Here is a 144,179-nt window from a genome sequence, read left to right on the forward strand (position 1 = left end):
AATTTTTGTGTGGAAGTTAAATGAGGATATTATTTCATAACACTTATTAAATTTTCTGTTGGGAGGTTACACTTGGCGACAACCGGCCAAGATCGTATTTCTTTGTGAATTTCTGAGAAGTAGTCATATATCTGCTCTTATTTACTTAAACGTAGTTTGCATCTGGCGCAACGCATTTACTAATTTGTCACTCATTCTTTCACAGTTCATCGACAATTAATTGCTCTTTGTTGTAATTGTATTTGTTCCATTTTTGCTTTGGCTTTGTTTCATTTTGTGCTTAATTTTGATTAGTGAAAATGCCGCGAAAAACTGTTAACAGTACATCGCGATGTGCAATGAGTGAAATAGCCGACTCTAATAAGTTGACCGATAATTCTTGCGACAGTCAGTGTAATAGTGATAATCCTCTAATTACGGATAATCATTGCCTGTCGATCACTAGTAATGATTTTAATTCTATTGATGAGCAAACAAATGCAATTATGTCCACAGTAAATGTAACAATTGATGACGCGGCACGTTCCGTTACAATGAACACTGTCCAGTTTGACACGCCTAATTTGCAAAATTTACGTAGCGAACAGATAATTGTTTCTAACGAAGGTGAACAATGTACTCAGAGTACGTCAGATTTATTTGATTCCGAGGTAGTGACAAAAAGTGCACATCTAATTGGCGAACCTTATCAAGAATCAGAAAATGACCAAATGATTACAAAAAACGTGACAAATGCACATACACCATTATACAGCATAGAAAATGGAGTCGCTAATTTTGGCTTGGATCAAATTATGGCAGTACTGCTACAACAGAATGAAAAGCAAGATAACAATTTCAAACATCTTAGTGAACAGATTACAGCCGTTGCCGCGGAATGTCATGATACTAAAGAACAATTACGTGACGAAATTAAGGCTTGTGCTAAGAATAGTAGTGAATAAATTAGATCTGTGGCACAAAAATTAAGTAATACACATTCAGCCACAACTAAATGACTTAGAGATGAAATTAGTGCAGTCGCTAAACAATGCTCTGAAAACGCCACACAATTACGCGACGAGTTTAAATTAATGTCACCAGAACTTTCACGCATACTGGATGCGAAAATAGATACGAAATTTGAACAAAAAAACAGTCAAATTGACGTACGTTTTAATCACCATCTACAAAACAGTGAAACGCGTTACAATAAATTTATACAGGAACAGAATAAAGTATAGCAACAAGTCATGGAAACGATTACTGCACGGAGACAGGAAGATAAGCGTAAATTGTTTACGAAAGCAAAAACATACGTAGACAACAATATTGCTAAGTATCGGACGAAATCAAACAGTTGAACACCGAACTGCAAGATGAAATCTCCGATCTTAAAACAATAACAGACACACATACATTAGACTTTCAGACAATGACCAACAGACTCGAAAAAATGGAATTAATACAGGATGCCGATGCCATTAAAGCAGACGTTAAAAAATTGAACAAAACCACAAGTAAAATACAAAAACAAATTAATGCTTGTGATACTAAAAACGATGATCAGGTAAAAGCACAGACTGAAAAATATGATGAATTGGCCAGTCGTATTGACGATATCGAAAATAACAATGACACCAAATCAGACGATACCTCACCAGTTTCGCTTAATGAAACACCCGAATTCCAAAATTTACAGCAGACGATCAGTGAGATAGATTCGTCCAGTAATACATTACGTAGAAAATTGTTATCTTTACAGCACGAAGTGACGGAGATGAAAAATATTTCAGCCTTTAACACATCACAGCATACGCTACTTTCCGAACATTTGTCAGACTCACACAGCCAGTATAATTCAGGTAATTTACAGAGAGTACGTGAGTTAGATTCCGAACAGTCACAGACAAATAGATTATCATACAATCCTGAACCTGTTCAGACATTCAGAGACGAAAATTTTGATTACATGCACTTTCTATCTGTTAGAAAATTTAAAGTATTTAAAAATGACAGAACACAGATTCACCCCTTGGATTGGATACCACAATTTAGCTTTGCTTTTCCACCAACTTGGCCCGTAACACACAAACTTGAATTTATTTGCAGTTTTTTTGAAGGCGAAACGGCAACTCGTATGAGACCGATCGCGAGACAATGCTATTCGGTAGAAGAATTTCAGAATGCTTTTCTGTCAGCGTATTGGTCGAAAACGACACAGCGCGGAATCAAGGATCAATTAATTAGTTTACAGAATTATGAGAACTCCAATTTTTCCACTGTCACGCAATTGTTTGAACACATGGTCCAACAAAACCAGTACTTAAGTGAGCCATACAGTGAATCTGCACTTATCCAGTTATGTATTTCTAAATTACCACGATCGTTAAGAGTATCACTTTTAACAGGTCAGCAGGAAGAAAATATTTCGGTATTCAGAGATCTGTTACAGCTTCTGGAAGTTCAGCAATCAGATTATTCCTTCATAAACAAAAATGTTTCACATCATAACCAAGGCCAATCAACATACAGTAATTACGATCAGCCACGCAATTTCAATAGCAAAGGTAATAGACGTTCCAGGAACGACAACCACCAGTACTTTAATAACAGACAAAATTTTAATCATCAGTATCGTCAAAATTTTCAGCAATCGCAGACACATTTTGGTTACAATAGAGGTTTTTCCCAACAACAGCAACAAAACCAGCCGGTTAGCATACCTACCAACAATGTAATGTGCAAGGTCAACCAAGCTTTAATGTTTCGCCGCGTACACGTATAGCGTCGGCTCCGCCAAATATTAACGCACAGCAACAAGGAAATCATTACGTACAGAAAACACATCATTATAACTCGTATCGCAACGCGCCGTATAGTAATGACTATCATGACAGACGTAAAAGTAATGAGCACAATTTTCAGCGTACGTTTAATAACAGTCGGTCTTACCAGCAGCAAAATCATCCGCAACACAGATTATCATGAATGAACCAGACAGTCGGTATCATCCCGAACCTAATGCGTCAGGACGAAATAAGAGAACAGTACAAATAGTCGAAATGCCACAGCATCCTCCCGCAAATAATAGCACGTCAGATAGAATTTGACTAGATACAGTACAGGTTGCATCTTCCACCAACGCAAGCAATACTTTTGACACACAGAATCTTGTTCACGAAAATGTTATTACTTTGGACGACATCCGAGACACTCTTTTGCAGGAAAAACCAGTTATTCAAAAAACCATTTCACACCCTGTCATTGAGATAAAGATTGGATCATCCAAAGTTTCAGCAGTAATCGATTCTGGATCACCTATGTCAGTTATAAATGAGGAAACTTTCAACGAATGCAACAAAAAGAGTATCTATCCTACGTTACCATTAGGCAAAACTAAAGTAAAAGGAGCAGTATCTGGTAAAGGAGTAGATGTAAAGTTACAGACACACTTATCGTTTTGTATTGCAGGTCATACGTTTCACTCAAATTTTTGGATTGTTCCCTTATTGACAACAGACGTTATTTAAGGTACGAATTTTGTAGTACAACACGACGCGGTTATTGACTTTCAAAATTGCTATTTAATGTTAAAGGATGAAAATGTACAACTGGCATTAGAATTTCAGCACTCTTTATCTGCAGAAGAACAAAAAATTAACCGGACAGAGGTCATTTCTGAATCACGTAACATAGACTGTCATTTGACATTATTCACAGATACGTACGTACACAACTATAATTCTCCAGACGAAGGCGATTATGACGTTATACAGATGATTACTGATAAAATTAAACACAGCAGTGCAAATACAGACGACGAACGTTCAGAGCTACGCAAAAATCTTTTACGGCAAACTCCAGTTTTTGACAACGTCCCTGGTACTATGTCCGGATTTATGTATGAATTTCAAGTTAAACAGCACGACACGTTTAAAGCCAAACATTATCCCATTCCGTATATTCACACAGAACAAGATGAGAAAGAATTGCAAGCTATGCTTGACCAAGGAATTATTGAACCGGCAGTTAGTCCGTACATAAACCCGCTCCATATTGTTAAGAAAAAGGATGGTTCACTTCGACTCGTACTTGATTCGCGTCACATCAATGACATTATTATTAATGTAACAGATCGCCCTCAAACACTAGAAGAACTTATACAGAAATATCATGGTACTGCTATTTATTCCACATTAAATTTGAAATCGGGATTTGGGCAAATTCAGCTCCAGCCGAACTGCAGAAAGTACACGGTTTTTCTCTGTTTTGGTGACTGTTAACAGTTTTGCAACTTACCGTTAGGTGAACTATTTCTTCAGCAGCATTTATTCGCGGTTTGAATACTATACTTCCGACAGAATTAAAAGACAGAATCACAACGTATGTAGACGACATTCTTATTGCAGAGGCTAACTGGTCTGAACACAATTTGATTCTTGAACAACTGTTACAAACTTTTCGTGCACAAGGACTCACAGTTAATCTTAGCAAAATCACACTTTGGAAAAACTTCTATAAAATTTCTTGGACTTGCAATTTCAGCAGAAGGCATTGTGCCTGACAAGGAAAAACTTCAAGCTTTACGTGACATTACTGTGCCTACGACGAAGAAACAACTACGCAGCTTTTTGGGTTTAATTAACTTTTTTCGTAAGTTTATTCATTACTCTGCTTTAGACACCCCTAGATTATATCAATTGACGGGTAAAAACACTATTTGGTCCTGGGATAGCCAAGTGAAGTCGGAATTTGTCAATCTGAAACAAGCTTTGTTGAATGCACCACTTTTATCACATCCAGATCTTACTAGAAATTTTTCCATTGCCACCGACAGTTCTAACACCGCTTTAGGCGTACACATTTTTCAGGAAATTGAAGAAGATGGTTCTACAGCAATTAAAAACATCGCCTTTGCGAGTCACATTCTGTCACCTGCTGAACGCAATTATTCTGTCACAGAACTTGAAACATTATGTGTTGTATGGGCATTTGCGAGATTTAGGCATTTTCTTTATGGAAGACACACTACCGTTTACACAGATCATAGAGCTATGCAGTTTTTACTTTCAGCAAAATTTACACATGACAGGTTAAGCAGATGGAAACTCTATTTACAGGAATTTAATTTTATAATTGTTCATATTACCGGTACGCAAAATATTGTAACAGATGCACTATCCCGTTCTCTCAGCAACAATCAGCAAGACACCGCAACCAACTTCTGCCAAGCAAATTTCAGCGTCATGTATATTCAACAAGTTGCATTTGAAAATTTCATTTCGGGGTCATTACGAGACATAGCACAAGAGCAGAGTAAAGACAACGTATGGAAAGAAATTAAACACCTTTGGCAAGATAGGAATAATGTTACCATCAGAAACCATTACACTGTACGAAATAATATTCTGTTTCGCCGCTATCACCCAGACAGCAACAACTGGTTACTATGCATTCCTGACGAACTGGTTAACAAATTAATTTGGTATACTCATTTAAGTTACGCACATTACGGAGCCAGAAAATGTTTTCTTATACTGAGGCAGAACTGTTATTTTGCCAACACAGAGAAACGTATTCGACGGGTTTTAGCGTCATGTAAAATCTGCCAGAAAGCTAAGTCAGACACGACTTCACATATTCCTCCGTTACATCCCATTGTACCTGTTAAATTGAGACACATGGACGCTGTAGACATTTTTGGTCCGATTCCTAGAACTAATAGAGGTTTTTGCTACATCTTTGTCGCTGTTGAACTCACTTCAAAATTTGTAACCTTCACTCCGTTACGCAAAGCTATTGCTAAATCTGTTTCGAAAGCATTTGTAAAACATTTTCTATTTCATGTAGGGCATGTATTGAAAGTAATTTCTGACAACGGACCACAGTTTCGATCTGCTATATGGACACGTATCTTACGAACAAGAAACATTTCTCCGATCTATATTTCCAGGTATCACGCTTCTTCGAACCCTTGTGAACGACTAATGAAAGAAATTGGTAAACTATGTAGAATATACTGCCATAAAAAACATATTGATTGGGAAACACACATACTGTCATTCCAGGATGTAATTAATTCCATACCAAATGAATCCACTATGCTATCTCCGACTGTTATACTGAAAAATGTTGAACCACCTAACAAAATTAAAGAATTAGTATCCTTTCCTTCCTCTCATCGACTACGACACCATGAAATAATTGACATTGCACTCAACAACATCAAACGTGCCGCAGAGCGCCGGAGAAGACAGCAAAAACAGGTTTGTACACACCGTGACATTCACATTGGACAGAAGATATTAGTACCCACACATTATTTATCCAACAGAGGAAAGAGTATATGTAGTAAATTGGAGCTTTTATACGCAGGTCCATATCGAATTCGCAGCATTCCTCACCCTAATGTAGTACAGGTCGAAACTTTGAGAACCAGAAAAAGCAAGGGCAATCACCATATCTCCAATATTTAACCCTTTATTGAATGAACATACTTTATGATTTATCACACTATAATGCCATTTCCTGATTTTTATATGACCACTTATGCAATTTTATTTATATGACCACTTACTGATGATTACCATATTTTTTTCTTGGCAAGTGCCCGGCAGGTAAGGTTAGCAGGTCGCTTTTCTTGTCGTTACACATCAGACCGTGCACATTTTTCCAGATGAACTTACATATTTTATGACCACTTATGCAATTATATTTATATGACTACTTACTGATGATTATCATATTTTTTTCTTGGCAAGTGCCCGGCAAGGTAAAGTTAGCAGGTCGCTTTTCTTGTCGTTACACATCAGACCGTGCATATTTTTCCAGATAAACTTACATAGTTTATGACCACTTATGCAATTATATTTATATGACTACTTACTGATGATTATCATATTTTTTCTTGGCAAGTGCCCGGCAAGGTAAGGTTGGAAGGTCGCTTTTCTTATCGTTACACATCAGACCGTGCACATTTTTCCAGATAAAGTTACATATTTTATGACCAATTTATGCAATTCTATCTACTGACATATTAATTTTATCAAATTCTTTCCCCATTAAAGTCTTCAACTCTTGCCTCTATCAACTACACAACATACAAGCTGAACACAAAGAAAGTCTTTCCTTGTTATATATCAGACTGTGCACATTTTTCGTGTATGTATTATTGTTTTCCTGTTTTGTTTGTATGCACTACGAAATCTTTAAGATATAGCAAACACCAGTTGACTTTGACATTTTGCCTTATGATATCTCAACATCGTGACTATTTTACATTTTTTACTACTACATTATGATACTCTGTGTACATATTTTGCACTTGAAAACTGTCTATGTTTTTTGATAAAATACGTTTTCTGTCATGCTATGCTGTATGCTTAATTATATCACTAGAAACAAGTTTTTATTTAATGGGTATATGATTTAAATGCAAGATATTAATTAATCCCTATTCATCATTTTCAGAAAGCAATAACGTGTAAAAGAAATAAATTAAACAAACCACTGTGGATTACTATGAAATGGGAATTTGACCTTTGGAATGAACGAAATAAAATGGAATACCTAGTGGTGAAGAGTAAATGGATCAGAATTAACAAGCATTAACAAGAATATATTATACACATCGTATGATAGCAGTCTTAACTAATTTTTTTTTCTTTCAGAATACGAGGCGATTGATGCAGGCTGTCAGACAAGAACCGCACATCTTAGTTTTAGTGATGAAATATGCTAGAAATAAGAAACTCTATACTATGAATAGTTATATGAAGTATATGGTAATATGAATGATGAATAATTGTCTTTTTGCAGATGATAATGAATGATGATGAATAGTTATATGAATAATATGCTAATATGAATAATGAAGTTTTTCTTTGCAGGTGACGATAGTGATTAATTTTATATGGCCACTTAACGCACCACTTGTAAGTTTTTCTTTGCAGATGAGAATAATGATGAAGTTTATGTATTAGTTAAGAGATGCTATGTAGTTACTTAAGTATTTGTTGAAGTTCGTTTTGACAGCATGCCTTTTGTCGCATGTTATAATGACTGAATGTTTTGGAAAGGACATCTAGAGTACATACATATTGAGTACACGTTTCATTACATGTTAAATCGAAGTACACTACTTTTCAGCATAATATGCGATTCTTCTTTCAGCTGAATAATCCATTTTGTATTTTTTACAGGAGAAGCTATTCATGATATTAATGTGCTATAAGCAGTTAGTTATTAAACCTGTTGTAGTACTTGCATTTTTTTTACCCATTTGTGTGTGTCATTCATGAATGTGATCACATATACTCTACTTGTTTCATAACCTTGCTACAGCTGACTCATGACAAATGACGTTACTAATCCTTATTTGCAGCAATAAGTCAAAAGCAAATATTTTCATGCCCCAGTAATTAATTATCGATCCCAACGCAATGCATTGCTAGCACAAAAAAAATTGACCTTAAATAGTAGTTAAAGTGTGTTTCATTTTAAATATGCCCTATGTCACTTGAATGATGAGTTCTGAGTAATACTGAATGATGTCTTGTAATAATGCATAAATGCTATGCCAATAATTTCTGTAAATAATGTTTTTGTTATACTCTATAAATGCTATGCCAATAATTAACTGTCATTTTGAATGATGACTTCTGAATAATACTGAATAATGTTTTATAAAACTATATGAATACTTTGTAACTGGCCAATGAATGCCACTGTTTTTTTTTATATTTTTAAATTTGTCTTATATCACTTACATGCTATCATATATGAATACCAGTAGCTTAATGCTACACTCATTAACTCTTGTTTTGAATGATGACTTCTGAATTATGCATAAAATGGTTTGTCACTGGTCAATGAGTGCCAATGATTACTATAATTAGATGAATTATGTAAATACTATGCCATTAATTAACTCCTGTTTTGAATGATGACTTCTGAACAATGCACAAATATGATTTGTAAATGGCCTATGAGTGCCAATATTTAGTGTAATCAGATGACTTACGAATACTGTTCTGTAATACTCCATACATAGTACAGAAATGTTTAGTAACTAGGCAATGAGTGCCAACAATTCTCAAATCGGTTGATAGACTAGAGTAATTCTCTATGATGACTAGTATAAGACTTAATGTCCTTCACCTTCTGACCTAAATGCAATATCCGTTTGTCCTCTCCATCCTCATGATCATGGAGCACTGTATTTGGATTTTGCACTAATTCTATGTTGGTGAAAAAGTATCAATTCTGTAGGAGTGTGGTGTTGACACATCATGCTGTCCACCACCTTGAACAATGAAGATGTTATTATGGTCCCACTGTTTGGTGTACCTAATGTACTACCAAAATGACAACATTGAATATTAATACGACATTTCAGTGTCTTGGCTACACTGATTAATTCTTCAGGGAAGGGAACTTCAGATTGTCTCACTTGGTGTTGTGCTTCTGTAGAAAGATATGGACTTTCAGTGCAGCTACGTGCAACCTACTGTGCTACAACCATGATGCAATCCTTCCCTTTCCTTTCATAGTTCTTGTAAAATGGTAGAGAGAGATATACAGTGCGTGTGCACTTTATGTCATTTGTTAATATGTTTTGTACTCATTGCGTATCCTAGTTCTTGTAAAATGGTAGAGATATATACAGTGTGTGTGCACTTTATATCATTTGTTAATATGTTTTTTACTCATTGCGAATACATTTTATCATTTCTTGATATGTTCTGTACTCAGTGCATGTGCACTCTATTTCATTTCATGTTCTGCACTTATATATATTCTGTGACTATCTATCAACTTAGTTAATTAAGTAGGTTTTAGAAAAATTTGTTGCTCATGGCAAGTCCAATTGACTCACCATCGCTGTCAAATTTTTGCCCCCCCCCCCCCCCCTCCAGTGGAGGGTTATGTAAGAGGTGTATTGCTCCTGCAATATGCAAGGTACAAGAAAATCTCTTACCAGAGAGCAGTGTTGACTGCAGTAGGAACTGTGTAGCTGTAGCAGTAAGTTGTTGCTAGTCTGGAGTCTGCTCTGGTCTGGTATGGTGTATCGTGTTGGCTGGCCCGGTCGCGGTGCAGCGATGTCGGAGCCTGAGTATTAATGTAAGTCCCATGTAAATGTTTTAAAAATCTTGTAATAATTATCTTCCTCATAAAAAGTAACTTTTAACAACCATTCATTTCAATTTAAAGAATTTACTAACTTCTCCCATCCATGATGATCCCGATTATTGCAATAGAAAAATCAGTTGCTTCCTTTCATAAATGACAGATAGGTCGGCCAGCATTGCACAGAGCTGTGCTGGGAAAAATTTATTGTGAGAGCAGATATATCCGGCGACTTCATGGAGGTAAGAATTTTCCTTTTTTATTCAGAATGATCTTTCAGGGCCATGACGCAGCACTGCTGTCGTCCAAAATTTACCAGGTTAAATTCACAGTGAATTACTGAACTGTCATAAGTGAGTGACAATTTAATCGAGAGGTTAGTTACATTGTTTTATTACCAGGTTACTGAATTCATTTTTTATTGTGACGTTACACTGAATGTGAACGACATAATTATAATTTTTACTGTTGAGAGGTTTAGGAATATTTCTGTTTTGAGGTTACGCTAAATGTGAATGAATTTTGAGATTAGATTAAATCAGAAAGAATTTTTGTGGGGAGGTTAAATGAGAATATTATTTCATAATATTTATTAAATTTTCTGTTGGGAGGTTACAACCTCTTTCAATTTCGACAGACTGGCAGAGTACTCCGCAGCATTGATGGTCGCATCCTCCAGAAAGTCCAGCACAAAACTTCTTTGGCGTCCCAGAAAACGGTGAGTAGCACTTTACCTGTAGACGGAGTGCTTTTGAACCTCTTTCGGACAGGTGATGACGGGTGTTTCCACTCCATGGATGCGGCCTTCGATTCGGGCGTGTAATGGTGGACCCACATTTCGTCCCCCGTCACAATGCGAAACAGAACGTCATTGCCAGATTCATGGTAACTCACGAGCTGTCCAAGGCTCAACTCCATGCGTTGTTCCACATCGGTCGGGGTCAGTTGGCAGGGCACCGATCGTGCTGACACCTTCCTGCATCGAGGATTGTCGTGGATGATCTTGTGAGCTCACTCATGTCCGATTCCAAGTTCTGCTGCTACTCTATCGATGGTGATACGCCGGTTCCCTTTAATCATGTCATCCACCTTCCTGACATTTGCATCTGTAGTGGTCGTGCGCGTCCGTCCAGGTCTCGGTATGACCTGCACTTGTTGACGTCGATCACTGAATTGCTGGCACCATCTTCGCACCATTTGCCTCGATAACACACTTGACCCATACACCTCAACAAGCCGATTATGAATTTCTGTGCCTTATACTCCACGTGCCCATTCATAGCGGATAACAGCTCTCACTTCCGCCTTTGACCACGACTCCAAAGCGCACTTCTTTCCCAGCTTCTGGAAAAGACCTAGCGGCTGGCCTCCGCTTTGCGCAGGCACTGCGACAGCGCCATCTGCTTGATCGCGGTCGACCTCTACCCAATGGTGTGTCGGTGTCTTGTACGTGCACGTGTGGAAAAATGTAAGTTAATCCGGATGATTAGGAAGATCAAGCTGTAGTGTTTGGATTCAGTGTTACTAGTGTTCTGCTTGACACCGTTAAGTCGTTAAATATCTGGGCGTAACGTTACAAAGCGATATGAGGTGCAACGAGCATGTAAGAACTGTGGTAGGGAAGGCAAGTGGTCGTCTTCGGTTTATTGGGAGAACTTTAGGAAAGAGTGGTTCATTTGTAAAGGGTACCGCGTATACGACGCTCGTGCGACCTATTCTTGAGTACTGCTCGAGTGTTTGGAATCCGTACCAGGTCGGACTGAAGGAAAACATCGAAGCAATTCAGAGGAGGGCTGCTAGATTTGTTACCGGTAGGTTCGAACAACACATACGTGTTACGAAGATACTTCGGGAACTCAAATGGGTGCGTTCTTTTTGAGAAACACTGTTGAGAAGATTTAGAGAATCGGCATTTGAAGCTGACTGTCAAACGGTTCTACTGCCGCCAATATACATTGCGCACAAGGACCACGAAAATAAGATACGAGAAATTATGGCTTATATTGAGGGATACAGATAGTCGTTTTTCCCTCGATGTATTTGCAAGTGAAACAGGAGTGGAAATGACAAGTAGTGGTAAAGGGTACCCGCAGCCACGTACCGTGCGATGGCTTGCGGACTATCTATGTAGATGTAGATGTAGAACGAAAATATTTCATAGTCGAAGGTAATATAAGCAGCACAGATTAAACGACTAATCAACTAACTTCGTAGGCTATATAATGCAAGTTCGTAACCGTATAGCATTGTTGGTGGAAGTGCCAAACACGCTGTCAGTAATACGTTAACATATAAATATAAACTAAAACGCAGTGTGCAGCATGCATTGCATGAAACAGGACGAACAAGGTGCCACAAATTCGGTAACGTAAAGACATAGACCAGAAAATCATAGACAGCAATTTAATAAGTGGCAGTATTGACCGACGTGATATGGAAATCAAGAATGACTAGACGTAAGTACCAAGGTAGACACATGTCACAGAGCCATAGCATGTAAATACAAAAAAAAAATTGAGGAATTAATGTCAAAATTCCATGAATTATTGGCAGACAAATTGACAATGGCAGCTGTATCCGCTTGTTAAAACTATACATGGTCGTGGAATTACGTAAAATAAATTGTGTTCGTGATTCTAAACGTTGTGAAATGGTCATCTGTCAAGTAAAATGATGCTGTGACTTGTATTCTAATTTTATTTCAACCATAATACTTCAGTTTCCATTGAACTCGTACCTGTGATCTTGTATAATACCCCTTTTTCTAAATTAATTATACAACCTGCTGCTCTACAGAAGGAACAACGCGAATTAGTAAAAATTGTGTGAAAGTAATATGTGATTCTTCAAATCTAAACTAATGTTTGTTGAAACAAATGATTCCGGTTTCTTTAGTAGTTTGTCTCCCTCAGTTTCTTCTGTCTTTTTTTCCGGTGTAGGTCCACGCTTTGATGGCAGGTGCGGTGTGTTAATGTACAGATTCAGTGTCAGTAAGTATATTAATAATAATTGACAATGATTAAACAAATAATTAAAAGTAAATCTACTAAATGAAAAGTAAAATGAACCTAAATATTTCACACGCACATACACGCCACTTCATTAGTCTCTATAATAAAAATTATTTTTTGTCCGAAAATGCACGCAGTATTATCGACTACGTAAAAAAAGATCACTTCACTCCTTAGCTAATTGTACTCCTTTTTACCTTTTTTATTGTTTGAAGTGAAGGTCGATAGACTCGTGGCGTGCTCAAAAACGTTTAATTTGGTTTTCTATAATCTAAGGAAAATTACTATCTTCTCGCCTCGCGAGAAAATTGAGAATAGTTTAATTTAATTTCGTGGTTATCGCGTTGGCAACGTAAGAAAAAATGTAGCAAAGCAAAATCTGTAACATTTATAAACTGGGGATTGATGATCGTTACTATGAAATGAAAGCAGAAATGCCGAATTAAACAATTATTATTTAACGAAAGATGCTTTTTTATTCAGATGTCGGACATCTTGTGCATTAATCTCAAAGTTTTGGGCATAACAAAGAATTTTTGCCTGATTCCGGCGAAATGCATAAAAATTACAATAATCTTAGCCCGACTCTGGAGCGAAAGAAGAAAGTATTCATAGTAAAGTCATATCAGTAATCGCAATTGGCGACAATAACGTCACAATTAAACAAATTCCTAACAGGAATACAATTTCAGTTCTTTTGAACAAAATGGAAGGAAATAAGAGTCTGATAGAGTAAGATGGTGTCGGAAAGGCGCGCGACTAAAGAAGAGAAAGAAAAGACGAGCGCGCTTTCTTATATAGAACAAAATACAGATGATAATACTATGCCGCTCTCATTATCATAGGCGTACATATTCACTGACTTGCAGCGCAGTTCATTGACTCAGTGGTTAAATTATATCTTTAACTCTTGATATTTCGATGGGAAAGGAAATTTGTATGTTACTACGTCGCGTGCAGGGCATAATATTACATACGTCAGTTAAACTCTGAAATGTTATTTAAAGTGAATTACTGCATCTATCTTGTCCTAACCCGTATTTATCTGTTTCACCATCAACTTGAGTCGAGGCGACGTGGACGTCTTGATCACGAGACGCAATTGATCATCCGTCGACGGCCGAGGTGGCCGAGCGGTTCTAGGCGCTTCAGTCTGGAATCGCGCGACCACTACTGTCGCAGTTTCGAATCCTGCCTCGGGCATGGATGTGTGTGATGTCCTTAGGTTAGTTAGGTTTAAGTAGTTCTAAGTTCTAGGGGACTGATGACCTCAGATGTTAAGTCCCATAGTGCCCAGAGCCATTTGAACCATTTTTTTCTAGGGGAGTGATGACCTCACATGTTGAGTCCCATAGTGCTCAGAACCATTTGAACCATTTGACCGTCCGCCGTTGTAGCAGCCTAGCTGCAAATTTTTATGATGAATAATAGAAGTTGTCTTCATTATCTCTTCATGATTTACGAAGTCCGATTACAATATATTGTACCCATGTTTATGCACCCCAGTATTGGCGATTCGAACTTTTATTCAAAAATGTGTGTGAAATCTTATGGGACTTAACTGCTAAGGTCATCAGTCCCTAAGTTTACACACTACTTAACCTAAATTATCCTAAGGACAAACACACACACCCATGCCCGAGGGAGGACTCGAACCTCCGCCGGGATCAGCCACACAGTCCATGACTGCAGCGCCTAAGACCGCTCGGCTAATCCCGCGTGGCGAACTTTTATTACTGATACACTCTCTAGCATCACCCTATTAATGACTGACCATGAAAACCAGCTAGGTCGATTTTGAAATATGATTTTAATGCATTTAATTTTCTTTATGATAACGGCTGGTCTTTCTTTATAATATTTCTGTTCTCATCAACTCCATGTTTATTTTTAAAGAATAATCTGAACCGGAGCGGAGATTTTATACTTGAACGACGTTAACTGGATCCAACAACTTGAAGTATTCGTTTTTTAAGACCGACTGAGATTTAAATAATGTGTACAGTGTAGAGGATTCAATACAGTATCGTGTTTCAGATCACAACTGCTGATGCCGGTCATTAAAGCCCGTTCAATATTGTTGCCATGTAACGTGCAAATGCGATTGCGCAGTTCATAACAAATTTCGTGATATGAATGTACACAAACTGCGACGATCTCCCTTCTTCGACGATTCCGGATGGTGAATAAGAATATTTGAAGTTGGATAATGAAAGTCAGCCACCAGCCTGTCGTCATTCGCAGTTTCAATAGTTCTCATCATATGTAATAAAATAGAACACGTACAGTCGTCCTTACGATGTTATTTATTATATGGCTATCGGTTTCGGTGCTATATTGCACAATCTTCAGGCATTAACTTACGCTGAGGGAGTTAACTCCAATCGTATATACAATTAATCATATCTATGAACTGTTTTCCGCATGTTACCTGTGACAATCATGTTGTGTCTCCAACATCAATAGTTAATGGGTGGAGACGAAACATCTTTACAGGTAGTCTGCGGAAAATAGTTCATACACTACTGGCCAATAACATTGCTACACCAAGAAGAAATGCAGATGATAAACGGGTATTCATTGAACAAATATATTATACTAGAACTGACATGTGATTACATTTTCACGCAATTTGGGTGCACAAATCCTGAGAAATCAGTAACCAGAACAACCACCTCTGGCCGTAATAACGGCCTTTATACACCTGGGCATTGAGTCAAACAGAGCTTTGATGGCGTGTACAGGTACAGCTACCAATGCAGCTTCAACACGATACCACAGTTCGTCAAGAGTACTGACTGGCGTATTGTGACGAGCCAGTTGCACGGCCACCATTGACCAGATGTTTTCAATTGGTGAGAGATCTGGAGAATGTGATGGCCAGGGCAGCAGTCGAACATTGTCTGTATCCAGGAAGGCCCGTAAAGGACCTGCAACATGCGGTCGTGCATTATTCTGCTGAAATGTAGGGTTTCGCAGGGATCGAATTAAGGGTAGAGCCACGGGTTTTAACACATCTGAAATGTAACGTCCACTGTTCAAAGTGCCGTCAGTGTGAACAAGAGGTGACGGAGACGTGTAACCCATGGCACCCAATACGCCAGAATGGCGATGACGAATACACGCTTCCAACGTGCGTGCACAGCGATGTCGCCAAACACGGATGCGACCATCATGCTGCTGTAAATAGATCCTGGATTCATCCGAAAAAAGGACGTTTTGCCATTCGTGCACCCAGGTTCGTCGTTAGTACACCATCGCAGGCGTTCCTGTCTGTGATACAGCGTCAGGGGTAACCGCATCAATTGTCTCCAATCTGATAGTCCATGCTGCTGCAAACGTCTAAGAACTGTTAGTGCAGGTGGTTGTTGTCTTGCAAACGTCCCCATCTGTTGACTCAGTGATCGAGACGTGGCTGCACGATCCGTTACAGCCATGCGGATAAGGTGCCTGTCATCTCGACTGCTAGTGATACGAGGCCGTTGGGATGCAGCACGGCGTTCCGTATTACCCTCCTGAACCCACCGATTCCATATGCTGCTGTAAATAGAACCTGGATTCATCCGAAAAAAGGACGTTTTGCCATTCGTGCACCCAGGTTCGTCGTTAGTACACCATCGTAGGCTTTCCTGTCTGAGATACAGCGTCAGGGGTAACCGCATCCATTGTCTCCAAGCTGATAGTCCATGCTGCTGCAAACGTCGTCGAACTGTTAGTGCAGGTGGTTGTTGTCTTTCAAACGTCCCCATCTGTTGACTCAGTGATCGAGCCGTGGCTGCACGATCAGTTACAGCCATGCGGATAAGGTGCCTGTCATCTCGACTGCTAGTGATACGAGGCCGTTGGGATGCAGCACGGCGTTCCGTATTACCCTCCTGAACCCACCGATTCCATATTCTGCTAACAGTCATTGGATCTCGACCAACGCGAGCAGCAATGTCGCGATACGATAAACCGCAATGGCGATAGGCTACAATCCGACCTTTATCATAGTCGGAAACGTGATGGTACGCATTTCTCCTCCTTATAAGAGACATCACAACAACGTTTCACCAGGCAACGCCGGCCAAATGCTGTTTGTGTATGAGAAATCGGTTGGAAACTTTCCTCATGTCAGCACGTTGTAGGTGTCGCCACGGCCGCCAACCTTGTGTGAATGCTCTGAAAAGCTAATCATTTGCATATCACAGCATCTTCTTCCTGTCGATTATATTTCGCGTCTGTAGCACGTCACCTTCGTGGTGTAGCAATTATAATGGCCAGTAGTGTAGATGTTAGCCACTGATGAATCGTACTGATTGGAGTTAACCCCGTCAGCGTCAGTGAAGTCCTGAAGATGGTGCAATAAAGCACCGAAACTGACAGCCATATAAGAAATTACATCTAAGGATACCTGTAAGTGTTCCATTTTATAACATAAGTGCACGGCCTCAAACCACCAATGAGAAGGATGGACATACAAAATCTGTTACAAGGCTTCTGTTACAAAATATCGGTGTCCATCCTAAATTCGTTAAGCCTAAAAGTGTTAATCTCAATTTTGGCTCATCGGCGCTGCTCCACCACTGCTTTAACGCCAGCGAGTTTCGCAGAGGAGGAGAAGCGGCTGCTTTTACGCAAAGGTCAGACCATTCTTCAGCTCATTTTATTTGCTTGTTCTCGCGGCTTGGCAATTAGGCCTGCGGGTTTTGGCGAATAATCCGCCGCCTTGATAGCTTAATTACACTGCCGCTGCGAGGAGACGGCGAGCAGGCGCCGGCAGCGTCCCTCCTTGAGAACGGCCGGCCAGTCGAACAGGTGACGTCAGCAGTGTTCGCTACCCCGTTACCGGCCACTGGAAACGAGGCCACTTTCAGGACTGTCCAGACGTAAGAATTAATGGCGCAGTCCTCTTCATTCACCAAAAACCAGCAGTGTCAGCATATCTGGCTGACAACTGCAGTGTTCTTAATAGTAGTAGACTGGGTCGATTAAAGTAAGTTCTGAAAGAAAGAACTGAAAAAGCAAACGAATTTCTCGCCATGCGATTTAAAACATTTTCAATGTTGAGTCCATGACACTATATTGTATTCTCTAATTCACTGTACAGCACAAGGGGATGGTAGACATAAATTTACATAGTGTTAAGTAACCGTGTAATGAAAGAGTCACCAAAAATCCTTCTGTTACACTGAATGACGTTAAGTGTAACAGTTAAAAGTTATTAATAGCACGTGTGTGATTCCGAGATGTCAAGAATGAAATTAAATTTACTGTGCGACTCAAAAGCAATAAACCAGTAGGCCACATACCGGCCCCGTTCCTTCACTCAAACGTGCAAAGAGCACGACCGAGGGCACTCAGTAAACATCTTCCTCTGACATTAAATATAGTTGCCAAAAGCATATAGGGCCAATGTTTTTGAATAAGAAGAAGCATGGACCGAGAAATGCACTCAGTCATTCGAAATAATTTGATGAGTGCAACCCTTGCAGCTTACGTAATGCCGAACGCAAACCAGTACCATGCATGTGTACACCAGCAGTGAGATTTGAATGCAGCGTCTGCTTCGGTTCTGGACCAATCGGAACAGAGAACATTTACGACAGGTTCACGTGCAAGTCGCATAACGGCAGTTTGAAAATGCACAGACTTCACATTATGTATTACGTGAGAATTCAGAATCTGTGTGAACTTGGTGAATGAACTAAATGAATGGGAATATGTGTAACAACTATTTTACGAATTAATAGAAAAAATGGTAAGCTACAAATATTAGCCCGTTGTTATTAAGACGCTTTCTTGTCTGCCGTTCGGTATAAATTATGCAACAGCAACAACATGTGATTGTGGGTCCGCCACGATGAAAAACACTTTTGTTATTTATTGCCTAAACTGGTTTCAGTGACAAATGTCGTCATCATCAGTGGGTTCTTCGATTCTAAGACATGCAGGAAGAGAAATATTATAAAACATTGTTACATGTGTCTTGTTTCGTTCCAATTATGGTTTTCCGTTAATAATATCATAATGCCTTTATTAATGTACGTCACAGCGTGTTTTTACGATTCTTGCCACAGTTTCCGACATATTTTCTGCGATTCTTCTTTTGCCGTTTTTATAGGCATACATCATGTCCTCTGCAACTGTCTGAGTGGCTGTTAGTAAACAAACACAAAAACGTGAACTTATGTATGTCAGCGTTATACAGTCGGGATTATGGTAGTAGGTGAGTATAGTTTTGGTGTGTTCTACGTTGTTACGTAGTTTCTCACATACTCACGTTCGTTGAACGACTTGCAGCTTCTTTCAGACGTAGAGAAACATAACATTCGCACCTTGTCCGTAAACCAAAACATAATGCCATCCTGCTGCTCGCGTGTGCCGCGAGAAATGTGTCGGATAATGCGAGAAGATTATCAAACTTGTAGCGGGAGATCTGTTGGCTTCTGCTCCTTGTTTATGTCTGTGTCTGATGGAGGAGTCGTTCTGAATGTGTTTGTTTTTCTGTTCTGTGTCCTGTGTTAGTTCCCACAGAGCGCTAAAGAGTGTGTTGTTGCAAATTGTTGTGTTTTCGTTTATTACTTTTTTTCCCTTCCACTATTGCCTTTCGTCTGTACTAATTTTCTCTTATTGTTAGTTTTCGACATAAAATGTTGCTGTGTTTCACGATATGTAGATCACTTTCGATACAAGTAGGACTGTGGCTTTTGTTCATTAGGTGTTTTGCGAAAGTAAAACCATGCTGTAAGGTGTAGTAAATAAGGTATTATTAAGTTATTCACGGGAAACAATATTAGGAACAAAACGATACGTATACACCAATGTTTTACAGTGATTTGTAAGTATACAATTTTTGCATGTTTTACAATCAAACAATCCACTGATGATGGCGATATTAGTCCCTGAAACTAGTTTCGTGAATAAACAAATAAATAACAAACGTGTTTTGCATTAAGGCAGACCCATAGTTACATGATTTTTTTTCTGTGTGCAAACACAGATCAATGGAAGACACTGAAGATGATATTATTATTATACAATAGATTTCAAACTAACTTCCGGATGGTATAGAGACTTGAAATTTGAAACACAGCTTATAACTGCAAGACAGTGCAATAATACGGCGGTAAAAAGCACCTACCTTCAACAGGGAACGAGCGCGAGGACAGGGTGGCAAAGAAGCATAACGCGCAACATCGCCTGTCCAGTTGGAGTTCCTGGACGAGAGCCGTGCTCAGCAGTTTGCGTCACAGCCCCTACAGGCGCAGTCTGCGAAAAGTACCTGCTGCAGAAAGAGACGGCTACAACTCCTTCGATTTATAAGTTTACCTCTGCAGCGCCTGAAGCAATTTCTTCCTAACTGGGCATACGTATCACTGTTAATCAGGGGAAAAAAATATTGTGACGGTAAGACCCCCCCATCGGCCCTACCACAGAAAGTGGGGATTGAAAAGGGTGACATATAAGGATAACTCAGCGACACCTCGTGCACTTTGAACCAGATGCATGACTCATTTTATTACGTTTTTAATGATTCGCTCTCTTTTCTGTCTGTTTGTTCGGTACAAATTTTGTAGTTGATTTAAAACTAACTTCCTAATGAGCTAGATACTTTCAACTTTAAACATAGATCGGAATAGGATGACACTGCTATATTAACCGCTTTCTTTTTTCATGTGTGCCATATCCTCCAAACTGTCCCAGTCGCGAGTGGTTCGCGGGACGAATGCTTTCTGGTGGCCTCTGTGTGAGCTACAATCTCTAATTTTTACCTTCACGGTCCTTTCGCGAGATATGTGTAGGAGGAAGCAATATGTTGGTAGATTCAGGTGAAGAGAAACTGAAATAAACATGAAATTTACCCCATTTTTCTGTTGTAATCTCACCCAGAAGTCTAAAGTCACACAATACAAAAAAAGCAGAAAATAGTAATTTAAAAAAAATAAATTTTAACATAACACCTTTTTATATCATTGTAAAAGGTATAAAATAATTTTTCCTATGAACATAGGAATTCCTAATTCCGTATAGGATGTTCTCAAAATTTGCGATTACGAATTTTTAGTAGCTGGCACTTGCACTACATACTTGATTGATGTATAGTTCACCCCCTAATAATTTTCTGTTGCAAATGCATCACGTTTTTCGTTATAAATCATACAAGTATTTTCGTGCCTATTAAAAATTCAGAATCACAACTTTTCAGAACTATGTGTCTGGGAATAGGAAACTATATGGCGCTAAAAGAAATTATTTTATACTTAGCAGTTGGTTAAAAAAGTTTTACAAAGAAAATTTTTTTATTTAAATACTTATGGGTCAGAAAGTTTGCAGTAACTTGTGACAGTCCTTTCGATCTAGGTCAATATCACAAGTTAATCATTTTAAGTTAAAGAGAAAACAATACCAACTTCTGCTAGTGAGAAGCTGACGCTATTTGCCAGAACGTTTCCAAAATCTCCATTTCGGCTGAATCTCAGCTCGTAGCAAGTTTCCGAGACACCGTGGCGACGATGATGTGCGATGCTGGTATCTGACTGTTCTGCGCTGAAAACAATGTCTCCAGATCAGCTGAATATCTCTTTCAGCTAACGAGACGACTGTGGCATTGTAACAGCTTTCGTCGGGAGCTTGGTGTAGTGTTACTGAAGTTACAGGGTGCGCTCAATGTGAAATGTCTCCCTGTTGGATTTGTGTCTTCCAACATGCCCACCCCTTCTCTCCCACCCCCTGCTCAGGCGCTACAGCCACAAGCATTAGATGCCACACAGCTAATGCAGATGTTTCAGTTCCAGATCTCCACATTACCCGACACAGTGCAGCAGCTCCTGGCCAACGCTGCACGCTCGATGGAACAAGTACCGCCCACTACAGCTGCTATAGCTCACAACGTACCAGTTGCTGTGAAAGTTCCGTGTCTATTATCCACAGTAGGAAGTGCAGTGTTCCTCTTCATTACCGGACTTTTCCCTAACGCCACTCGGACTGAACTGTCTTATGAAGAACTGGTGGACTCGCTAACTAACTATTATGACCAACAGGTGAATGTGGTAGCAGCTCTGTATCAATTAGTTAATTGCAGAAAACGGTCAGAACGAACTTACCGCGAGTGCGTAACAGATTTGCAGGGTATGACAAGGAAATGCAGATTCAAATATACTTGCAGTGCTTTATATTCAGAGGTTATGTTGTGTGATGCGATCATGTACAATGTACCCTGATGTCAAATTCAGAGAACAGATTTTGAAACAGTCCAGTCCATCATTTCAGCAAGTAGTGGAAATACTAGATCAGTACGATTCCTGTGCCCTGTCGGCTGTTACATTTGAGCAGCCAGCTATTTGTCGGATTGAGTCCCTTGCTTGCGATCGCCCCATTCCCCACCGGCGGCTTGCGCTAGCCAAGCCGAGTAAACAACCCTCCACGCCACGTAAGCAGTTCGCTAAACAGGTGGGTACACGGGCGAACAGAATAAACTCTTGCCCTCGGTGTTACACATGGCACAAAAGCGAAGGCTGCCCCTCCCGACAAGCTCAGTGTTACGCTTGTGGTAAGAGAGAACATGTACACTCCGTATGTTTGCAAAGGAACAAATATAAGAGTTCGGTCCACTCACAAAACTCTAATCACAAGGCCCATGTCATTAATGCAGTATATTCAAAGTCTGCAATAGGAAAGCTAGCAGTTTCTTCAGTGATACGCCATTCGAAGAAACTTTTTGTTCATTTACTTCTTTGTGGGAAACATGTGAAATCTCAGTTGGAGACAGGTGTCTCTGTCACATCGCTCAACCACCACACATATGAGCTGTTAGGCTCCCCACACCTGTGTCAAACTAGCGCGCAACTGACAGCTTATAATGGACAAAACATTCCCGTTCTCGGAACATGTACTGTGCCTGCCATGTATCATTCCCATACGCGAACAGTGACTTTCACAGTGCTCCAATCACGCGAGTGTGAGAACATATTTGGTCTTGAATCTCCTGATTTGTTTGGCTTTAACATTCAGGACAATGTGTTGTCAGTGTCTCCATTCAATGCACAAGACGGTGTAACTAGCTTCCTAAAAGAATTCCCGGTACTCTTTTCTGAAGGTTTAGGGAAAGTTAACAATTTTGTTGTTACTCTGCAAGACAATGCTCAGCCGAAATTTTACTGGGCCAGGACTGTTCCCATTCCATTTCGGAACAAAGTCGCTGCTGATATTAAAGAATCGCGAGACAGCGAAGTTATTGCGCCCATATCAGATAGTCAAGGAGCAAGTCCACTGGTTTGGCTCCCCAAATCTTCAGGTCACATTCACCTCTGAGTTGACTTTAAGTCTACAGTCAACCCACAAACTGTCTTTGATATTTATCCATTGCCACGCCCAGAGGATCTCATGGACAGACTAGGCTCTGGACCTACTTTTCTAAAATTGATTTACGCGACGCATTTCTTCCAATACCGCTTGTTTAAATATTTGCGTTTGCATTTTGGCAGTGCTTCCGCACCCGCCATTTTCCAACGCCTGATTGCAGAAGTGTCAAACTGTTCGAACTATTTCGATGGCATTGTCGCAGAAGGTTGTACACCTGAAGAACATATTGCAAATTCATGTGCTTTGTTTCGTGTGTTATTTGATGCAGGAGTAAAGTGTAGACTGGACAAGTGTGATTTATTTAAACCTGGGTTGCAGTATCTTGGTCATGTCATAAACAGTCGAGGTGTACATACTCTTCAGTCGCATTTGTTAGCCACACGAGACTTGCCAGTTCCTCACAATATCACAGAATTGCAGTCAGTTTTAGGGAAAATTGACTACTATATTGGGTTCATACCGAATGCTACACAAATCACAGCTCCATTTCATTGCTTGCGTCGCAAGAATGTCCCATTTGTTTGGAAAGATGAGTACCAAGTAGCTTTTAAAAACTTAAAGATGCATTGCTCAGTGATCGACGCTTAGTTCATTTTGATCGTGACAAACCAGTGGTATTGCAACTTGGCGCTTCCTCGTCCGGAAACGGTGCAGTGCTTTCGCACAGGATTGGGGATAAAGACAGACCTATTGCTTTCGCGTCAAATGTGTTGTCCAAAGGTGAATGTAAATACTCACAAACAGAGCAAGAGGCACTGGCTATTGTGTATGATGTCACCAAATTCCGCCACTAATTGTACGGCAGAAAATTCTACTTAGTAACGGATCACAAGCCTTTGCAGTCCTTGTTTCATCCGACGAAACCGGTTCCAGTGCAAACTGCCGAAAATTGCAAAGATAGGCTTCGTTGCTGTCTCAGTACCGGTACGAGATTGTGTATCGTCCGACTACTCAACAGCCCGCATCTCGTGGTCGTGCGGTAGCGTTCTCGCTTCCCACGCCCGGGTTCCCGGGTTCGATTCCCGGCGGGGTCAGGGATTTTCTCTGCCTCGTGATGGCTGGGTGTTGTGTGCTGTCCTTAGGTTAGTTAGGTTTAAGTAGTTCTAAGTTCTACGGGACTGATGACCATAGCTGTTAAGTCCCATAGTGCTCAGAGCCATTTGACTACTCAACATGGTAATACGGACGCACTTTCACGCCTTCCGATTGCCCCTGATATAGACTTTGACACTTAAGCTCCATCTTGTTGTTACATCGATGCTCAGGATTCTGAACTGATTCAGTCTTTTCCTCTGAACTATAGGAAAATTGCACAGGCCACGGAAGCCGATTCAGATTTGAACATTTTGCTATCATAAATTCGCACATCTCGGCCTCGTTCCTTGTACAGCATAAAGAACTCTGTCGTGGGTTGATACTGCACCAGTCGGCATAGCCTCGCTATACAGAAAGGTGTGATTCTTGTTCAAAGTGACAGGACAGTCACGTGTGTTGTTCCCTGAAGCTTTGCAAAAAGACGTTTTGCAGTTACTTCACCAAGAACACTGGGGATTGTTCGTACGAAACATTTAGCACATCGAGACTGTATTTGACAGGTTACGTACACCCAAATAGAACAGATGGTGTCACAATGTTACATATGTGCGGAAAATCAGTCCGCTCCGCCACAAAAATTTTCTGATTGGTCTAAGTCGCAATCGCCATGGCAACGTGTGCACATAGACTCTGCAGGATCTTTTTGAAACATTCGCTGGTTGATTGTGGTTGACTCATATAGCAAGTTTCCTTTTTCTGTGCCAATGAATTCGACAACGTCACGTAGCACAATGCAGGTGTTGCCCTCTATCTTTTGCCTAGAAGGCGTACCTGAAGTAATAGTGTCAGACAACTGCCCTCAGTTCACGTCAAATGAATTTGAAACATTCTATGAACGCAATGGCATACACCATCTAAATAGTGCACCGTTCCATCCACAGTCAAACGGCGAAGCGGAACGTTTTGTTAGAACCTCCAAGCAGCAGGTGGCCAAACTTCGTTCCGCGCACACCAGGGATCAAGCACTGCAACTGTTTCTCGCCTCATATCGTTCGGTCCTACGATATGACGACTGTGCCGCTAAAGCGGAGTTATTGAACGCAGTTTTCCGAAATTCCTTCACCAGGGAAGACGAATGAAATATTTCAGATTTTGAAACACGAACAGCTGCTAGCATGAGTTTCTTAGAAGTAGATACCTTAGGGGTTGCCAAGCAACTCAAATCGCTTGATACGGGCAAGTCTTCAGCTCCAGATTGTATACCGATTAGGTTCCTTTCAGATTACACTGATAGAATAGCTCCCTACTTAGCAATCATATACAACCGCTCGCTCACCGATTGATCTGTACCTACAGCTGGAAAATTGCGCAGGTCACACCAGTGTTTAAGAAGGGTAGTAGGAGTAATCCATCGAGCTACAGACCTATATCACTGACGTCGGTTTGCAGTAGGGTTTTGGAGCATATACTGTATTCAAACATTATGAATCACCTCGAAGGGAACGATCTATTGACACGTAATCAGCATGGTTTCAGAAAACATCGTTCCTGTGCAACGCAGCTAGCTCTTTATTCGCACGAAGTAATGGCCGCTACCGACAGGGGATCTCAAGTTGATTCCGTATTTCTGGATTCCCGGAAAGCTTTTGACACCGTTCCTCACAAGCGACTTCTAATCAAGCTGCGGGCCTATGGGTTATCGTCTCAGTCGTGCGACTGGATTCGTGATTTCCTGTCAGGAAGGTCGCAGTTCGTAGTAATAGACGGCAAATCATCGAGGAAAACTGAAGTGATATCAGGTGTTCCCCAGGGAAGCGTCCTGGGACCTCTGCTGTTCCTGATCTGTATAAATGACCTGGGTGACAATCTGAGCAGTTCTCTTAGGTTGTTCGCAGATGATACTGTAATTTACCGTCTAGTAAGGTCATCCGAAGACCTGTATCAGTTGCAAAGCTATTTAGAAAAGATTGCTGTATGGTGTGACAGGTGGCAGTTGACGCTTAATAACGAAAAGTGTGAGGTGATCCACATGAGTTGCAAAAGAAATCCGTTGGAATTCGATTAATCGATAAATAGTACACTTCTCAAGGCTGTCGATTCAACTAAGTACCTGGGTGTTAAAATTACGAACAACTTGAGTTGGAAAGACCACATAGATAATATTGTGGGGAAGGCGAGCCAAAGGTTGCGTTTCATTGGCAGGACACTTAGAAGCTGCAACAAGTCCACTAAAGAGACAGCTTACACTACACTCGTTCGTCCTCTGTTAGAATATTGCTGCGCGGTGTGGAATCCTTACCAGGTGGGATTGACGGAGGACATCGAAAGGGTGCAAAAAAGGGCAGCTCGTTTTGTATTTTCACGTTATAGGGGAGAGAGTGTGGCAGATATGATACGCGAGTTGGGATGGAAGTCATTAAAGCAAAGACGTTTTTCGTCGCGGCGAGATCTATTTACGAAATTTCAGTCACCAACTTTCTCTTCCGAATGCGAAAATATTTTGTTGAGCCCAACCTACATAGGTAGGAATGATCATCAAAATAAAATAAGAGAAATCAGAGCTCGAACAGAAAGGTTTAGGTGTTCGTTTTTCTCGCGCGCTGTTCGGGAGTGGAATGGTAGGGAGACAGTATGATTGTGGTTCGATGAACCTTCTGCCAAGCACTTAAATGTGGATTGCAGAGTTATCATGTAGATGTTGATGTAGATGTATGGACCATCGCCGGCGGAAATGCTTCAAGGCCACCGCCATCGCACACTGCTCCACCTATTCCACCCTCCTCAGCATCCGGCGCCACAGGAAGGCCGCAAGTATCACTTCGCGCCGCATGATATTGTCTCTTACAGGGATTTCAGCGGCAGCAGACAGTGGGTGCGAGGCGAGTTAGTCCGCCGAGTTGGCGTTTCCGTGTATCTTCTTTCAGGTCCCGATGGCTTGCAGCGCCGCCATCAATATGAACTTCGGCTCTGTCACGTACACGACGATCTTTCATTTTCTCTTGCCCCAGATTCACGGATGCAGAGGACAGCGCGGCCACAGCAGCCGCCAGAAGGCGTCGTCAAGACACCGCGGGACGACCCCCTGGAGACGGAGCCTTCGCCTCCTCCACCTCGTCTCGTCCTACCGATGCATCTGGATTCGCCACGCCACTGCAGTCGCCGCCTTCTTCATGTGGTTCATGGAATTGTAACCTCCCCCTCACTTATAGACCTTAATGACAGTGAAAAATTAAACCACGTGCACCTAATGGAAATTTGGGAAAAGCAATCGTCACCGAAGTTAATTTGACGGTAAAGAGGGAGGAAAGGGTACATATAAATGACAGGAAAAATACAAATGAAATTGGTGGCAATTAATTTTGAGAAGAGGGTAAAATTAATAAAGAAAGTAAATGTGCGGTCAGTACGTTAACAATTAATTGGCGTTAATTAGATATTTGAGATTTGGGAAAAATTACGGTCGCCAGTCCTATGGACAACTACTATAACAACTGCAAATGAAAGATTAATGCACATATAATTAGCACTAAAAGCGTGGCAACTGAAGGTTGACACGTGTTATGTGAAAACTGAATGTTTGTCTGAAGTAATAAATTTCGCTACACTCTGACTTAATTTAGCGAAAGAATTAATAAAACCGGTAAATTGAAAGTTAATTTAGTGACTGAAATTAATAGTGACCTTTGTTTCTGAAGCACTACGAAATTCAATAAAATAAGGTTAGTCTTGTGCTACCTCCACAATCATCTCGAAAGCTACTTGAATCTACGCAATTTAGAAATAAGACATTTAGCTTTGAACTTGAATTAAATGATTCTGAACCATTAACAATAGTAAAATTTAGTACGTACCAAGCCGAGCTGCAGTCACAGGTAAGCTAAATTATGGTAACAAAACTCACACTCTTAATTTCTGCTTGTGTAATCTAAATATTGTAGGCAGCTATGAATACTTTAACTGAACTTTGAAATTAAAGCTGTCAAATGGAATGATATTACTTTAATGCCGGCGTATGAATTGCAGTGACACTCGGGTTCATTCCGGAAAAGGAAGGGACCCTGCTTGGTAATGCAATTCGGACAATGAGCAACAAAGGTTCATGCTAAGTTGCTGTATTTTTGTGATGCAACAGTTTGAAAAGCTGAGGTCTGCCATACAGTTCTAAAACTTTACGTGCTTTTAGTCCTCCTTGTTGGTTGATTGAAGGTTTGCAGTCGTCGATCGGGGAGGTCGTCGCTGTTGCAGAAGCTGGATGTTGGCGCGCCTTCTTCTCGACACTGTCACCAGGCGAAACGGGCTCTTGATGTGCGCCAGCTAATGCTTCCCGTCCGCGACGCCATGTCAGAAACTATCATAGCAAAACGAGCGCAATTACATGCTGCCAAACACCGAAAGCGCGGCAACTCGCGGGAGCGTCACACAACACACCTGCTCCACCGCCCTACTCCAGCCAGTCTCCCTCTGCCCGCGCTCCATGCGGCAGAGTTAACACTACCAAAGATCCTAACCCCTTTGCTTCTCCACACGACCTATCGATGTAATCGTTCGATAGCATAGTTTTCCCTAGGCCAGACCCAGCGTAAAAATACAAATAATATTTACAAAACAAACCAATTATACATCGACAGTAAAACAATTACAATATATAAAGACACAGAAATGTCATATCTTCTGGTAGCAAATAAAGGAAAAATTTATAGTACAATAGATGGAAAAAGGAGGATGTGCATTACCGACTTTACAGAATCATTAGGTGGACTCGTAACCTTCTGGTCGTTTTCCGGGGGACGTTTCCGCCAGTGCGCAGGCCGGATGGCGGGGTACGGCCAGACACTTGACGTCCACTGCAGCCACGGCTTCCGGCCCGGCGATGAGCCCACACTGCAGCATCCCCCGCCGTGGACCCATTCCCTACACGGCGACGGTCCGTCACTTTGGGGGAGGTGGGAAAAATGTTCCAGCGAACTGATAAGCGTCGACACGAAGATGAAGAACGCAAGAGCAAAGAAGGTGTGAGATGACGTCATGCAATAGTCCGCTGACAAGTACCGCACCAGGACAGGCGCGCATTCTAGCCGAAAAGAATACAAGTACCGCTCCAGCCAGCCTCGCCCCGATTGTATTAGGGCAGTGCCAGACCGGGACTCGAAGACCAGCACAGTAGCAGACCGGCCCTGCGATAGCAGTGACATGTGATCCATATCCATTGCTTACACAGATATTGTATATAGCAAAGGACTTTGATTGTTTGCATGTCGCGCATCGCTTACGACCTGTTCTTATAAATACAAAAGTATTGTCAACCTGCTTATTTATATACTACTAGCCATTAAAATTGGTACATCACGAAGATGACGTGCCACAGATGCGAAATTTAGCCGACAGGAAGAAGATGCTGCGATATGCAAATGATTAGCTTTTCAGAGCATTCACACAAGGTTGGCGCCGGTGGAGACACCTACAACGTGCTGACATGTGGAAAGTTTCCAACCGATTTTATATACACCAACAGCAGTTGACCGACGTTGCCTGGCGAAACGTTGTTGTGGTGCCTCGTGTAAGGAGGAGAAATAAGTACCATCACGTTTCAGATGGGGACGTTTGCAAGACAACAACCATCTGCACGAACAGTTCGTCGACGTTTGCAGCAGCATGGATTATCAGCTCAGAGACCCTTGACGCTGCATCACATGTCAGGAGCGCCTGCGATGGTGTACTCGACGACGAACCTGGGTGCACGAATGGCAAAACGTCATTTTTTCGGATGAATCCAGGTTCTGTTTTACAGCATTCGTGTTTGACGACATCGCGGTGAACGCACATTGGAAGCGTGTATTTGTCATCGCCATACTGGCGTATCACCCGGCGTGATGGTATGGGGTGCCATTGGTTATACGTCTCGGTCACCTCTTGTTAGCGTTGACTGCACTTTGAAGAGTGGACGTTACATTTCAGATGTGTTACGACCCGTGGCTCTACCCTTCATTCGATCCCTGCGAAACCCTACATTTCAGCAGGATAATGCACGACCGCATGTTGCAGGTCCTGTACGGGCCTTTCTGGATACAGAAAATGTTGGACTGCTGCCTTGGCCAGCACGTTCTCCAGATCTCTCACCGACTGAAAACGTCTGGTCAATGGTGGCCGAGCAACTGGCTCGTCACAATACGTCAGTCACTACTCTTTGTCGTGTGCCGAGAGGGAGTGACAATGACACGAATGATAATCAGGGGTCTTACCTCGTTCGATCTTCTCGAAGAGTAGAAGTAGGCGTGGGCAGCTTCTGCAACTCCGACAGCTAGAAGAAGCAAGCTATTGCTAAGGTGAAGGGTACATAACTCGGTGAGGAGTAGTTACTGCTGCAGGGTAGACTTCATAAGATCCCTATAGGTTGATAATTGAAAATTCCCTACTGGCACTATCTCGCCCTAATTTCTATCAGCAGAAATTCATAGTCTGCAATCTATCTCGCTGGTTGTAGAAGAGCCGAGGCATAGCGCATCTTTCTAAGTCCCCATGTCTGCCGTTTGAACGACACAGAGGCTGTTTCGGTATACTCGGCGGGTCTCGATTCCACTGCGACTGCCCGAATGGTCCTCCTAACCCATTATTTATACCACCTTCGTGCGTCACGGAAAGCTTCTAGATTGTTCTGGAAGGTCCTATACGTCCGACTCAGAGGCTGGCCACACTTACTGCTACGTTTCCATTATCACGAGACGCGTGACAGCTATTTGGTTCCCTGTTATCGTCACATAAGCTTATTTGACTTTTGGTGCCGCTGTGTCGGCGCTTGGGTAAACGCTAGCATCACATACGCCCGCAGCGCTTCCGTCAAGGTACGTGCTGCTTCGTTGTTTTGAGAGCTCTATTACTCTTGCTGCTGGTAATTTATACTTGTTGTTAAGCTAGATTCGCAACATCTTGATGAACTGTTGTATCGTGTTGAAGCTGCATGGGCAGCTGTACCTGTACACGCCATCCAAGCTCTGTTTGACTCAATGCCCAGGCGTATCAAGTCCATTATTACGGCCAGAGGTGGTTGTTCTGGTTACTGATTTCTCAGGATCTATACACCCAAATTGCGTGAAAATGTAATCGTCAATTCTAGTATAATATATTTGTCCAATGAATACCCGTTTATCATCTGCATTTCTTGCTGGTGTAGCAATTTTAATGGCCAGTAGTATAATAAAAACTATTGATGTGATTTGCTTGAATTGTTGATACAATTCCGAGAACTTAGCATCCCTTGGGCACCCTATAACCGCCGTGTGGGCAGGACCCCCACAATCACAATAACTGCCGACAATGGTTATCTGTGGTAGTGAAGAACAGCAATTCATCGCTCAACACAATGTAGTCCATCAATATCTCCCACTTTAACACTCCAAATGCAGCTGTTTGTGTTGTGTTAACAGCAGCTTACGCATGGAACGATGATCCTCTACTCTGTTTGCGCCACTCCACAAACAAAGGTTCAAGATGACAAAAAATGTTGCACGGGCTCTCAATACTGGTTCTCGAAAGGCAGGCGCAGATATAAAGGCTTATTATGTGCTTGATACTGAAAGGGTACAGTACCGCCCAACATTGAAAATAGGTACGAAATTCTTGTCAGAACAACACATTTTTGTGTAAAAGTAACTCAATTTCAATTAATACAGCGAAGCCGGATACCAGTGTGGGAAAGAATGACAATTTATTTATTTAATTGATCACATGTGCACTCCCTCAAAATAAATCCCTACATCCAGTTTGGTGAGATCTGTGAAATGAATGAATGTATGGTCGTCTGCTAACCACAGATAGTGAATGGGAATATATGATCATCTTTGAGTCGATCCTTTGGCTACCTTTGGTGAGATCAAAGAGATGGAAGTTACCAGAGCTTTGGAGCGTCTGAAAGGTGGCTGACCAATAAGGTAGCAAGGTGCTTCTCCCACTTCGACAGAGGTGCGAGAGAACCGGAATACGGCCATGTTTCGGCACTCTGGCGCTGAACCTTCTGCTGTAAAGACCTGTTTTTTTGTTGTGCTCCGTAATGAAAGTGTGGAGGCATGGTATGGATGTGGAATATTTAAGAGTAGTTAGAACTAATCATTTCTCTTTCCCAGGAACTTTTGTGGGGAAAATTACAAAGTGAGGCAGGTAATTTTAAGGGGATTGTAGTAAACCAACGGTCACAATGAGCCCACGTGTAGTTATAAGTTGAGATACTAGCGTGTGTACAATAAGCTGAAATATTTAAGAATTAATAGCGTGTGTACAATAAGCTGAAATATTTAAGAAATAGCGTGTGTATCATAAGTTGAAGTATTTAAGAAATATCATTCCGTGTGACGCTAAATTTAAACTCTGAGAGAGAATCAAGGTGAGTCGGCCGTTTTTCCAGCAACGCCACTTGGCTTGCATTGCACAGGAAGACGTGCGTTTATCTCCAGAGTTCACAGTAGGAAAGTAGAATTACAAAGTGGGGCAGTGTCGTGTGAAACTGGGATAGATATTGATTGAAGTGGGAAAGCGGAAAGTGATGATGTTGTAACAGTTCTTTGTGTTGTATTTCATATTGTTGTGTTGTATATGTCATGTAATTTGGGTATGTGTGTTTTGCATGGGGGTAGCAAGGTAGTTTCGAAAGATTTGTGGGTATGCCTGTTCCTTCTGTATCGCTCGATCTGGAGGAAAGTTTCGTGAGGATGATTGTGAGAGGCGAAGTGTGAGGTATAATAAAAGATCCACCATCCGATCCAGGGAGTGCACTGTTGCGGTAAATAGATTACGAGACCATAGTATAGAGATTCACTAACGTAAAGCCATGCCCACTGGGCGGAATTTCTCATGTGATTTTGTTGTAGGTTGTAGAATTTGTGTGTTTAGGAATAAATCAGATAGTGAATAGAAAGAGATTGGTGGCCTTTTTCATTAAATTGTATGTTGTCATAATGTCCCGAATTTATATAAAAGCCGTTAAATCAAAGACAAAAAGTAAATGTGGTATTGCCAGTGCGTAGTGTGCAGTCAGAGTTCTATAAATCACTGATAGTCAGATGCGTGTTTCCGTTGCGTATTATTCATGCAGGAGGATAATTTGTAACTAAATAGTAAGATACGAGAATTCATGTTGCTCGATAAATTAAGGAAGAATCCACTCGCTTGGCAAACCACTCATCTTGCAGGCCTGACTGCTTGATGCCACAGTATGAGAAAGGCCAGTGGGTGCCTCTCATAATTTCGACCCTGCCAGGATTATTGCTGTTAAGATTTTTTTTATTTTTTGATGGAATATATTGTGATAGCGCTAAGAAGTAAAATTTTTTTTGTTTGCAATTTCTTTCTGGATTGGTGAGGATCTTTTATTTTTTTTAATTGCTATATCGTACAAGGCTGGAAGATCGTGGTATAATTTTTTTTGCGTAATGTCCGTAGTAACTAGGTCGCAGTCTAAAAGTGTAGTCACCATGGAGAATAGCGATTCTGGCGTGAACGTAGCAGTGCAGCAGGAAGTAGCTGTTGACCATGTGTTAACGAGCGAGAAAGACAAACACTCGGAAGGGGTTGAATTGTTCACTGGACCGCTCCTGGGTGATCCTTTATGCGGCGGGCTTTGTCCACGAACGCGGGCCTTCCCCGACGACGCGGGCGAGCCGAGATTAGGACAGGTATGCAGTGAAAGTGCAGCTACTCTTAGCGAGGCTACGGTGTCACAGGCGAACGAGGTGAGCGCGTCGAAAGTTGCAAATGACGATATGATGCTACAGTTGTTACAGAGTTTGGTGAGAGATAATAAGGAGAGAGATAGGAAGAATGAGGAGAGAGATAGGGAGAATAAGGAAAGATTAGATAGAGATAATAAGGAGAGAGATAGGAAGAATGAGGAGAGAGATAGGGAGAATAAGGAAAGATTAGAAGCAATGAATAGAGATATTAACGAAAGATTAGATAGAGATAATAAGGAAAGAGATAGGGAGGCTAAGGAGAGACATAGGGAGTTGATGGAAATGATGGACGCGATGTGTAAAGATAGTGAGGAAAGTATGGAGGCATTGGATAAGGGAAATAAAGAGGCAATGAGGAAGGTACACTCTGTTACCGATGAGCGTCTGCCCGCAGTTAATAATCGGTTAGATGAGGGGGAGAAGAATCTGGGTGCGTTGAAGCAAGTAGGTGACGCAGTGAAAGAAAAAGATAATAATTTGGAGGTACAAGTATTTGCAATAGAGAGTGATACTACTGAGCGTAGGGACGTGGTGCCAGGTGAGCGAATCAAAGAGGTAGTGGTCAGAATGAATACGATTAGTGCAGATGCAGAAAAGATCAGTACGAGAGGCGAGACAGGTTCTGACAGTACGCAGCGAGAGGTTTATGCCGACCAGGAGGAGATACAACCACCATTACAGTTTAAAGAGGGACAATTAGAAATAAGTAGGAAACATAGTGAAGAACTAGCACAGTTGCAATTAGCGTGCAGTAGCGGAGGTGACACACCACCAGGTAGATTGCAGAAGGAGAGTGAGATAAACTCAAAAGGCGAAAATAGGCAGAAAGAGGAAGACGAATTCACAGAGTCAGAAGAACGGTTGTGTCGGATAAAACAGGTGGCAGACTCAACTGGGTATAGTCCAAGGCTGTCTCAATTTCAAGATTCATTACCTTCATCGAGGGGACTGCTCCGCAAAACGAAGTTTGTGTATAACTATTTGAGGGACGAGGCTAGAGCGAAAATGCAGGAAGACCTTAAAGACTGTAGTAGCTATTTAAATGAATTCAGGCCGAAAAGTAAGCAGGACCAGGTTACGCTAAGCATATTGATGATGCAAAATCGTAACGAAGGTGGCTTAAGGGATTCAGTGTCGTGCTATCAGGAGATGTTCAGACGAAACAGGTACTTGGATGTGACATACGAACCAGCGGAGTTCATTAGGATCCATATAACGAAGTTGCCAGTGAAATTGCGCAGAGGTATAGTGATGGCAGGCAGAGGCTTAGACGATTCCGCGTCATTTCAACACTTGGGTAATGAGAGCGATATCGTGAACGGAGACAGGTCAGATAGTGTCGAGGGTAGAAACTATCTGAATGACAGGAGAGCATGGAATCCGGGTATTTCTTTCATGTCGTAATAGATTGAAGAATAGGAGAAACTAATCCAACATATCAGCCCTTAATATCTTGCTCTAAAACACATGCAGCTGGCACTCATAATTGTCTATGTAGCAGACAAACTCAACTAATATGTAGGAATGAAAATACCATACTTCTGATCAGAGAATAAAACGGCAGTAATGGAATCTGTTAGGCTGGTATCGCAGTAAAATTTGCAACTTTTTATTTCGAACAGTAAAGTAAAAGAGCGGTTTCTTCAAAGAATCCAGTTGATAAAATGTTATATAATAATGCCAATGAGTCCAGTTTAATTAGTGTGATTTGACTATTGCAGGTACTTAACACGTAATGTAAAAAGTAAACGTTGTGATCGAAGTTTTTAAATTGGATGCCATCTGATCTATAGTATGTCATTGTCGTGGTGACAGTTATAATGAAGTGCTGTGTATGGTTGTTCGGAATCTGGTGTTAGTGAAAGAGGCCACTAGCACCAAAGTTACTAACACTTGGGCTGCCCAATTCTCCCAGCTTGTATATTCTCTGCACACATTTAATTTTCGTGTAAGCACAGATTCCAAACTAGCAAATTTTTTACTGTGTATTGTGGACCATTCAGAGTGAGGCGGATTGTCCATGAAAATGCTGTACTGATTGAGACGATCAAAGGAAAACAATCTCGTGGGCTTCATCACATTTCTAACATCAAATTATGGAAAAGTTAAGGATAGATCTAAAGTAGTCAATTTATGGTAAATAGTCAGTGTATTTATTTGAGGTGTGTAAAGTTGTGCAGGGTCAAATCGAACGTAAGAATTTTCAGGCGGGATGTCAGGAAGTATGACGGAATAGACTGGTCAAATGAGTCATGAACAGGAATCGACAGAGTGGTGTATGTACGTATTTTTGTCGTATGAATAAGGATCAAGCAGAAACGACGTGATGATTAATGAGTGAATAAAGATAGTAGATAGAGAAGCGACGTGATAAATAGTAGTGGATAAAGGTGGTATATGAGGAGAAGCGACGTGAAGCAAGGGGATTAATAAAGAGAGATTCGACGTGATGAAACAGTGGTAAATAAAGGTGAGTAGAATTGAATAATGTGGAGATGTCTTAGATGTATGTTACAGAGAGGCCTGTGTATGCTGCGATAGAGATTGATGCCAATGGCGAAGGAAGACCAGGAAATGATGGAGTAATGGACGGACGGAAAGCCGAAATACGAATGAAGAGATGAGGACAACTGCACAATGTGAAAGGACGTAAAGGGAGTATGAGACCCAGATGGTGAACGTTGTGGAATACTGACGTAAGATGTAATATAGGTGTAGATCTAATTCTTAGCATAACAATTGCGATTTGAGAAAAATAATATTTTTTGTTGTTGTTGAAGCCTCGTACCAGTATAACTAATCAAAACGGTACCAAGAATGTGTGCAGTTATTTTTGCAGGTTGATTAATTTGTGTATTTTTGTTCTTAGATGAAATGTCGCGATTCTAAGTTGATATTTAGCATAAAGTGAATGCAGAGGTAAGCCGATGGAGAGAGGTGCCAGAGTGAAAGGACGAATTCGGAGACTGGAATGCTATCTCCGAAACAGCTTCATGTGTTATGTGGTTGAGTATAAGGGAGCAAAGGTATGGTATGTTGTCGTGAGTGTGGTGGTGTTAAGGTTAGCTGACTTCTAGACCTATTCTGTTAGTGTATTAATGGATTGAATGAGAGGGAAAATGTGATGTCTGGTGAGTGAGAGTCGTAGAGTAGTGTGATCAATGCGCACACTCCTGTAAAGGGGATGCTGCCGATCTGTAACTAAAACATTATTATGTATTGTTTGATTGGGATGAACCTCGATGGCAGGTCAGGATCTGACATCATGTGGATGGTTCATACATGTCCTAGAAATGTTGTTATATATAATAAAAAAAAGGTAAAATATATAGAAAGATATTAATTTCAGTCAGTCACAAGCACAAAGGTGCATTGTATGTTGTAGATTTAGAGTCATCAGTTTCTAAAATGTTTGTTGTGTTAGGATGTTTAAGTAGTTTACTATTTAATAACATGTGGTAGGTAATTGTGAGCCTTGTGGATTATTCTTATTTTTTGTTAGAGCACTTTCAAGGGGTATTAATTTCAGTCTGTCACAAGCACAAAAGTTCATTGTATATTGTAGTTTTAGAATAAACAGTTTCGAACACTTTCACTGTGATAGGATGATAGAGTAGCCTACTATTTGATATTGTAATTATGAGCAGTATAGATTGTTTATTATTCCTTTTGTTTTTTTTTATTTACACTTTCATGTTTTGTATGAGGGACGACAGGTACAATGAATAGCATGAGTGTGGGCTGTCTATAGAAAAGAGATAAATGTTGATGTTGTATGTGTAGAAAACTAGGGTGTATAATTTTAATGTAAGAATTTCCTTTTGTCTGTAATGTTGCGAGATGCACGGAAGATCTGGCTAATTGGGTGTCGTAACGCCCATACCGCTAACGGGCCGAGCTGACGTCGCCATGGCGACAGGCGACACAGCCGCGTCACTCCCTGCTCCACTGTCGGACGAGGTACACTCCACGCGCCCGCTACAGCAGGTCAACGGCCTGGGGCGACACGCACGTATCACTGGCCATTCATGAGTTCCGCCACCCTTACGACAAGGGAAGGTATCCCGCGGAGGCAACAGCGGGTGGTTTCTTCTGCTCAACGGCGCGCGCAGCGGCGTTACTGCAGAATGGACGAGGCGCGGCAGAGCCCGGCGAGCATTTTTTACCAGCAGCTATTAACTTGTACTGGACTGTGGAGCAGTGAAACAAAATGACTGCGACTTTCCATAATGTGGAAAGTGAAGGACTGGTGTTTCCACGTTGTGAGTGGTGGAAAATATTTTGCCTTTAGCAGACAGGACGATTGTTTTGTTTTGTCTTGACCACTGAACGGTGGGATCCATAAACTTTTGGCAGTGACTTGTTAAGTGTGCTTTGTGAGTTGCATGTGGGACACTTGGTATACTTAGAGGACAGTTGTCGTATGGTGAACAATTATTGTATGAAGGCAAGAAACTAGAGTGGGACATTGACATTTGCGTCTGTAGTAGGAGACATTTCTTGAATTGGCGCGGGAATAAGTGCTGTTTGTTGAAACTTACGACTTTTAATTACACCATGAACTGAAAGGACAGAACCGTGGGTAATAGTAGTTGTAGGGCCATTTTTTGGACGAACAGATTCGTGTGGATGGTACTCTGAGAGTGACTATGACATTTGTGTTTAATGAGAGATACAGTTTACTGTTCAGTGCGTGTTCAAAATGCCGATTTGAGTGACTTAAAGACTTTCGTCCGGGAAACCATGGGAGAGCTTTGACACCGAGACAGTGGTTCTAGGAAAACTATCAGCAACTTTTTGACCCCAAGAAAATCACAGAATGAAATGTTTCCGTGTGACTCGCAAGATAGGGAATAATGTATTTGTAATTGTGTAAATGTTTTTTTTATATGTTTCATTCCTGAAGGGACAGCAAGCGTAATTGTATTTTATTAATATTTGTGTTTAGAATAGTTAGTGTTTGTTTTTTCTCTGTTCTGGGTTATCAAGTTCACGTAACATGTTTATTAGAATATTTGGTACAATGATGCTTTAACTATTAGCCAGTGGCGTAATACTAACGTAGCGGCCCTTGTAGCATTGATCAGTAAGGTTGTCATAGGGGACAAGAGTTTGCATTGCACAACAAATATCGGAATTAACTGATGCATTTTGATGTCGTGGACAGTAATAATCTTGTTGGTGTTTTGACTGAAGCCACTTATTTTCATTATCACAGTGGTGATATTTCACATTAAAGTGTAACGAAGGCTAGTCGAAATGCAAGTTCTTGTCGTCTATATGTGTGACAACAGAGAAATGAACAGTAGAGTAAGATAAGAGAGCTACTGGTAGATTCAAGCACTTATTGCTAACTATTTATTGCGAGTATTGATCAAAGTTGATGGACTGATTAGCTCAGCAGCAGGTATTTGTACTGATGGATATAGGATAAGGTTAAACTCACTGTCGAGTAGCTGTGGCAATTGTTTAGGTGATGATAGTTAATGAGGTATGACATGATGTCTTAGACGAACTATATTACGTAACCAGTATGTAACTTGTGGTATATTTCATTGTTTTTCTTCTCAGTTTTTATTTCTCTGTAGGTTTGAGGTATATTTTAGAGTAATGGTATGGAGCCTGACATTCTACGTGTAACTAGTGTACGAATTTTTTTTTCTTTTGTTGATTTTGTTTTGTATTTAGACTTTGCTGTGTAAGGGTTTTTACAGCGCAATTTATGAATGTCAGATTACTTGCTCTGTGTTTGGACGGTGAGCTATTTAAAATTTCATGAGTACAATTAGTATTTTTTTTTATTTGTTTTAGAATTATTGAAATTTGGATTACTCATAAAAATAACGAAGATCCCAGTAACTAAAGCAAATTTTTATCTCAATATTATTTTTTCATTTCTATGATGTGATGTTTTATTTGTCATGTGGATTGTTCTATATTTGTATGTGTACGTTACTCCGGATTGTGGAGAGTACAATCATGCAACAACTGTCAATAATTTGGTCGTCCATTTGAGGTCACCAGGGGCTAAGGTCTCCTCCTGGTTATTTTGATGAATTGCTACGTTTGTTTTAATACAGTTTTCTTAAAAAAATGTTCTGAACTACCCTCGCATTGCAAGGATAGTACCGTGCCATTTTTTTCTGCATGGGTAGCCGGTGGTGAAAGGGTACAGTACCGCCCAACATTGAAAATAGGTACGAAATTCTTGTCAGAACAACACATTTTTGTGTAAAAGTAACTCAATTTCAATTAATACAGCGAAGCCGGATACCAGTGTGGGAAAGAATGACAATTTATTTATTTAATTGATCACATGAGCACTCCCTCAAAATAAATCCCTACATCCAGTTTGGTGAGATCTGTGAAATGAATGAATGTATGGTCGTCTGCTAACCACAGATAGTGAATGGGAATATATGATCATCTTTGAGTCGATCCTTTGGCTACCTTTGGTGAGATCAAAGAGATGGAAGTTACCAGAGCTTTGGAGCGTCTGAAAGGTGGCTGACCAATAAGGTAGCAAGGTGCTTCTCCCACTTCGACAGAGGTGCGAGAGAACCGGAATACGGCCATGTTTCGGCACTCTGGCGCTGAACCTTCTGCTGTAAAGACCTGTTTTTTTGTTGTGCTCCGTAATGAAAGTGTGGAGGCATGGTATGGATGTGGAATATTTAAGAGTAGTTAGAACTAATCATTTCTCTTTCCCAGGAACTTTTGTGGGGAAAATTACAAAGTGAGGCAGGTAATTTTAAGGGGATTGTAGTAAACCAACGGTCACAATGAGCCCACGTGTAGTTATAAGTTGAGATACTAGCGTGTGTACAATAAGCTGAAATATTTAAGAATTAATAGCGTGTGTACAATAAGCTGAAATATTTAAGAAATAGCGTGTGTATCATAAGTTGAAGTATTTAAGAAATATCATTCCGTGTGACGCTAAATTTAAACTCTGAGAGAGAATCAAGGTGAGTCGGCCGTTTTTCCAGCAACGCCACTTGGCTTGCATTGCACAGGAAGACGTGCGTTTATCTCCAGAGTTCACAGTAGGAAAGTAGAATTACAAAGTGGGGCAGTGTCGTGTGAAACTGGGATAGATATTGATTGAAGTGGGAAAGCGGAAAGTGATGATGTTGTAACAGTTCTTTGTGTTGTATTTCATATTGTTGTGTTGTATATGTCATGTAATTTGGGTATGTGTGTTTTGCATGGGGGTAGCAAGGTAGTTTCGAAAGATTTGTGGGTATGCCTGTTCCTTCTGTATCGCTCGATCTGGAGGAAAGTTTCGTGAGGATGATTGTGAGAGGCGAAGTGTGAGGTATAATAAAAGATCCACCATCCGATCCAGGGAGTGCACTGTTGCGGTAAATAGATTACGAGACCATAGTATAGAGATTCACTAACGTAAAGCCATGCCCACTGGGCGGAATTTCTCATGTGATTTTGTTGTAGGTTGTAGAATTTGTGTGTTTAGGAATAAATCAGATAGTGAATAGAAAGAGATTGGTGGCCTTTTTCATTAAATTGTATGTTGTCATAATGTCCCGAATTTATATAAAAGCCGTTAAATCAAAGACAAAAAGTAAATGTGGTATTGCCAGTGCGTAGTGTGCAGTCAGAGTTCTATAAATCACTGATAGTCAGATGCGTGTTTCCGTTGCGTATTATTCATGCAGGAGGATAATTTGTAACTAAATAGTAAGATACGAGAATTCATGTTGCTCGATAAATTAAGGAAGAATCCACTCGCTTGGCAAACCACTCATCTTGCAGGCCTGACTGCTTGATGCCACAGTATGAGAAAGGCCAGTGGGTGCCTCTCAATACAATTCCGAGAACTTAGCATCCCTTGGGCACCCTATAAGCGCCGTGTGGGCAGGACCCCCACAATCACAATAACTGCCGACAATGGTTATCTGTGGTAGTGAAGAACAGCAATTCATCGCTCAACACAATGTAGTCCATCAATATCTCCCACTTTAACACTCCAAATGCAGCTGTTTGTGTTGTGTTAACAGCAGCTTACGCATGGAACGATGATCCTCTACTCTGTTTGCGCCACTCCACAAACAAAGGTTCAAGATGACAAAAGATGTTGCACGGGCTCTCAATACTGGTTCTCGAAAGGCAGGCGCAGATATAAAGGCTTATTATGTGCTTGGGACACAATACAGCGATCCCTCCTTATACAGGGTCGACCAGAACTCTTGACAGTGAGAATGCCCGCCCTCACGTTCCGAGGTAGTCCAACATGGTGCCCTGTGGCATACGAATGATTAGAAAATCAGGACGTAGCACGATTCGACCAGCCAGCCAATGGAAATTCACAATTAAATACCTTCCGAACCTTGTCAGGTGCTAATAATTCAATCCCACATGGGATGCGTGTCATAACCGTGTCCCTCAAAGTGATACTCAACATCTGAGGCAGTGTACACCCCCTTAAACAGGGTACCCCAGGACAACTGGTAAGTATTCAGGGATAAGAGAGGAACGACGATTCGATGCAAAACTATCAAGCAATGATTGGCTCTAAAATGCATGCCTTAAGAGCTATGAGCACTTCTTCATCCTTGGTATTGTGAAACAAATCTCTCCAAGTGCAAGTTCTTTCTTTTCCACAATTTGGGACGTAACAGTATTAACCCAAACACGAATGTTTTTTCTGGTATACATAGACTAATACGCACACTTTAAGAGCTATGAGCACTTCATCACTATAACAGATTTGTTTCACAATAGGGAATATGAACAAGTGTAGATCACTTGCAAAAACACTGGCAAGAACGTTCACATGGGGTATGAATATTATCTTTCGACCCGGAAAACGAGTCAGAACACTACGCCGTAAACGAGATTTCATATTTCAGAGTACTTAGGATGAATAACAGTGTAAAAGTGAATGTAATACCTATAGTCTCTAGACTTATCTCTAGTTAATAAATCGTCTCGTAATGTGACTCTTTCAATGTGTACGATAATTCTGTTCCCGTGGCTGTTTAACAGCTCAGTTTGAATAACTGAGAGCTCAATTTAACGACAATTTGACTGATCAATACGAAATGAAGAAACAGTCGAAATATGGTTGCAAAGTACTGAAAGAAATTACAAAAGTTGTCTGTGATATTTTCTGCTTCAGTTACCCTTAGCTTACTCGTGAAAGTGTCTTTTCTTTTGTCACCAAAGCCGAAAATACATCTTCCTCCGCTTCCACTCCATGGATGTATATGCGCAACGTCTTCGTTGATGACAATACCTCTTCTTGACCCACAATTGAAATTGAAATTTCTTCTACTCCTACTTGTTGTCATACTTTCCAAATAACCATTAAACTATGTGAACTCAAGTAATGTTACATTTTCTTTTATAGTATGTAGACGATCCTGCGAATATTAAACACTTGAACTTCTTTGAAGTTATTTATACAACTTATTTATGTACTGTATTCCATTATTCATTACTGAGTAAACGAAGGAGTGTCATGAAGAGTCGAACACTGTAACAATTACCGAAAAGACTGAACAAAAATTCAAATTACCAAGAGTTAGTTAGACGCCGGATTCGTTTTGCAGAGTTTGTGTAGGTTTTGGAACTGTAACGGCTCAGAAAGAGGCCTGATGCTATATTTTGGGTGCGGTTATGAGTCAGCTGATACAGCATTTTGCCATACTACACTGCTTCCTCAAAGGCGATCGAGATCTCAAGGCAATGACCAGTTTCAAGACGTTTCAGTGACACTAAAGTATTTGGCAGTACTTCTCATGGGCATTAACACTCTTTGGCCATTCAAAAAAATGGTTCAAATGGCTCTGAGCACTATGGGACTTAACATCGGAGGTCATCAGTCCCCTAGAACGTAGAACTACTTAAACCTAACTAACCTAAGGACATCACACACACCCATGCCCGAGGCAGGATTAGAACCTGCGACCGTAGCAGTCGCGTGGTTCCGGACTGAAGCGCCTAGAACCGCTCGGTCACCACGGCCGGCCTCTTTAGTCATTGATCTATCCCCATGCCAACTGAGCAGATGGTCAGTGTGACTGCGCTACACATGACGCCCACTGTGTTTCGGTCCCTGCCATGGGGTCAGTGACACACTTCTAATGCAGTTATCACCTACACAGCCTGGCTGCAAAGCCACAATCCCTGCACGGCAGCCTCACCGCCAGGTCTCGTTCTCTCTGCCCCCACCTCAACAAGACCACCTGCCACTCATCCCGCCATTGATTCATGCTCCGAGGCAATGAAGTGCTCCCAGCTCTGCACCGCTGGGATCTGATGCTACCGAACGCAGGGTCCCAACCACTGGTCCATGGCTCTTCATCCGTACCATCTCCCACTATGCTAACCACCAGACTGGCGGCCGGAGTGGGCTAGCGGTTCTAGGCGCTACAGTTTGGAACCGCTCGACCGCTACGGTGGCAGGTTCGAATCCTGCCCCGGTCAAGGATGTGTGTGATGTCCTTAGGTTAATTAGGTTTCAGTAATTCTAAGTTCTAGGGGACTGCTAACCTTATCATTTAAGTCCCATAGTGCTCAGAGCCATTTGAACCATTTTTTTAACCACCAGACCACTTCTCTCCAGCCCCCTGAGAAGGGATGCAACCTCCCCATACTGACTCAGCAATAGCTAGCCTCTCGGAAGCACTAGTAACCAAGGCTACTCACTAGTGGGCTGCGTCTTCAAGAAGCAAATACAGTAGCGCATCCACTCCATTGCACCTGAGCGCAGGGTTCAACACCTGTCGCCTGTCATCTACTTACTGTAAGCATATTCCCCTGCTGTGTTTATGTTTAACAACAGACAGCTTTAATAACATTTACCTATCTGTTCCATTCGGAGAAACGTGTGACCCAGTGCTGTAGGGAGACAATTACAAATATAGCTGAATTCTTTCAAGAGAATGGGTCACATTAGATGTTTTCAGTGACAGGTGCGGCAGTAGGTATTCTAGCCTGCTACGAACAAGGTCGTTTAGAGGTGCATATGAAATGGAATTGCAGGGGCAAGTGTTGTTGATTAATGGATGATGCGACATTCCCTCCGATTACCTGACGCCATTACTGGAACCCTTAGCACCACCTATTCTTCGACCTACCTGCTGGACTAATCTATCGAGGTCCTGCTCATAAGAAACCTAACCTAATGACAGTCTAGACCTGACCTGTCCTGAGTCCCTAAATCAGATGGCATACAGACAGATTACATTACGATGGAACATCTGCTAGACCATGTGAGAAAGTATCACACCAAACATCATAACTGTCTCATCACTGTACGAACTACCACATCAGCAGCCTGCATGCTTTTGCTGATAACAGATATTGTCTGCTGCCACTTCAATTGTAGACTTGCCAAGATCCCGCCCTTTCCTACCTTCAACGTGAGGTTCCATAGGGTGGTGTCGGCACGAGTTAAGAAACGAATCACAATCAGATGATTAAAGCAAGCTAGTACAAAACAGGACTTACCAACTCCATGTCTGTGCCTCATAGGAGTGAGACAGTGAACACAGTGTAAATACAGAAATGGAAAAAATGGGCACCCAAAAGTGTATGTTACTCATGAGTGGTTACTCTGGACTTGAACAGGAGACTGAGAAATGTAAACCATTGTAAATATGCGGGAGTCGCATGAGGAATGTTAAATATTCAAAACAATGATAGGAACAATCACTGGAAGGAAAAGAGGCTAGAAAATATGGACTCTAAAATGGACAGCTTAAGAACCATGATCACTTCATCTTTGCTGCTATGAAACGCACCTCTTCCACTACAGTGTCTTTGTTTTCTATATTTTCAAAAAAAAAAATCCGATATACATGGGTCCTACAGTGCAAACCTTAAGAGCTATGAGCACTGGTTCATCTTTGCTGCTGTGAAAACATTTTAGAGCACATGTTTATTGCACAATTTTTTCTTGTTTTCGTCCATACTACCTCCTCCCAAAATATGGAAAGCAAAAATCTTTCAGGAGCAGAGACTAATTTCACGGTACCTAAGGTGAAGAACTGCTCACAGCCCTTGAGGTATTTGCTATAAATTTTTTCTACAAATTGTCCTTCTTGTTCCAACCCTGAAAATTGATTATCCATCCTGGGCCACCCTGTATTAGTGCTCCTATTGTGACGAGTCGTTTGAGCTGTTTAGTGTAGATATCCCAAAGATGCTACAAGTCCAGTCCCCGTCAACCTACAGGGAAGTGGAGCTCCCCAAGAGATCATGCAAATTCAAGAGAAACAATTCTGCGCAACAGAAAAGTCTTATTGATGGGAAACTATTAGGTGTGGCCCAATTAAGCATGAAAGTATGGGCGCAACACCAGTATACACACGAAGGGGTAGACGTAACCAGACAAGAAACTACTTGTCACTATACAAGTTCGATTATTATCATGAAACATCAAACAAACGAATTACCCACTGAATTTAGTATTTAAATATGACTAAGTAGGGGCAAAAGGAATGATTATTGTGAAGTATAGCCTTGGTCCATGTGGATAGGTACCAGAAAATAGCGTGGAACTATGTAACGGATACTGCCAATGACTGCAGAAATGGTTAGTGATTTAAAGACAAAACCCAGAAAAATAAGAACAAATACCAGTAGCATCTCCAAAGTGTGTGATGAAAGCAACTGGCTGTGATCTTTGAATCAGTGCACTTAGGTCCTGATATAAGTTAACTAGACTTGCGTCCCCTCTCCATTCTGTAATTGCATCACCAGCTCATTCTTAACACTCCTGTATAGCGTGAAAGTGCGAGAGAGTGGCAGTAATGGTGGGAGATTCCGAGTCCAGTTCGCCCTCTGGACTCAGTTCTACTATGGAGACGTCGTTCTGTGCGATACCTCAGTAGCAAGCGTGTACTCACCTCCAGGTAGCAAGTGTCCTCTCACTTAATTTCTCGAAACTTGTCTGGATCTGCCTGAGTACAAATCTCACCGGCCAACTCCAGCAAACCTTGGGAGTTCTGACCAACAGTAATTTTATAAGTAAGTTTAGCAATCACCTGCTCTCATTGATTTTGTCATGGTTAACCACTGATGATCTGGCGTATATAGGAAGTCAGAACCTCTCTCTCACTCCGAGACAGGTTTCTAATCCGTCGCAGTCAGAAGGTGTACACGTAGACACGCATGCGACAATGCGACTTCTACAGAAATAATTATTGTCGGTCAGTCAGTCCCTGTTACTAGCATTTTAAAACAAACTTGTTTCGTAAAGTGCCTACACTGATACGGACAATCACTCGCTCGCCCATTCCCGGGGCTATAGAGGGCTTTTAGATTTTATTTTTCATGAAAGAACTTGTCCTAGTATCTTGGACCAAGCAGCTCTAGACAGAAAGGTTGCCCGAGAGTTGCCTCCTGCGCTGAGATAGGATGAAGAGAATTCTCCGTCTCCTACATTCTTGGGATGGCTGCTTTACGATCTGGACGACTGTCTGGGCCTTTTGTGTATGTATAGAGCCAGCTATAGCTGTGTCGGCTAGGTAGATTTATGGCTGTTGCAGTGGGCTGCTTGTGTCAACTTTGCAGTTATAGCTCAAGCAGTAAAGTAATGCCATTGTGTAAACATCTCTATGGCAACGCCTCATTGGTGCTACTGTTCTGTAGATGGCTACTATATTTGCCTGCAACATTAGCGCTTGGCAGTTGAAACCTGCAAGGAGTCAGGGATCATCTTACGCCATCTCGACTATAGGAACAGCTCCCAAGGCTGCAGAAAGTAACAGGTCGTCCTCACCCTAATAATGGAAAAGCGGAAGAATAAGAATTTAGCTGTGCAGTGATTGGCAGTAGTGAATAATGTGTGGAGATTTCATGCAGCCTTAAAATATCGACCATACTGACTGCTGGGATGTGCATTTTCATTAGAAAATACTTTGCATGGCATTTTGGGTACAAACTGCCACGTAAAATTGTTACAGCCAGTTTCTCAAGGAGGAATTTGGTGGGCTGAATTATTCCTAGGAGGGACGAAATGTAACAGTACGGCCCCGGGCAGGAGACCAGTGCTACATTCAGTGCACTGGATCCAGTCATCCGTGTAAATTTGTCTCCCTCATGTTGGTCAGAGTATGAAAATGAACACGTTGGCAATGCTAGGATTAAGAATAGCATTTCGCCATACTGTCAGCTTCTTCAATATAGACCCAGTTCTCTGGTCAACGACAAGCCTTCAGTAAGGTCCGACGCCGCTGAAGTATGTGAGAGTACCTACTTCCTCATTAACAAGCACTTTTGTCCATGTGTATACTCCCGGGCCAGCCTAGCAGCTCGTCAGTACAGCTGGACTATACACGGACACCCACCGCGTGTCCGTCCCTGCCACAGGGCCACCGACACTCTTCTGGTGCAGCTGCCATCGACACAGCCGGACAGCAAACCATCAACCACTGCCTGATGGCCTAAACATTCGGTCAGACTCACTCTGCCGCTATCTCTACAAGACTACCTGCCAGAAATGCTACCACTATTTCACGGTCAAGGCGTGAACTGAGCTGCTGGATCCGATGCTGCCTGACACAGTGTTACAGCCTCTGAGGCACAATGCGTCACCCAGACGTCACTACTGTCTTCCTCTAGGTTGGCCACTGCTTTGCTTCGCCCCAGCAACCAGATCCGGAATCCTGCCACGCCATCCTGACTCAGAAAGAGCCAGCCACCAGCACTGCCTAGTAAACAAGTCTGCCTCTTCGAGAAGCGCTTGCAGCGGCCACCTGCGTGCCTGGGTGCGGAGTTCAACGCTCGTCCCTTGTCGTCTGCTTAACGCAGATACGTTGCTTTGAGTCTGTTTGTCGCTATCAGTAAAGAACATTGCCAGCATCTCGCTGCGTTCATCTACCGCCAGCAGAACCACTTGCCTTACACCGTTACAGTAGTATGTCATGACAACAGCTTCGATTTATTGAGTGTACCAACACACAAAGAATTTCTTAGACTTACGGAAGACTTTTAAAAACACAGCAAACTAGTTGGACTATGAAGGTTACAATTAATCAGATTTGAGTGTCTATGATTATTCTATTGTCTTACAACTTGCACACTGTTGGATCAGGAAAACTCGTAATGTAACCGAAAATACATAGCAACAATTATTGAACTACACTACTGGCCATTAAAATTGCTACATCAAGAAGAAATGTAGATGATAAACGGGTATTCATTGTACAAATATATTATACAAGAAGTGACATGTGATTACATTTTCACGCAATGTGGGTGAATAGATCCTGAGGAATCAGTACCCAAAACAACCACCTCTGGCCGTAAAAACGGCCTTGATACGCCTGGGCATTGAGTCAAACAGAGCCTGGATGACGTGTACAGGTACAGCTGCCCATGCAGCTTCAACGTGATACCACAGTTCATCAAGAGTAGTGTCTGCCGTATTGTGACGAGCCAGTTGCTCGGCCACCATTGACCAGACGTTTTCAATTGGTGAGAGATCTGGAGAATGTGCTAGCCAGGATAGCAGTCGAACATTTTCTGTATCCAGAAAGGCCCATACAGGACCTGTATCATGCGGTCGTGCATTATCCCGCTGAAATGTAGGGTTTCGCAAGGATCGAATGAAGGGTAGAGCTACGGGTCGTAACACATCTGAAATGTAACGTATACTGTTCAAAGTGCCGTCAATGCCAACAAGAGGTGACCAAGACGTGTAACCAATCGCACCCCATACCATCACGCTGGGTGATACGCCAGTATGGCGATGACAAATACACGCTTCCAATGTGTGTTCACCGCGATGTCGCCAAATACGGATGCGGCCATCATGATGCTGTAAACATTACCTGGATTCATCCGAAAAAAATGACGTTTTGCCATTCGTGCACACAGGTTCGTCGTTGAGTACACTATCCCAGGTGCTGCTGTCTGTGATGCAGCGTCAAGAGTATCCGCAGCCATGGTCTCCGAGCTGATAGTCCATGCTGCTGCAAACGTCGTCGAACTGTTCGTGCAGATGGTAGTTGTCTTGCGAACGTCCCCATCTGTTGACTGAGGGGTCGAGATGTGACTGCACGATCCGTTACAGCCATGCGGATAAGATGCCTGTCATTTCGACTGCTAGTGATACGAGGCCGTTGGGATACAGCAAGGCGCTCCGTGTTACCCTCCTGAACCCACCGATTCCATATTCTGCTAACAGTCACTGTATCTCGACCAACGCGAGCAGCAATGCCGCGATACGATAAACCACAATCGCGATAGGCTACAATCCGACCTTTATGAAAGTCGGAAACGTGATGGTACGCATTTCTCCTCCTTACACGAGGCATCAAAACAACTTTTCACCAGTCAACGCCGGTCAACTGTTTTTTGTGTATGTGAAATCGGTTGGAAAGTTTCCTCATGTCAGCACGTTGTAGGTGTCGCCACCGGTGCCAACCTTGTGTGAATGCTCTGAAAAGCTAATCATCTGCATATCACAGCAACTTCTTGCTGTCGGTCAACTTTCGCGTCTGTAGCACGTCATCTTCGTGGTGTAGCAGCTTTAAAGGCCAGTAGTGTATATTAAATAAAATTGTCATAACTTCTGAACTTTTTACGTTAGGGCGATCAAACTGAGTGGTTGGTCGCGGGGCATGATGGAAATTGGTTAGCGACGAAGCTCACTTTCATTATGAATGGATTCGCCAATATGCAAAATTGTCGCATTTGGAGGACTGAGAATCCGTATTTTGCTATCGAGAAGTCTCTTCACCCTCAACGAGTTACTGTGTGGTGTACAATGTCCTGTCACGGAATAATCGGTGCGACGTTCTTCGATAGCACTGTGACTACCGAACGACCCGTGAAGGATTTGGAAGATGATTTCATCCCCATTCGACAAGACGTGAATCATGCAAGATAGAGTTCGACCGCATCGAAGCAGGAGAGTGTTTGATGTCCTGGAGGAGTACTTTTCGGACCGCATTATGGTACTCGGGTACCCAGAGGCCACTGTAATGGGCCTCGATGTGACGTTTAAATGTTGAATAAAGTGTGTGCACGCCATATTTTGTAACTAACTTACGTTTTTTTCATGTAGTTCAATAATTGTCACCCCGTCAATTTGTTTGCCTCGTGTTGGTCAGAGTATGAAAATGAACACGTTGGTGATGCAAGGATTTAGAATACAGGAACGTAGTATGAGTGTCGAAGTTCGAATTAACCAGAGTGGTTCAAATGGCTCTAAGCACGGTGGGGCTTAACATCTGAGGTCATGAGTTCCCTAGACCTAGAACTACTTAAACCTAACTAACCTAAGGACGTCACACACACCCATGCCCGAGGCAGAATTCGAACCTGCGACCGTAGCAGCAGTGCGGTTCCGGACTGAAGCGCCTAGAACCACCCGTAACCAGAGTGGTCTGTATACGATTCTGCCACTGTCTTACCACTTCCAGACTGTTGTAGCAGAAATAATCATGAAAAATGTAAGTAAATCAGTCTGTTTCGTGTAAAAACATAAATAAGTCAATCTGTTTCGTGTTGGTCAGATTATGAAAATGAAACCATTTATAAGGCGAGTAAAGTGGATGCACTTAGGGACTCTGGGAACTTATGAGAGAGCAAGTGATCAATGACTTGGTTGAATGGAGGGAAATGTGCCGCACTGTTTGATTACTTGCTCTGTTGGTTACGTACACTATGTGAAGTGTGTGTCTTCAGCACTTCTGCCTCCATCTGACTATGTCTCGAGCCGTCCGCTCGTCTTCCTGCGAAGCACTTTCGTCTATAATTAGCATCCAGTTCGATGTGGGACTTCGGCACCAACGTCTACCTCTTAACGAGACTGTTCACGATGCGAAAAGCACTCTTTGTTTTGTGGCCAGCCTGCAAATCGAAAGTCAGTGGAGTAAAGGTAATGGCATTCTTTCTCTTAGTTCCACGCGATTAATTAGTCCTCAGTAAAGCATTCATCCAGGAAAAACTGACAAGTAAGTCGTTTTGAATGAAATGAGCACAGAACTATAGGCCTGATTCGATGACGTCGACTTCTTGCGTAATTTAAGAAAATGCGTTTCGTCGACACTGAATGATCCCCCCTGAAAAGTTCAATAGGGATTCCGCAAACGACGAGCGTTCGAAATGCACCTCGCTCTGTTTGCCCACGAAGGTCATGACACAGTTGGTATCGAAGACAGATTGATGCCGTGTTCCTCGACATCTAGAAGGTATGTCGCCCAATGAATAGAAAAAACAGCCCACTAAGTATACTACCAGTTGTGATCCAATTGAAGAGTACCTCGCTGCATGTCATATTTAACGGAAGAAAATCTTGTACGTAAACGGGTTTCAGTCGTAGCCCCAAGTAAGCTTTATAGGGGACCCTTACTGTTCACAACATATATAAATGACCTAAAGGATAAATTAGAAGGCTCCATGCCGCTTTTGTGTGCAAAGAAGTCGCAGTGCTAAACAAGTGCAGTAAATTGTAGGAAGATATTAGAGGATCAACACTTGATGCGGGGTTGGCAGTTGACCCTCAAAATAAAGAACTATGACGTATTACGCATAAATGGACGGAAATTCAAAGTGGATCGACCAGATGAAAGTAATCGCAGGAAACGCAGATGTCAGACTGCTGTTCACTGGAAAACTCCTCAGGAGATGTAGTGCACCTATTACCGTATCACTACTATTGTAATTTAGTATGCTTTTGCCTACATAACAGAAAAACCTGTCTCTTGTCGCGTATAATACAACCTCAACAGAACAAATAGTTCTGTCACGGGAAAAGTCACGTGTAACCCTCTCCCTATAATTTAGTTTCGTTTCCAAATAAAGTACACTATGAGAGGATAGTGCTGTTAATAGGAAAAGCTAATCAACAGTGTTACCCTTTTTACAGGATTTGACCGTGTGCTGTGTTTAATGGATAAGTAAATCAGACTATTCAATTCTTTTCCTACGATTTTACCCAGCGGTTAAATAGAAACTCAATATGAATAATATTATACTGAAGCTAGGATAACTCAGTTCCAAGTTTATTTAGTAGTATCCAGGCAATGAAACAGTAAAGTATTGGAAAAGCAGGAGTATGAGTTTTTGCTTACTTTCTTGTTACTCAACGAAAGCAATGTTGATGCAGACATTGGAGTTTCTTTTTGATTAATACATCCTTATACATTACGTTTCTAAAAAGAGAAAACCTCAGTAGATAACTATAGGGATGCTAAAAAAATATTTGGCTAGGGAGGACATATAGAAAAACATTTTCTATAATAAACAACTTAAATACTAAAATACTTACATACTAAAGCACACACTTTTTATACTGATCATTTCACTTCAAGAAAACTTCTTTCTTACTGAAATTTACTTTCAAAAGCTATTATTCTTTGAATTAACTCTGTATACTCATTTACCAGAGTCAAGTGACTTGGCTACATTCTGATTGAATTTTGCGGAAGCAAACTTTTACTTTAACACTTTGCAATTGTCAAGAAAACACAAAAACAATTTAAATGGTGCATCTTTATATTAAATTGGCACTTCATAAATCTGTAAAATAGGGCACTCGGATTCCTCAAACTCCAGGAAGGAACCCTATATAGGTGTATGATTAGGATGAAATAACAGAGTGAACCACTTTCTTTAAAGTTCAAGAATAATTATTAAAACACAGTGTAAATTAATGGTTCATGCTGTACAAAATTAAATTTACTATAAAAATGCCTTCTCTGGTGGCTGTATGTTTGGGTGCGGTGAATAATTATGGCGGCTACACTACCCACAGTACGTCTGCAAGTCTCTTGCTGTGTGGGCTCAATTTCTCTTCTTGGCGTCGTTCAGTTCTACATACAGTGGCCCGACAATTCATAGCTATGCCGTAAGCCGATCGCAGTCTCCATCCGAGGCATTTTGTGCGAATTTGCCGGCAAAGCTTCTCCTGCTCCACAAAGGTGTTGCTTCAATCATTGCTGCCTACAGACTTTTTAACTTACTTCCTGTGCCTGCTCTACGTAGCGCTCCAGTTCGCCCTTGCCACCTTTTCCACTCCCCAGAGCCACTTCCGTTTTAAACAAGAACTCATTCGCTTTTACATATCACCTATTCCTTACAGAGCTGCTAAGTGTAACCAGTTCTTAAATTGTCAAATTACATCAACATGAGCAATTTATACAAACAGGTATTTTTAAATACGAAAGGTCATCAGAAAATTATTTAACATAATAAACAATTTACATAGTATTTTACATACATTACTCACATACAGAACTCCAACTTCTAGTATAACACACTTTACTTTACATATATAGAAAATTTAATACCAATATGCGAATATTTTAAAGCAAAAAAAAATTGTAAAATTTTAAATGAACAATAAACAAATATTGTTATACACTGAAAGGCTACAGTACCGCCCGACATTGAAAATAGGTACAAAATTCTTCGTTATACTTGTCAGAACAACATATTTTTTGTAATAATTACTCAATTTCACTTAATACACCAAAGCCGGATACCAGTGTAGGAAAGAAGGACAATTTATTTATTTAACTGATCACATGTGCACTCCCACAAAATAAATCCCTACTTCCAATTTGGTGAGATCTGTGAAATGAATGAATGTATGGTCGTCTGCTAACCGCAGATAGTGAATGTGCAATATATGATCATCTTTGAGACGGTCACCTTTGGTGGAACCAAAGAGATGAAATTTACCTGAGCTTTGAACACCTGAAATGTGGCTGACCAATACAGTAGCATGGTGCTCCCCCACCTCAGCGGAGGTGCGAGATGACCTGAAGAATGGCCGTGTTTCAGCACTCTGGCGCTGGATCTTGTGTTGGTAAGACCTGTCTTAGGTGTGCTCCGTAAAGACAAAAGAGTGGAGAGAATGGTATGCATGTGAAATTCTTAAGAGTAGTTTGGAATAATTATTTCTCTATTTCAGGAAATTTTGAGGGGAGATTTAAATGACAGGCGGTCACAATGAAACCACGTGTAGCAATAAGTTGAAATACTTACGAGTGCTAACGTTAAGCTGAATTACTCGCGTGTGTACAATAAGTTGGAGATATTTAAGAAATGGCGTGTGCAGGACTTGACATTAGAGACGAGCACTTCCACGTGGTGAGTACTGTGTGAGTCTCAATCAGTGTATGAGTCAAAGGATAAAGAGAAGTACTCGTCCAAGGTATAAGTTGAGGACCCGCCTGTGGGACGAATATGATCTTAATATTACTTTGCGTGTTATGTTTCCGTGTGACGCTAGATTCAAACTCTAATACTCTGAGAGAGAAGCAAGATGAGTCAGCCATCTATCCAGCAACGCCACTTGGCTTGCATTGCACAGGAAGACGTGCATATATCCTCCAGAGTCGTAGTAGGAAAGAAAAGTTACGACGTGGGGCAGTGTCGTGTGAAACTGGGATGAATACTAATTCAAGTGGGAAAGCTGAAAGCGAAGCGATTCTAACGTTGTGACTATTCTTTGTTATGTATTCTATGTTGCCAGTGTGATGTATTTCATGTAATTTAAGTATGTGTGATTTGCATGGGAGAGTAGCAAGATAGGTTCAGAGGTAGTGGGTTATGCATGTTCCTTTTTGTACCGCTCGGTCTGGAGTATATTTTCGTGATGATGGGTGTGAGAGTCGAAGTGTGAGATATAGCAAAAGATCCACATTCGTATCCAGAAACTGCGCTGTAGCGTTAGATAATTACGAGACCATAAGATATAGAATCACCAATGTAAAGCCATGCCGACTGGGCGGAGTTTCTCATGTGTAATTGTTGTATAAAATGTAATGGAGTGTTTAGGTTATCTTTGAATCATAATAGAATTCATCGTCTTATAAAAAATAGTGAAAAGAAAAAGATTGGTGGCCTTGTTCTTCGAATTGTGTGTAGTCATAATATCCAGAATTTATAATGTGTGCGCCATTCATATTCAGTGCGATGGCCCCGTGTTGATCAAAGCCGTTGGGTAAGAGAGAAAATGTGGTATTGTCAGAGCGTAGTGAACAATCAGAGTTGTGTAAATTATAAATAGTCAGATGTGTGTTATCCGTTTCCGTTGCGTAATATTCAAACAGGAGAATAATTTGTAGCTTAATTGAGGGTACTAGAGCTCATAATCAGTCATTGATGTTACTCGACAAATAAGAATAAATCCACTCGCTTGGCAGACCACTCATCTTGCAGGCCAGACTGCTTGATGCCACAGTATGAGCAAGGCACGTAGGTGCCTCTCAACACCCAAAAAGGAAGTAACTTACCAAAGGCTCATTCAACCGATACTGAGATACTGTTCGTTAATCTGGGACGCTTGCTAGATAAGACTGGCAGAAAAGGAAAAAAGTTCATAAGAAGAGTAGCGCGTTCCGTCACATGCTCGTTTAGTAAACGGAAAAGTATCACGTAGATGCTGCTACAATAGAGTCATTATGCATCACGGTGCCGTCTACTGTTAAAATCCATGGAACATTCTTTTTTACAAGTGTCAATCATTGTCTTGTTTCCACGTGCGGATATCTCGGGAAAGGACGTGAAGGTAATGCTGAATACTTTGTGAAACCTATTTTCGACTTATTATGTATCTGTATCGATATTTATATGTCAATTCGTAGTGTTGCTTATATAGAATGTTGTATCTGTCATGAAAATTCTTTGACTATGTGTACATATTTCAGTTGCGTGAACTTTTGAACGACGTTGTTTTAACTGCGCTTGTGAATTGAAATAACTACTGGAATGATCGTTATATAATGTATTGTAAATGACTTGGCCCATGGTTAGAGGACGTAGGGTTGGATGTAACATGTGAGGGGAGGCCTCGCAGCTACGGAAGAAGCCTGTCGGAGTGGAAAAAGTGTGGTTGGCGCGCAAGTGGCAACTCGTCCTTTGTGACGACTGAGGAGTCTGGACTGAGAAGTGCTACGGTTAACACCTCGCTAGTAGTAGTGGATCATTATGGCTCATATTCTTGGAGTTTTGAGGCCAGAAGAACTTAAGAGCAATATTTGTGGGCATCGGGTGCTGTATTTGGTGATAATACACTCCTGGAAATGGAAAAAAGAACATATTGACACCGGTGTGTCAGACCCACCATACTTGCTCCGGACACTGCGAGAGGGCTGTACAAGCAATGATCACACGCACGGCACAGCGGACACACCAGGAACCGCGGTGTTGGCCGTCGAATGGCGCTAGCTGCGGAGCATTTGTGCACCGCCGCCGTCAGTGTCAGCCAGTTTGCCGTGGCATACGGAGCTCCATCGCAGTCTTTAACACTGGTAGCATGCCGCGACAGCGTGGACGTGAACCGTATGTGCAGTTGACGGACTTTGAGCGAGGGCGTATAGTGGGCATGCGGGAGGCCGGGTGGACGTACCGCCGAATTGCTCAACATGTGGGGCGTGAGGTCTCCACAGTACATCGATGTTGTCGCCAGTGGTCGGCGGAAGGTGCACGTGCCCGTCGACCTGGGACCGGACCGCAGCGACGCACGGATTCACGCCAAGACCGTAGGATCCTACGCAGTGCCGTAGGGGACCGCACCGCCACTTCCCAGCAAATTAGGGACACTGTTGCTCCTGGGGTATCGGCGAGGACCATTCGCAACCGTCTCCATGAAGCTGGGCTACGGTCCCGCACACCGTTAGGCCGTCTTCCGCTCACGCCCCAACATCGTGCAGCCCGCCTCCAGTGGTGTCGCGACAGGCGTGAATGGAGGGACGAATGGAGACGTGTCGTCTTCAGCGATGAGAGTCGCTTCTGCCTTGGTGCCAATGATGGTCGTATGCGTGTTTGGCGCCGTGCAGGTGAGAGCCACAATCAGGACTGCATACGACCGAGGCACACAGGGCCAACACCCGGCATCATGGTGTGGGGAGCGATCTCCTACACTGGCCGTACACAACTGGTGATCGTCGAGGGGACACTGAATAGTGCACGGTACATCCAAACCGTCATCGAACCCATCGTTCTACCATTCCTAGACCGGCAAGGGAACTTGCTGTTCCAACAGGACAATGCACGTCCGCATGTATCCCGTGCCACCCAACGTGCTCTAGAAGGTGTAAGTCAACTACCCTGGCCAGCAAGATCTCCGGATCTGTCCCCCATTGAGCATGTTTGGGACTGGATGAAGCGTCGTCTCACGCGGTCTGCACGTCCAGCACGAACGCTGGTCCAACTGAGGCGCCAGGTGGAAATGGCATGGCAAGCCGTTCCACAGGACTACATCCAGCATCTCTACGATCGTCTCCATGGGAGAATAGCAGCCTGCATTGCTGCGAAAGGTGGATATACACTGTACTAGTGCCGACATTGTGCATGCTCTGTTGCCTGTGTCTATGTGCCTGTGGTTCTGTCAGTGTGATCATGTGATGTATCTGACCCCAGGAATGTGTCAATAAAGTTTCCCCTTCCTGGGACAATGAATTCACGGTGTTCTTATTTCAATTTCCAGGAGTGTATTATCATGGCATGGTTTTTGGTCCCACAAAAACAAAATTCCGACCCCAAGAAGATCAGTAATAAGGCAAGGCTGACATTACTGCCATGACTGCATCGCCGCCATGTTAACAGCCACTACAAATTACACCAGCAGTACCACCAGACTTCCACTAAATTGTTTATATTTAGTACTCTGTAAATGGACCAGCTATTAGCGAAATTTGGTTGATTCCAATAACAATCGGGGTGCTGCTAAAAACTCTATCAAACACCCGCGCCGGCCGGTGTGGCCGAGCGCTTCTAGGCGAGTCAGTCTGGAACCGCGCGACCGCTATGGTCGCAGGTTCGAATCCTGCCTCGGGCATGCATGTGTGTGATGTGCTTAGGTTAGTTAGGTTTAAGTAGTTCTAGGGGACTGATGACCTCAGATGTTAAGTCCCATAGTACTCAGAGCCATTCGAACCAAACAAGCGCGATTATCCCAAATCACAAACCTGGACAGGATCCTATCCTAGTGAATTCCAATCCGACTGTCTTAATTTACTATGGAAAGACTTATTCGGCAGCTGTAAAAATAGTTATGATTGCTTTCTAATGTGTGAAATTACAGTGTTGAAAGTGCAGTTTTATAGTCTGAGAAATACTCCATTTCCAGTGCAGTTTTAAGTCAATCTGCAGTTATTTTCTTATGCAAATTGCCTTACTTGAAAATCCGCCTGGAAATAATTAATTTAATATCAAATGAGAAAGATTATTAATCGTTGCATTTATGCACTTTGATCAGAATTACGAAGTTTTATCAGTTTCCACTTACTGAAATAGTGGTTGAACTTGAATTTAATGTTGAGTAGGAATTTTCACAGCCAATTATATTTTGATTGGGTTAAAAGACTGCTTATCAATGCACATTTGTTATTTAAAGAGTTATGGTTCGGCGTGCTTTACGTTATTAATAATGAAGCAATGTAAAGGCTCCTTCAGAGCCAGTTTAGTTAGATTTTCATTCTGTTTAATTGCTTCAAACCGAGTTTAAGAAAGAAATAATTACTGTTAGCTATTCTAATGCAAGTTCGTTAATGCACAGGCGTAGAGACCCTGTGCCAAGCAAGGAAGTTATAATCATTAGCAGAACCCCTGATTTAAATCAAAATCATTTCATGCTTTTTCCTGTTTAGTATTACTACTAGTTCCATTTGTGTAGGTGACTGTTTCCATAAAGTGCTACATCTAGTTCATTTAAAGTACGTGTTGTTGAGAGGCATTTGTTACTGTTTGTTATCTCATTGGCCATTTATTTGTCTGACTTCCAATTTAGTAGCACATTTATCTGCAGGTTTAGGTTACTGTTTTGCAACGTGAACGGATATAAAGAAAGAGTTTAGTGTGTGTGTATCAAGGAAAGTTGGGGTAGCTTTAGCACTGCCTTCTGACACAAGAATTACTAATTAGGCTTGCGACCGATAGTGATATGTAAGTTACAACTTGCTTTTGTTGTTGGAGAACATCTGTTCCTGACCCTTTTATTTACTGTTAGTTATACTCTGCTAGAGCATTTCGGAAACGAATCGCAGTCTGATTGTTTCGTTTCCATTAGGTTATGTCACGGTCACCACTTTGAAAAATTTCTCGCAGAGGTATAACATTAGCATCTATGGCCGTTTACGGTGGTCGGTGGTACCGTTACAACTTCTTCCGGTCCACCATTCGCTATTGGAACATAAAATGGAACATAGAACTAAGAGTGGTACACAAATTACGTTTCACCAGAGCCCACACGGCTAGCAGCGCTGTCTAACACGCTGTTTCCCGAGTGGGTAGGCGTGCCGGTCCCCGACACGAATGCGCCAGGCGTGTCAGTTTTGAGGTCCGGTGTGCTGGCCAGCCTGTGGATGGTTTTTAAGGCGGTTTTCCATCTGCCTCGACCAATGCTGGCTGGTTCCCATTACTCTGCCTCAGTTACACTATGTCGACGACTTCTGCAGGAACAGTCTCCACATACGCGTACACCATCATTACTCTCCAACACAATCATTAGAGTTACACTCGTCTGGTATGAGACATTCCTGGGGAAGGGGGATCCACTGGGGCTCGAACCGCACAATAAGTCTGGGTTCAGTGAGGTGGGTGGAATACTGTGGCCTGTTGTGGTGTTGGGAACCACTGAGGGCTATGGCGGGACGAAGACTCACCATCGTTTCTAGGTCTCTAGTTCAATACACACACCCTTCACCACATACCATGAAGTGTACTTGATCTGGATGTAGGCTTTGTTGTAGAAACAGCCTTTGTAATGTCTGGCCTCCAAACCAATTAAAATACTATTTAAAAACATGTTCACTATCAGTGTGAAATTCGGTATCCAGATATGACAGTAACTTGTTAATGCACACGTTTCTTACTTTCCTGACCATGACAAAAGGCTGTACACAAATTCACATATTAAAATTGAAGCTTTATCAGAAAATTATTTTTAAAATATCCCAGCATATCTTTATTAGAAATATGGTGCCTTTACCGTCTGTAACATCCCCATTCAGACCTGAGCATAGGATATAACGTTAGTCTCTCTAAAACTCATATATAATCAAGATTTTATGTGACGAATTTATATTGCATCTGAGATGAAAAATCTTTAGAAGTGAAATACATATGCGATTTGGTAATCCGCATGGGGAGAAGCACACAAATGAACTATTTTAAGTATGTAGTGCCAAGATCTCGATTTCATGTCCTCTATTTTCTTGCGTATCGAACTTGCTTGCATTACTGCTGTATACGATAAAAGAATAATGAACAACGGAAACAGTAGGTGAGGAGTTATAATTTCATCCTTCTCTTCATTCCCCTATTCCGAGAATTAATAGAGACTAAATAAAGTTATAGAGATTGAAATTTAATTCGGAAATTGCATCCTTCCTCCAGTAGCAGCCATGCCTATTCTGGGAGTGTGGGCGGTGTGACAGCTCTCCACGGACGTCTGTAACTAATGCAAAAGTCACTCTGAGTGCGGTCGCTGTATTGGACGCAATCTAAATTTCTGAGCGGAATACCTAACTGCCTGAGTATCGTCTAACGTGACGGCCAAATGGCAGGTTAGACCGGTTTTGTGCTAACCAGATGGAGAATGGATCGTTTTATGGGATTAGTGTGCACTTCAAACCGTTCACCTAAACATAACAATATTTGAATCTAAACATACTCTGTCACGCTGTCAATTTGTGCAAATTCATATTGGACAAGAACACCTGTGACGCAGTTTAGTCGCCTTACGTCAGGTTGTTGTTGTTGTTGTGGTCTTCAGTCGTGAGACTAGTTTGATGCAGCTCTCCATGATACTCTATCCTGTGCAAGCTTCTTCATCTCCCAGTACCTACTGCAACCTACATCCTTCTGAATCTGCTTAGTGTATTCATCTCTTGGTCTCCCTCTACGAATTTTACCCTCCACGATGTCCTCCAATACTAAACTGGCGATCCCTTGATGCCTTAGAACATGTTCTACCAACCGATCCCTTCTTCTAGTCAAGTTGTCCCACAAACTTCTCTTCTCCCCAATCCTATTCAATACTTCCTCATTAGTTATGTGATCTACCCATCCCATCTTCAGCATTCTTCTGTAGCACCACATTTCGAAAGCTTCTATTCTCTTATTGTCCAGACTATTTGTCGACCATGTTTCGCTTCCATACATGGCTACACTCCATACAAATACTTTCAGAAACGACTTCCTGACACTTAAACCTATACTCGATGTTAACAAATTTCTCTTCTTCAGAAACGCTTTCCTTGCCATTGCCAGTCTACATTTTATATCCTCGCTACTTCGACCATCATCAGTTATTTTGCTCCCCAAATAGCAAAATTCCTTTACTACTTTAAGTGTCTCCTTTCCTACTCTAATTCCCTCAGCATCACCCGACTTAATTCGAGTACATTCCATTATCCTCGTTTTGCTTTTGTTGATGTTCATCTTATACCCTCCTTTCAAGACACTGTCTATTCCGTTCAACAGCTCTTCCAAGTCCTTCGCTGTCTCTGACAGAATTACAATGTCATCGGCGAACCTCAAAGTTTTTATTTCTTCTCCATGGATTTTAATACCTACTCCGAACTTTTCTTTCGTTTCCTTTATTGCTTGCTCAATATACAGATTGAATAACATCGGGGATAGGCTACAACCCTGTCTCACTCCCTTCCCAACCACTGCTTCCCTTTCATGGCCCTCGACTCTTATAACTGTCATCTGCTTTCTGTACAAATTGTAAATAGCCTTTCGCTCCCTGTATTTTACCCCTGCCACTTTCAGAATTTGAAAGAGAGTATTCCAATCAACATTGTCAAAAGCTTTCTCTAAGTCTACAAATGCTAGAAACGTAGGTTTGCCTTTCCTTAATCTTTCTTCTAAGATGAGTATTAGGGTCAGTATTGCCTCACGTGTTCCAACATTTCTACGGAATCCAAACTGATCATCCACGAGGTAGGCTTCTACGAGTTTTTCCATTCGTCTGTAAAGAATTCGCGTTAGTATTTTGCAGCTGTGACTTATTAAACTGATAGTTCGGTAATTTTCACATCTGTCAACACCTGCTTCCTTTGGGATTGGAATTATTATATTCTTCTTAAAGGGTGAGGGTATTTCGCCTGTCTCATACATCATGGTCACCAGATGGTGGAGTTTTGTCAGGATTGGCTCTCCCAAGGCTGTCAGTAGTTCTAATGGAATGCTGTCTACTCGCGGGGCCTTGTTTCGACTTAGGTCTTTCAGTGCTCTGTCAAAATCTTCACGCATTATTATCTACCTCCTCTACCATTTCCATAATATCGTCCTCAAGAACATCGCTCCTGTATAGACCCTCTATATACTCCTTCCACCTTTCTGCTTTCCCTTCTTTGTTTAGAACTGGGTTTCCATCTGAGCTCTTGATATTCACACAAGTGGTTCTCTTTTCTCCAAAGATCTCTTTTCTTCCTGTAGGTATTATCTATCTTACCGATAATGGTCTCCTTAATTTTCCTGTAGGCAGTATCTATCTTACCCATAGTGAGATAAGCCTCTGCATCCTTACATTTGTCCTCTAGCCATCCCTGCTTAGCCATTTTGCACTTCCTGTCGATCTCATTTTTGAGACGTTTGTATTCCATTTTGCCTGCTTCATTTACTGCATTTTTATATTTTCTCCTTTCATCAATTAAATTTAATATTTCTTCTGTTACCCAAGGATTTCTACTAGCCCTCGTCCTTTTACCTACTTGATCCTCAGCTGCCTTCACTACTTCATCCCTCAAAGCTACCATTCTTCTTCTACTCTATTTCTTTCCCCCATTCTTGTCTATTGTTCCCTTGTGCTCTCCCTGACACTCTGTAATACCTCTGGTTTAGTCAGTTTATCCAGGTACCATCTCCTTAAATTCCCACCTTTTTGCAGTTTCTTCAGTTTTCATCTACATTTCATAACCAATAGATTGTGATCAGAGTCCACATGTGCCCCTGGAAATGTCTTACCATTTAAAACCTGGTTCCTATATCTCTGTCTTACCATTATATAATCTATCTGAAACCTGTCAGTATCTCCAGGCTTCTTCCATGTATACAATCTTCTTTTATGATTCTTGAACCAAGTGTTAGCTATGATTAGGTTGTGCTCTGTGCAAAATTCTACCAGGCGGCTTCCTCTTTCGTTTCTTACCCCCAATCCATATTCACCTACTACGTTTCCTTCACTCCCTTTTCCTACTGACGAATTCCAGTCACCCACGACTATTAAATTTTCATCTCCCTTCACTATCTGAATAATTTCTTTTATTTCATCATACATTTCTTCAATTTCTTCGTCATCTGCAGAGCTAGTTGGCATATAAACTTGTACTACTGTGGTAGGGGTGGGCTTCGTATCTATGTTGGCCACAATAATGCGTTCACTATGCTGTTTGTAGTAGCTTACCCGCATTCCTATTTTCCTATTCATTATTAAACCTACTCCTGCATTACCCCTATTTGATTTTGTGTTTATAACCCTGTAGTCACCTGACCAGAAGTCTTGTTCCTCTTGCCACCGAACTTCACTAATTCCCACTATATCTAACTTGAACCTATCCATTTCCCTTTTTAAATTTTCTAACCTACCTGCCCGGTTAAGGGATCTGACATTCCATGCTCCGATCCGTAGAACACCAGTTTTCTTTCTCCTGATAACGACATCCTCTCGAGTAGTCCCCGCCCGGAGATCCGAATGGGGGACTATTTTACCTCCGGAATATTTTACCCAAGAGGACACCATCATCATTTAACCATACAGTAAAGCTGCATGCCCTCGGGAAAAATTACGGTTGTAGTTTCCCCTTGCTTTCAGCCGTCAGGTATGTTGCGAGAATTGCATTAGCAAATGAAGTGGTGAAAGTAGTAGATACGTTTAGCTGTTTGGTCAGGTAGATAACTGGAGGACGCAGAACAGAAAAAGGACATAAAATAGACTGGCAATTGGATGAAAAGCTTTCCTGACTATGTGAAATGTGATGAAACGGAATACGAACTTAAGATATACAGAATCTTTTCCGAAAGTATTCTGCATCTACAGCTGCATACATACTCAGTAAGCCACTCTGCGGTGTGTTGCGGAGCCGGCCGCTGTGGCCGAGCTGTTCTAGGTGCTTAAGTCTCGATCTGCGTGACCGCTACGGTCGCAGGTTCGAATCCTGCCTCGGGCATGGATGTGTGTGATGTCCTTAGGTTAGTTAGGTTTAACTAGTTCTAATTTATAGGGGACTAATGACCTCAGAAGTTGAGTCCCATTGTGCTCAGAGCGATTTGAACCTTTTGTTAAGTCCCATAGTGCTCAGAGCCATCTGAACCATTTGTGTGGCGGAGGATACACTGTACCACTAATGGTCATTTCCTTAGCTGTCTCAGGCACTAATAGAACGAGGGGAAAACAATTGTCTGTATGCATCAGTATGAGCCCTAATTTCTTGTATCTTACCTTCTTGGTTCGTACGCGAAATGTACGGTGGCGGCAGTAGAATCTTTCTGCAGTCAGCTTCAAACGCCATTTCTCTAAATATTCTCAATAATGTTTCGTTGAAAGAACGTCGCCTTTCCTCCGGGGATTCTAATTTGAATTTCCGAAATGACTCCGTAACACTTCCTTGTTGTTCGAACCTACCATAACAAACCTAGCAGCCAACATCTGAGTGGCTTCGATGTCTTCCTTTAATCAAATATTTCTTCGGAGTAGAGACTTTCATGGAAATAATACACGTAAGAAAACAATAGAAGCTTTTAATAACTGGTGTTAGAGAAAAATGATGATGTATGGTTCACAGACCATGTTACTAATCAATATGTACTAAATACAAATAGGCAGAAGATAACTTTATGGTACTTGACTAAACGATGAGATGTGGTATCTAGCTCCACGGCGCATTAAAACTGTGTGCTGGTCTGCGGCTCGAACTCGTAACCTAGCAAGGCAACGTATTGTGTTCGAGTACTACTGTAACCTGGGGGAAGTTTCAAAACACTACACATTTCGCTGCCGAGAGAAACATCAATTTTGGAAGAGATATGTTGATACGACACATCCTGACCTACCAGTAAAATAGTTAAATTGGTAGAGGAGAGTTGTGTGAGGCCAGGGTAGAAATTTTTGAGAGAGATGAAGGCTTAATTATGGTAAGCCAGTTGAAGGATATAGGGTGCACTGATTATGCAGAAGGGATGAATGTGATGTCTTATCTACAAATTTATGTGCATATGAACGTCATCCCATCCACAGCTTCGTGGTGGTCCTGGAGAGTGTTCTATGCACACTGACGGAAAAAATCGGTGCACCAGAAAGTAATTAATGTTGAGTGTTGAAATTTCGAAAATACATTTATGTAGGTAACATATTTAAGTAAATATATTGCACGATGATTCGTTAATGTAAGCGCAAAGTAAATCCTTGCATATGTGAAGTACTGGTATATTACACTTGTTAACAAATTTAAACTTTTTTTATGCATCTTGTTTGTAAATTGGTGGATTTACCTAATTTTGGGGTGCTTAATACACTGGTAAAATCAGTTATTCTCTATGACGTCACATTTCCTAGATACACAGCAGAATAAAAATTGATGATAGCGAAAGTTGACACAATTAATTCAAACAAAAATACACATTCAGAACGTTTGAAATCAATACTATTTTGTATGTGTACTTGGCATATATACTATATCTTCTATCTTCCAGTTTTTACTACTTTTCTGTCTCATTCCCACTGCCACTGTTTCTCTCGGCATAAAATAGCGAGAATATGTTCGCATCCCAAAATTTTTCGAAAGTTTTTAAAGGTGCTGAGGGCGGCAGAATGCGGCAGCTGATACCCCACTTTTCAGGCAAAGTCCTTTAAAAAGGAGCATATTCGCCTTTTCTGGCTTCGATAGGAGCATTTTCACTGCACCTCTTCTTAACTTGCTGCATCAGGCAATCTAACTCATATGAGAGAAGTTTTATAGGTCAGTAATATGTTGATAAACTACTTACGTGAAACAGTAAAAACGCAAAACTAATTTTACATCCCAGAGCGGATACAATGCCCACAGAAATTTAGCAAGTGCTTCAGGTACCACAGTACATGTTTCCAGAACCCTTTTGAAGAAAAGGGAGACACGCCAGAGCATACTTATTCGTACTATGTCACTTTGTAAACTACGTTTTCTTCTCACACCGGATTCTGTGTGCAGATTTTCCGTATACAAGTGCAGATACTTTGAACCTTTGTATTTCGGAAACACATAAAGATATCAAGAAAATTTTCGAGGATTTTTGAGATCAGGGTCTCACAAATATGTCGTAAAAATTACAAACACTGGCCATGAATAACCGCCGTGTAATCCGTGATACGTATCTCGTATCCAAAAACCAAGTTTGAGGGTGTTTCTTGGTTACGGCTAAAGATTTTTGAAATCGTGGGAGGATGCTTCTAGATAAATGTGTAGAGAATAAGCGTCAAAATTTGAGCAATTTGTTGCGGTGATTTACTGTTTGGATTTCAAATCACCCCAGATAATACGTGCGTATTTCACGTCTGCAAGTGTCTTGGAAACGGATAAAGATACCAAGAAAATTTCCAAGTTTGTCGGAGTTCAGCATATTAGAAACATTTTCAAAAAAATCGAAACCATTTGCCGTCTTGGAACCCGCGGCTTGGTTTTGGTATCCAAAAACCAAGTTTTTAGGGTGTTTCTCGGATAGATGTTTTTGAAAAGGGGAAGATGCCACTTCTAGATAAATGCCGAGAGAATATACTGTCAGTTATTTAGATATTCGCTGCTGACTGTGAAAAAAATGGTGGAAAAGGCCATTTTCGGGTTTTGTGAGGAGCCGACCATTGACTAAATGGTGCCTTCAAAAGTTCCTTAAGGCGCGCCGTAGACCATGCAAAAAGAACCAACCGATTCTGTCCATTTGTCTAAGCTGCAGGAAATGTGTAGTATTCACACATTGACTCTTTACTGTAGGATAATTATAGTAAGATGATCCTTCTGTAGGGTATACAAAGGGTCCCTAGCTCTAGGGCTATCCAAGACACTTGACCAGACCTCCCTATCATCAATAGAACCAGAGGCATGACGCTCGGAAAAATCCGTTTTTATGCGCGGAGTTTTCGTATACAGGGTGTTACAAAAAGGTACGGCGAAAGTTTCAGGAACCATTCCTCACACACAAATAAAGAAAAGATGTTATGTGGACATGTGTCCGAAAACGCTTAATTTCCATGTTAGAGCTCATTTTAGTTTCGTCAGTATGTACTGCACTTCCTCGATTCACCTCCAGTTGGCCCAATTGAAGGAAGGTAATGTTGACTTTGGTGCTTGTGTTAACATCCGACTCATTGCTCTACAGTACTAGCATCAAGCACATCAGTATGTAGCATCAACAGGTTAGTGTTCATCACGAACGTGGTTTTGCAGTCAGTGCAATGTTTACAAATGCAGAGTTGGCAGATGCCCATTTGATGTATGGATTAGCACGGGGCAATAGCCGTGGCGCGGTACGTTTGTATCGAGACAGATTTCCAGAACGAAGGTGTCCCGACGGGTACACTTTCGAAGCAAATTGATCGGCGTCTTAGGGAGCGCGGAACATTCCGTCCTATGACTCGCGACTGGGGAAGACCTAGAACGACGAGGACACCTGCAATGGACGAGGCAATTCTTCGTGCAGTTGACGATAGCCGTAATATCAGCGTCAGAGAAGTTGCTGCTGTACAAGGTAACGTTGACCACTCACTGTATGGAGAGTGCTACGGGAGAACCAGTTGTTTCCGTACCATGTACAGCGTGTGAAGGCACTATCAGCAGCTGATTGGCCTCCACGGGTACACTTCTGCGAATGGTTCATCCAACAATGTGTCAATCCTCATTTCAGTGCAAATGTTCTCTTTACGGATGAGGCTTCATTCCAACGTGATCAAATTGTAAATTTTCACAATCAACATGTGTGGGCTGACGAGAATCCGCACGCAATTGTGCAATCACGTCATCAACACAGATTTTCTGTGAACGGTTGGGCAGGCATTGTTGGCGATGTCTTGATTGGGTCCCACGTTCTTCCACCTACACTCAATGGAGCACGTTATCATGATTTCATACGAGATACTCTACCTGTGCTGCTAGAACATGTGCCTTTACAAGTACGACACAACATGTGGTTCATGCACGATGGAGCTTCTGCACATTCAGTCGAAGAGTTCGTACGCTTCTCAACAACAGATTCGTTGACCGATGGATTGGTAGAGGCGGACCAATTCCATGGCCTCCACGCTCTTCTGACCTCAACCCTCTTGACTTTCATTTACGGGGGCATTTGAAAGCTCTTGTCTACGCAACACCGGTACCAAATGTAGAGACTCTTTGTGCTCCTATTGTGATACAATACGCCATTCTCCAGGGCTGCATCAGCGCATCAGGGATTCCATGCGACGGAGGGTGGATGCATGTATCCTCGCTAACGGAGGACATTTTGAACATTTCCTGTAACAAAGTGTTTGAAGTCACGCTGGTACGTTCTGTTGCTGTGTGTTTCCATTCCATGATTAATGTGATTTGAAGAGAAGTAATAGAATGAGCTCTAACATGGAAAGTAAGCGTTTCCGGACACATGTCCACATGACATATTTTCTTCTTTCGTGTGTGAGGAATGTTTCCTGAAAGTTTGGCCGTACCTTTTTGTAACAGCCTGTATACTCGTAGCACATGTTGTCGCATGTGTACCGAAACTGTATATAATTCCCATTTTTATTGGACGCTTTTACATATGTTACCTAGACAGGTTTTCAGACATGTCCTGAAAGGTTTTGTGTACAAAACTTGCTTTTTTATTCATTTCGGGTACATAGTAACGAAAGCTTGAGATGCATTCGTTATCGAAGTGCCTCCTTGGGTGTAATTTTCATTGCCATAGCTGCAGGAATATTTTCTCATACTAGAATGGAAAGTAAGGTAATTAATCGCGTGGTTCACTTGTGCTGAGGTATGTGGATCTTGTTTTCTCAGCTCATTGGCACATGAAAACTAGCGGTCTGTCACCGTTGCACTCGATTTCAAGATATGAAGCGCTTCTACTAACATTACCTGATGTTGCTGTGCAGCTGCACAGATAGGTACTTGCGCTCTTTATGCGCCTTTTGGTTGGAGGCGCTACAGGTGGCCTAAGACTGTATATTCTTTCCGTAGCAGTACGCTCATTCTGCTCCTCCGACAGTACACTTTGCTCGTTGTGCGACGTTTCACATTCCTGGAAAGAAAAACCTAAACCTTTATTATGTTTCTTCTTTTTTACACATTAAAAGTTCAGAGTAAGAATGGCTAACAACTGCACAGCAGTTTAAGACAGAATCAGATTTTTCACACGCTATAGATGCTATGGACGGGAAGCACGCCATGCTAAGAACTCCCATGAAATCAGACACAAATTACTGTAACTACAACCATTTTTCCAGAATTTGTCAACTGCTTAAATGAACTTCTCTGCATCAAAGAAATTGTAAACTTACGCAAGTTGCTGACCATTGTCGATATTTTAACAAAACGAAACGTCTATGGTAATGAAAACAAGGTTCTAGGAATTGCTCAGACAGGTAAAATAAAGTAGTGTATTATCATTGCTTATAAGTGTACCCTCACAATTACGTAATTACATAAACACTATCAAGTCACATTAATGTTGGAACTAGTCAAAAGACTTAGAAACCGCCTTCTATAGTGCAGATCGCCGCGAGACGTGAAGGAAGAGTTACTGAGGTCCTGAAAGGTACAGACAAGGATGTGGGGCCATGTCGATTCCAGTGCTGTTGCCAGGCTACGTTTGTCGGGTGAGTATCCATGTCGAGAACAGCCCGATCAAGGTTGGTGCACATATTTTCAACTGGGTTTAATCTGGGGAATTTGGGGGCCAGGGCAGCGCGGTCAACTCATCCTGGTGCTTTTCTGACCAGACACATGCACTTCGAACTGTGTGACATGTTGCATTGTCCTGCTGGTAGAATTCATCGTGTTGAGGAAAAAAAGCCGCTGTAGGGTTGGACATGGTCGCCAAGAATAGATGCAACCTTTTGGCAATCCATTGTGCTTTCCAAAATGACGACAGCACCCAGGGAATGCTACGAAAACATTTCCCAGAGTATAACGCCGCCTCCTCCGGGCTGGGTGTTTGGAATCAAAAAGTTTCACGCTGTTTACGCCAACATCCAGCTGTCCGATGGAGTATAAGACTTGATTCCTACCTGTCGGCACTCAGTGGACCTCCAGTTGATGTACTGACGCGCAGGTTTCAGCCTTCGCCGTCGATGAACCGCATTTAGCATGGGTGCATGAACCAGCCGCCTACTGCATGGGCCCACAGCCAGTAACGGTCGTTAAGGAGACACCGTCGCTTGCTTCTCGGTACTTATGGGTTGTCAGTGGCTCAAATGTTGCACGTCTATTCATCTTGTACTCATCTCTGCAGCTATCGTTCACCCGTGTCATTTATGTCCCTTGGTGCATCACTGTTCACCTGTCACCATTTTTGGATACCATCATTTTGCCATGCACGGTATACTTTAAACATGGCAGCACGCGACCGGTTTGCAAACTCAACCGTTTCGGAAACGCTTGCGCCCTTGTCCCGAAAGCCAATAAACTTGCACTTTTAGATGTCACACAACATGGTCCGTTTCCACATTACGATGACGACTGCCCTGTCCCCCCCCTCCCCACCCCACCCCCCCGTTTCATGTACCTTCCACTGCTAGTGTTGCCATTTGCCGTCTCTGAGTCGTTATTGCACGTTGACGGCGAACGCTGGACTGTGTAGCAGAAGCTGTAGACTTTCTAAAAGCTGTTAAAAGCTCAGACGAGAGGGCTCTCAAGTCTGTTCTGGTTCCGGCGTACAGAGCACCGTGCGTCACATTTTAGTAGATTGTATTTCGTTTTCAGATAAGAGGCCAGCACCCCGTTTGCCTCCGATTCCTTTTGTGTTTTAACTAACAATGACACGAAAGTTGCACGTATTTTAATATTTACTAAAGTATCCGACTTCTTCCCTAAAATTTTACGGCGACATTTAGAGTGTGTTATCGGGGTGCCTGGTCATCCACATTTTTTGTAAGTGGTCGGCCAGCGATATAATTCAGAGGCGGGCTACTAGATTTGCTGCTGGTACGTTCGGACAACAAGCAACTATTACGGACATGCTTCGGTAATTCAAATGCCAATCCCTGGAGAGAAAGCGACATTCTTTTCGAGGAACAATATTGAGAAAATTTAGAGAACCGGCATTTGAAGCAGAAGTGCCTCTAACACACGCTGCGTGTACGGATCACGAAGGTAAGATACGAGAAATTAGAGCACATACAGAGGGGTATAGACAGTAGTTTTTCCCCTCACTCTATTTGCGAGTGGAGCAGGAAATGGAATGACTATATAGTAGTGGTACGGGGTACCCTCTGCCTCGCGCCGTACGGTGAATTGCGAAGTATTTATGTACAGGGTGACAATCATTGAACTATGCGAAATAAAATCGTAATAACTTCTGAACGTTTTGCGTCTGGACGTTCAAACTACGTGGATGGCCGCGGGACATGATGGGAATTAGTGTGGTTTGGTTTAGCGACCAAGCCCTTTCATTTGTACGGGTTTCTTCAATGAGCAAAACTGGCGCATTTGGGGGACTGGGAATTTGCATTTCGCTATCGAGAAGTTTCTTCGGCGTCGTCGGGTGACTGTGTGGTATGCAGTCTCCAGTCACGACATAATCGACACGATATTCCTTGATGGCACGGTGACTACCTAACGGTATTTGAAGGTTTAGGAAGGTGTTTTCATCCCCCTTAAACAAAGTGACACTGATTTCGACAAGATGTGGTTCATGCAAGACGGAGTTCGACCCCATCGAAGCAGGAGAGTGTTTGATGTCCTGGAGGAGAACTTTGCGGACCGCATTCTGGCTCTGGGGTACCCATAGGCCACTGGCACCGGCCTCGATTGGCCGCCATATTCTCCGGATCTGAACACATGCGACTGCATTTTGTGGGGCTATATTGAAGACAAGGTGTACAGCAATAATCCCAAAACCACTACTGAGCTGAAAACAGCCATTCAGGAGGTCATCGACAGCATCGATGTTGCGACACTTCAGTGGATCATGCAACATTTCGCTATTCATGTGCGTCACATGATCGCCAATGATGACAGGCCTCTCGAACATGTCATAACCTAAATCAGAATATCTGTAGTGACGTTTACATGTTGAACAAAGTGTGTGCATGCCGTACTTTGTAACTAATTCACGTTTTAATTCATGTAGTTCAACAACTGTCACTCTGTAGACGTAGACGTAGATATAGTCCTCAGAGAGTATTTTAGTTATGTTCTTGTCTTACTGATGTTTCAACTGTCAGTCTCAAAACATCTGACCATTTTAACACTGTGTTACTGGATGTGAGGTGCGGCGGACTTTGCGTGACAGTGGTGGAGAGTGCTTACCTCAGATTGCTTTCTCCTTATTCATGTCCACCCCTGGTAGTTGAGTGGTTTGGACGAATTAATCCTAAGTTGCGGCACATTAGCGAATACTTTCTAATTATCGGTACCCTCGGTGCTGATATACTTTCTTTGACGCACATTAATAACACCATGTTATCACACTGTTTGGGTGCACCATGTTCCCTTTCTTCTGTTGCACTTGCTTCCCCGTCAACGTCTTGGAGAACGGTCTGGTCTCATGTTAGTCTTCCTATATTGCCGACGGAGGCTGTTTCAACGTGGTTTAAGGTGATTCATCGTTTGATACCTACTGGTGATCGTCCTTTTCGTATTGGCCTTCGTCCCACTGATCAGTGTGAGGAATGTCATCAGACTGACACCTCACTTCACAGGCTTGTTGCTTGCGTACGGGATAATTGGTTCCGGGTCCGCCGTCAATCAGCTTTCCTTATTCGAGGGCCTGAACCAGTTTTCCCAGACGACATTTTCCTACATCCGGATATATCCTTTTTTCCTCAGACGAAAACGAACACGATTGTATGGCTCTTGGGTTACTATGTCCATTACGTCTTTGATGGCGGGAATGACCTAGATCCCCGCGTTATTACCATTATCTGATGCATTGGAAATGGCAGCGGTTGCCATGATGCCGAACGCTTTTTGCGAATATGCTTTTTCTTGTGTTTAACTGTCAGGGTGTTGGTTAAGTTCCCCTCTGATCCTTGTTTCTTCCCTGAGCTTGAGTCCCCTCCCTTGTAGCTTTGTTTTGTCACATTTTCTCTTCCATCGTCCCGTTCATAATTTAATAATTGTTTGTGTCTCAACTAATTTGTTGATTTACTTTTGCAGCTGATATTAAATGATCATTTGACTATGGTTCTCTGATTTTCATGAAAATACCAAGTCAATCTCATAACAAAAAAAATGTATTCACCGCGACGGAATGTCATGCCTAACAGCCCGGGTTCGATTCCCGTCTGGATCGGAGATTTTCTCCGCTCAGGGACTGGGTATTGTGTTGCCCCCATCATCATAATTTCATCCCCATCGACACGCAAGTCGCCGAATTGGGGTCAACTTGAAAGAGTTGCACGAGGCGAACCGTCTACCCGACGGGAGGCCCTAGCCACACGGCATTTCCATGTTTGTCACATTCATTTCGACTAATTGAGGACCTCTAAACCGCGATCAGATCCATCCATCCACGTACACGTACACCCACCCACCCACACACACACACACACACACACACACACACACACACATACATACATACACACATGTGTTACTAGGTGCCGATTCTTCGTTGACTTGTGCCTACGTGGGCTTTCATTTCGTTAACTTGCAACTATCGACTGTACACAAATCAAGAGTTACACAGATAAATGATCATGATGAGTGGTGCACTAGAAAGAAATCCCCATATTTTTAAGTAATTTTCATCCTGTTTTTGCCTTTACGGCTGGGGCTCTTTCCTTACTAGGCAGCACAATAGAAGGCAATTGCACATCAACTGGATATGACAGTCCGACTAGTCCACACTGTTCATTAACGGAAAGCTACTTAGGGACCGTGACACACCGGTGTGCTTTTCTAAACGTGCGCTGACGCCTGCCACACTCCAGCCCGAACGACCGCCGCCTGCCATAAGGCTGGTAAAATTTGGCGAGTGGCTGAGGAAGCCCTCACGTCCGGCTGACAGCTAAAGCCACGCAGAAGCGAAGCGGCGGCAGCTCTTCAGACCACCAATCAGTTCCGAGCCTTGATACCGCAGGGCAGCGGTCATAAGGCGGGATTATGTTCCCTCTGGCAGGAGCGAGAGACTCAGCGAACGGAAAAAAGTCGGCAAACAGGGATTACGCTATTCGAAAAACATACGTCAGTGCAACGATGATGTGAGTAGGGTGTCCTCTTCAACGTGATCTCTTCGTTCACTGCCAAATGATTATACGTATCCGCAAAATGCAGTAAAGGAAATGGTGCGTGAGGGCATGCACGCACTGCCCGTCCACCGCAGGGTACCTCTGAAGTAATATCTGGTGTAACTGTTCCTTCCTCCGTCGCGTATTTCGTCAGTTTATATCTTTCCTTTTAACTAAGAAGGGATGACACGAAAAGAGGCAATCCCGTGAAAAATACAGTGGCTGGGTACTGGATTGCGAAATTAGTGACAGTAATAAAATTTAGCTCAAATGGGAGGATCAGTCACAAAGAAGCACCTTAATTACTCAACGGTTTAAGTGCGTGGAACTGGCTGGAAGACCTGGAATATTATTGCGAAAATATTAGCAGTTGTGCCACTGCAACCTTTTATTTTCAAACTACAATAATAACAGAATAATTTGAGGACATTGGACTTCGAAAATCCCAAACGAAAAGTTCGATAAGACAAGGTTCTTAGACATTTTGGCCGTAAAATTTGCACTTTCAACATTGAAAATTTCTCCTGGCCAAATGCATCTCTTTGTTATCGGCATATGGCGACAGTCCCACAGACAATCTGAAGCTTCAAGGTGAGAAGCATGGATCCTTTTTTAATATAGTGATGATCAATGCCAATTAAATTATTCGAACAACTGACTGAATTAACTTAAATACGTTTTCCGATATTTACGTAAATGTTACACGTTATAAAATGGTTACCGCATATGTAATGGAAAAAGGCGTCTAGTCGTTACTAGAGGTAAAAAAGAAGTGTGTCTCCTTCACGGCGGCAAGGGAGACGTAAAGTTATCATTCATTTATTTAAACAAAACATATCGCAGAGATTAGTTAAAGGTTCTTAGATACAGCTCATCGTTACTTTATCGATAAGGGGGTGTTACACTGGACACAAAAAGTTAAATGTTTCTAAGCTGGGACTAGAAAAATAAGTAACACTCGTCAGAGATTAGAAAAGTATGTTCCACGTTAACTGCCTGTTCCTCAAGCAACCCAAAGGATTTGAATGTAGTAGATATATAGTTTACCGAAAAATACTACAAATTTTCATTGTGTGAATAATGCGAAAGGCAAGGTACCTCGTTGACTTCTGGTTCGGCATACAGTTTTAATCTATTGTTGCTGTGGTCTTGAGTCCGAAGATAAGTTTGATGCAGCTCTCTATGGTCCCCTGTCCCGTGCAAGCCTCTTCATCTTCGAGTAACTCCTGCAACTTACATTCTTCTGAATCTGGTTACTTTATTCTTCTCTTGGTCTCCCTCTACGACTTTTACCCCCCCCCCCCTTCCCCTCAGTTCCCTCCAATAGTTAACTGGTGATCCCTTGATGCCTTAAATGTGTCCTGTCAACTGATACCTTCGTCTATTCATGTTGGGTCACAAATTTCTTTTTTCCGCAATTCTATTCATTAAGTCCACATTAGTTGTGTGATCCAACCATCTAATTTTTGGCATTCTTATATAGCACCACATTTCAAATGCTTCTGTTCTCTTCTTGTCTAAGCAGTTCTTCGTCCATGTTTCTCTGTAATACGTGCCTACACTTTTTATGTTCAGGGAAGACTTCCTACCACTTAAATCAATTTTCGATGTTAACAGATTTCTCTTCTTTAGTAACACTTTCCTGGCCATTGCCAGTCTCCTTTTTATGTCAGCTCTACTTCGGCCACCATCATTTATTTGCCTGCCTAAATAGCAAAACTCATCTACCACTTCCAGAGTCTCGTTTCCTGATCTAACTCCCTCAGAATCACATGTAATTACACCTAATTACATCATCGTAGTTTCCCTTTTGTTGACGTTCATCTTATATTCTTCTTTCAACAGACTGCCCAATCCGTTTACTGCTGTTCCAACTCCTTTGCTGTCTCTGACAGAATTCAATGTCGTCGGAAAACCTCAAGGTGTTGATATCTTCTCCATAAACTTTTGGTTTCCTTTAGAGTTTGCTCAGTGTACAGATTAGACTACACCCTGGATAGGCTACAAACATATCTCACTCCATTCTCAACCACCGCTTGCCTCTCATGCTCCTCGACTGTCATAACATCTGTCTTGTTTTTATGCAAGTTGTAAAAAGCCTTTCGCTCCCTGTATTTTACCACCGCTACATTGAGAATTTCAAAGACAGTATTGCACTGAGCATTGTCGAAAGCTTTCTATATGTGCACAAATGCTATACAGATAGGTGTGCCTTTCCTAACCTGTCTCCTAAAATAAGTCGTCGTCAGTATTTCGTCACGTGTTCCGACATTTCTCCGGAATCCAAACTGATCTTCCCCAAGTTCGGCTTCTGCTAGTTTTTCAATTCTAATGTGTCCGCCCCCGGTACCTGAGTGGTCAGCGTGACAGTCTATCAGTCCTAAGGGCCCGGGTACGATTTTTCTCCGCTCATGGACTGGGTGTTGTCTTGTCCTAATCATCATCATTTCAGCCCCATCGACGCGGAAGTCGCCGAAGTGGCGTCAAATCGAAAGACTTGCACCAGGCGAGCGGTCTTATGTAAAGAATTCGTGCCAGTATTTGGCAACCATGACTTATTAAACTTATAGTTCGGTAATATTACATTTTTAATCTGCTCCATCAGCTTTCAGGATTGCAGCAGGAGAAGTCAACATCTAACCACAGCGTGTCTGACGGGAACCACGCATCTATCATCAAGTGAGTCTTTTCTATTGTTTTACGTTGTAAACCACTCGCCTCAATATGGCTGAATTGTTGGCAGCTGAAATGTCGTGGCAAGATGTCGTTGTCAGACGGCTGCAGTTCCGAAACATCATGGAATATTCCCGCATCTGGAAAACTTCAAGTCTCACAATTCCCATGTGCTAGAAAACTTTAAATCAAGGCACAAGCCACTGCAGGATGAAAGGTTGATTGTGAACTCAATGAAACAAGTTTGTAATAGTCTATTTGACGTGATAATTAAAAAATAGTCTTGATCGCAAATTTCTTTTAATCGGAGTGACCGGTTTCAGTCCTTAAGGATCATCTTCAGACTCTGAAATAATACACGTACAGGCAGAGGGATCCTTACAGAAACGTATATACACTGAAGTAAGATTACAAACTACATATACGCAGAACGACAGGTGGGGTTGACGGAGGAGATAGAGAAGATCCAAAGAAGAGCGGCGCGTTTTGTCACAGGGTTATTTTGTAACCGTGATAGCGTTACGGAGATGTTTAGCAAACTCAAGTGGCAGACTCTGCATCGCGGTGTAGCTTGCTCGCCAGGTTTCGAGAGGGTGCGTTTCTGGATGAGGTATTGAATATATTGCTTCCCCCTACTTATACCCCCCGAGGAGATCATGAATGTAAAATTAGAGAGATTCGAGCGCGCACGGAGGCTTTCAGACAGTCGTTCTTCCCGCGAACCATACGCGACTGGAACAGTAAAGCGAGGTAATGACAGTGGCACGTAAAGTGCCCTCCGCCACACACCGTTGGGTGGCTTGCGGAGTATAAATGTAGATGTAGATGTAGATGTAGACTTCCACGGAGCAGGCTGTGCTGATCCACTACGCTGAACTGACTGTTAAATCGACAGGCAGGGCGTGGTCTTAAATATCACTGGTCCCCACTCACCGTCCTGTGTATGACATCAGTGTCAACCAATCGGAAGTACAGTGTGTACTATTAGCATAAAATGTATTACAATAGTCAATATTACTAAGATTTGAAGAAGCGTTATTGGTAAAATACATCGTAAAATTGCTATGAAATAGCTATTCGTCAAAAAATATGAACTGAAGTAAATAATTAGCTTAAAATAAAGTAATATAGGCTGCCCTCTGATATGAGTTCCGTTACATACGTGCTGTTGGCAAAGTAATAAGGAATAGCTGTCACATCTCGTGAATTACGTCTCGTACAATGATGTATTTGTGTAGTTACATTGAGCGCCATATGTGGATTGTGTCTGCGAAATGTGTTCCGAATAGAGTTAGTAGCAACTAAGGGATGAACGCCATGTACTACAATACGGCAGTTTTTCACGCTTCTCGGAGTTTACGAAGTCATACAGTCAGATCCACAAGAAAGTGTACGGTGTTATGTGTGTGAAATAAAAGACACTATTATAAGTATACGTTCATACGAAAATACATGTTGTTACTAGTTGCACAGTTACCTAATAGTCAATACAAGCGCTACCATTATTGATTATAGCTTGGCACGTTTTGACATGCTTTCCACGAGATTATCTGAATATTCTCTCGGTAATGATCTCCATATCCTCCTGATTTTATGTGACAGCTGCTTTAAAGTATATATTGGCTTTCCTTTAAGCTTCATCTTAATATACGACCAAACATTTCGATTGGATTAGCATCCGGAGACAACGCAGGCCAGTCCATCAGGGGCACCACATTGTCTTGTTTCCACGCTGGGCAAAGACGACTGTGATGTTTCGGATCAATATCTTCTTGAAACACCAAGTTTACATACTATTCATACACTCAGTTATCAGCCATCCCATTCTGTTTTGGGAAACAAATGCACCTAATACACATATATTCCGGGGAGGAGGTTGATCATCTTGGCACCACGTTAAATCACATGTATTGGATCAGGTTCTGGTCTGGTAAGTTGGAGGGTCAGCACATCATGGAACTCGCTACCATGCTTCCCGAACCGCCTCATCACACTCCTGACCTTCTAACATAGCGCATTATCTTACTGAAAAACGCCACTGTCATTAGGAAACATAATCGTTATGAAGGGGTGTACGTGGTGTTCAACCAGTGTACGATAGTCATCGCCCATCAAGGTGCCTTGAACTAACTCTGCTGGACCCGTGGATTCCCATGTGAGTAATCCTCAGATCATAATGGATCCCCCGCCAGCTTGTCTCCGTGCTGTGGTGCAGGTGTCAAGGAGATGTTCCCCTGGATGACGACGGATTCGGGCCGTCCCATCTGCATGATGAAGAGGGTGTCGCGATTCATTACACCATGCAACGTTCTGCCCCTGCTCCAACTTCCTGTGCCGATGGTCATGTAGTCATTTCAGTCGTAGTTGCCAGCGTCGACGTGGTAACATTGGCACATGAGTGTATCGTCGGCTGCTGAGGCCCGTTATTAGAAGTTTATGGTCCAGACCATGAACCTAATCATGGAAATTATGAAGGAATTCAGGGATACCCAGAGGCAGAACACTAAAATCCTTGTTGCCCTTCATGCAGCAGTCCAGCAATCGCTCCCGTCAGCGACGTCGTCAGTAGATTCAAAACACCATCATGGATGGGTGACCAAATATCCAAGGCCTGACAATGTGCATCTTTAACGCAGATGGCAATGTTAATCAAGAGGTCGAGTTCAGAGAACTCACGAAGGAGTTCTCCATTGACATATGCATGATGGGGGAAACCCACCTAAAACCAGGAATAAAAGCGACAGTCCCCAACTACATTAGCTACCGTAAAGACAGCCCAACCAAAGGCAGAGGAGTGGCCATATACATAAAAAGAGGGATCCCCAACACCAGGTATACTTACTAGCTACCAATAAAACAGAAGCAGTGGTGGTGTAAGTAACCACTGCCACCGGACGGCTAACAATTGTTGTGATCTACCGACCCATCAAGACGAGCTAGACGAGGGACTCATAGCTGCTCTAGGGCAAATTGAAGTCAAACTGCTAATAGGAGGTGACTTCAATGCCAAATACTCCGATTCGAACTCTAGAGTAACCTCCAGAGTAGGCGCCATACTGGAACAACTAGCACGTGACCACCACTCCGAAACATGGAGTCAAGTCGAGCCCACACATTTTCCAAAAAAAAAAAAAAAATGTAGGTAGGCCCGACTTGTTAGACATAGCCCTCATTAGGAGGATCAAGGGGCTTGTGGCCGCAATGACAGTCAACAGAATGTCCTCCGACCACAACCCAGTGATTCTAGAGGTCGATGTGGGATAATGGGTAGTACTTCCACTGAACCAGACGTCTTGCAAACGTACAGATTGGGAGCGATACCGAGAAACTGTCGCCTCTGAAATCGCTCGCGCTCCGCCACTTACTGCCGAAACAGTAGAACAAGCGTTACAACACCTAACAGATACCAACCTGCAGGCAGGGTAGGATGCCACTCCCCCACAAATGGACGACCCGCACATGCAAGTACAACTGCCAGAACATTTGCTACCCAAAATCCAACACAAGAACAGAGTTGGAAAATAGTGGATGATCACCAGAAATCAGACAACCAGGAGGCTGATAAATCGTCTACAGAGAGAGCTGAAGGTAGCGCTCAATGAGCACAGAAACCAGCAATGGCAAAACTGCGTCACAGCTCTCAAAGTAGACGATCACACACTTCAGCAAGCAACCAGGCAATTCACCAAAAGACGCGCTAGGATGACGCCACTGCACGGCGAGCGCAGTCTGGCCTGCAGCCATTCTGGAAAGGCAAACGCCCTCGCCGACTTCTTCAAGATGCAGTTTCAAGCAGCAGAACCCCAGGATGATGAACATGAAGAGGTAGTCCGTCGTCAACTAGCTGTCTTCCTCAATGCTGAGGAGGACCCAGAGGACGAACCCACACTTTTCGCCCCCAAAGACAGGGCAAAAGTAATTAGGTCCCTCCCTAGAAAAAAGCCTCCAGGACATGTCAATCTCAACAGCCAGACAAAAACTTTCCGCCCTCTGGTATCGAACATTTCGCGAACGTCTTCAACGAGACTACTCGAACCCTCGAGTTCCCAGCTTACTGGAAACACGCGGAAGTGGTCGCGATAAACAAACCAGGGAAAGACCCTTCATTCCCACAGCACTACAGGCCCACCTCTCAGTAAGATCTATGAACGCCTCCTTCTAATACTCATCCGAGATCACATCACCAACGAGCGACTTCTGACCGGATTTCCAGTAAGGATTCCGACAGAAGCACTCCGCCCCACAACAGATCATAAGACTGGCTTCAACTGCAGAGGCTACTGCGGGATAGTGCTATTCGATGTAGCCAAAGCCTTCGATTCACTTTGGCATAAGGGGCTATTATACATGTTATACACACAGGGTTTCCCCAGGAGCATACTCAGTCTATTCCAAAGCTATCTCACGAACAGAACTTCCTCTGTCAAGGTAGAGATAGCTGCCTCCACCAAAAGGTGTATTCGTGCTGAGGTGCAACAGGGACCGGTCCTGGGGCCCATTTTTTACTGTCTGTACACGACAGACACCCCCCCCCCCCCTGGGGCACACCGTACAGTATGCTGACGACACAACCTATTACACTTGTAATGTGAATAAGGATCTGGTCATTTGCAGGCTACAAAGCGATTTAGATGATGCAGAAACCTGGGCCCATCACTGGTGAAATCACCATCAAACCTGAAAAGACACAGGCTATACTGATCACCCAGAGGCTTGGAAGATGTGGACCCCCTCAACGCCTCCCCCCCCCCTTCACCTACATCGATCCCAACTCCCTAACCACAGATCCGAGACTAGCATGGGAGACCCACATAGACGAGATCCATAGGACGGTCTGTGCCAGAATATCCATCCTATACCCAATCCTTAACACAACCAGCTCCCTTTTCTGCTCGATAGGGATGAATGTATAACAATCACTCATACGTTCAATAATGGAATATGCATGTCCTGCCTGGGGGTATGCGGCGAAGCAGCACCTGGACAAACTCCAGAGGCGTCATAACCGCACCCTCAGGAGGGCTCTGCATCCACCCTGTGGGTTTCCAACAGACTACTTGCACGCTGCTGCTGAAATCCACCTACTCAATCTGATATTAATGGAGCGTGCCCAAATAAAATGCAAGTACAAGGTCTCGCATTCAGCCTCTAAAATCTCAGTGGATTCCAGTGTGTAGGTGGACCCATTTGCTGGTCTGCCAAACCAATTTGACTCCATGCCATGACTATGCATGATGGAATATGTCAAATGTTTAGACAGACGACTCAAAACAAACAAGTGCACTCACACATCACTTGTTGTTTCCATGATGCTAGAAGCAGTACCTCTGATGGTTCAGATGGTAACTGGAACAGGCTTTAAGTGGCACACTAGCAAAGGACACAAGCCTCACTGTTTCAGTAAAGACCTGCAGTTCTTTACTAGCAAAGTACCAGTACAAGAGTGACCTCTTCTCTTTCTCTCAGCTGTCCTCACCAGACCGGTAGCATAGCACATTCATATCTTAGACCACTCCCACACTTGCACAAGGCAATCACAAGCTGGAGCATGGCATTCGAAGCTGGGAGAGCGCCCCTTGCTCTGCATGCACAGGTTTCAGCAACCAGAGACTTTAAAGATAATGGAAGAAAAGGAAAAAAGATTCAGCTTTACGGCCTCATTCCCACTCCATGTCTTTTGCTAAACACGTGACCTGGAGGGAACCACAGCCCTCCATAAAAAGATCGTTATCTCCCCTGTTGCGTCCATTTCGAACTTTCCAAATAATGGCCATAAACTGGCTAACAGCCTCGTGCCTTCACAAATATGCTTTGTAACAGAGCCTGGAAATCTGGACGCCACTGACCTGTCCCAGGGAAATTTGCAGAAACACACAGTTGTCTCATTGGCTTCCTGCCTAACAAGTGCCCACCCTCTGTTTTATTGCTGGTCTTCAATGCTCTGCCCATTGCAGCGGCGGCAACTCGGTGCTAGTCAACCTACCTGGGCGTGGCCGCTGACTCACTGGCGCCCTCCAATGTGTCTGCACAATGAGACCACGGAACTCGGCAGTCTGCAAATGTTTTCATCCAGGTTCTGCATAAAAAACGCTCCCCTCGGCCATCAGACCCCGAACACTTTCACGGCGGTTGTTCCTTTGGATGCAGGTAAGGCTTACCACTACTCCTTCACTAGAGCACAAGCAAGAGCATTAACTACTGCCCACCATTTCATCATGATGTATGAATTCAGATCATATCCAGGCATAGCAACCAGTAATAAAGATCATATTCCCTAAGAGCATTACACCTCATAACACTGTATTAGAAGTGAGAGTGCCCTGCAATCTCACACAACCTACCCGTTCCTCTCAAATTTCTTCTTGTGAAGTGTCACACTTTAAAATGTTTAGTGTGACATGGAACAGAATAAATTGTGACACTTTAGTTGGCTCATTATCAAAGAAATAAACGTGAATCAAGCTTTGTTCAGCATAAAACCCCAGAACAATGACACATGGTGTCTCTACTACATTCAACCAGGAGTCATGCATACACTCTTTACTAAATGCCTACAAAATTAAAGTGAGAAATAAAAATGTGATGGATGTACCGTCATGTCATATTCTTGTAGACCCAGACTTAAATGCCAATTACTAAATGGTTAAAGGTCATGGAGACATATATCTACGCATTCATAGAGAAACTGATACCACAGAAGGTTATTTGCCTGACCAGAATATAATAATGTTGTCTTGAGGATTCTCTGCTCCATGGAAAATTACTATGTGTGCTCAATTATACAAATGGTTGCATTCATTCCTCAACACATCAATCACAAACGTTCTCATATTCACACAATATAAAAGATCCCTAGTTTTCATTTTGGATGTGTCTTCTGTTCATCTTTTACTTTAGTACAAAGGTGTCAGTGTCAACACAAAAATTCTACAGATAAGTGACATAAAACAAGTGGATCTTTGGCACAAAACGAAATATGACACATGAGTTCATTAAGAGAAAATAAAACTAGATTATGAGAAACAGAAAACCCATGTAACCTTGTAAAAATGAAATCCGCAAGGCACATATAAAACATAAATAAAAGAAACATATGTAAAATAAATTAATGAAAACAATAAATACCTCCTGCAGCTCCCTTCTCAAAGGTCTTTGGGAGTCTAATTTTTAAATTTACAATTGTCACATGAATAAATACAGTGCTACACATGTCAAGTAAGAAGTTACTTGTAGCAGCTATGCGGGATGATTTGCCAAGGTGGGTTACCCCCTCTTCTCAGCAATCCAGTATGGGCAGCACTCTCAGTGTCGCAGGACCTTGACTGTCAGCAGCTATCAGTGGTGTCTCGATTACTGATCGTCTCAGATGACATGGTACTGGGCAATGCAATTGCTCCCATCGAAGACGTTCATGGAATGAACTTGTAACCTCCCCCCAGTTTCGCACCAAACTATATTATTCGCATACGCTGTAGGTGAGGTTATATTATAATTATTTTAACATCATATATATCTTTCCTCCTTATGATCAGACTCATTCTTGTCCACTTCCGTTATTGTGAAAACTACTAAATGATAACATCTCCTTCCTTAAATGCTGGAATTTATTAATTAAATCACTCAATTTATAAACATTTATGAACATCAAACACTGTGTGACACTCTGCCACTCATCTCCGGCCTCGCTACAGAGCAACCTCTCTCTTTAGCCTCTCACACCCGACTTCCACCCACGGACTCCAACACTCGACTACTGTTTACCCACTCGCACATTGTTGACTGCCCTGCAGTCTTTGCTTAAACCATGTATGATCTCTGCATAGTGCATAATCGATACTATGTAAGGGTACTGTACCTTTACATATCCCCACCAAAGTAATACTTTAGTATGAAAAAATGTAATAGTGATATCAGATTTGAATATTAAAGTAGAAAAAAAATGTAGGAAGACAAAAAATAAAAAAATGTAAAATTACAGTATTTAGTCAAAACTATTTGCTTATTAATGGAGAACCTCAAGTCATTAAGAATAATTCTCATTTGTGTAAGGAAAATGGTGTTTAAGAAATTCAAGTATCACTTAATCACAGTACATTAATCAAATTATATCATTAAATCACTCACTAATTAGCAACAAGATAAGTCAGGTTAATCGCAAATGCTTGTGCACACTGCATAATGTCATTGAATTAACATAGCAACATGAAACACAATGCTGTAACGTCCCAATAAATAGTATGGCTAACTGTGATACACGAATAACAAGTGTCTATTAGCTTGTTCATGAACATTTTTTTTGTACTGAATTAAATACTAATGATCAGATAGTCACTGTATTAATTGAATAGAAACATAGGCCTAATTGAATGAATGTGATCAAAAAATAAACAAAATAATAAACAGACAACTCTAACTACTGCACAATATTCACAGGAAAATATTCTATTACTACCCCACATAAATTAACACTCCAATGGCAGCATATTTTGAAAATGCGACACTGTTATATTTATGGCACACAGTTTACAGGGTTAGTAATGCAAGAAATATGACAAAAGGCACATACCTTGGAAAGTAATCCATAAATAAATAATAACCTTGGAAAACACTTTTTTTACGTACCACTTCATATCTAATTACTCTGCTTTAGGTCCCTGCCTATAGGTTGATTCGTAAATCACATGCAGACACGCCGGTTCACTGCGCACTGGGATGTGGCATCGATGCCGCCCGGGATATACCACCACAATAACAATGACACTTTCACTGTGTACTCTGCTTTTTCACTTCCCTATATGATGCGATACAAAACACACGTATTCGTAGCTTTCGATAAATTATAGGGCTGTGGCATCGAAGCCGCCAGGGATTGTAGACTCGTTGTCTCTGCAAATTGATGGAATTGTAGTAACAGCGTCGTAACAGCGACTCCCGCGCCGTGAAGCTTGTTGTTGTTGTTGATCAGCTGGCCGCTGACGTCAGCATCCCATGGTTCCACACAGCTCGCCAACCTGACAGGCTAGCGCAGCGCTGGAACAGGCGACAGTCGCGCTGCGTGCTAGGTCCTCGTAGGGGTTGGTACATCCTCTACTGTAGTTGTAACATGTGACGGAATTTCAGCAGGGGGGAAACAAAATACACTGCGTGCGCACGTCAATCAGTCTGTAGTAACCACAACACTCGCCCCACGCGTTCCTATTATTGTTTATAGACGTGTCTCTGACTCAAGCACTGCACAATGTTTACGTGACGGCATAAAATGCTTAAAACTGATTGTATCTAGCTCACAGTAGCTACCTACTACTGTCCACTATAACTAACTCACGATAGCTACTGACTATCGTCCATTTATTTTCACACAGACAAAATGATATATACACAAATAACAATGTTCTTTTTTTTTTTTTTTACAGAGCATCTCTTGTCTTGCAACACTTCTTATAGATGATACAGTTTAATGTTTCTACATGTTGTAGGCTATGACACTGACCGGACTGCACCATTTCAATTTAAACCGAATTAGGGTGAACAAGTTTTCTAATTTTGAATGGTCCTCTGTAGTAGTAAGAAACTTTATCTCTTCATTTGCACTTGAAGATTTTGTATGAGTTTGAATAAGTACTAAATCACCGACTTTGCACGTAATGGGCTTCACAGTCTAGTCATGCGCCAGCTTCCGTTCTTCAGCTCATTTCTTCGTCGTCTCCAACGCGAGTTTAAAGCGCTTCTCTAGCGTAATTTCCTTTTCTTGCGGAAAGGAAATGTATTCATGAAAGGTACTGTCAGGTTTCTTTCCAAAGAGAACTGTACATGGCGGCAATCCCGTTGAATCATGCGACAAACTATTAATTACTGTTTCAAAATCTGTCAATCGTTCTATCCATCTTTTATGTTTCTTCCCACAATGTGCACGAAATAAACGTCCGAGTTCACGCATTTGACATGCAGTCGAGTTGGCCGCTGGTCTGAAAGACGAAATGGCAATGTGCTGAATACCTTCATCTTTCTATAAGTGTGACCGAAATTGTGGACCATTGTCGGATAAAATGCACTCTGGCTTGACAGTATTTACGAATTATTCTTCCCTGAGTTGCTTGATTATGATCTTACTGTTGGCTTTCCTGAGTGGGTAAAGGCGTACAATTTCCAAAAGACATCCATCACAACCAAAATTTGAGTAAAATTCCTTTTTGACCTGGGTAGCGGTCCATAGAGATCGAGAGCTGAAATTTCACCCGGATTTTGAGGTATAATGCTATGCATGAAACCTTTGTGCTGAATCGTAGACACTTTAGTTTTTTGACAGAGATCTCAAGATTTTAGAATTGATCGTACTTTTCGTGCCATGTTATCGAAGATGTCGTTCTCTTGCAATTTTAGTATACATTTACGTGGCCCAAAATGAGCATAGCTCACGTGAACGTATCTTATTAATTCATCCACTACATGTTTGGGTATACATAGCCTCCAATGATCAGAATTCAAGTTGCTTCGCCGATAAAGGATACCATCTTGTTTTAAATAATATTGACATATCTAGCCATTGCTCTCGGCATTCGGATCATCATATTTTTCTTTAACCATCCTCAATGTTTCGTCTGCGTCCTGTTCCTGTTTGATGTTCCGCAGAATGTTGCGTATATGACGCTCGCCTTCGACACCTCGCATAAAGTGAATCCTTATATCTTTCTGCCGTGGATGCGCTACATTAACTGAATCTTGTCCTTCTGATAGCATTGACAGAGCATCCGGTACGACGTTCTGCTTTCCTAGTATGTACTGAATCTCAAAACTGTATTGCGGAAGCTTTAACGACCACCGGGTTAACCTATTGTGCATCAATTTGCAATTCATCAAGAACGCTAATGCTTTGTGATCTGTCACTACGACAGTATGCCTTCCAAATAGATACACTGCTGGCCACCGTAAATGCAACACCAAGAAAGACAAGAGGTAGCACAACAAAATTTATTTTGTAGATAACATGTTGACCAAGTATCAAATGATTACGTTTACAGACGTCTGTGACATGTGGTTCCTGCCAGAATCAGTAGCCAGAGTAGCCGCCATTGTTCGAGGTCACCGCTGCCACACGTCTCGGCATTGAGTCAAAGAGATGTTGGATGTGTTCCTGGGGTACAGCAGCCCAAGCAGCTTCCACACGTTGCCAAAGATCATCTGGTGTGGCAGCTGGGGATGTAATCTGGGTCACTCGTTGAGCAACCATGGACCACATGTTTTCTATCGGCGAAAGATCCGGAGAGCGAGCCGGCCAGGGAAGCAATTCAATCTGGTTATTGACGAAGAACCTTTGGACAATGCATGCCACGTGTGGTCGCGCATTATCCTGTTGAAATATGGCTGTCGCCGAGCCCTGAAGGTAAGGAAGGACAACTGGCTCCAGCACCTCGGATATGTAGCGCCGGCTATTTAAAGTACCGGCAATGCGTACTAGAGGCGTGCGAGAGTAATATCCAATACCGCCCCATACCATAATAGCCGGTGCAAGACCAGTGTGGCGGTGCATAATGCAGCTGTCCAGCATCCTCTCTCCACGGTGTCTCCACACTCGAATCCGACCATCGTGGTGCTGCAGACAGAAGCGTGCCTCGCCAGTAAAGACAACGTCATTCCATTCTGCCGTCCACATCCGCCTGTCAGCACACCATTGGCGACGGAGACGTCTGTGGTTCTGCGTCAATGGTAGACGAAGCAATGGACGTCTTGCGGACAGACCACTCAGCTGTAAACGGCGTCAAATGGTACGCGCAGACACTGGATGATGCGTTACAGACGCAATGTGCCGTGCTATGGTTCGGGATGTCACTGAGCGATCCGTCACTGCCATGCGCACAATTTGCCTATCAGCACGTGCAGTGGTGCACCGAGGTGAATGCGATCGACCACGTCGGTCCGTCGTACCCTCCTGCATCCAACGGTCACATATCCGCATTACAGTTGTTTGGTTTCGTCCAACACGACTAGCGATTTCTCTGTATGATAATCCACAATCTCGGTAAGCCACTATCCTTCCTCTGTCGAACTCGGATACTTGATCAAACGATGTTCGCTGTTGTCTACGAGGCATAACTGATCGTCTTGTGAAACAACCACAAGGTAAACACACGTGCCGAACGTACACTCGTCGAAATCGCCAAGCCTTAAATGGCGCTATGAGGTGGCGCCACAGGCGCGCGTGATGTGCGTCTGCGCTGAAATTCTAATCAGTTGTATATCTCATCGCTGCAAACCCATGGTGTAAATTTCACTTGATTCGGATGCTTCCTTCAGGGTGTTGCATTTACGGTGGCCAGCAGTGTATAAACGAAAGTTTTCGAAGCTCCAAACGATGGCAAGTGCTTCTCTTTCCGTGACAGTATATTTTCGCTCCCAGCTTGTGGGTGCGAGGCTCGCAAATGGGATAGTATGATGTTCAATAACTCCATCGACTTCAATTAATTGATATAATTTTGCGCCAAGCGCATAATCATTTGAATCGGTGCCAAGGTAAAACTTTTCACTTAAATCAGGGTGGTGAAGGATAGATGCTTCACACAGTTGGTTTTTTATTGAATCAAACGCTTCCTGATGTTCATAAGTCCTTATCCATATAGCATCTTTTTTCAGCAAGTTCATTAAGACAGGAGAAGATAGGCAGCATCCAGAAAGAAAACGACGATAAAAATTACAGAAACCAAAAAACGACTTAAGTGGCTTACGGCACTTAGGTGACGGAAAATTTCTTACGGTGTTCATTTTTGTTGGATCCGGTTCAATCCCTCGCGACGAAATAATATGCCCAAGGAATTTAATTTGTGACTTTCCAGGTTAACAGTCACTCCAGCGTTCCTAAATACTTCAAGTATCCGATGAATAATTTCCAAATGTTCTTCCCATGAAGCTGTGCTAATCAAGACATCGTCAACGTAAAGCGTTAAATGTTTCAACAAATCTTCGCCTAAAACTTTATCCAGTGCTCTCACAAAAGTCGCTGAAGAAACCGAGAGACCAAAAGGCATTCTCTGAATTTGGTAACTTCTACCATTGTAAAGAAATGCTGTATACTTTCTACTATTCTCTTCTAGCATTAACTGCCAGTAACTACTAGTCCAATTAAGGCTACTTAGATATTTGACTCCTTTGAATCTTTGTAACAAAAACTCCAGGTTTTCTGGCTGATCACGCTGTGGTAAAATCATGCGATTCATTGCACGGGCGTCAAGAACAATGCGAACTGTGCCATCCTTCTTTGCTACAGCATGTATTGGGTTTGAATATTCGCTATCCGAGCGCTCAATTATTTGATTATTCAACATCCTCTGTGTTTCCTTGTTAACAGCTTCCCTTTTTGCCAATGCTATTGTGTATGACTTACTGCGAAATGATTCATGGTCCTTTATTTTAATTTTACAAACATATCCTTTAATTAATCCTGGTATCTTTGAAAATATATCGACGTAGCATCTCAGTAGTTCCCTCAGTTCTTCTCGTTCTGCTTCAGCCAAGTCCACTAACGCTCGAATCTTGGTTTGAATACAATTTAGAGCACCCTCGTTGTTCCTCTCTTGCAGCTTAGCGCAGTCCTCTGAATGGTTTAAAGTGACAGCTTCATATTCTCCTCTATAACGCATCGTCCTCATTTTCACGCCCGCAGCGCCCTTATTATCCATAATAAAGACTTCGAATACAATTCTTCTTTCTTTATTATCTCTCCAAGTCCGCAGACAATTCTCCTCAAAATTAATACAGCATCTCATCTCTGACAACCAATCAATTCCGAGAACTAGCCCAACATTGAGAGAACCAACGATCAACACACTCTGCTCATATTCGTCCCCTTGAATACGAAATCTTAGTAATGCTTTTCCTTTAATTGGTTTGCTTCGGTTTCCAACCGCACTGACAGTACGTACGCCGTTAACAGGAAATGTGAGGATAGCGACAAGATTGCTTAATTTCGAAAATAGATTTTCAGAAATAGCACTTGCCTCACTAGCTGAATCAATTAATGCATCCATAACAATACCACATACCTCGACTTCCACAAATGGCATCAGAATATCTTTATTAGTTCCTTCATTTTCTCGACACAAATCTTCGTTGTCATCATTTACATGTTCACATTTATGGCATTTATCGTAATATCCGACCCTTGTCCCTGTGACAGAGTTCCGGAGCGGGTCGTCTCCGAAACTTTGCTTAGTTTAACTGTTCAGAATCTCGCTGGTTGCGTTCGCGGCTTCTTGCACGTTCTGGCGATCGATACTGTCCTCTGTCTCTGTCATTGTATGGCCGGTTCGGCGGATGATTTGACCTGAATCCGTCTTGTACATTGTATTCGTTCCTCCTGTGTCTATCATCGTCTCGGCGATCAAATACTTTCGGTCGTTCGTTACTTGGGATTCCTTCCCGCGCTGGGCCGTTATGACGATTCGGGTAATTGTTATAACTGTGTCGCTCACGTTGATCGCGTTCGGCATTGAGCAATTCCATTCGGTCAATTAGCAAACACACTTGTTCCATTGTTAACTGTGGTGTGAGTGCTAACTTCTCACGCACCAAAACTGGTAATTTCTGGATTAATATGAGCATTAGCTCTTCTTCTTTAACCGGATCGTCCAAGTACGCATTGTCGTTCCAGTACCTTTACAGAAACTCACGCTTGTACCGTGATGTCTTGCATAATTTGGCGGTGTGAGAGTTTTTGATTTTACGTCGCACTGTTTTTCTTTCGACCAACATTTTTTTTTAAAATGCTGTTCTAGATTCTTCATACTTGGTGTAATTGTCGGATTCACTTATACCCCAAATATGTCCCTCACCCTTCATGTGACTGACGCAAGTAAGTTTGAATTGTCTAATGAGCACAACTGCTTGGATTCCATGTTTCGGTTCATATTCATGAAATTTTCGACCGTTCAGTCCATTGTCAACAATTACCTGCGGCAAACCAACAATATTGTTATCTGGTTCACGTAATACTGTATTAATTTCATCGCGCAAAATTTCTTTATGAATTCCATTTGACATTGTGTCGTTGTTCGTTACCTTTTGTCGTATCTCATGTACCTCATCACTTAGTTCATCACATCGTGTTTGTACGCTGTTAACCATCTTAATTATCGACTGTTTGTTGGCTTTACAAGAACTTTTAATTTTGACGATTTCGTCATCTTGAGCCTTAACTTTGTCATTAACTTTGCAAATAAAATCTTCCGTTTGCCTACACCATCCGTTAACTTGAATTTTAAGGCCTGTAATTTCGCTGCCAGTGGTCTCGTGTTTGTCTTGGCATTCTTTTCGGAGCTCATCATGCTTTTGTACAAATGAGCTGGTGAGTTCCGTTCGCAATTTACTAATCGCATTAGTTAGTGTCTGATAATCATTTTTGATTTCCTGATGGAACTTTCTTGTTTCCTCATAAAATTTTGTTATTTCCTCACGCACCTTTTTATTTTCCTCGTGAAACGCTCTTGTTTTTACACGCGCCTGTCTATTTTCTTCATGAAAAGCTTTTATTTCTACACGCTCCTGTCTATTTTCTTCATGAAAGGCTTTTAATTCTACACGCGCCTGTCTATTTTCCTCATGAACATTTTTGACTGTTTCTAACAATTGATATATACAGTATTTACTGACAATAGCAGTTTCTGTTTGCTGGATAACCATCAGTGTTGAACTTCTGTTAGGCAAATCAAAACTAAGAATACCACTGTCCTCTGTCGAATTAACTGCAGTGTTTTCCATGACAATAATATGTTCTCCGTCAACCACGTTGTTAAATTGTCCTCCCTCGTCTTTAGTAACACTACCGTTTTGTTCTGAATTAGCCATATTAACACTGTTCACAACGATCACTGATCGTTATAACTTATGCTTGCTCTAAATTGAAAAGTTCACTCGCAACTTAAAAGTCAGTGACACTATTGATTATTCCTATTCCTGTTCATTCCTGCACAACGTTGAGTTCACTTAATTTCGAAGCGCTGCTGTGCTGAAATGCTGCGGACTCACTGTTTGCTGTGTAGCCTTCTCTGTCGTTTCCAAAGATTCCTGTGGAATAGAAGTCCTTTCACGGTCGCCATATGTAACCTCTCCCCAGTTGGGCACCGAGCTATATTATTCGCATACGCTGTAGGTGAAGTTATATTTTAATTATTTTAGCATAATATATATCTTTCCTCCTTGTCATGCGACTCATTGTTGTCCACTTCCAGCCCGCATCTCGTGGTCGTGCGGTAGTGTTCTCGCTTCCCACGCCCGGGTTCCCGGGTTCGATTCCCGGCGGGGTCAGGAATTTTCTCTGCCTCGTGATGGCTGGGTGTTGTGTGCTGTCCTTAGGTTAGTTAGGTTTAAGTAGTTCTAAGTTCTAGGGGACTTATGACCACAGCAGTTGAGTCCCATAGTGCTCAGAGCCATTTGTCCACTTCTGTTACTGTGAAAACTACTAAATGATAACATCTCCTCCCTTAAATGCTGGAATTTATTAATTAAATCACTCAATTTATAAAAATTTATGAACATCAAACACTGTGTGCCATTCTGCCACTCATCTCCGGCCTCGCTACTGAGCAACCTCTCTCTCTAGCCTCTCACACCTGACTTCCACTCACGGACTCCTACACTCGACTACTGTTTACCCACTCGCACATTGTTGACTGCCCTGCAGTCTTTGCTTAAACCATGTATGATCTCTGCATAGTGCATAATCGATACTACGTAAGGTTATGTACCCTTACAACCTGGGCAGCATATGGACACAAGTTTGAGGTGAATCACATCCCACCAAGGCCGTCTGCATCGATACATGTCTCCAGACACGTAAGTACCTCCCTCAGCACTCCCCAGCCACAACCCAGTGGCGCATGCACACCCATTCAATGGTAGGTCCCTCAGGTCCTTGGAGTCCCCAGCCACATCCCAGTGGCGCATGCTCACCCTTCCATTCAATGGTAGGTCCTCAGGACCTTGGAGTTGGAAGCGGTAGAAAAAATGCTCACGTGCCACCAGGGTACCAGCCCTTTGTTGACAGCTTGTGGCTTGAAGTCTCGTCTGCACCTGCCTCCATTCAAGTCGACTGATGACGTCATGTCGATCAGCTACCCTGCAGTCGCTATGTGGGCCACTGCTGCCTGTCCCCTCATTCTCACGGGACTGGCGGACGACCTTGACTGTCTTGTGTGCTTGGCGCCCCATCTGCCCAGCTACTACGGTCACTCCGGTGTCAGCAACCTGTCCAATTGGCTGATGTGTCACCATCAACTCATATCCCATAGTCTGCACAGTGCTTACATGGGGACTTAGTCCCATGTTTTTACAAATATGTTTTCAGCATAAATACAGATAGAATTATAATGAAATTCTAATGGATTGCTTTACATGATTATTCCAAGAATAAAAAGTATTAAATGGTTTACAGAGCTCTTTTTGACAAAAGTAAAATCTTATTCTATTCTACAATTACTACGTGATTTTATTATAGCAATAATTTTAAATGATTAATATTCTGTGTCTAAATCTTTATTATCTTAACTGGTGGTCAGGTGTTGTAATGTACGGTAGTGTGGTGTTAATTTCCCACAACCTTTCATGCACTGAAAGTATTAAGCTGGCTTAGACTATACATTCTCTTCAGTCACTCTCATACTAGTCTACTACTTAGTCATGTAACCCAACTACTACAAAAGATATACAAACTACTACACATTCCATTACTTTTTCGTTATGGCGGCACTAATGCTGGTTTATGGTGTGAATCTTGATGAGTGCCTACGTCACCAGTCTGCTCCCTCGTCTATGTGGGAAACAACCGCTGCGAAATTCTCTGTTTTTTTGCTGAATCTGACACAAAAATTTCTCAGTTTGGTGTACGAATTTTTCACTCCAGCTCCTGAAACAAACATAAAAAGCACGAGGTATTATCGACATTTGACTGCCAAGCTACATTTCTTCCGTTCTTCTCTTTCTCACTAATTGATGGTGTGCCTTACTCACTCTGCAAAAATATGCCAAAGTGACTCGCACATTCTGTGCTCACGTCACATAGTACAAACTATCGCCCAAGATCTACTACTCAATTGCTCGCAAACTACTCACGAAAGCCCACACGAATATCATCGCACAATAGTGCGGAAAACCACATGCGAAAACCACAAGCGAATAACCACAGTGAACAACAATCGTATAAGACGCGATAGCTCATCTGTGTAACCACACTTGAATAAAATATCCCATTCGCGAGAAACATCGCATCAAATGCGACATGCATAGGCAAAAGGCAAACCACAAATACATCGCGCCCCTGGCGATGACAATAATTAGGCCACAGCGAAGATACATTGCACTGGGCAATGGTCACAAACCACGGCGAAACACACAAGAAAGTCAACACGCCTCTCGCGTGGACAGTACAAGACCATCCTGCAAAACATCTACATGGGTCTCACAAACTAATCTCAACGACGCCCCTGTCACACACTATACTGCGAATTAAATACAAGATCGTACAAGGGCGTTTACTGCAATACATACACAATAAACAGAAGAAATATGATTGTAGCTGAAAACCAAGATGTTACGCGAAGAATTCTGTACCCAATACTCGTGCTCTAGTTTCGGACTCGAAGACATAAAATTCTATCGTTGTTGTGACACCTGATTCTGTCTTTCCGAGGAAACTGCAATACTGCTATGAGAACATATTAACTCGGGCGAAATAGGAATCTAATAAACAACGAAGTTTACGTCGTGAAATCGGCACATTTCTACTCTCAACAATTATAATTAGTCAGCTCTGGGATGACCAACTGTACATTTATAAACTTGATACACGTTATGAAGAAACACTTGTGCAGTGAGGTTTCTAACAATGCCTGACTTACGACTAGCAGTAATGGCAGAAATTTCTATACTAATTACAATAGTGAATCACAGAAAAAAATCTAGAGAAATGATTGTTGTCTTTAAAACTATTATAACTAAACAAAACATGTGCTACTATGCGTATGATGGGCTGTCACCGACCATGAAACTATCTGTGGCATGTTCAGAATGGGATATTTCCAGAAACGTTTCTTCTAGATCGTCATATGTAATGAGATTGGTGAGGCTAGGTCCGAGTTCAGTTGCAGATGCATTTTGTGCCTATTAAACCAGTCATTGACGTTGGTTGACATTTCTTCGCACCCCTCGTCCTGGGTTCGGTGCACGGATCTCAGTTTCCTCTACCTGAGCTCCATTTCCCTTTCCTCCGTTGTTCATATGCGCATATCTTCCATTATCATTGAAACCCGAGCCATGGTTTCGCAATCCGTTGTTTTGTGATCCGTAGCCTTCTTTCCTCCTTCCATTCGAGCCTCTGTTACGTAATACATAACTACTGTGGTTCTCATTCCAGTCTCTTCATTGTTCAGCTTCATTGCTCCCGAAATTCCCCGACCGTGAATGGCTTCCGTAAGGCGTTCCATTCCGTATATTTCCGTTCCTATTATTGTCATGGTTATAGTGTGGACGCTACATATGGCCTGCGACGTATCTGTCAGGGTTTCGTCTGTGTTGTCTGATATTCTCTGCTCGGAATTCGTACTCTGATTCGTAAAGAGTGTTACAGAAAGTCCTGAACTCGACATTATACCTGCCAGCTAATACTTGTTGATATGCTGACGGAAGTTTGGTGTTCAAAAACGTTCAAATGGCTCTGAGCACTATGGGACCTACCATCTGAGGTCATCAGTTCCCTAGAACTTAGAACTACTTAAATCTAACCAACCTAAGGACATCACACACATCCATGCCCAAGGCAGGATTCGAACCTGCGACCGTAGCAGACGCGGGGCTCCGAACTGAAGCGCCTAGAACCACTCGGCCACCGCGGCCGGCGAAGTTTGGTGTAACAGTGACGTATGATTCCTCCGGTAGAGCATGGTACATCAAGATACTGGTTCTTGTCAATCATTGCATCATGGAACTTGACTGGGCTTTTGTAGCATGAACTCTTGAAATCTTCACCAACAATCATCTCGTACTTTATGCACTCTTGAGTATCCTTGGACCAGTAGATATTTAGGTAGCTGTCCTTGAACTCCTGGTAACTTCTACACGTCGCTGATATTCCGCGCATTTTCTCTGCAACTCACCATTTCAAGTGTCAGCAAATAAAGTCTAATTTGTATCTTAAAGGCCAATTTAGAGGTAGAGAGAGGCCAAATTGTGATATACAAATGTGTGGGTGAGTAAAATTACTCTCATATCGATAAATTCCGATTTTCGGACTTGTAAGATGTATTGAGAATCAAATGGCGTTTCGTCTACAGCTTCCGTCCTACGAAAAATCTCAGTCCTTTGGATGTCCTCGTTCGACGTCCCTTCATTTGTACTCCCTCCACGGCTTCGAGAAAATGCGACGTTCATTTCACAATGTCCTCTGCTCGCTGCTAACGGTATGCAGTTATACGTCCCATCCGAATTTGTTTCTGGTGCTGTTGTGTTCGCGGTTGAACGCATTTGAAATTGTTTCAGTATCGCCTCATCCAATTTCTTCTCCATACTCGTGTTGATCGCTTCCTGTTGTCAGTCTCGCTCACTGGAGTTGCAGTTGTCACGTCCGAACCAGACCCTAATTTGCGCAGCTAAGATTCTAATTTGTTCGTGACCGAAGTCGCACGAAGGTCCGTGGCTTCACGTACTTTCGGGACGATGAGCTCCTCCGCGTCATTTTGCCGCTTTTCCACGCTTTCGACCTTCTTTTTGAAATTAACCACTGCCTCTCGTCCTTGCTGTTCGGTGTGTTTGCTCGCTTTCGATGCTGCAGCTGCTATTCGTCTTCCGAAACTTGCTGCTGTCTTGGCGCTCTCCGCCGTCTTCTTAGCATCCTGTGCAATCTTTAAATCTTTCATTGCTTTGGTGTTTACTTTACGTAGGTTTTCCCGGAGTTGATTTGTCCATGACTTGTGTTCCTCTCGCATCTGATTTACCTTAGCACTGATATTTTTGATGTCCGTCCTCGTGCCGTTATTATCTCGTACTAACTCATTAATTTCCTCCTCCATTCCTCTTAGTCCATTAATTTTTTGCTCCATTCCTTTTAGTGTGTCAAATTTCTTCTCTATTCCATTCCAGTTAAAAGTGCCATCACATTGAAGTCCTCTACCTTTTCTCAGTATTGTGATTGACCGAACTTATACTTGGTTCCCGACACATAACTTTGTCCACCATCATTGCGTTCTGATACCGCTCTGTCTTCTCTGTCCGGTTTTCTAACAATCACCTCTGCTTCGATATATTGTGCTACGCTCGCATCTTGTATCACACTCGATCTGACACTGTCTGCCTCCTCAAGAAAAGCCATAACGCTTTCGTCTCCCTGATTTCCTTGTTGCCCGACGTCGTTGTTGGTAACTCCGTTGAGCACCCTACGTTCAAACTGTGCCTCCACCGTTTCATTGCGCTCTTCCTCCATGACGTACGCTTTATTTTCCCGCTCCCATTCTACTTGTCTGCAAGCCCTACTTCTCGCTATCATTCAAATTCTCTATACACAACAAACTTAAATTATCCGTGCAACACGTGGAAAACCGTATTATCTAACTCACAAGATATACGCAGTACAATACAATGATGTGAAAAAAGCAGTTTGCAGTCCCAGTCTACGAGAGTAGTATACGAGATCCAGAATCAAGAAATAACCAAATACAGAACAAATACAATAATAAACACCATAAAAATAATAGGACAACGCCGTTAGCAACGACGGGATAACGGTCGACAAATGACGTAGAAGTTACTGACGCAAATACACTGTAAACAAAACAAATAAACACATAAACAACACAATCGGAGAATTAAGTATCTACAACATACTAATGAACCATATTTTTCCTTTTGTTTTATTTCATCATAATGTGGACCTATTTGGCAAGGACGCAAAATGACAGCATAACAGAAGTGCGAAGTACCTAGATCCTGGCAGCGGTTCGCCAATTGTGGGCTTACTGCTTTCAATTGTAATCAAGACTTTAATAAAAATTGGAAAAGTAATGTTACTCAGAACACTGGGGGGAGTTATCATCTAAATATCCATAGATTTGTTCATTCTCGACATCAAAAGACAAAAAAAATGGCTAAAGAAACTTCAAACAAAAATTTTTTATTTGACAAATGCTTTCACTAACATGCCGTCTATGGTGGACAAAGTTATCAGCCGGGAATCGACATACGACACTAACCAGAGAACTAATCGCTATATCTGACTACTTACATATGCCTTTCGTGGTACGGCCCAAAAACTACACTACTATCAAACATCTATTTCTCTGCTATTCCATAAAGAAAAATATGGTTCCAAAGAACAGCGTGCCGAGAAGCATATATTGGAGCCCTACGCATTAGCAGCGAATACTTCACCCTGCTGCTGGGCAGGCTGGCTCACCGCGATGTGCTCAGTGACCGGAGCTATGGACTCCAGCAATCTGTTATTAATGGTGCGTGCCCAAAGAAAATGCAAGTACGCGGTCTCGTGTTCGGCTAATTCGGAACACAGGCACTTCCCTATGAGCCTCTGAAACCCCGATGGATTCCAATGTGCAGGTGGACTCATTAGCTGGTCTACCAAACCAATTTGACTCCGTGTCATGACTATACATGACGGAATATGTGAAATGCTTAGACGGCCGACTCCAAACAAATAAGTACACGCGCGCATCACTCGTTGTGTGTGTCATACTAGAAGCAGTACCTCTGACGGTTCAGATGGTGACTGGCACAGAGTCTAGGTGGCATGCTAGCAAAGGACACAAGTCTCACCATTTTGGTAAAGACCTGCAGTTCTTTACTAGCGAAATGCTAGTACAAGAAAGACCTCTTCTCTTTCTCTCAGCCTTCCTCGCCAGCTCAATAGCATCACACATTTATATCTTAGACCACTCGCACATTAGCACAAGCCAATCACGAGATGTACCGTGGCATTCGAAACTGGGAGAGCTCCCCTTGCTCTGCATACATAGATTTGATCAACCAGAGACTTTAAATTTAACTGGGAGAAAAAGAAAAAAAATTCAGCTTCGCAGCCTCTTTCCCACGCGTTTACGCCATGTCTTTTGCTAAAAACACGACCTGGGTCGAACCACAGCCCTCTATAAAAATATCGTTATCTCCCCTGTTGCATCCATTTCGAACTTTCGAAAGAATGGCGATAAACTCGCTAAAAGCCTCTTGCCATAACAAATATGTTTTGTAAAAGGGTGTGGACATCTGTGCGCCACTGGCCTGTCCCACGGGAATTCGCAGAAACACACATTTGTCTCATCAGCTTCCTGCCTAACAAGGACCCATCCTCTGCTATATTGCCGGTCTTCAATGCTGTGGCCATCGCAGTGGCGACTTCTTGGCGGTAGTCAGCCTACTTGGGCCCGACCGACGACTGACTGGTGCCATCCAGAGTGTCTGCACAATGAGACCATGGAACTCGGCAGTCCGTAAATGTTTTCACCCAGGTTCTGCAGATAAAACGCTCCCCTCGGCACGCTCTGCCTTAGAAGGCAGGTCAAGCTGACCACTATTCTTTCACTAGAGTACACAAGTGAGAGCGTTAACTACTGCCCACCATTTCATCATGATGTATGAACTCATATCTTATCCAGGTATAGCAACCAAGCAATAAAGATCATCTTCCCTAAGAACATTGCGCCGCATAACACCATATTAGAGGTAAGAGTGCTCTGCAGTCTCTCTGGCAAAGTATGTGGAGTAAAGGCCAATAGACTACAAACTCCTCAAAATGCTTCTGCAAGGAGGCGAAAGTAAAAGGTGAGAGAGAGAGATCATTAGGAGTGTCCAGTGCTCTGTTTGTTCATACACAATAGTATTCTGCCAAGCATTAAATCTGATGTTAGTTCTGCCACAGTTCGCTGTCTGTCCTGTTTCACCAGTCTGCCCAGCCTAACACGTTCGGCACCTGTAATGAGGGGTGGTCGCCCATTCCCATGTTGTCGGACGTATTTTCACCTTTGATTTTCCACATGTTGAAGACACTCACCACAGCCCTCCTGAAACATCCGATATGTTGTGCTGTAATCCTTGACACCGTACTCGCCTGTGCTATGGTAGGGAGCGGGATTCACCTTATGAGAAAGGATTTTCGCATAGATATCGACCGCTTGTGCCTGAATGGTGGTAAATCAGACTTACATTCACTCTGTAATAACAATGATACGTCAAGTAAATTCGAAATGCAATCACATGTCAGGATGGATCAAAAGCGAACCAGAAGATGCTACCAATGTGACAATAATACGGTCGCCAGCCTAATTAGGAATTAACTGAGTTTCTTCCCTGTACAATTTGGTATATATTCATGCAAAACAACAACTTGTAACACTGCATAATATAGTAGAATTTTAGAACCAGAAAATCTATTGAACTGATAGTTTCACGTTCTGTACTGAGATGGAAAACCATGAATACATAACACTACACTATAATGTTTACTACAAAACTTCATATTGTCGCCGACCGCGGTGGCCGTGCGGTTCTGGCACTGCAGTCTGGAACCGCGGGACTGCTACGGTCGCAGGTTCGAATCCTGCCTCGGGCATGGGTGTGTGTGATGTCTTTAGGTTAGTTAGGTTTAAGTAGTTCTAAGTTCTAGGGGACTTATGACCTAAGATGTTGAGTCCCATAGTGCTCAGAGCCATTTGAACCATTTTTCTTTATATTGTCTATTAATCTGATTAAAACCGGACATAGGTTACCCTAGAAATTGTACTTTCACGCCACACACAAAATGTCAATTTTGATAAAGATAAAGCTCTGATAAATTTTGACACTTATATTGACTTTAACTTTTCTTGGTCAAACCAATTTAGAACACTTCAGAAATCAAATGAATTAGGGGGGACCCTGAAACTGTTATGATCTCTGTATTTAAAAAAAGTTATTACTGAATTTATTATTCATTCATGATTTCCAGTATATAAGTTACTACTCTTTTCATCTTATTTACTGCTCATTTAAATGCCTTTAAATAATGATAAACTTCATTACTATATCAATACTAAAGTTATCATTCGACTTCGTTAGACCTTCTCTATTCATTTACTGGCTCATTAACAAAACATTTCTTTGAACACCATTCTAATATAGCTAGTTCTGCAACTAATTATTATTAACACAATTTTTAATTTTCATTTCGGGACACTCGGATTGCACAACGTTTGGAAAGGACGCTGTCTAGGTTAGTTGTGATGATAATTAAATGATGGAAAAGTTCTGGTAAAATTTAGGTTATTATTGCACCAACCAAACACAGTTCACTCTCTGATCCATACGAATACAGTACTAAAAGTTTCAACCTGCTAGTATAGATGCTGCGGTTGGCGGGCCGAAAGGTGGCGAGGCACACAGAGCACACATACAACCACAGCTATGGCTCTTCACGTATCGGCACTTTAATTCTTCTTAGCGTCGCAATACTTTTCCATTTAGTGCCTATGGAATATTGCCATGCTGTGTGGGCGTTGGAACGGCATACCAGAGGCTCAGTGAAGCTATGTCTTCCAGGAGAGCCTCCTCGCTCCAGAAGGTGTTGCTCAAACCGATGCCCAACTCCAATTACTACTGAGCCCGTTGTGCCGTGCAGTGCCCGTGCGAATTTTCCCGCGCTCGCCTGCCATCCACCTTTTACGCTCCCTTACAGTCAGGGTATTCATCCGAGGTTTTGCATTCTACATATCCTAACACATTGCCTACGTACGGACCAGACGCACAGTTACAATCTTTAACTTCTTACAACAGTTTCAACATTTGTTACATTTCAATTCTATTACAATATTACTTGACATTTGACATAAACATTAATATTCACATTGAAACTTATTTACAGCTTTCTTAACATAATGGAATAAGATAAAAAGAAATGAAATCAGAACATCAATTACACAAGTTTATCGTAAAATAGGATGTAAAGAATTACTTATATGTACAATAGTACAGAGTCGTTGTTGTTACAGTGCAGTTTTCGAAATGCTCGGCAGAGCCTCCAGGCCACCGCAATCTGCTCTTGGTCAAACTCAGGTAGATCGTGGGCCTTCCCTATTCTACACACGGACAGTATGCTCTCCGGCACTACATGCATCATGCGTGTGTCTCACTAGCAGTCAATCCTCGCCGGGTGACGATGTTATCAATTGCGTGGGTGTTCGTAATGTACTGGCTCATCAGTGTTTACACGTGTACTGTTACACATGGACTGTACCGTCAATATTATCTCACTCAGACTGCTGTTTTCTTTCTCATTATTAACATACTCGTGCGTGAAGCTTTATGTGGTTTTGATTTCGATTGCCCTGTGAGCACCTGAACAGAAGTCCAGTTTTTCCTGCCACTGCGCTTCACTAATTTTCACTCTACACATCCATTTCTCTTCTCTAAGTGACTTTTCTCATATAAGGATCTAACATTCCATTGTGCACTTCGTAGAAACGTGGGTCTTTGATTATTATTATTATCATTATAAGGGCAGTCAAACAAAGGAAACAGATAGAAAAAAAGTAAGCACCTGTATTTTTCTAATCGGTGCACATATGAAATACGTACTCCTCACTTATTCATAGCGACCCCAAAATGGCGGTCTACAATTACTCGCTAAAAGGGATACAAAGTTTGACGTACATGTAGCTTACAGAACCTCAGGAACAAGAAAGATGAATCTTAAGACTAGAAGAGCTGATATTCTTCTTTTTCCGCGATGTTAATTATCTGTACTTACAAATCTGACACGTAGATTGTACACTGACAGTAAATCGATAAAATTTATACAAACTCCTCTCCTATCCATCAAGAAGAAGAACATTACAAAATCCCATCATCAAAATTATGAATTGATACAAAAATTCGTTTATTTCAATGGTATCGCTTTAGTGGCTTAACTGCTTTCTTCACTTACTGAGTTATAAGAGGTTATCTATAAATATCGATGCAAGATTGTATCCCTTTTTTATAGTTTTCAGTTTTCCTTGTCCCCATCATCGAACTCAATACGCTGGTTTCCCTTGTTATCTTTGTTCCAAAGATACTCATTGTATAAATAAGGACTATTATTTCTCTGTTGGTTCGATGTTAGTTCACATATTTGATGTGGGATGCGAATCACGATAGTAAATTACTATTACTATTGATAACTGCTTTATAGACAAGCTCGAATTTCCTTTAACAGTTCCCCTCAAAACGCATAGAGAATGCGCAATAGATTCATTGTGATAATTAATGGAGTTTCTTGTTTATACGTTGTACATCAGACCAACATGTAGTCACAACACATCACAGAAAACATTACTTTGTGCTATTTAATATCTGAGTTTCTTACAAAATGTCCCAATGCACACACGGTAGACGAGCGCGAGACGTAACTCATGTAAGTTCTTATTTCCTCTCGCTGGTGAGATAAGGGAAGTATAAAAGCCCATGCTGTGTGGAAGCTTCACTGTTATTCCTCTTATAATTAATTTGCCGATTGCTAAGCGCATTACTTCGATAAAAAATAAATATCAAATAACTTAAGCATCACAATACATACTACGATTTCCATTGAAGATCGAGAGAGAATCAAGCTTGGATAACGACACAGATCTGCAGCCCAAGCCTTCGTGATAGTATAGATGAGGGAATGATGCATTTCCAATCGTTTCCAGCTGTTCAGGAAGTATTTTTTGACGAGAAAACGTCTATTCGCTCATCTATCAAACTGTGTTGTGTGACACAATTCTGTCAGATTTGAATCTCTAGTAAATTTGTAACTATTACCATGTACACAGTGACTAAACCCACAATGGATGGATCATTTCAGTATGTGTATAATTTGCAGTATTTGTTTCTCCTATGATATCATCGTACCAGTGAAGATACATGTGCGTGGTCGTTACGAACTAGCTTCGCATAAAGTTATAGAATGAGATGACAAAAGTGGAATAGTGATATGTGCACCTACAGATGGCGGTAGTATTGCGAACAAGAGATATGAAACGGCAGTGTATTGGTGGAGATGTCATCTCTACTAACGTGACTGATGTGAAAAGCATATCGAAGCACGACGAGAATTAACAGACTTTAAAGGCAGCGTCATAGTTGGAGCTAGAGGAATCGGGCATTCCATTCCGGAAATGGTCAAGAAATTCGATATTGCCCGATCCTAAATGTCAAGTTAGTACCGATAATACCTACTGTCAAGCACTACCTGTCACCGCGGTAAACACAATCGGCGGCGGCCTTCACTTAACTACCGAGAGCAGCAGCGTAGAGTTGTCAGTGATAAAAGACAAGCAACACTGCGCGAAATAACCGCGGAAATTAATGTGAGGCGTAAAACGTACTTGTCCGTTTGGGCAGTGCGGTGAAACTTGGTATTAATAGGTTATGGCAGCAGACGACCGATGTGAGTGTCTTTGCTAACAGCATGACATTGCCTGTAGCGCCTCTCTTGGGCTCGTGACCATATCAGTTCTACATCTACATCTACATTTATACTCCGCAAGCCACCCAACGGTGTGTGGTGGAGGGCACTTTACGTGCCACTGTCATTACCTCCCTTTCCTGTTCCAGTCGCGTATGGTTCGCGGGAATAACGACTGTCTGAAAGCCTCCGTGCGCGCTCTAATCTCTCTAATTTTACATTCGTGATCTCCTCGGGAGGTATAAGTAGGGGGAAGCAATATATTCGATACCTCATCCAGAAACGCACCCTCTCGAAACCTGGCGAGCAAGCTACACCGCGATGCAGAGCGCCTCTCTTGCAGAGTCTGCCACTTGAGTGTATTAAACATCTCCGTAACGCTATCACGGTTACCAAATAACCCTGTGACGAAACGCGCCGCTCTTCTTTGGTTATTCTCTATCTCCTCCGTCAACCCGATCTGGTACGGATCCCACACTGATGAGCAATACTCAAGTATAGGTCGAACGAGTGTTTTGTAAGCCACCTCCTTTGTTAATGGACTACATTTTCTAAGGAATCTCCCAATGAATCTCAACCTGGCACCCGCCTTACCAACAATTAATTTTATATGATCATTCCACTTCAAATCGTTCCGCACGCATACTACCAGATATTTTACAGAAGTAACTGCTACCAGTGTTTGTTCCGCTATCATATAATCATACAATAAAGGATCCTTCTTTCTATGTATTCGCAATACATTACATTTGTCTATGTTAAGGGACAGTTGCCACTCCCTGCACCAAGTGTCTATCCGCTGCAGATCTTCCTGCATTTTGCTACAATTTTCTATTGCTGCAACTTCTCTGTATACTACAGCATCATCCGCGAAAAGCCGCATGGAACTTCCGACACTATCTACTAGGTCATTTATATATATTGTGGAAAGCAATGGTCCCATAACACTCCCCTGTGGCACGCCAGAGGTTACTTTAACGCCTGTAGACGTCTCTCCATTGATAACAACATGCTGTGTTCTGTTTGCTAAAAACTCTTCAATCCAGCCACACAGCTGGTCTGATATTCCGTAGGCTCTTACTTTGTTTATCAGGCGACAGTGCGGAACTGTATCGAACGCCTTCCGGAAGTCAAGAAAAATAGCATCTACCTGGGAGCCGGTATCTAATATTTTCTGGGTCTCGTGAACAAATAAAGCGAGTTGGGTCTCACACGATCGCTGTTTCCGGAATCCATGTTGATTCCTGCAGAGTAGATTCTGGGTTTCCAAAAACGACATGATACTCGAGCAAAAAACATGTTCTAAAATTCTACAACAGATCTACGTCAGAGATATAGGTCTATAGTTTTGCGCATCTGCTCGACGACCCTTCTTGACGACTGGGACTACCTGTGCTCTTTTCCAATCACCCTAAAGGACTGGAAAACCATTGTGTAGTCAAATGTATCCCGATTTCAGTTGGTAAGGGCTGACTGTAGGGTTCGAGTGTGGTGCAGACCTCACCAAACCACGTACCCAAGTGTCAACATGACACAGTGCGCTTTGGTGGTGGCTCCATGATGGTGTGGGCTGTGTTTACCTCGAAACGTCTGGATTCTCTGTTCCAACTGGAACGATTACTAACTGGAAATGGTTATGCTCGGTTACTTGGAGACAATTGCATCCATTCATGGACATCATGTTCCCAGACAACGATGGAACTTAAATGGATGACAATGCGCCATGGTACAGGGTCACAGTTGTTCGCGATTGATTTGAAGAACATTGTGGACGGTTCGAGAGAACGATTTGGCCACCCAGATAGCCCGACATCATTCTCATCGAACGTTTGTGGGACAAAATCGAGAGGTCTGTTCGTGCACAAAATTCTACTCCTGCAACACTTTCGCAGTTATGGACAGTTTGGCTCAATATTTCTGCAGGGGTTTTCCAACGACTTGTTGAGTCCACTCCACGTCGAGTTGCTGCACTAAGCCGGTAAAAAGGAAGTCCGACACGATATTGGGAAGTATGCCATGTCTTTTGTCACCTCAGTGTCAGCTCTTAAAAGATTACAGACAACATCACAGGTAAGACAACCGCAGCTATGAGTAACCATATTCCGTATTAATAAACCGCTTCAGCTGTATTTCTAGAGCACTACTGCTTTCATGGCACTAAAAGCCACATCTTGAGGTGAAAATATAAGTAAAAGATTAGATCTTAAAAGCTCGGAGCTTTGTACCCAACATTAGTTGTCCCTCAGAGCAAAACACCGCTAAAAGGCGACGGATTCCAATTCAGTATGGTGGATAGGTCTGCTTCTCAGGTCTATATGCAATCGCGAAGAGGGAACGCTGCCGTGTGCTGTGTCTTACTGACTGTGGGTCCCCCCCCCCCCCAACCCTGCGCCGCCACCAATACATCATTCGTTTGAGCCCGCTCATCATCAAGGGATGACCGAGCCATCTACAGGCAAGCCAGTTACTTCCTTGACGTCAGCATGGAGCAGCACGCGGCCGATTCTCTTGATCGTTATTGCCTTAAAAACGGAGAAGCAGACGCATCCACCATACTAGATTGGAATCCGGCTGTTTTTATTCAGTGACACACCACCTTTCCACGGTGTTTTGTTCTGATGGACAACGAGTGTTGGCTAAGAGTTACGAGCTTTTAATCTATAATATTTTACTTATGTGTTCACATGAAGATGTGGCTTTTAGTGCCATGAAACGACTGGTGGACAAAAAATGAAGGACTAAATACATCAGAAGCGGTTTATTAATACCCAAGAAACTCGAAATAATTACTTAACAGTAGCAAAAATGTCGGAGGAAGGCAATGGCAAACCACCTCCACTAGGTCCTTGCCTAGTACAGCAATGAGGGTCCCCCGCATCGTCCCCTACGCTCCTCGGAGTATGGCAGCTCATCATCATTATCAACAAAATAATAATATGTTAATCTGTTAAATTTATTAACTTCAAAATAGAGTTGTGAAAAATTTTTATGTAGAAGAAGTGACTGGATTGACATTCTCTGTTTCGGGAAATCGCACACGTAATCTTCATTCTCAGCTCCTGCAAAACTACGGATTATCAAGTATTCCACATTTGCCTGACATGCCAACTGACACATCACAACGTAACAACACAATCAGCTGTTTCTACAGCAAAAATACTTCAATACATTCTGATCTGTTTATTGTTTTGTTTTGTTTGGCCTCCATAGTTTGTACCGTACTTAGTCATCGAGAACACATGTTTACAAATAATAAATAACTGCACAAAGAAAATACAAAAATGCATTTTTACAGAACGGAAATCTCAATCTTCTACCGCAACAGATGTTTCACCTTAAATGAAACAACAAATTTACTGTTACCGGTCACTGTTCATTTATCTCCACGACGCATTTCAAAGGTTTAAACCTCGTCATCAGGTGGGTTTACGTTTCTTGGGACGACATGTGTACGTGTGTTGTGTTAGGAGTTTTTGCAGGAACTTGTGGCACTGTGTAGCGGAGAAACAAAACACTATTTCAGAACATGATTTTGGGTTTCTTTTGACAAAAAAAAACTAAACATATATCAAACGGTAAAAATAAAATAAATAAAATAGAGTACCTCTAGTGGTGGCAGGTTACTTTCACTTTTGTAACACATCACATGTATACTGTCATATTTTGTAAACATGGCGGCTGGAAATGATTGGGTGCAAGGACCATATATCAGAAGAGAAGTATTGTCACAAAGTACAAAGAATATACATTGTAACAACATTATTACAGAATAAGTTTTATAGGATTTTAGAGATCTTTGTTTTGATGTATTGAATACATGCGTTTGAATAAATATTTCATGTGTTATATAATTCCGGTTTTGTCACGTTAGTTTGGCTTGAACTCCATATCCGTTTATATAATAATGTGGTATGTTGCAAACTTTAATTGCAATAATTATGTTGGTTACATTGGTGAAATTATACATAAATAACAAGTTTGATTGGGATTCACAGATAGGAATGAAAGGCTCGAGGCAGAGGGAGAGGAGACAGAGAAAGTTAGACGGAGTGATTGGATTGGATGAGAGCAAACTTTCCAAACCAGGCGTTTTTCAAGATTAAATCTGTTATATGTAATAACTGCCTAAAGGTTGCAGTAATACATTGGTTAATCCTTTAAAATGATACTGTTGTAAATATCGTAATTTTTGTCTTTTAAGATGGAATCACGTAGTTTCGTGTTTCTATATTTGGAGTGTTTCCAAAATGTCTAGTTTTATTTTGTCTTTAGATTGAATGTGTAGGATGCTTATACTTGTGTTGTTAACATGGCGTTTTGCTTCATGCAAGTAGGCAGCTATTGCTGATGTGTCGTATTTTTTGTTTCTTAAAGCTGCCATGTGTTCTTTGAACCTAATCTCAAATGATCTGCCTGTCTGGCTTATGAAGAAGCAATCACAGGCAAAACATTTTACTTATTTTATTCTTATCATTAGACATATGTTTAGTTTTTGTCAAAAGAAAACCGAAACCACGTTCTGAAATAGTGTATCCTTTCTCGGCTAGACAGTGCCTTAAGTTCATCCAAAATATCGTAACACAACACACACACACACACACACAGACACTCACACACACACACACCACGCCCTCATGTAATACTAACATGTCCACCTGATGATTGAGGTTTAAGCCTTTGAAAGGCGTCGTGGAGATAAATAAACAGTGACTGGTAACAATGAACTTGTTGTTTCATTTAATGTCGCTAACAGTCACTGTGAAATTTAATCTAAAATATTCACATTTGAAATTAAATGTTTAACAAATAGACTGATAAGTAAACTAGACGCATTTATGCAATCAGTTCACTTTATTGTTAAATTTAATAATAACGGATACAGAGGAATGGATAAGATGAATCCTATAGCTTTTCCCCTATACTCTTAAGAAAATTAACAATCACTTTATAGAGACGAATGCCTTTAGAAACCCAAAGAGGAGACGATAACTAAGCTCTTAAGTCAGTAAACTGCATAGTTTCCATTGTTAGCATACGCTTTGAACAATTATTGCACATTTTCTTAAACTTACGAGTAAATATTTTCTAAAAATACGACAACCATTTTCCTGCGCTATTATTTACGCGATGTCTGGAGATGAACTGGACTTACTTCAGAGTATCTCGGGGACATTATGAAGTAGTGCCTGCTTCTCTCACTTGGGAAGATCACTCTACGGTCGATGAATCACGCTATTGCTTATTGCCCGAATGTTACATGATACCCAGATTTCATCTCCTCCTGACCGAAATTCCCTTTATCTATGACGTGATGACGCTGCGTGTGAAATTAGGCAAAAGCAGGCCGCACTGAAAGGTATGAGTAGTCCCTCTACCGAAGCCCCACCGGCGAATGAGAGGTGAAGAAACCGTGATACGTGGTACTGTACAGAAGTGCCCTCCGCCATCCGCGAGCCAGAGCCAGAGCGTGCAAGAGCAGAGACGCCAACGCCTGACCCGGCCGGCCGGACGACCGGAGTCAGCTATCGCGCGGTTGATTTAGCGCTGGGCCGCGCCGCTCACAGTGAATACTAATGCGCCTTGTTGATGATGGTCGTTACCACCTCACCCCCTGACTGCCTCGCCGCCGGCGCCGCCGCCGTCTTCATGTATATGCAATACCACCGCCGAATAAAGCCCCGGCGGCCGGTCGCCGGCGTCGGTTGGTACAGGGCCTCCGGCAGGGTTGCCAACCTGCCGCATCCGACTCGGCGCTCCCCTCGCCGCATCCCCAGACGCCGACTAATAATCTATTTGCCTCCCCAGACACTCCAGGAATTACGCCCGCTTTATCTCGGCCGGCAGTCTGTTCTGTCCTGTCGGCGGCGCGCGGTTCCCCCCCTCAAGACGGCGCCGAGGAAGTGCGATTGCGGCCATAAATGTGTGTTACTGCTGCCGCTATCCCCCCCTCCCCCCCAGGCACGCCTCCGCAGCCGCACGGCCGGGGGGAGCATTAATTATTCCACCCTGTTGCAGACCCCAGCAGCGCGGAGTTGTTCGCCCATAGACCACGCACGAAGGAGTGCATGATATCATTAAGGAAAACGCATCTCGACCAGGTGATGACTGAATACGGGCTAAACGATATTGTTTGTTTATTGTAGTGTTTTAAAAGATTTTGGAACATAACAGAGAGGGCTGATGTAGCTTTGGCTTCCTCTGAATACGAGGGGCCTTCAATAAGTAATACAAAACATACTTTTTTCTTGACCGATCCCGGTTGAAAAAATGTGGAATTTGTTGTGTGACATCAGGAGTATTCCCGCTTCAACCCCTATGGTTTCATTAACTTCCGATAGAGGGCGGCGCCCTCAAAATGGTGTCAGTGACAGATGTGTTCCAAGTAGAGACCTGTCATTCAGTTTGTTTTGACGGAATAACAGAGCATCGCAGATATTCATAGGCTTATTCAGAGAGTCTGCAGCGACACGGCAGTGAACAAAAGCACGGTGAGTCGTTGGGAGCGGCATCTGTCATCATCGCAAAAAGACTGCGCAACCTGTCCAATCTTCCGCGTGCTCATTCATGCAAATTAGGAACGTGTAGCCACTCCCATTCATGGAGATCGGCGGATCACAATAAAACACCTCGCTGTTCAGCTGAACGTTTCTGTTGGTAGTGCTGACACACTATTCCAAACGTTGGGCTATGCAAAGATGTGTGCCCATTGGATTACTTGCCACTTATCAGAAGACCAAAAAAATGGCTCTGAGCACTATGGGACTTAACATCTGTGGTCATCAGTCCCCTAGAACTTAGAACTACTTAAACATAACCAACCTAAGGACATCACACACATCCATGCCCGAGGCAGGATTCGAACCTGCGACCGGCCTGCTTTAAGAAAGAAAAGTGTTCCGTTGAGTACTGAACGCTGCTCGTGTTATTTTACAGTGGATAAATATGTCATTCAACAGTTAAGATTATTTAAAAACATCAAAACTATGTTGACACATTTTATAGGGTGAAGTCACTGAGTTATAGGTGATGAGGAGTGGTATAGTAGCGTGGGACATGTCAACGTACTCTCCTTCACGAAAGATTATTGTTACAAACGGTACGGATTTATTGATGAAGGGTCTCACAAGAATAAGTGCGGATATTTATTAGCTATTAATTACTTTTGATGGCTGGATTTCCGGTATTCCCAGGAATTTTTCGTTGATGGAGGACAGTAATGCGTTTCACTCAGCGTAGTGATGGCACTACTGAGTTACTTGACCGTGTAACAGCAGCACCAGATGTACTAAGCCGACAACGGACAGGAAAGTCGCATGCTGACACCCACCTCCGCATACCGCATCCTAGTGTCGCCAGCCGGCCGGCGTGGCCGTGCGGTTCTAGGCGCTTCAGTCTAGAACCGCGCGACTGCTATGGTCGCAGGTTTGAATCCTGCCTCGGGCATGGATGTGTGTGATGTCCTTAGGTTAGTTAGGTTTAAGTAGTTCTAAGTTCTAGGGGACTGATGACCTCAGCAGTTAAGTCCGATAGTGCTTAGAGCCATTTGAACCTAGTGTCGCCATTATTGAGGATGGCACGGCGGCCGGTCGGTCTCGATTCACCCGTCTGTGCCCAGAAGAGAGGTGCTATACATCTTTGTCAGTATGTTAAGCAACGTTTAACGGCCGACAAAGCCATATGCTGTTCTTAAAATCTGTAGAAGTAAATACATACCATTCAGGCTATGGCGAACTAAGGCGAATCCAAGTGGAAAAAGGTGCAATATGTAGCAAGCCATACTGTTGGGGGGAAGCCGTTTATTACGTGGAGGCGCTGTTGTGGGGGCTTACGTCGTCACAGTGCATCAGGAGAAAGCACAGTCGCTTCCTATTGACTGAAAGAAGCAGAGCACTATTTGGTAGCAAGGAACCACCTAGACCCTGATCGGCCAAACATTTTGAGGCTGACACTCCGGTGTCACTGCTGGAAAGAGTCGAGTGACAGGGGCCTGTCTCTGATGGCACGTTATTGTAAAAGAGTTTGATAAATTGACCAATTATTTCATTTTTCGTCAGAAAGAAACAAAATCGCGGGAAGGAGCTAAGTTGGATGGCGTATGTGTAGCAAGAATGTGAAATATTGTTCATTATTATTATTATTATTATTATTATTACTATTGCGCACGAGTGCGTGCTGCGTGTTGTGCAATACCTCGCGTGTAAATTTAACAGTGCTGTGTTAAGAAGTTAAGCACCAAATAACCTGCATTTGTTTTTGAACGAAACTTAAGTGCTTTTTACTGAGAGGTAGGATTTTCACAGTTATAGCATCATATCATCAGTAACGTCATAACGAAGTATCACCCTCGGTAGCAAAGGGGACACATGTTTAGAAAACGACAGGTAGAAGAACAATATAAGCACTGTGACATGTACTTGATGCAGTACATCTCTGTCGACAATCGTCGCGTGTGCAGCAACGTGTTACAACGAGATACCTCTAAAGAGCTGGAAGTGTTGTAGACTCTGACCACACAAGATCTTATTAAGGTTTCCAGCTTTACAATTTGTTGTACTACTGACTGATCCCGAAAATGTCGCCGTTCAAACGCGACTACTTGTTGAGGTAGACGATACTGTACATCAGTGCGAGTAATAAAATACTGTCATAATAGTCCATATCTGTTGTTGTGGCGTAACAAGACAGCCACGCCACTCGGAAGTAGCCGAAAGGCATGCGTTAACTCACGCAGGCTAGTAGATAGGTCTGAAACAGGATACGTAATGAATGCTATAAGAAAAGTACGTAGCTCCTGGAATACTTAACTTTAATCCATCCTTGTGATACATCGCTCTTGACGATACAAATGAGACTCTTTAGATACAAGCTATGTAATGCTAATGGCGCCTTGCTAGGTCGTAGCCATTGACTTAGCTGAAGGCTATTCTAACTATCGGCTCTGCAAATGAGCGAGGCTTCGTCAGTGTGCATCGCTAGCTACGTCGTCCGTACAACTGGGGCGAGTGCTAGTAAGTCTCTCGAGACCTGCCGTGTGGTGGCGCTCGGTCTGCGATCACTGACAGTGGCGACACGCGGGTCCGACATGTACTAATGGACCGCGGCCGATTTAAAGCTACCACCTAGCAAGTGTGGTGTCTGGCGGTGACACCACATCTGTAATGTTCCCCTTCTAATTATTATTGTTATACGACCCAGTGCTGTCAGGTAATGACTCAGAATTTTTATTCTGATCTTAATATCGGTTCAGGTATTATATGCCAAGTGTACACTGAGGTGACGCAATATGCATGCACGTATGTAGATGGCGCTAGTATCGCGTACACAAGTTATAAAAGGACATCGCATTGGCGGAGCTGTCATTTCTCCTCAGGTGATTCATAGGAAAAGATTTGCGACGTGATTATGGCAGCAAGACGGTAATCAGACTTTGAACTCGGAATGGTAGCTGGAGCTAGATGCACGAGACATTCCATTTCGGAAATCGTTAGGGAATTCGATACCTCGAGGTCCATAGTGTCGAGAGTGTGCCGAGAATATCAAATTTCAGGCATTATCTTTCACCACGGACAACGCAATCGCCGACAGCCTTCACTTAACGAGAGCAGCGACATCTGCGTGGAGTTGTCAGTGCTAAGAGACTAGCAGCACTGCGTGAAATAACCGCAGAAATCAATGTGGGACCTACGACGAACGTATCCGTTAGCGTAGTGCGACGAAATTTGCCGTTAATGTGCAATGGCAGCAGACGACCAAAGCTCTGGATTGCAGCGCCTTTGCTAACAGCACGACATCGCCTGCAGCGTCTCTCCTGGACTCGTGAACATATACGTTGGGCCCTAGTGGACTGGGAAACCGCGACCTAGTCAGATGAGTCCCGATTTCAGTCGGTAAGAGGTGATGGTAGGGTACGAGCGTGGCCCAGACCCCACGACGCCATCGACAGAAATTGTCAACGAGGCACTGTCCAAGCTGGTGGTGGCCTCATGAAGGTGTGGGCTGTGTCTACATGGAATGGACTCGGTCCTCTGGCCAAAGTGAACCGATCATTGATTGGTTCGGCTGCCTAGAGACTATGGACTTCCAGTCCATGGACTGCATGAACGCACACAGCGAAAGAATTTTTACTGATGACGGCGCTCCCTGCCACCGTGCCTCAATTGTTCGCGATTGGTTTGAAGAACATTCTAGTGCATTAAGTCGAATGATCTGGTTATCCACGTCGCCCGACACTAATCGCTTCAGACATGTATGAGACATAATTGAGAGCTCAGTTCGTGGACAAAATCCTGCGCCTGCAACATTTTCGCAATTATGCACGGCTATAGAGGCAGCAAGGCTCAGTATTTCTGCAGGGGACTTGCAACGACCTGTTAAGCCCGTGCCACGTCGAGTTGCTGAACTACGCCGCTTAGTGGGACGTCCGACATGACATCAGGTTGTACCTCATGACTTTTTAACCCTCATTGTGTTACTCGGTTCACATTCCCGCTTCGCAGAGGCAGTTTGCAGCCCATTGCCGCTGGAGGGCTCTGGATTGTAGCGCGTAACATGCCAGTGTGTATTATAACCGTACGGTGTGTCAAAAGAGCCTGCTATAATCCCTCTCGGCGGCCGTTGCGGCCGAGCGGGTCTAGGCACTTCAGTCTGGAAGCGCGCTGTTGCTGCGGTCGCAGGTTCGTATCCTGCGTCGGGCATGTATGTGTGTGATGTCCTTAGGTTAGTTAGGTTTAAGTAGTTCTAAGTTCTAGGGGACTGATGACCACAGTAGTTAAGTCCCATAGTCTCAGAGCCATTTCTTTTCACTTTTTTTTTTTTGTAATCCCTCAGAAAACTGAAAGCACGATTTCGAAGAGTTCGTCCGCACATAGAGTAACTTGTCCTTCATCATGACAAGGGCAGACAACACACGAGCGCCGCGACGTCTGCAACAATCCTCGCAGTCCCGACTTGAGCCCACCCAATTTCCATCTGTTTTCAAAACTTAAATAACACCTTCGAGGACTTCAGTTTGATTGTGATGACGCGGTGCTAGCAGAGATGAGGGTGGGGCTCCTTCAACAAAGTCAAAGATTCCACAGTGACGGTATCAATAAACTGGTCCATTGTTAAGAGAAATGTGGTCGTCGCCAGGGTAACTATGTTGTAAAATAAGTGTGTGGACACGAACAATGAAGATTTAGCATGTTGATCAAGTTGTATTATTAAAAAACTTTATAAGTTAACACATAAAAAAGTTGGATGTATTACTTTTCAGCACGCCTTTGTAGTTCTAAATGAATTATTACTTATTCACCGACATAGTCTCATTGATCCAGAAGCCTAACTGAATAAAAATTAGATAAAATGAAACTACTCTTCAATTACGTTTCTCAGAGTGACGTTATAATTTTGAGAACTTCATTTGAGACCTCATTTACAATGTATGAAGGAAAGAAACGTTGAGGAGCATGCAAGATTTGTCACTCTAGCTTGAAGTGGTTATAAGCGGTTCCCGTTTCTACTGATTATTGCGTCACTTTTAAGTTCACAAATTTAGCTAATGACCGTGGCTATACAGAGCCAGATGTACACAGCTCTTGCATATGTAATGAGAGGTAATGAAAATCGTACAGTGGAACGAATCAATTACAATGTTCTTCAAACACGTTGTTTAACTAATTATGCTGCGATATAAATCATTACACGGTGGTTGATTGACAAGCATGCTAACAAGGCCGGAATCCTGCTGCAGGACAGATGATAATTGGAAGCAGGTGAGTATTTAATCGCCCGTTGACGTTTCAGATAGATTACTATAGGGGAACTAACTGATTTATACCATGTTTTCTTGCTCCAAGTTAATTTGTTTTTCCCAGGCGCGTTACGCCAATTTCTTTCCCTAAGGCATTTTCAGTGTGCTATACAGTTTTGTTATTTTTAGATTGTCAAACCATATCGCGTTTTTTATGTAAGCAGGTAATTACTTACAGTTTGTTGGCATCTGTATTTTCTCTCACGTGGTCTGGAAATCGCACTAACACTTCACTTCCGAAACAGAAGCACTATTTTGCATTCCGAACTTTTCTTTCACATTGTTCACCATGTTTCTCCTTCTTTTTGGTGCACTATTATTCTTTTAGCACTACTTACAGTATTTTTTTCGAACAGTGTGCTTTCTTCGACGTAAATATTTTGAGTTCATTATGTGTTTCATCCTCTTTGGTATGTTTATTTATATGTTACCAGTCTAACGAAGTACGTGTTGAAAACTAAAGCCTATTCATGATGTTGATATCTATGTGTGTGTGTGTGTGTGAGAGAGAGAGAGAGAGAGAGAGAGAGAGAAAGAGAGAGAGAGAGAGAGAAAGAGAGATAGAGAGTGAGTGGCTCAAATGGCTCTGAGCACTATGGGACTCAACATATGAGGTCATCAGTCCCCTAGAACTTAGAACTACTTAAACCTAACTAACCTAAGGACATCACAAACATCCATGCCCGAGGCAGGATTCGAACCTGCGACCGTAGCAGTCACGCGGTTCCGAACTGAAGTGCCTAGAAACGCACGGCCACCGCGGCCGGCTGAGAGTGAGTGAGCTGAATAGTGTATGTATGTCTTTTTTTCGAGTGTGTGTGTTGGGGGGGGGGGGGGGGGCGGTTGGTGGTTTGAGTTATAGTGTGTTGAATATGAATGAGAGAGTGGTTGAAACCATTGGAGAACACATTTGAGTTATGATTTAAATGTTCTGAGAAGGGTTTCATGGAATACTGAGTGAAACTGAAATCTGACGATCCCAAAGCTTTAAACCTCTCTCTAAAGGTTATTACATGCATATTCAATGCTCTACAACTCAAATCACCAAGATCCCTCCCCCCCCCCTCCTTACACACACACACACACACACACACACACACACACTCAAAAAAAAACATATACACACTATTAAGCTCACGCTGTCTTCTGTACACAAATGCACACACACACACACACACACACACACACACACACAGATATAAACAACAGGGAAAGGCTCTAGTTTTCAACATTTACTTAGTTATATGCGCAACATGTAGGTAAACAAACCAAACAGGAGGAAACACATTGTGAACTCACAATATTTATATCGTGACAACTAGTGGTAAAAGTGTTGTAGCGTAACAAGCTAGTCACGCCACACTGAGGAGGAAGCCGAAAGGCACGCGTACACACACGCCGACTGGCGTCAAGTCTGGAACAGGATAAGTTATGACTGCTATAAAGAAAATACGTAGCTTTGGAATATACTTAACTTTTAATGCTTCCTTTGGTACATCTCTCTTGACTATACAAATGAGACTCGTAAAATACATGCACTGATACAATTGGCGCCTTGCTAAGTCGTAGCCATTAACTTAGCTGAAGGCTATTCTAACTGTCTCTCGGCAAATGAGAGCAAAGGCTTCGTCCGTATAGTCGCTAGCAACGTCGTCGTACAACTGGGGCGAGTTCTCGTAAGTCTCTCGAGACCTGCCGTGTGGTGGCGCTCGGTCTACGATCACACAGTGGCGACACGCGGGTCCAACATGTACTAATGGACCGCGGCCGATTTAAGCTACCACCTAGCAAGTGTGGTGTCTAGCGGTGACACCACAAAAAGAATAACAGTGTACCACAAAGAAGTGGGAGAAACATGGTAAACAGTGTGAAAGAAAAAGTTCGGAATACATAATTGTGCTTCTGTTTCGGAAATGAAGTGGTAGTGCGACCTCCAGACCAGGTGAGAGGAAACACAGAGGCCAACAATCTGTAAATAATTACTTATTTACATAAAAAACGCGATGTGAACTGTTTGACAGTCTAAAAATAACAAAACTGTATCGTTCTAGATCCCAGTGAAAATGCCTTAGAGTAAGAAAAACGCGAGAGGCGCCTGGGAGAAATAAATTAATTTACAGCAAGGAAAGGCGGTTTTATTTACCAAACAAGTATTCCTGTTCTTGCTGCGGAGGATGGCCAAGCAAACAAACTTGTTAAATTTAGTACATCTATTCTCATAAAATGAGTGTTGGATGCACTGTACCACAACGGAACCGTCATTCGTGGAGCAGGATGCAGCAGCACACGCTCTTGACCGGAGCAATCGTTATACAGGGTGTCAGGAGGAAAGGTGGATGCTTTCAGGGCTGATAGTATTAGTGATTCTGAACAAAAAACGTACAATGAATATATGTCCTTGGCTTAATCGTATCTGACATAATCTGACATAAAGCTGTTTGAAACTCTCAGGTGCCAGTCACATGTCCTTCTCCACTAGCACACACACGCGAATACAAGCAAAGCGACATCAGACTAGGTAGTGATGTCCTTACCAACAAGCGCAGATTCAACCCAAACGAGGAGCATCTCGCTTGTATTTTACATGCGTGTACTCAAGAACAGGACAGTACGAATGAGCTCATATTGAAACGGAACTTGTAGTCCCGTTGCATATTTTTCCAATAAATTCCGGTACAGTAGAACTATAGTCAGTGTGTTTTGACTCTGCAGAAGCGAATTTCGTGTATAATAAACAGAAGAGAATGGACCAAGTGGTGTTTATTTATTCATTTTATTTCATGTGTGCCACGTTCCCTTGTACCCTTTCCCTTATGCGACAATGGACTGTATGAATGAGGTAGTATGTGATGTAGCAGATAGCTCTGGTCAGAGGTCGTAGCATTGCATGTGTAGAGTCTTTCTGCGGTAGGATAGTACCAACCCCCTAAACGTGAAGAAGTTTAGCAAAGATGGTGGGCAAGTCAGGTCAGGGAGATCGCGAGGGCCCGAGGATTGGTTCTGTTAGGTTGGAGAACCATCCCCTCCACCACCTTTTGAGCGAAGAACAGTCAGGCGAGGTGTCCTGTAGAGCTGATGTTCCTGGATCGCTTCGCAGGACAGACAGAGACACGCAGCTCTCGTTTTGGTAATGTTAACAACGGTATTGGATTGTTTAAATTTTGCTCGGTAATGAAGTCCAGATGTTGAAATCAGGTGCGAGATTACCACTGAACCCCATATGGGAATTTATTTTCATAATTAATTCGAATTTCAGTAGAACTTTGCGTTTGTGCCTTGCTCAGGCCACGCACGATGGCCCTTAAGCTCACGGTCCTTATTATTGCTTTGTGCTTAAGGGAAATTCACTCATTCAATATATTTTAATCTGCTCTTTCATTTACAGTAATCTTCTGGGGAACTTTATTTATTTTCCATATGTTTTCTTTGTGAACTTGCTTTCGCGCCACGTGGTCGGTTGGAGCAACCGCCAAATTGATAAATTGTAGTTTCGGTCTGAAAACGTACACGATGAATAATCATAGATAGTGAGGGACTGTAAAATAAGGAAGGAATAATCTTGTGTGTCCCTACTTTTTCTGGAATTCTGTTGGCTACCGAAACTTCGCCACGTGTGTTGAATAGCATTGAAGTGATGATGTTTCTTGTGCTCCCCCATAACTATTTTAATTTTGGGCGATGCTGTGCGATAAGTAAAATACATGGTTTAAACTCGTGCCAAAAGGGAAAGTATCGGATTTTAGTGCCCATTGATTTTATAAAGACTTGCGAAATACCCTTGCACCCTGACCTAGTTTTGCTTGTAGTGTCTTTGCTGAACTTGATCTGAGACATCTATAGCAACTGAATGTAATAAGCATGGGTTTAGGTATAACTATGTGTTTGTATAAAATTATATTGAAGCCAGGTCTGCGCTCCCCTGTCCCATTCCATAGTTACGTGGCTAAACTGAACCATGTAACTAGAGAGACCAGTTTTGATGATGTATATTGCAAGAGCACGACTAGTTGTTGAAATACCATCTGTACTGAATAAATATCAGTTAATCTCTACCCTCAACTGATTATTTGCTCGCTCTATCATAAAGAATAGGTGAAAGTCAGTACCACAGTCAAACTCTGGGTCATGAAAGCAAATGAAAGCTATAGACTTCCTATTAAGCCCTGTATGCGTGCCTTCTGCAGTGGTTCAAAAAAATATTGCGTTATTCGTTGCGTTCAAATTTATACCAGCTGGTTAAAACCGTCCGCTAGAAATTATTAATATCCGGTAATAACTCGCAGGGGTCAGTAATTTCATGGACCACACGAATTTGAGAAACCATTTACTACAGACGGTAGCTTGCAGGAGCGGTAGGACGTGACAAAGCGACGGTAATCTTCCTACTAAGGCAGAGTTCTACCACCACCAGTAATGGAAGGTTACATTGCAATATCAGCAACACAGCAGCAAAATGCACTGCAGTTGCCGGCGGACTTACTGAACGATCTTTCTGAGGAAATGTACAGAATTTAAAAAATCACTAGATCACAATGTTTCATTTACTATCACCTGAATTTTTCCTATTTCACAATGTTTTCATTAGTTTTCTCGGAAACTGTTAAGAATAGGACATATCTTCGTATGAGGTTTCATGTTCAGAATCACTTATACCATAACCCCTCAAAGCATCTATCTTCTCTCATGACTCTCCCTGTACCCACTCATCTTAACTATTAATGTATTAAGTACATAAATAAAAACAGATGATTTTGCATCAGCTTTCACTGGAAAAATGTTTAAATGAGAGCCTACACTATAGGCTTTCGTCCTCAACCTAAAGAAAGTCCTTCTCCTTCTGCATCAGCCAGCCAACAGGTTGTTTCTGTCATTCGAAAGTGCTCTCATCTGTCTCCCAAAAAATTCAGTGGTTGTTCCTGTCATTCGAATGTGCTCTTATCTGTCTCCAAGAAATTCAACACTGATCAATCAGGAGACTTCATTACTCCTCTCCCACCCCCATTCCTAATTAAACTACCGACGTATGATTACTTCGTTAAATATTGCTGCTTTGGCTCTTAGGTGAAGATAATTGCTGAAACTTCAGAGTTCAACATATCCAAACTGCTCTGTACCCTTCTTCTAAAGTCTTTTACTCATTTAAATAAGAATGACGTCACTTTCGGTCACAGCTTCGTCCTCGAAGACCGGTCGCACCTGGGAAAAGTCTCATGGTACCAGCAAACTTGACATTCCTCGTAGTACCAAGAGATAACGAAAGTCTTAGCAATTCGGTTAACCAACACCTCTCGTTTTCTCTGGGAAAGACTAGGAGCATTTTCAGAGTTTTGACAAAATGACTGCTCTAATTCACTGAATGTACCTTACTTTATGCTGTTATCTCGTAATATGTGAAATAGGTAATCAGATAAGGATGATATGTTACTACTACTGTACAGAGGAGATAGTGATTCGACAGAAGTGCAAATGGAGAACAACAGAACGTGAAACGGCAGCTGCAGACTGTCGTTGCGGTGTGACTCCACAATGCACGTCAATGTACCTGCTGAAACAGTCCCCCGGCTGCTGTGGCCGAGCGGGTCTAGGCGCTGCAGTCTGGAACCATGCGACCCCTCGGTCGCAGGTTCGAATCCTGCCTCGGGCATGGATGTGTGTGATGTCCTTAGGTTAGTTAGGTTTAAGTAGTTCTAGGTTCTAGGGGACTGATGACCTCAGATGTTAAGTCCCATAGTGCTCAGAGCCATTTGAACCATTTTTTTTGAAACAGCCAATGAAAGGAGGAACCCTGAGGCACGTATCAACCGCGCAGAACACATTATGTTCACAGCGAGCGTGATGCAGCGAGAAATGGAAACTGAGAACCGACCGACGAGGTAATGCTATAATCTGTCGTCGCTGTTACAGAGTACATTCATCAACATGCGCAGTTGTTCACGTAGGTACCGTTCTCTGTCCGTCGACGTCTGTGGCAGCTGCAGTACATTCCACTGATAACACTCTGTGTTGTGAATTTTTCTTTCTAAGATGTTTGCATGATGCTGTTGTGTGTTATTAGTTGCCTATTTTAGTTTTTACTACTCTGTATCGTGTTAATCGAAGTCCTGTGCTCTGGAATGTCTTCTATTATTTGTCCTTTGGATTCTATTCCATTTCAGCATGTTTTGTGGCTCTTCTCCATATTCGCATTTCTAATGCTTCTAATCGTTTTCTTTTCTCGTTTCCCTAGAGTTTAACGTTCACAGCTATAGCCCCATATAAATGGTTTAATCAGATTTTTGTTTGTATACTAAGGTGATTTTTGTCAATAACTTACTGTTGTTTTCGAAGACTTGTTTTTCCACTTCAATACTTACTTTAACAGCCAATATCTTTCTATATGAATGATAACGAGAAAAAAGGCACGGTGATAGCCTGAGGAGATTACGAACATGGGTTTCGGAGCAAATGAAGTTCTACATCTACATCTAAGTGATTACTCTGCTATTCACAATAAAGTGCTTGGCAGAGGGTTCAATGAACCACCTTCAAGCTGTCTCTCTACGTTTCCACTCTCGAACGGCACGCGGGAAAAACGAGCACTTAAATTTTTCTGTGCGAGCCCTGATTTCTCTTATTTTATCGTGATGATCATTTCTCCCTATGTAGGTGGCTGCCAACTGAATGTTTTCTATCTCAAATATTACGCGATAGTACAAAACAAGCTGCCCTTCTCTGTACTTTTTCGATGTCATCCGTCAGTCCCACCTGATGCGGGTCCCACACCGCACAGCAATATTCCAGAATAGGGCGGACAAGAGTAGTGTAAGCAGGCTCTTTGGTAGACCTGTTGCACCTTCTAAGTGTTCCGCCAATGAATCGCAGTCTTTGGTTTGCTCTAGACACAATGTTATCTATGTGATCGTTCCAATTTAGGTTGTTTGTAATTGTAATCTCTAAGTATTCAGCTGAATTTACAGCCTTGAGATTTGTGTGACTTATCGCGTAATCGAAATTTAGCTGATTTCTTTTAGTACTCATGTGAATAACTTCACACTTTTCTTTATTCAGGGTCAACTGCCACTTTTCGCACCATAGAGATATCTTATCTAAATCATTTTGCAACACGTTTTGATCATCTGATGACTTTACAAGACGGTAAATGACAGCATCATCTGCAAACAATCTCATCTGCAAACAATCTAAGACGTTGAAACGTCCCCTTTGAAAAATTTATACACGACTGTGCTTATCCTGACACACAATATTTTTGTTAGCGCAACGCAATCTGACTTTAAATAATCTCTACAAGAGAATGGCCCTGACTAACATTAACCTGTACTTTTCACAAATCACTTACCTCACAAAAATCTTGGTTACTCCCACTACTGCAATACAGCTAGCGCCACTACTGCCAGCTAAATAAAAGATTCAAACTATGGAAGGCACTAACTACTGATAGGGATAGTTAGCAAATGAAAGATATTAATAGCGAACAAACAATGTATTTACCTTGATATCATATATATATATATATATATATATATATATATATATATATATATATATATATATATATATATATATATATATATATATATATAGAGCAGTTCATGACAAATTCCAAAACTCCGCCATCTCTCTCCCCACATCCACCACTGCTGGCGGCTCACCTCCAACTGCGCAACGCTACGCGCTGTTCACAGCCAGCTGCCTAACACTACAATGGCAAGTATTACAACAATGCAAAGCAGCCACAGACTGCACACAGCACAGCCAGTGATTTTCATACAGAGGTGGCGTTACCAATAGAAAAACCTAAACAGCCAACTTACATATCCCCCATGCTCCCCACAAAACATTTTACAAATTGGTTTGGGCAGTGGCCAATACACACTTGAAAATATTTTTCATAATTACAATAACAAAGAAATCAAATGCACACACTTATTGATACAATGTTGGTCAAAAGCTAAAATTTTCTCACAGTCCATAAAGACAGTCCTGATCATTCATCACATTGCAGTGTTTTTCTCAAAGTCTGAGCAGTAAAAGAAAATGTACACAGAAGTAGTGGATTTCCATGCAGTCTTGAAGAAGTAGCGTTGTCCTTCCAACGGAAAGACAGTGCTGACTCTTGACATGCTGACAGGTCATGGGCCACAACAGAGCAAACCCACAGCGGAGCCAATCGAAGTTTTGAAGAATATCGTTTGGTAGGTCATCACAGAGCAGACCCACTGTAGTCCTGGTAGAGATTACGGTATTGGTGGGCCACCAGAGGTGCAGACCCACTGCAGTCCTTGTAGAGATGGCCAGCAGCCATCTGTTGTGACTGTGCAGGTGCACAATCACCATTGAAGAGTCTTGCGGATAATATAGCAAGTCCATAAACCACCACTTGTCCACTCACGAAATTTTTGGAATTGTCCTTAGAACCAGCAATGCTGTTATCCAGTCCCTTGCTGAATCATTAACACACGTGCAATCACTAACAGTCCTTACTTCTCACATATCGTCCATATACTATGACCAACAGAAACGTGTGCAGAAAAATGTAACTTACAAGTTACTTAATTTGATGAACTACAATTACAAAGGTACAAAATACTTCATTAAAGAACATAACAATACAGATAACATTTGTAGTACAGGCTTTACAAAAGAATAAAGATATATACATCAGTGTTACAAAAATAATGACATAAGTACATACATAAAAGCTCAGAATAACTTTTGAAACATCAACTTCACACATGAGCAACAAAACAGAACAGATAAATGTCTAAACATCTTTACAAAGTAAATAACATATTATTAATGCAAATTATATTTGAGGATAACAGTATTCCTCATCATACTGAATGTAGCTTAGTATTAGAAGAGGAAAAAATTCTATTAAACTACACAGAGACAGGAAGAAAACAAATACACAAGGGTACACAAACACATAGGGGGATAACACAATGGAAAGGACAGGGTTCGTTTTCAGTGTAGCTTTTGGTACTGCAGTATTTTGCGAACAAAACCTTTTTTGTTTTTGGAGATCTCCCTTCGTTCATCATTATTCCCAAAAAGTCCTATCTGTACCTCTTTTCTGTATTCTAACCATATTTCTTTCAAAATAAATGTGCCTCATTGTACAATACTCATTTAGGCCCAAAACGTTTTCATATACCTTCAATGCATTTCTTTCCATTCATCACAACTAGTTTCTTATATAGTCTACCCCCTCTTTGCTAACTTAAATCTACTGAGCTCAGATGCTAAACTAAGGGACGAGGAAATGCAGCAGCACATAAAACAATTAACGCAAACAGCAATGACAAAAAAGTGCAGATTTGCAAAGGAAGCAGCATTTTAGAAATTAGCGAAGCAATTGCAATATTATGACTAATATAAGGCAATGTGCAGCAAACAAGAAAAATAAATCTGGCTTAGCAGAGTAACACAAATTAAAATTCAGTAGCACTATGCCTGGCAAACAGCATAACTTATACCTAAACATGACAAAGTTCAAGCAGAAAAAGTATTACACTAAAAATGGCCATGTCTAATACCTATGTCACATCTTAACACTAGAGTGATGCATCACAATTTATTCTACAAAAGAAATTAACAAGTACTTGAAAAGAAAACTATGATTGCAGTTCCTGTGAAGGTAAATGTCTTTTTTGTGCTCCCTCATTTTTTTAAAAAAAATTATTATTTACTCGATCTGTAGACAGAAAATATTTATATTAGTACATCTATAAAATTTTATTTTAACCAATGCTGCAGTGCAGCTAGAAACTAGATATCAAATGAAATAAGCAATTACGCAAACCAAAGCATAAAAATATCATTCAATAGTCATGTGACATTTCATAAGTTAGTAGACATTCTCTCAACTCTCGTAGAAAGACGCTTGTCATAATCAGGTGTGCAGATGTAAAAATATTTCTCGTCATTTCATTAGGCATTTCTGTAAATATCATAAATTAAGAGCTCCACAGTGTCAACATATGTTTTCAAGTTCGACCGTGTCGTTTTTGCGATGCTCTCTACAAAGGAACGTCAATAGCGAGGATAATGGCCTCTCTTTTTTTTTCTACCTGTGCCGCTGGAAGGCACACGCTAATGGCTTTTTTTTCTCAGGTGGCTGTCGCCCATCTGGGTGCCCACGACGTATTACGTGCAGGTGGTCACTTAACTTTCTTACGGAAATATTTACGACAGCAATTTCCGCTACAGTGGCAGTCTTATATAAAAATATTTCACAGGTCAAGAATTAGCGTTGCAAATCTGTAGAAACAAAATCCTATAAATATAAGTGTCCAAAAAAAAATATTCGTCAGCATTGTGATACAGTCACACATTTACACACATCTCATAACCTTGAAGTACGATTCTTGGTTTCCAACAACCTTTTTCACAAGTCAGAGTCCCTAATCACTTTTCATTACTCCTTACCTTATTACACATATACATATTCGTCGACACGTCAATCTTGCGACGACACTTCACTATTTCATCGTACTAAATACATAGCATAATCAAATTCCCCATATAGCATCAAATTGTTCATCATAAACATACCTCAACAGCATAATACACATCATCGTCGTAAAAATAACATCATAATACCTCAGTCAACTCTCAAAATCGTCGTAGCTTCCTCCAATAATTTCAAAACCTAAAAAAATTCTCTGCTCATGTCAAAAGTGTCATCCACCTCAAACGCACTTCAAAAATCATGATCCCATACCAAATACATGATTCAAAGTTCTCATAGTATCACAATGGTTCCAAAAAAATATGAACAGTTCACAAAGTACTGACAAAAATGCAATTTCATACGTGTGAAGTTATTCAACCATGTAATTACGTAAACATCTGTCACTAATGTAGTAAAAAAAAATGTTTATCTCTCAGTTACATGATCAGATAGCTGTGTAATTTGTGTGTTAGAGAAATATGGTACCAATGTGTAAAGTTGTATAAGCAAATACCATATTAGCTAGGGTTCCTTGTGGTTGCCACACACATGGTACACAAAGTAAGCGTGTACCCCCCTGAGGATTAATGTAATTATACCCTCAGGTGTTACAGATTACAGCAATGGAATGAAATGTATCACGGAAAAGCTTCTTTGCAATTCAAAAATCTTTAAAAATAAATGTTTTAAGTACAAAATTAATCACTCAAATACGTGTCCTGTAGCGCTAAACTGTGCATCATGTTGTAAGATAATCTCTGTGGAAGTCTCATAGTTATCGTCCTCCGAAAGCTAAGTTCTGCAGAAGTCAATGTACTTACCACATGATAAACAAAAGTGAAATGCTTTGCGTATAGATATCTTAGTTATTACGCTTATTGTTGTGATGAAGAAATTACTGTGATGTGACGTATTGTTGTGCCACGGAAAAGGCTGTCTCATTGTAGCTATACCACAAAAGTTAAATACTAAAACATGTTTTACTTTCCAGAAGAATTCAGAAAAATTGTGCAGATATAAAACAGATACACTGCAAAAGCAACATTGTAAATTGTCACTCATTAGTAGCGTCGTGATAACATCGTGTAGCTGTCACATAAACTAACCACTGTGTCATCTGGTATCTCACGGAAAGTACTTTAAATCCAGAATGTATTTTCAAGTAAACCAAAATGTTGCATTAAAATCTCATTAGCAGTACCAGTATGTGTCCTAAGTATGTAAGCCTGATAGTCCTTACGTAATCGTGTAACTAACAAGCAAGAATGTACAAATAACAACACTTGTCGTCTGTTCACAATAACAATGCATTCGTAAATTCTGTTTAAAAATGTTCCCTAGGTTCTAGACTGGATATTTAACTTCAAACATTGTTGCATGTTAACAGTTTCTTAAGTCTGACAAAGCATACTAGAAATGTGAAGTGAAAAGTTTTATGGCAAAGACTAAGTTAAAAAGCAGATTATCTTTCAATAAACGGTTCTACTCGTGAAATATGGTGCAAGCCTTTACTCTTCCTACTACGCAGAGCTCCAGCTTCAATGGAATTATCATGAGGTATATGGTGCATCGGTAAAGAATGCTCAAATTTTTCTCAGGGTTAGCTTATGTTATTTTTCCCTGAGCCAGCGGCCGCACGCAGCTGCCTGCGGTGCGAGTCATTGTCTGTCTCTTTGTTGGCGCGCGTTGTTATTGGGATTAGGAGACCAAACTTCTACAAATTCGCTTTGACGAGAAGGCCCTGCCCTGTTTAAATCCCGCCAGTTCTGATGCAATTCAGGTCTGTGGTTACGAATATATCGTCTGTCGTCATGTCGGTAGGTTCCGTAGTTTCTTCCTTGTCCGTCACGTGGTGGAGAATTTCTCCCTGAATCGTAACTGCGCGCTGAACTGTTGCGTCTGAAATTATTCTGTCTCCCTTGATAATAATAGTTCTGATTCCCATATTGTCTGTTTCTATGGTTATTTCTGTCATATTCATTACTACGGAAATGCGATCTTTCTCTGTATCTATTATTGTGCCAGCGGTTGTCATAAGGGTGGTGTCTGTTTTGGTCACGATTTGTGTTGTGAGAATAGCCTTGTCGTGTCCAGTTATTATTTCTGTCATCACGGAAATGTGGCGGATGTGACCTGTAATTGTTGTTTTCATGTTTTCGCGTTCTGCGATTGTCAGTGTCAATTTCTAATTCTTGTAAGAGTCCCTGAAACGCTTCAATGTCGTCTTTACAACGTCCTGCCAAAATAATATGTCGTAAATGTTCAGGTAATTTGATTAAGCAAATGCGGATGAGTTCTGAGGGGCTGTATGGGTTTGACAGGTACTGATTCTTGTGCAACATGTCTTCAAAATATTTCACAAGACAGGAAAATTCAGATTGTTCAAAGTGTTTCATCATCATGATGCTATGTTTTACTCGGTCTTGTGTAGCTTGAGACCAATATGCTGAGAGGAAGGCATGAGAAAATTCTCCTTCACTGTGACAATCGTGAATGACCGATCGCATTCTTACAGCTGGTTCATTCTCTAAGTAGCCACACATAAATTCTAATCTGTGTTCTAATGACCAGTTGGGAGGAAAACAATGAGAGAATTGATGGAGCCATGCTTGTGGATGAATGTCGTTGCCAGAATTCTTAAATGTTTTGAATTTACATGTAGTAATGAACAGCTTATAGTCAAAATCATCATGTCGGCGAGTCGCATATCGGTCATTGTTAGGTCGTGTCGGCCGTTCCATCTCAAAATTCGTTGCACATTGCCAATTTCTTTCATAACTTCCGAAATGCCCTGTGTTATTATTTTGCGGCTTTTCCGTATTTCTAAGTCCCTCATCCCGTATTGGGGCGCGAGTGTCCTCTGAAATACGTAATTCTTGTATTACCTGTGTCAGCTGATCTTGTACTTCCCGGATTTCTCTTTGGTGTTGATTCAGATTTTGTTTCAGTTTCCTAATTTGTTCGCTCTCTTCTGTGTCATTAAAGACTACCGGTTTTGTGTCATTCAGATTATCATCTACCTTCGTAGATAAATTAGTGAACTGATCCGAAAGTTCGGCTACTTTCTCCGATAGTGTACTTATTTCCTCAGTGTGTTTTTCTGAACCAAGTTTCAGAGTATCTACTGTGTCCTTTAAGTTTTCCTGAGATTTTGCAAGTTGCGTAACCGAATCGGTAGATGCAACTGAGTCAAATTTAGCTTGCAAGGTCTCATGATTTTCATGAAGAATAGTTTGCAGTTCTTTTATGGCTGCTTCGTGATTCTGTAATGCATTTTCATGCCGCGAAAAAATAGGTTGAAAATGCTCACAAATTTGTGTTTTTACGTCGTTACAGACTTTTTGACATTTCGATTCGATTTTATGAAACTCAGTAGTTAAATCTTCACGTGTTTGTTCAAGTGTGGTGTGAAGATTTTGTTCCATTGCGTCTAACTGTTGCTGTGTTTGTCTCTGGTGTTGTTCCATTGTGTCTAACTTTTGAAGATTTTGTTCCACTGTGTCTAACTTTTGTAGCTTTTGCTGTGTTTGTCTCTGATTTTGTTCCATTTGTTTCTGATTTTGTTCAAGCGTTGTGTCTAACTTTTGTAGCCTTTGTCCCATTTGTTGCATTAACTGTAATAACAATGCACTGGTGTCTGAAACACGTTCCTCAGTGCTTTTCGGCAGTGAAGTTGCACCGGCAACATTCACATTTTGACAAGCAGAAAATGTGTCTTGACTTATTTAAGAAAACGGTGAGGACCCAAAACCTGAATCTACAGTATTTGCAAAATTGTGTCCTGTCATTTCGGATTCCTGAGGCGAGCTGTTGCCGACCGATCGATCGATAATGCTTCCCTCTTCACTAATTGTTTCACTGTCGACGCCATTGTTTGCCGCCCGCTCCATTTCCCTATGCACAGTTACCAAATTACTACTTTGAACATCAGTTAATTCATTACTCGGTGGCGCTAACACACTGCTTTCATTTTCACTGTCATTTCTCAGTTTACTTTGGAGCCTAGTATTACGTTTTTCACACGCCATTATTGTCATAGTATTTCACACGACAACACAGAAAAACACAATTTGAAGAGCAAAAATAAGAGAACACATTAACATAACACTGAAAATAATATCTAGTTAATTGCAGCTGCGAAATACTTGGTGCAAATCTACATACATGCCACAACTGTTTTACTGTACAACAATGAAAGACTGCAACTACAAAGGAGATACTCTCTACAATTACGCACTAGGAATAAACAATATCTACACTAATTACACAAACTACAAGAAAAAAATCCAGTGAGGTATCCTCGGCTAAGGGTCGACATATGAAACTGTACAACAATGAAAGACTGCAACTACAAAGGAGATACTCTCTACAATTACGCACTAGGAATAAACAATATCTACACTAATTACACAAACTACAAGAAAAAAATCCAGTGAGGTATCCTCGGCTAAGGGTCGACATATGAAACGTCCCCTTTGAAAAATTTATACACGACTGTGCTTATCCTGACACACAATATTTTTGTTAGCGCAACGCAATCTGACTTTAAATAATCTCTACAAGAGAATGGCCCTGACTAACATTAACCTGTACTTTTCACAAATCACTTACCTCACAAAAATCTTGGTTACTCCCACTACTGCAATACAGCTAGCGCCACTACTGCCAGCTAAATAAAAGATTCAAACTATGGAAGGCACTAACTACTGATAGGGATAGTTAGCAAATGAAAGATATTAATAGCGAACAAACAATGTATTTACCTTGATATCATATATATATATATATATATATATATATATATATATATATATATATATATATATATATATATATATATAGAGCAGTTCATGACAAATTCCAAAACTCCGCCATCTCTCTCCCCACATCCACCACTGCTGGCGTGGCTCACCTCCAACTGTGCAACGCTACGCGCTGTTCACAGCCAGCTGCCTAACACTACAATGGCGAGTATTACAACAATGCAAAGCAGCCACAGACTGCACACAGCACAGCCAGTGATTTTCATACAGAGGTGGCGTTACCAATAAAAAAAACCTAAACAGCCTACTTACAACGTCTACTCAGATTGTCTCCTATGTCGTTAATATGGATCAGGAACAATGGAGTTCAGTCTGGTGAAGATCTTTTCAACTTTCGAGCAGAAACATGTGGCAGGAGCGATGGCGCTGTGGAGAATGCAGCGTCATAGGACCTTTTATCCTCCATTTAGGATAGAACTCAGACTGCGTGTACACCGAATCTGAAAGGACCCACGATCACACATACGCCCAAAAAGAGCTTGAAATGTTGTGCGATGTGGTTGGTGTCTGTGAGGGTGGCTGTGCTGCCTCTAGATTGTTTCCTTCTGCATGGCCTCACACGAACACCATCTCAGCTTGCTAACGATATGAAACCTGACCATTCTGCTGCTTACAATACGCTGCGTCAATTACACAACTTGCAGTACACAAGGAACACACGGCACGTTCAGAGGATCTCTCATTTGCCAGCTCCATCTACCGTGACAGAGATGAATTTCCAGACACATATACTTAGGACCTCTTTTCCTCCATTGCCAGACAGGAATCCCATCCCTGCAGTTTGTCGGTTTTATTAATGTTCACACGGATAAACTTAGACTGTGCGTTTCAATGGCTGATGGTTGGTTGATTTAGGGCAGGGGACCCAACACCGAGGTCATCGATACCACCGAATTAGGGACGGATAGGGAAGGAAGTTGGCCGCGCCCCTTTCAAAGGAGCCATCCCGGCATTTACCTGAAGTGATTTAGGGAAATCACGTAAAACCTAAATCAGGATGAGTTTGAACCGTCGTCCACCCGAATGCGACTTCAGTATGCTAACCACTGCACCACCTCGCGTTTCTAATCTCAACTCAGTGAACACATACATTTCATGAGCTGCATCACTGTTTATAGTTTACATTGTGTTGCAGATCCTAATCTATTTTTGGTATGGTATTTATCTTACGTGCAATACTGATTTTGTAAATTATGTCAGAAGATAGATTTACGAAAGGCAAATTTACATTCCTTTTGTGTACTGAGAAAAACCCGTTTTACAGTGGTAACTTCAAAAAAATATTTGGAATTCTAAAGCTACTAGATTATTCAGTTCAGCAAGTAGTTAAGAAATTCAAATTAAATTTTCAAAGTGATGTCAAGTTCTCGGAGAAGAAATAAGAACTTCGAAGTTTTCAGATGACAAAGTAAGTCTGTCGGAGACGTGTAAGGATTTGGAAGATAATTTGATGGGAATAGACAGTGGCTTGGAAAGATTGAAACGACCCCTTAGAACAATTATACAAGACTGTGCTTAAACTGACACACATTATTTTTAGCGCAACGCAATCTGACTTTCAAAAATCCCTACAAAAGAATGGCCCTGACTAACATTAACCTAAACGTTTCCCAAATCACTTACCTCACAAAAATCTTGGTTACTCGAACTACTGCAATACAGCAAGAGCCACTACTACCAGCTGAATAAAAGATTCAAACTACGGAAGCCACTAACTACTGATAGGCATAGTTAGCAAATGAAAGATTTTGATAGAGAACAAACAATGTATTTGCCTTAATACTCATCAAAAGTTATAATATATATAGGAGTTCATAACATCCATTCCTACAAATATCAAAACTCCGCCATATCTCTCCCCACATCCACCACTGCTGGCGGCTCACCTCGAACTGCGCAACGCTACGCGCTGTTAACATCCAGCTGCCGCTGCCCAACACTACAATGGCAGACAACAATGCAAACTAGCCACAGACTGCACACAGCACAGCCAGTGATTTTCATACAGAGCGCCACGTAACGTTACCAATAAGAAAACATAAACAGCCTACTTACGTAGCCCCCATGCTCTCCACAAAAAAATTTTACAAATTGTTTTGGGCAGTGGCCAATACAGATTTGAAAAAATTTTTCATAATTACAGTAACAAAGAAATCAAATGCACGCACTTATTGATACAATGTTGGTCAAAAGCTAAAATTTTCTCACAGTCCATAAAGACAGTCCAGATTGTTCATCATTGTAAAATTGCAGTGTTTTTCTTAAAGTCTGAGCAGTAGAAGAAAATGCACACGGAAGCAGTGGATTTCCATGCAGTCTTGAAGAAGTAGTGTTGTCCTTCCATCGGAAAGACAGTGCTGACTATTGACATGCAAACAGGTATTGGTCCACAACAGAGCAAACCCACAGCAGAGTCAGTCGAAATTTTGAAGAGTATTGGTAGGTAGGTCATCACAGAGCAGACCCACTGTAGTCCTGGTAGAGATTACGTTATTGGTGGGCCACCAGAGGCGCAGACCCACTGCAGTCCTTGTAGAAATAATGGTATTGGTGGGCCATCAAAGATGCAGCCATAATGTAGTCCTTGTAGAGATGGCTAGCAGCCATCCGTTTGCGACTGTGCAGGTGCACAATCACCATCGAAGAGTCTTGCAGAGAATATACCAAGTCCATAAACCACCACTAGTGCACTCACAATGATTTTTTCTAACTGTCCTTAGAACCAGCAATGCTGTCATCCAGTACCTTGCTGAATTGTTAACACACGTGCAAACACTAACAGTCCCTACTTGTCACATATTGTCCATATACTATGACCAACAGAAACGTGTGCAGTGAAATGTAACTTACAAGTTAATAATATGATGAACTGGTGTCAATTACAATTTTAGAACATAATAATACAATTACAGAGGTACAAAATACATCATTAAAAACATAACAATACAGATAACATTTTTAGTACAGGCTTTACAAAAGAATCGAAATAACATATACATCAGTGTTACAGGAATTATGACATGAGTACATACATAAAAGATCAGAATAACTTTCGAAACATCAACTTCACACATGAGCATTAAAACAGAACAGAGTAAATAATGTTTAAACATCTTTACAAAGTAAATAACATAGTATTAGAAAAAATTCTACAACATAACAACATCAGCTAAACACATAAAGACAGGAAAAACACAAATACACAAGGGAACACAAACACATAGTGGGATAACACAAGGAAAGGACAGGGTTTCTTTTACTGCAGTACTTTGCAAACAAAACTTTATTTACTTCTCGGAGATCTCCCTTCGTTCTTCATTATTCCCAAAAGGTCCTATCTATACCTGCTTTCTGTACTTTTTTCGTATAACTTCTCAATGCATTTCTTCCAATTCATCGCAACTCATTCTCTTATATAGTCTACCCCATCTTAAGCTAACTTAAATCTACTGAGCTCAGATGCTTAATTAAGGGACGAGGCAATGCTGCAGTACAAAACAATTAACACAAACAGCAATGACAAAATATTCAAATTGGCCAAGCAAGAAGCAATATTACAACTAATATTACGCAATAAGCAGCAAACAAGAAAAATAAATCAGTAGTAAAACTGGCTTAACAGAGTAATGTAAAGTGAAATTTAGTAGTACTATGCCTGGCAAACAGCAGAAGCAAATGCAATAAATTATATCTAAGCATGACAAAGCACAAGCAGAAAAATATTACAGTAAAGACAACAATGCAGATAAGGGAAATGTCTATTCACATCTTAATATCTATGTCATTAAAGTGGTGCACCACAACTTATTCTACAAAATAAATTACCAAGTACTTGAAAAGAAAATTATGAATGCAGTTCCTGTGAAGGTAAATGTCTTTTTGTGCTCCCTCATTTTTTTTAAATTATTATTTACTCGATCTGTAGACAGAAAATATTTATATTAGTACATCTATAAATTTTATTTCAACCAATGCTGCAGCGCAGCTAGAATCTAGATATTAAACAAAATTAGTAAGTAAATACATAAAGCAAGCCATATGGCATTTCTCTTAATTAGCAAGACAATAGCCGTGAAATGTTTCTCATCGTTTCATTAGGCATTTTAGTAAATATCATAAATTAAGAGCTCCAGAGTATAATCATATGTTATCAAGTTCGACCGTGTCGTTTTTTGCGATGCTTTCTACAAAGGAATGTCAATAGAGAGGATAATGGCCTCTTCTTTTTTTCACCTGTGCCTCTGAAAGGCACTCACTAAAGACTTCTTTCCAGGCGACTGTCGCCCACGATGCATTACGTGCAGGTGGTCACTTAACTTTCTTACGGAAATATTTACGACAGTAGTTTCCGCTACAGTGACAGTCTCATATAAAAATATTTCACAGGTCAAGAATTTGCATTACAAGTGTGTAGAAACAAAATCCTATTGATATAACAGAGTCCAAAAATTTTCGTGGGCATTGTAATAAATTCACGCATTTACATACATTTCATAACTCTTAAAGTACGATTCTTGGTTTCCAACAACCTGTTTCACAAACCAGAGTTCCTAACCACTACTCATTATTCCTTACTTTATTCGTCGACACTTCTTCAATATTTCATCATAACAGATACGTAGGATACTCAAATAACTCATATAGCATCAGCTTATTGATCATAAACATACCGAAACAGCATAATACACATAGTCGTCGTAATGATAACATAATAACACCTCAGTCAACTCTCAAAATCGTCGTAGCTTCCTCCAATAATTTCAAAATCTAAAAAAAGTTCTCTGCTCATGTCAAAAGTGTCATCTGCCTCAAACGTACTTTAAAAATCGTGATCCCATACCAAATATATCATTCAAAGCTCTCATAATATCACAATGGGTCCAAAAAAATATGAACAGTTCACAAAGTACAGACAAAATACAATTTCGTAAGTGTGAAGTTACCCAATTGTGTAATTGCGTAAACATGTGTCACTGATGTAGTAAAAAAAAGTTTATCTCTGAGTTAAATGATCAGATAGCTGTGTAATTTGTGTGTTAGAGAAATATGGTACCGATGTGTAAAGTTGTATAAGCAAATACCATATTAGCTAGGGCTCCTTGTGCTTGCCAAACACATGGTACACAAAGTAAGCATGTACACCCCCTGAGGATTAATGTAATTATACCCTCAGGTGTTACAGATTATTGCAATGGAATGAAATGAATCACGGAAAACCTTTGTATCTTTGTAATTAAAAATCTTGAAAAATAAATGGTTCAAGTACAAAATTAATCACTCAAATGCGTGTCCTGTAGCGTTAAATGTGCGTCTTGCTGTAAGATAATCTCTATCGAAGTATCGTAGTTATTGTCCTCCGAAAGCTAAGTTCTGCAGAAGCCAATGTACTTACCTCGTGATAAACAAAAGTGAAATGCTTTGCGTATAGATATCTTAGTTATTACATACCTTACCGTGATCAAGAAAGTACTATAATGTAACGTATTGTTGTGCTAGGAAAAAGGCTGTCTCATTGTAGCTATACCACAAAAGTGACTACGAAAACATGTTTTACTTTCCAGAATAATTCAGAAAAACTGTGCAGATATAAAGCAGATACAGCTCAAAAGCAACATTGCAAATTGTCACTCATTAGTAGCGTCGTGATAAAACCGTGTAGTTGTCACATAAACTAACCACTGTGTCGACTGGTATCTCACAGAAAGTACTTTAAATCCAGAATGTATTTTCAAGTAAACCAAAATGTTGCATGTTAACAGTTTCTAAGTCTGACAAAGCATACTAGAAATGTGAAGTGAAAAGTTTTATGGCAAAGACTAAGTTAAACAGCAGATTATCATTCAATAAACGGTTTTAGATGTGAAAAGAGGTGTAAACCTTTATTCTTCATAGTACGCAGACTTTCAACTGAAAAGCAATTGTCATGTTTTATACGTCGGTAAGGAACGCTAAATCTTTTCTCAAGGTTAGCGTCTGTGTTATTTTTCTCTGAGCCAGCCAGCGCAGGTGGCTGCCTGCAGTACGAGTCATTGTCTGTTCCTTTATTGGCGCGCGTCGTTATTGGGATTAGCAGACCTAGCTTCTACAAATTCACGTTGTCGAAAGTGCCCTGCTCTGTTTGAATCCCGCCAGTTCTGATGAAATTCAGGTCTGTCGTTATGATTATCTCGTCTGTCATGTCGGTAGATTTCATAATTTCTTTCTTGTCGGTCATGTGGTGGAGAATTTCTTCCTGAGTCGTAACTGCGCGCTGAACTGTAGCGTCTAAAGTTATTCTGTCTCCCTTGATAATAATTGTTTTGGTTCCCATATTGTCTGTTTCTAAGGTAATCTCTGTCATATTCATTACTATGGAAATGTGATCTTTCTCTGTAACTATTGTTACTTTGCCAGTGGTTGTCATATGGGTGGTGTCTGTTTTGGTCACGATTTACGTTGTAAGAATAGCCTTGTCGTGTATTATTTCTGTCATAGCGGAATTGTGGCAGATGTGACCTGTAATTGTTGTGCTCCTATTTTCGCGTTCTGCGATTGTCAGTGCCAATTTCCAGTTCTTGTAACTGTCCCTGAAAAGCTTCAATGTCGTCTTTGCAACGTCCTGCCAAAATAATATGTCGTAAATGTTCAGGCAATTTGATTAAGCAAATGCGGATGAGTTCTGAGGGGCTGTATGGGTTTGAAAGATACTGATTCTAATGCAACATGTCTACAAAATATTTGACAAGACTGGAAAATTCAGATTGTTCAAAGTGTTTCATCATCATGATGCTATGTTTTACTCGGTCTTGTGTAGCTTGAGACCAATATGCTGAGAGGAAGGCATGGTAAAATTCTCCTTCACTGTGACAATCGTGAATGACCGATCGCATTCTTACAGCTGGTTCATTCTCTAAATAGCCACACATAAATTCTAATCTGTGTTCTAACAACCAGTTGGGAGGAAAACAATGAGAGAATTGATGGAGCCATGCTTGTGGATGAATGTCGTTGCCAGAATTCTTAAATGTTTTGAATTTACCTGTAGTAATGAACAGCTTATAGTCAAAGTCATCATGTCGGCGAGTCGCATATCGGCCATTGTTACGTCGTTTCGGCGGTTCCATTTCAAAATTCGGTGTACCTTGCCAATTTCTTTCATAATTTCCGAAGTGCCCTATGTTATTATTCTGTGGCTGTTCCGTATTTCTATATCCCTCTTCCCGTATTGGAGCGCGAGTGTCCTCTGAAATACGTAATTCTTGTATTTCCTGTGTCAGCTAATCTTGTACTTCCCGGATTTTTCTTTGGTGTTGCATATTAATTTGATTCAGATTTTGTTTGAATTTCCTAATTTGTTCGTACTCTTCTGTGTCATTAAAGACTACCGGTTTTGTGTCATTGAGATTATCATCTACCTTCGTAGATAAATTATTTAGCTGATCCGAAAGTTCAACTACTTTCTCTGATAATGAACTAATTTCCTCCATGTGTCTTTCTGAACCAATTTTCAGAGTATCTACTGTGTCCTTTAAGTTTTCTTGAGTTTTTGCAAGTTGCGTAACCAAATCGGTAGATGCAACTGAGTCAATTTTAGCTTGCAAGGTCTCATGATTTTGATGAAGAATAGTTTGCAGTTCTTTTATGGCTGCTTCGTGATTCTGTTCATGCCGCGAAAAAATAGGTTGTAAATGCTCACAAATCTGTGTCTTTACGTCATTACAGACTTTTTGACATTTCGATTCAATGTTATGTAACTCAGTAGTTAAATCTTCACGTGTTTGCTCAAGTGTGGTGTCTAACTTTTGAAGCTTTTGCTGTGTTTGTCTCTGATTTTGTTCCATTGTGTCTAACTGTTGCTGTGTTTGTCTCTGATTTTGTTTCGTTTGCTGCATTAATTGCAATAATAATGTATTAGTGTCTGGAATCTGTTCTTCTATGCTTTTCGGCAGTGCATTTGCACCGGGAAAATTTACATTTTGACGAGCAGAAAATGTGTCTTGACTTATTTGAGAAAACGGTTGGGACCCAAAACCTGAGTCTACAGTATTTGCAATATTGTGTTCTATCATTTCGGATTCCTGAGGCGAGCTGTTGCCGACCGATCGATCGATAATGCTTCCCTGTTCACTAATTGTTCCATTGTCTACGCCATTATTTGCCGCCCGCGCCATTTCCCTATGCACAATTACCAAATTACCACTTTGAATGTCTGTTAATTCATTACACAGTGGTGTTGATAAGCTACGCTCGTCGTCACTATTATTTCTCAGTTTACTTTGTAGCTTAGTGTTACGTTTTTCACACGCCATTATTGTCACAATATTTCACACGATAACACAGAAAAGCACAATTTGAAGAGCAAAAATAAGAGAACACATTAACATAGCACTGAAAATAACATCTAGTTAATTGCAGCTGCGAAATACTTGGTGCAAAACTACATGCATGCCACAACTATTTTACTGTACAACAATGAAAAAATACAAAGGAAATTCTCTCTATAATTACGCGCTAGCAATAAACAATAGCTACGCTAATTACACAAACTACAAGAAAAAAATCAGAAGATTCCAGTGAGGTATCCTCGGCTATGGGTCGACATATGAAACGACCCCTTAGAACAATTATACAAGACTGTGCTTAAACTGACACACAATATTTTTAGCGCAACGCAATCTGACTTACAAAAATCCCTACAAATGAATGGCCCTGACTAACATTAACCTATGTTGTTGTTGTGGTCTTCAGTCCTGAGACTGGTTTGATGCAGCTCTCCATGCTACTCCATCCTGTGGAAGCTTTTTCATCTCCCAATACCTACTGCAACCTACATCAGTCTGAATCTGCTTAGTGTATTCATCTCTTGGTCTCCCTCTACGATTTTTACCCTCCACGCTGCCCCCCAATACTAAATTGGTGATCCCTAGATGCCTCAGAACATGTCCTACCAACTGATCCCTTCTTCTGGTCAAGTTGTGCCGCAAACTTCTCTTCTCCCCAATCCTATTCAATACTTCCTCATTAGTTATGTGATCTACTCATCTAATCTTCAGCATTCTTCTGTAGCACCACATTTCGAAAGCTTCTATTCTCTTCTTGTCCAAACTATTTATCGTCCATGTTTCACTTCCATACATGGCTACACTCCATACAAATACTTTCAGAAATGACTTCCTGACACTTAAATCTATACTCGATGTTAACAAATTTCTCTTCTTCAGAAACGCTTTCCTTGCCATTGCCAGTCTACATTTTATATCCTCTCTACTTCGACCATCATCAGTTATTTTGCTCCCCAAATAGCAAAACTCCTTTACTACTTTAAGTGTCTCATTTCCTAATCTAATTTCCTGAGCATCATCCGACTTAATTAGACTACATTCCATGATCCTTGTTTTGCTTTTGTTGATGTTCATCTTATATCCTCCTTTCAAGACACTGTCCATTCCATTCAACTGCTCTTCCAAGTCCTATGCTGTCTCTGACAGAATTACAATGTCATCGGCGAACCTCAAAGTTTTTATTTCTTCTCCATGAATTTTAATACCTACTCCGAATTTTTCTTTTGTTTCCTTTACTGTTTGCTCAATATACAGATTGAATAACATCGGGGAGAGGCTACAACCCTGTCTTACTCCCTTCCCAACCACTGCTTCCATTTCATGTCCCTCGACTCTTATAACTGCCATCTGGTTTCTGTACAAATTGTAAATAGCCTTTCGCTCCCTGTATTTTACCCATGCCACTTTCAGAATTTGAAAGAGAGTATTCCAGTCAACATTGTCAAAAGCTTTCTCAATGTACAAATGCTAGAAACGTAGGTTTGCCTTTCCTTAATCTTTCTTCTAAGATAAGTCGTAAGGTCAGTATTGCCTCACGTGTTCCAGTGTTTGTACGGAATCCAAACTGATCTTCCCCGAGGTTGGCTTCTACTAGTTTTTCCATTCGTCTGTAAAGAATTCGTGTTAGTATTTTGCAGCTGTGACTTATTAAACTGATAGTTCGGTAATTTTCACATCTGTCAACACCTGCTTTCTTTGGGATTGGAATTATTATATTATTCTTGAAGTCTGAGGATATTTCGCCTGTTTCATATATCTTGTTCACCAGATGGTAGAGTTTTGTCAGGCCTGGCTCTCCCAAGGCCGTCAGTAGTTCCAATGGAATGTTGTCTACTCTGGGGGCCTTGTTTCTACTCAGGTCTTTCAGTGCTCTGTCAAACTCATCACGCAGTATCATATCTCCCATTTCATCTTCATCTACATCCTCTTCCATCTCCATAAAATTGTCCTCAAGTACATCGCCCTTGTAATGACCCTCTATATACTCCTTCCACCTTTCTGCTTTCCCTTCTTTGCTTAGAACTGGGTTTCCATCTGAGCTCTTGATATTCATACAAGTTGCTCTCTTTTCTCCAAAGGTCTCTTTAATTTTCCTGTAGGCAGTATCTATCTTACCCCTAGTGAGA

This window comes from Schistocerca nitens, chromosome 9 (genome assembly GCF_023898315.1).
Source record: "Schistocerca nitens isolate TAMUIC-IGC-003100 chromosome 9, iqSchNite1.1, whole genome shotgun sequence".
NCBI classification, from domain to species: Eukaryota; Metazoa; Arthropoda; class Insecta; order Orthoptera; family Acrididae; genus Schistocerca; species Schistocerca nitens.